At 45.0% G+C, this 142,424-nt stretch overlaps 5 protein-coding genes and 4 pseudogenes across 19 annotated transcripts; 5 read left to right on the top strand and 4 right to left on the bottom strand.

Annotated features, from left to right (window-relative positions):
• Positions 1 to 6,322: 6,322 nt before the first annotated feature.
• Positions 6,323 to 7,216, top strand: LOC148639779 (uncharacterized; annotated as a pseudogene).
• Positions 7,217 to 8,271, top strand: LOC148639778 (uncharacterized; annotated as a pseudogene).
• Positions 8,272 to 14,530: 6,259 nt separating this feature from the next.
• LOC148639777 (uncharacterized) lies at positions 14,531 to 20,813 on the bottom strand. Of its 3 annotated transcripts, XM_088621497.1 has the most exons (5): positions 18,445 to 18,759; positions 18,127 to 18,246; positions 17,287 to 17,457; positions 16,976 to 17,055; positions 14,531 to 15,361 (listed from the first exon to the last, which is right to left on the bottom strand). In XM_088621497.1, exons 1-5 carry the CDS (start codon positions 18,592 to 18,594, stop codon positions 15,325 to 15,327), a joined length of 558 nt encoding a protein of 185 aa, XP_088477623.1. In that variant the 5' UTR covers positions 18,595 to 18,759; the 3' UTR covers positions 14,531 to 15,324. The 3 variants fall into 3 exon arrangements, 2 of the variants coding, with proteins under 2 accessions (XP_088477623.1, XP_088477622.1); XM_088621496.1 differs by lacking the exon at positions 14,531 to 15,361 and having other exon boundaries at positions 16,853 to 17,055; XR_015930704.1 differs by lacking the exons at positions 14,531 to 15,361; positions 16,976 to 17,055; positions 17,287 to 17,457; positions 18,445 to 18,759 and adding exons at positions 19,878 to 19,985; positions 20,222 to 20,813 and having other exon boundaries at positions 18,126 to 18,246.
• A 5,984-nt stretch (positions 20,814 to 26,797) lies between these two features.
• LOC148639776 (uncharacterized) lies at positions 26,798 to 36,722 on the top strand. Of its 7 annotated transcripts, none has more exons than XM_088621469.1 (19): positions 26,964 to 27,409; positions 28,355 to 28,497; positions 28,848 to 28,982; positions 29,195 to 29,357; positions 29,582 to 29,680; positions 29,844 to 29,971; positions 30,275 to 30,421; positions 30,830 to 30,922; positions 31,214 to 31,336; positions 31,448 to 31,573; positions 31,933 to 32,055; positions 32,411 to 32,559; positions 32,714 to 32,834; positions 33,507 to 33,695; positions 33,938 to 34,087; positions 34,343 to 34,414; positions 34,738 to 34,902; positions 35,344 to 35,409; positions 36,496 to 36,722. In XM_088621469.1, exons 1-18 carry the CDS (start codon positions 27,319 to 27,321, stop codon positions 35,392 to 35,394), a joined length of 2,268 nt encoding a protein of 755 aa, XP_088477595.1. In that variant the 5' UTR covers positions 26,964 to 27,318; the 3' UTR covers positions 35,395 to 35,409; positions 36,496 to 36,722. The 7 variants fall into 7 exon arrangements, with proteins under 7 accessions (XP_088477592.1, XP_088477591.1, XP_088477593.1 ...); XM_088621468.1 differs by having other exon boundaries at positions 26,983 to 27,409; positions 34,738 to 34,834; XM_088621466.1 differs by lacking the exons at positions 35,344 to 35,409; positions 36,496 to 36,722 and adding an exon at positions 26,798 to 26,905 and having other exon boundaries at positions 27,312 to 27,409; positions 34,738 to 35,001.
• Positions 36,723 to 46,337: 9,615 nt separating this feature from the next.
• On the bottom strand, positions 46,338 to 107,810 carry LOC148639771 (fish-egg lectin pseudogene; annotated as a pseudogene). Its single transcript, XR_015930732.1, has 4 exons — positions 107,747 to 107,810; positions 47,102 to 47,336; positions 46,567 to 46,909; positions 46,338 to 46,479 (listed from the first exon to the last, which is right to left on the bottom strand). The product of XR_015930732.1 is annotated as a fish-egg lectin pseudogene (transcript).
• Positions 52,753 to 66,815, top strand: LOC148639775 (uncharacterized; annotated as a pseudogene).
• LOC148639774 (uncharacterized) lies at positions 66,193 to 88,145 on the bottom strand. The gene is made up of 10 exons (XM_088621597.1): positions 88,141 to 88,145; positions 87,459 to 87,582; positions 84,285 to 84,349; positions 83,695 to 83,753; positions 82,051 to 82,214; positions 81,366 to 81,563; positions 79,583 to 79,702; positions 78,676 to 78,798; positions 78,365 to 78,444; positions 66,193 to 76,752 (listed from the first exon to the last, which is right to left on the bottom strand). The coding sequence occupies exons 1-10, from the start codon at positions 88,143 to 88,145 to the stop codon at positions 76,716 to 76,718; spliced, it is 975 nt and encodes a 324-aa protein (XP_088477723.1). The 3' UTR covers positions 66,193 to 76,715.
• LOC148639773 (uncharacterized) lies at positions 87,559 to 98,316 on the top strand. 6 transcript variants are annotated; one of them, XM_088621473.1, is made up of 20 exons: positions 87,559 to 88,484; positions 88,892 to 88,989; positions 89,913 to 90,055; positions 90,404 to 90,538; positions 90,752 to 90,914; positions 91,139 to 91,237; positions 91,401 to 91,528; positions 91,832 to 91,978; positions 92,388 to 92,480; positions 92,797 to 92,919; positions 93,031 to 93,156; positions 93,516 to 93,638; positions 93,994 to 94,142; positions 94,297 to 94,417; positions 95,070 to 95,258; positions 95,495 to 95,644; positions 95,950 to 96,021; positions 96,345 to 96,441; positions 96,946 to 97,011; positions 98,090 to 98,316. In XM_088621473.1, the coding sequence occupies exons 2-20, from the start codon at positions 88,899 to 88,901 to the stop codon at positions 98,170 to 98,172; spliced, it is 2,298 nt and encodes a 765-aa protein (XP_088477599.1). In that variant the 5' UTR covers positions 87,559 to 88,484; positions 88,892 to 88,898; the 3' UTR covers positions 98,173 to 98,316. The 6 variants fall into 6 exon arrangements, with proteins under 6 accessions (XP_088477599.1, XP_088477601.1, XP_088477600.1 ...); XM_088621475.1 differs by lacking the exon at positions 98,090 to 98,316 and adding an exon at positions 97,132 to 97,160; XM_088621474.1 differs by lacking the exon at positions 98,090 to 98,316 and adding an exon at positions 97,132 to 97,149 and having other exon boundaries at positions 96,345 to 96,509.
• Positions 106,263 to 107,317, bottom strand: LOC148639772 (fish-egg lectin-like). Its single transcript, XM_088620663.1, has 3 exons — positions 107,148 to 107,317; positions 106,628 to 106,970; positions 106,263 to 106,540 (listed from the first exon to the last, which is right to left on the bottom strand). Exons 1-3 carry the CDS (start codon positions 107,251 to 107,253, stop codon positions 106,399 to 106,401), a joined length of 591 nt encoding a protein of 196 aa, XP_088476789.1. The 5' UTR covers positions 107,254 to 107,317; the 3' UTR covers positions 106,263 to 106,398.
• Positions 107,811 to 142,424: the final 34,614 nt, after the last annotated feature.

Raw genomic sequence — 142,424 nt, 5'->3', positions numbered from 1 at the left:
TGAGCACATCTCAGATCTGGCCCAACACATTTACAATGAGGGACAGAAATATCAGGACTATTATACTGAAAATTGGGGAATTGGGTCTTGGGTAAAGTCTGTGTTTGGGGCCTGGGGTGGAACCTTTTTACAGTGTTTATTTGTAGGAATAGTATTGTTTATATGTATAATTGTAATCATCACGTGCACAAAAACATGTATCACATCTTGCTATAACTGTGGAACATACAATGTCATGGCAATACATACCTGTTCGCCAAGAAAGGAAAGATCTGCCCTGACATTGTATGTATAAAAATAGGCTACACTGACGTATGCCATATTTTATAAGGGGGGAATGAAGAAAGATGTGAAGACGGGGGTTTGAATTTAATCCTTTCTGTAGGGGGTTTAGACTTCTAAGTCACAAGCTGGGGTTTATGGCAGGAAAGGGGGTTAACTGATAAGGATTGCAGATGCAAGCTAGGAACCCCCCTGGGTGTAATCTTAAACTGACCATTTGTCCAGAACATCGTAAACTGGCCAAATACCATGAACCCCCCTCTTTATCATCAGACCGAATGACGTCAGAAACGGAGAAGAAGACACTATATAACCCAAAAGTTTGTAACAGTACGGGGAACAATACTTCGGTTTTGTTGTTTCTTGCGGGAAACAAGACTTCGGCTTTATTGTTCCTTGCATGCAATAAACTCATCTGTTTTACTTCATCTCGGGATCAAGAACCTTATTCCTTCTGTTACAACATAACCAAGAGTGACTTGTAAGCTTGTCTGTTTGTCACTTGAAAAGGAACGTTGCCTACTTTTGTAACAGCACCACCATGCCTTGATCGGTAATAGTATTCAATTGCTTAGCTATTTTTATGGCAGCAACACACTCAAAACAGAAACTCAAATGTAGTCTATACCGGAAAATAAGTGACCCATACTGTATAAATAGGATTTTTTTTAATTGACAGTTTCCATATTTTAGAGACCCCCCAAAATTTCGCAAATGATCTCTTCAGGGGAGCTCATGTCTTATTCAAGGGAGCTAAGCTCCCCCTAGCTCCCCCGTAATTTGCACTACGTGTTACAGTACAGAAAGAGAAGAGGCCAAAACACAACAGAGGAGAGGAACCCAAAACTCATCAGTAAGGAGAAGAAAAACCTCTGGGGGTCCAAGGTCAACTGGCTGCCCAACCCCACTGGGCATGCTAACATTATACAATTCAAAAAAAGTACTAAGTGTGGAGTATTAAACCTTCCATCATGTCCTTCTGTGTGACAGTACTCCATGCAGATCCATGTAGACCAGCAAATTCTCCTTAAACGATAGCTATACTCGCGATGTCCCCCTTAGATCCATGGCAGTGATGAAGCATCCGACTCAGATGGTCCCCAGCCCGGGCGCCATCCGGACATGTGGGGAGGAGAATAGGATAGTTTGGTCAGAACAGATGTATCTACCTGGTGGGCCAACACAGAGACACACAATGGCATGTACAGCAGCACCAGCAGCCATAGCTCCAGTGGACTATGATGAAAGGTGTGAGTAGGCTGGGCTGAAGTCATAGGTTTTCAGTTGGGATTTAAGTCCTGAGATTGACTTGGCATCCCGTACGTAGGCTGGCAGACTGTTCCATAAACTAGGGGCCCTGTAGCTGAAGGCTTTACCTCCAGCTGTTATTTTATTAATATGTGGATTAAGAAGACCTGCGTTCTGTGATCTAAATGGGCGACTTGTATTGTATACATTAATCAGCTCAATTAAACAGACAGACACCTGACCTCTGAGAGCCTTATAAGTAAAAGATTTTTGAAGTCTGCCCTGTACCTGACAGGAAGCCAATGGAGAGAGCTAAGTATAGGTGTTGTCGTACTTTCTGCTCCTAGTGACAAATACACAAAACCGCGTTTTGAATTCGCTATAAGGTGTTGAAAGTGCGATAGGTGCTTCCTGACAGTAGGGCATTATAGTAATCTGATCTTCTGTACACAAAAGCATGTATTAGTTTCTCTGTGTCTTGAGTGTAGAGAAAATGCCTTAGTTTTGCAATGTTTCTTAACTGTAGGAAGCACACCTTCGATACTGTATTGACATGAGAGTTAAATGAGAGTCTTGTGTCTAAAATGATGCCTAGATTATGCCGAATCTTTGAGGCAAACTTTTAAACCCTCAGAGTTGAGTGCTGAGGTTATAGCAGTCGTATCTGCACTGTTGCCTCCAAACAGCAGAAGCTCAGTTTTATCAGAGTTGAGGGACAAAAGGTTTTCACATATCCAAGTCTTTAATTCATTGATGCAATTAGCTACAGTGACAATCGAGGAGATGGCTGATTATCACTCTCTACACCAGTTTGGAATAATTTTAGCCTCTTCTTCCTTACTTACTTTGAATTAGGGAGCTGCACTGGACAGTTTTGCATTAACACTCCTGCAGTGACTGTGCCCTCATCTTTGATAAACTAACTTGTTTTGGAAGTTGTTGTATCAGAAGCAATGTTCGGCATAATAAATTAAGAAAATCCTGTTGAAAATCGGGTGCTTAACTATTAGGAACAAGTAAAGGTTTATTCCAGGCTGAAAAGAGAAGAAAAGAAACACAACGTTTTGAAGCTGTGAAGCCTTCTACGGGTGTCAATGAGCTATTAGTCTAGTAACAACAGCTCACCTAATCCAAACGTGGATTTGTGACAGATCAGTGAAATATTGTAAGAAGGTGGAGATGAGCGGTTTGCTCTGTTTCCATTGGTTTCTGTGGTGACTTGGTCGAGGCATGACTGCGCACAGTATCTAAAGAGGGGGCGGGGCCATGGGGAGGTCAGTCCTGCTGGGATTCACTTTCGGGATTTATATTGCACTCAAGCCAGAGGGCTAAATCTCTCCGTGTGTAATTGACTTGATACACTCCAGTGATCTTCTTACAATTATAACTTATTTATTGTATTTGATGTAATATTTGTGTGCATCAGCAGTGAAACTGCATGTTGATTGGTGGAGGGCTGAGCAGGAATTACGGTTACTCAGGGTCACAGGTTATAGTGAATGTAGGAGCTAACGGGTTCGGAGTTACAGGTGAAATAAAGAGTTTGTTCAAGTGTCACATCATCGTCCTGGCTTGTTAATTTCTACACTATACGTGTACGAGAAACAAGACATGGTGTCAGAATAAATAGGATTCACGTCAGGACAAAAGATTTAAAATGAATGTCGCTGGAATTCCCGCACCACGAATGGATTGGGAGGTGAACAACCTGCCCGAGGCTTGGCGCAAATTGAAGCAGCATGTGGAGCTCATGTTTTCGGGTCCACTCAAGAAGACAGGACAGGTAGAGCAATGCAGTTATCTTCTCCTGTGGGTCGGAGAAAAGGGCAGAGACGTATACAACACATGGACGCTCGACGAGGAGGAGGCAAAGGTACTCAAAACCTATTATGACCGTTTTTAAGTGCAAGTCAAGCCTAAAACAAATGTTATATTTGCTCGATATAAATTTCACGAGAGTACCATGAGATAACAAACCGTTCGAAGAATTTGTAACAGAGCTGCGGCTCCTTGAAAAAGACTGTAATTACTCTGATAGCGAGGAGATGGTAAGGAATCGCATCGTTTTCGGAATACATTCACCGAGAGTGAGGAACAAGCTGTTGAATGTTGGTTCTGAATTGACGCTAGACAGGGCCAAAGACATCATTAGGTCTCACGACTTAGCGCAAACCCAGCTGAGAACGATGGGCAGCAGCGCGAGCAGCCCGCGCGAGAGCGCAGTACTCGCAGTTCAGCGGCAGGCGCCGAAACAGGCAGCTCGAGGAGTGCGCCGTGTCAGGGCTGAGAAACCCGCCCGAGCAGGAGACGCTAGACCGGAGTGGGGAGCAAAGTGCCAAAAAGACTGTTGCTACTGTGGAAATAAGGCTCACGGCGAACAGGACGTTTGCCCGGCAAAAGGCAAGCAGTGCCTAAAATCTGGACAATGTAACCACTTTGCAAAAGCGTGCCGCTCCAGACGAGGGAAAGGAGTGCACTCCATGGCAGAGAATAAAGCAAGTGGTGAATCCGAAAACGTTGAGCTGTACGTCGATTCAGTGTCACACGAAAAACAGACCTCTGACGTTGAACAGATTTTTGTAGACATTAAAATAAACACACAAAAGGTTATAAAGTTTAAGTTAGATACAGGTGCTCAAGTTAACGTCATTCCTCATGAATATGAATATGCATGAATATGACAAGTTTAAAAGTGACGTTGTGCTACAGCCCACATCTCGCAGACTGTCAGGTTCTGGCGGCGAGCAGCTTGCTGTAAAAGGCTCATGCACCCTGAAATGCAATTACAAGGACAGACAAATGTGTCTGGACTTTTATATTGTAGACACACATGCACCTCCAGTACTCGGACTAAAAGCATGATTAGACATGGACCTTATTAAACAGGTCTTATCTGTGACCACCCCCCCGAGAAAGCCAGATTTTGTAGATGTCTTTACAGGAATTGGGCTTTTTGCAGGTGAATGCACAATCCACCTCAAACCAAATGCAGTTCCTGTAGTATACCCACCGAGATGCATACCTCTTGCACTGCGGAGCCGTCTTAAGGAGGAGTTGCACAACATGGAGAAGTCCGGCATCATTGCCAGAGTCACAGAGCCAACAGAATGGGTTAATGCACTTGTGGTGGTGGAGAAACCTCGTATGGGTAAACTCTGAGTATGCCTTGATCCAAGGCATCTGAACAAGGCTATCAAACGTCCACACTACCCCTTGCCAACGTTTGAGGACATTACACCAAAGTTGGCTGGAGCGTGCTATTTCAGTGTCCTGGATGCTAGGTCAGGTTATTGAGGCTGTCAAGCTCACAGAAGCTCACAGAAGAGTCATCAAAACTAACCGCGTTCAACATGTTGTTTGGGCGCTACAGATTCCTACGCTTCCCTTTGGAGTAATTTCAGCTCAAGATGAGTTTCAGCGGAAAATCGATGAGACATATGAAGGCCTCGAAGGTGTTACAGCGATTGTTGATGACATCTTGGTCTATGGGAGAACCAAGGAGGAACACGACAGGAACCTTCACACTATGCTACTACGGTCCCAAGAGCGAGGAGTCCGACTCAACTCAGAGAAAAGCATGATCTGTGCCACTGAAGTCAGCTACTTTGGACATCTCCTCACCGTGGATGGGATCAAGCCAGATCCAGCTAAAATCGCTGCTGTGAAGGACATGGAACCTCCCAAAGACAAAAGGCTTTCCAGAAAATGAAGGACCTTATCACAAGGGAATCAGGTCCAGTTCTGGCATACTTTGACCCCAGCAAAGAGTTCCGACTTCAAGTGGATGCATCACAGCATGGCTTGGGTGCTGTTCTGCTACAAGAAGGCAAAACCATTAGTTATGCATCTAAATCTCTCACAGAAAGTGAAACAAATTATGCTCAGATCGAGAAAGAGTTATATGCTATCCTGTTTGGATGCAAGCGTTTCCATCAGTATGTCTACGGTCGTCACGGTTGTTGTGGAAAGTGATCACAAACCACTGGAATCCATTGTGAGGAAACCATTAGCATCTGCACCCCCTAGACTACAGAGGATGATACTACAGCTCCAGAGGTATGACCTCACAATCCTCCATCGCCAGGGAAGAGCGTAAACTTCTGTCCATGTGATGGTGATGTCTACCAGGCCTTGCACGATTGTTAGGAGTCCCATTTTCTCAAAATATTGTAGTAATTTTTAACTCCAGTTTTGGAAACTCTTGTCTTTCACTTATTTTCCTTTGACTTATATTTTCCTAACGCAAGTGAATTATCTTTATAGCTAATCTTATCAGAAATATCGCCTCTAGCCATTTCAGATACACATGACAAAGATATGTGCAGGGCAGCTACAGTATGGTGTGTTTGGGTAGCTAGTGTCCAATGTTAGTGTCTACCCAATGAGTGGAAGGATGGAAGACTTAAAGTGCCAGAAGGGTGCACAAAAGTAAAGAGTGGACAAATTAAATACTGATAGATCTGATGTTATATTTAGTGTACTTTTCTGTAAAATATATGTTTCTTGCATTGTTTTCTGACACCAAAAACTAAATAATTTGCACTGAATGGCTGTTTTAACTGGAAATTAAATAAATGCAAGGGTGGTCTCTGACTTCAGCACAGTACTTTACAGTATATTGATATTTTCATGTATAGATGTATAGTAGATATTTTCACTTCATACCTCAACAATCCAGAATGGACGTTTTCCCTTAAACCAGTATCAGCATATTGATCCACATAAAATGTTGCTTTAAGTATGGTATTTTGAAACTGAAAATTGGTAATACACTATTAATTTTTAGATTGATGCCAGTGTCCTGATGTTAATGACAGATGAACAGATGAGGAATTATTTGCCGTCTTATGGAGACAGATTGGCAGTGATGGGATATTGTAGGAGAAACGAAAAACAGCCCAACAGTAGGAAATCAAAGCTTTTTGATAGACTGAAGTCAAAACTGAATAAAAGAAAAAAGTATAAGTATCCAGAAAATATCACTCCTCATCAAGAGGTGAACACAGAGAGGAAAGTAAGGAAAGTGGAGTTGGGCTGGATGCTGTATGATGAAGGTACAGCTTTATCCAGGTGAGACCCAAAAAGGGTGGTGGAACACGAAAGTTAAGTGTTTCAAAGGACTGGAAAAAAAAGACCTCACAGCGGAGGCAATAAGTTTGTTTTTCCCAAATGGAAAGAATGTACATGGAAATATTTCTGAGTCTGAGGTGGATCTGAAAAATGACCAAGAAGTTTCCTTAGATGAGGACAGTACAGTGGGAGCTCTATATGAAGCCTCAAATTAACTGTCATGAGGTTCTATCTGTCAACCAAAAAGAACCATGACAGTGGTGGTGTGGAGACACAGCAAGAATCAAACACTGCAGGTCCCTCACAGGAAAACACACAGGAGTTTCCCTCTACAGACTCACAGATTGATCCACCATTGGAATTAGAAACATTAGATGTCATCTATGTTGGAAATACTGGAAATGATTTGAACTTAGGCAGTGATGACGTGGCACAATTTTATCCTGCAGATGTCACAGACGATTCCAGTTTAGGTCTGCAAAGTTCTACTGCTGGGGAAAATGTGGAGGATAGCAATATCATTACAATATTCAGTGGAGACTTCTCTGAGATGGGACGACAAAGTCTTGAAGACACTTTGCCTCTGGCACAAGAACTCAGGGAACCAGACAAATAAATCCTTGTTGTCCATCGCAGCCAGATACTATCTGAGCTTATTGAACATTTCACTGAGGAACGCCTTTCATATACTCAATCAGAAATTCAAGTAAAGCTTCTACTACCAAATGGGCAGTATGAGATTGGATATGATGAGGGAGGCGTTCTCAGAGATGGCCTCTCTGAATTCTGGCATGAATTCTATGAACAATGCACAATAGGCAGCACTTTCAAGATACCATTTCTCCGACACGACTAATGCAAGAAAAAGTGGCAGAGTATAGGTAAAATTATTTGTTTTGGTTGGCAGAAAGAGAAGTATTCGCTCATCAAGCTTGCCCCTGTAATCTTGGAACAGGCAGCTCTTGGATATGTGAAGAGTGATCTTGTTGACAATTTTCTGAAGTATCTCTCAGAATCTGACCGTTATACCTTGGAATGTTGTCGCAGAGACTTCAACAGTTCTGACCGAGATGAATTACTGGAAATCTTGGACAGCTACAGCTGCCGAAGAATGCCAAATGCACACAACATTGAACAAATTCTGCAAGAACTGGCTCACAAAACCCTTATTCAAGAGCCTGCTTACAGTATGTTATCAAACAGTGGGAAAGTGTACTCGCTCCCCTCAGCAAAGCCCTTGAGGAAATAGAAACTGTGTATGAAAACTTGCAGCCAACGGCAAGGAAAAGCATGCGGTCACTGAAGTTTCCCTGCACAATGAATGCACAGGAAAAGGAAATATCAAAGCATATTACAACATACCTGAGAGTGTGATGGAAGGAAACACAGGCTCAGATCTCTTTCTTGGCAAGACTGTAACTGTTAACTTCACGGATATGCAAGGATTTGAGAGAAGACCCATGGCACATACATGTGGCTGGTATTTGAGAGTGTCTATTCATTATGATAGCTATTCTGACAAAATTTTGGAAAGTAATATATGGTTAATGGACATAATTTAGTATTTTATTCTGTCAACCTACAGACTACCCAGATTAGAAATATGTGCATCTTTCACCATTCAAAACTTTTGGTAAGGTATACTTATTCACAGTACGCATTTAAAGGCCATCTGACCAAGTCTGTACCTTTATACATATAAGCATATAAGATGATAATACGAGTTTTGAGTGTACTTATGATAGAATGTTCATCATTTCACTTAAGAAATAAAAAAGTCTCAGGTTAAATTGCACTTTTATTTTTGTCAGTTTGGTACAAGAATTTCTTTTAGACTGATTGTTCATATATTGAGTGAGAAACTAATGGATGTTTTTTTACCTTCAAAAAAGTATGGTGGTGCAGTTTGATAAACATGTTCTTTTTTTGAGCCATGTGCATTCTCTAAGCTACCAAGCACTTGTGCCAATGAACTCTGCTGCCATCTAGTGTCTAATACTGTAACAACTTTTGCGTTGTACGTTATTTAGTCACAATGTGGCAGCAGAGTTTACAGTATTTGAACAACAACTGGACAGTTCATGACAAAGATGAATTCTAAGTGCTCACTTTGGTCAGCACTTAATTTAGAATTAATCTTTGTCATTAACTCTTCAGTTAGACGTTTCTTGGGGTTGCGGTAACTTTGCAAAACCTGAATTGTTTTATTTGTGTTTGACCAGTTTGGCTATTTGTGGATTTTGTCCGACATTTTTATGAAACGTCAAGATTGCAGATGAGTTCAAATTCAATGAGTTCGAACGCCTTGTGTTTAATGAATATTATTTGTACTCTATTTTCATTGCATTTGGTGAAAGGAAATGAGAGAGGTGAGGTCATGTTATTGTCAAACATTTCATATAATGTTAGATATTAACTTTTGTTATAAACGCCATTTATGAGATTCAAGTATTTTAAAGGTTTAATTATAAAGTAAAAAACGTACAATGTACACAAATATTCTAAGCTGATCGTCCGTTTCTTGCACATAAAAAGTGGTTTTTAATGATCTAAACCCGGTTTTTACAGCGTTTGAAGTCTCAGGCAGGGACACTTCACTGTATCAAATTTTTTATTTCTTTTTTTAAAACTTAAAAAAATTGTTTGCCCAGCAAGATTTAAATTTTGCACGGTAACGATATATATCACGATATAGATTGTTTTCTCATAATTTCAACAAAACATGCTTTAAAAGGAGTATAACTTTTTAATTACCTGGAGTTAGCTATTAGGTTATTATTAACTGTTGGTTAGCTACTGTGTTGTTCCTTTAGTAGTTTTGAAATTTCACATTGAACTGAAGTGCATGTCGAACATTTTAAGCACATTTTTATTTTGCAGAACTGAAACAATACCATAAACTTATGAACGTGAATTAAATAAGTAAATATGTAATACTTCAAATAAAATGAAATAAATAATAATTGTAAGAAGATGACTGGAGTGTATCAACTCAATTACACACGGAGAGATTTAGCCCTCTGGCTTGAGTGCAATATAAATCCCGAAAGTGAATCCCAGCAGGACTGACCTCCCCATGGCCCCGCCCCCTCTTCAGATACTGTGCGCAGTCATGCCTCGACCAAGTCCCCACAGAAACCAATGGAAACACAGAGCAAACCGCTCATCTCCACCTTCTTACAATATTTCACTGATCTGTCACAAATCCACGTTTGGATTAGGTGAGCTGTTGTTACTAGACTAATAGCTCATTGACACCTGTGGAAGGCTCCACAGTCAAAACGTTTCTTTTCTTCTCTTTTCAGCCTGGAATAAACCTTTACTTGTTGTCTGATTTTCAACAGAATTTTCTTAATTTATTATGCCGACAGTGATTCTGATACAACATAGTCAAAAACAAGTTAATTTATCAAAGATGAGGGCACAGTCATTGCAGGAGTTTTAATCCAAAACTGTCCAGCGCAGCTCCCTAATTCAAAGTAAGTCAAGAAGAAGAGGCTAAAATTATTCGAAACTGGTGTAGAGAGTGATAATCAGCCATCTCCTCGATTGTCACTGTAGTTAATTGCATCAATAAATTAAAGATTTGGATATGTGAAAACCTTTTGTCACTCAACTCTGATAAAACTGAGTTTTTGTTGTTTGGAGGCAACAGTGCAGATACGACTGCTATAACCTCAGCACTCAACTCTGAGGGTTTAAAAGTTTGCCTCAAAGATTCGGCACGTAATAACATCTTAGACTCAAGACTCTCATTTAACTCTCGTGTCAATACAGTATTGAAGGTGTGCTTCCTACAATTAAGAAACATTCCAAAACTAAGGCATTTTCTCTCCACTCAAGACACAGAGAAACTAATACATGCTTTTGTATACAGAAGATCAGATTACTATAATGCCACTATCAGGGAGCACCTATCACACTTTCAACACCTTATAGCGAATTCAAAACGAGGCAGCTAGAATTGGTACTAGGAGCAGAAAGTACGACAACACCTATACTTAGCTCTCTCCATTGGCTTCCTGTCAGGTACAGGACAGACTTCAAAATTCTTTTACTTAAGGTTCTCAGAGGTCAGGTGCCTGTCTGTTTGATGGAGCTGATTAATGTATATACTCCAAGACGCCCACTTAGATAACAGAACACAGGTCTTCTTCTTAATCCACATATTAATAAAATAACAGCTGGCGGAAAAGCCTTCAGCTACAGCCTTCAGCCCTAGTTTATGGAGGATTTGCTAGTCTACAGGGATCTGCATGGAGTACTGTCACACAGAAGGACATGATGGAAGGTTTAATACTCCACACTTAGTACTTTTTTTTAATTGTATAATGTTAGCATGCCCAGAGGGGTTGGGCAGCCAGTTGACCTTGGACCCCCAGAGGTTTCTCTTATCCTTACTGATGAGTTTTGGGTTCCTCTCCTCTGTTGTGTTTTCGCCTCTTCTCTTTCTGTACTGTAACGCATATTGCAAATTACGGGGGAGCTAGGGGGAGCTTAGCTCCCCTGAATAAGGCACGAGCTCCCCTGAAGAGACCATTTGCGAAATTTTGGGGGGTCTTTAAAATATGGAAACTGTCAATTTAAAAAAATCCTATTTATACAGTACGTGTCACTTTTTTCCGGTATAGACTACATTTGCGTTTCAGTTTTGAGCGTGTTGCTGCCATAGAAATAGCTAAGCAATTTAATACTATTACAGATCAAGGCATGGTGGTGCTGTTACAAAAGTAGGCAACGTTCCTTTTCACGTGACAAACAGACAAGCTTACAAGTCACTCTTGGTTATGTCTTCTAAAAAGAAAGGCGCACAGTAAATATGCAGAGAAACTTTCCAATGACATTCAGTTTTCTATATATATTTCTGAAAAACGACGATAATGTACAAGAGAAGACAGGGAACTTGACTTGCTTATTTTGGGTTCACAAAACAACCCAAACTGCGCGATCTGACTGTTGCTGCTAGCGGTTGGGGACGTGGACAATATATTTTTGGACATCACAGAGCTGACGGATGGCACAGACACGGAATCAATCTACAGTTGCCTGAGAGGGAGCCTTAGTAACGTAGGTCTGGATGATGAGTTTTTGAAGAAATATCTCATCAGTATAGCCACTGACACTCGGATGCTCGAGAAAGCAGCCGCAGATCTAAATGTGCAGATTTTAAAAATTGGCCAGATTTTGAATATTAGATGGGCGGCAAGCAGTTTTAATACCGTGAAAGCAGTATGGAAAGATTTCCCTGCATTAGCACACCATTTTAAAACAGCAAGCAAGGGAGGATGCATCACGCAGTGCCACTGAGAGAGAGAAACACAAGGGACTACAGAAACACCTCACTAACTCCTCATCTGTTGCTGATTTGGCATCTATGAAAGACGCTCTCTGTGAGCTGCTGGGCCTCTCCCTGAAACTCCAAAACACAGACACATCTCTGGTGGACTCCAGTTGCCACATTCAGCAGACCTTCGATATCTTGACAGCCAGGAAAGACACCGGTGGTCAATCCGCAGTGAAGGCCGAGCAGCGCTCGTCACTGGGTATGTTCAAAGATGTTGAAATCTCAGAGGGTACAGGAAAGATAAACTGGCTCCACTTCTATCAGTCTGTGATCAATAGCCTTACAAAGCAACTCTGAATCTGAATTAGTCCAGATGCTGAAACCGCTGGATAAGGGCTTCTGGCCACAGGATCGTGATGTCTTAATTCTTTACGGGGAAGTTGGCGCGCTTGCTAAAGCACTGGGCACACCCGTCAGAGAGGCTGCGGAGGAATTCCGCGACTGGAAATTACAAGGCAAAGCATCAGGACAGACGCTGGGAAAACTTGCCTCACCACCACAGCCGACTGTGAGCGGGGGTTCTCTGCCCTGAGTGACACTAAGAGACAACAAAGCCTCTCCTCACTTCTTTTTGTTGATCTGAATGGACCTCCTTTGGGGAGATTCGATCCCTGCCTCTTGTATCATCTTGGAGTAAAGCAGGCCACCGCTCGTCCACCTCATGGGCAACAGGAAGGACACCATAGACAGCTGAGCCCAGACCTCTGTGGACACTTCTATTGTAAGGTCAGAGTAACTCCTGTTAAACTATAACTATATAATCCAGTGCTTACTCTGTATGCGGTAGCTGACTGGCCTTTCACGCATGATGTGTCCCCCCCCAAACCAGGGGTGAGCTCCCCCTAATCCCAAGATATAATTCGCACCCTGCAGTAACGTCATGTGTTGTCACACAGCTTTGTTAAGTGCCTTGGGGCAACCTTGTTGTGAAAGGCGCTATATAAAAATAAATTAAATTGAATTGAAATTGAAATTGAATACAGGACAGCTTTTGTCTAAGTCATTTCTGTTTGAGGAGGTGCCAGTTACTGAAAGTAACGATTCACACACTTCAGACACCACTTTCCTTATTGCAACCACTCCAAGTAGCCTACACAGTAAAAAACTGCTCCAGTCACAAGGAATCACAGCCCTACCTGTGAACAGACTGTGAGTTTCTTTTAACGCTGAGTTCCAGTATGATGAGCTGTATTAACAATGTGATTTGTGCTGCTTTTGTTCCTCAGATGTATTGAACTGATGACTAAAGCTAGAATACAGCAATAGCTAGTCTGTATTTTACATTGTTTACATTTTTCTAATTTACTCATATTTTTAGCTGAGGCTAAATATATTTTCCCAGAAACTAGATTACTCAAATTATTACTAGCAAAAAAAAAATCTGGTTAATTATGACTGTTAGGTAGTATTATTTATTCCAACATTTTTATAAACCTTATCTGGCGAATTCTGATCAGCTTGCCCAGCAGGATTGAGGTTTGACTGTAACTATAAATATCGTTTGCACCCTTTGTGTCATCAATGTGTCACTGTCAAATTGTAAATATTACTGTTAGCTAGATGTCTCGAAGTTTAAAATTCATACCGATCACTGTTTTCAAATAAAAATATTTAAAATAGCAATTGCTTAGGGTGACTCTCGGAGAACAGCTTAGTTTGGTTCTGAAGAGGTTCTGCAATTCTGTTTTTATGCTCGCCTGCTTATCGACACTAATGCCCTGCAATGAACTATCGAATTTAAAAGAGAAGACAGTTGTGAAGACTTATTGTTCATGAGTCCAAATCACGTCCATATTAGCTCAACTCAACAGACAACACTGAGGACTGGATGGAAATATTACACCATCATGAGAGCTCTCCCCTGCTGACAGTCTCATCACACTTTGTTTGTGAAGGTGAGCTGCAGGGATCAGTCGACTGTGTTCACCTGTGTGTGATCAGGCACAAATGGCAAATCTTTAATTAATCATTTAAATATTACATACATATGAACATCACAAATTGGAAATGAACTCTGCCTCCTTCTGTTATCTTGACACAGGTAGATTTCAGCTTGACTGGTTGAGCTACTTTCTGACACCCAGCCACCTGCTGTCTCAGACCAACATGAGTAACAGCCCAGCATTTCTTGGGAGGATGATTTCGGAAACACGGAGATCAGCTCGAGTGTATGCTTGTTTAACACTGTCACAGGGAGGGCAGGAGGGGTGCCCAAGTGAGTCCTTTTAAAACTAAATGATGGCTCAGCCACAATTGCACTTAGGTGCAAAGATGATGGTATATTATGACAATGCTCCCCACAGACTATTTATATATACCAAAAAAAAAACCCTTTCTCTAAGAAAGAGGTCTGGAGTTCTAGCACACTTAGGTTCTATCAGCTCCACACTGTAGCGATAGTGAGACTAAAACCCCGTTAGATCTCTCCCCCCTTCCTAAATTGGTCCCATATAGCCCTGCCCCCTTGGACTGTACCACTGTTACAAAATTATGGAGCTGCATTTCACCCCAGATAAACTAATTTCCCTAACATGGGAATTCCTTCTTTCTTTTAAAGAATAGCGTAAACAGAATGTATAAAAAAAACACCAACCCTGAATATATTTTACTTATTTTTAACCTCCTGTAAAAATGGTACTTCCTTTACCGGAAGATGTGCGCATGCACCACTCCATGTTGACATTATAAAGCCAAGCTGAAAACGGGTATCGAGTGTGGACCCAAGAGGCCACCATACCAGGAAGTCGGACAGCAAGACGGAAGAGACAAACAGAGCGCGCTCTCACACAGATAAGTACAAATGAAGAGAAACAGAGTTTGTGTTAGTGTCTCTTCAGGTAACAAAAACGGATTTTGAAATAAGAGGAGATAATGTATTGTATGAAAATAGGAAACTGCTAACCAAGCCCCGAGTGTGCACCCTCGTGAGCTAGCTAGCCGACAGGAAAGTGTATGCGAAGTCGTGTGTAACTCAAGATGGATAACAAGTGTCTTGTAATGTACTGTCTGCGGACGGTGACAGAGGGATCTCTGTCACAAACACCAATATATTTGTGTGCAGTGAACTTCACTGGGTCAGCATTATTTTGATACTGAGATTTCCATATGTTTTCCAAAATAATGTCTCCTTTTCCAAACCTTGGAAATCAGTCATTTTAAAGAAAAGGATACAGCACACGTGTCAGGGATTGTGCTCTGCAAAAGGATGTACAGCCATTGTGAATTTTCACAGGTTCCACAATGCAAGAGCAGCTATTCTTAAGACACCGTCTGCCGCCTGTACCCAACACCAGCGGCTGAGTCTAGCAGTCCTACCAGGAGCTCAGGGCCTCTGGGATCCTGCAGAGGCAGTGGCAGCACATCCTCCACAAGCACACGAGTCAGGTGCTCTGCACTGCAGGGAGCTCTGGGCTGCAGCTACAGTGGGACAAGAAACAACAGGACACTGTTAGCAGCTCTTCCTCAAGGCTTATCATGATGTAGACAGATGGAACTATACAACCTGTCACTATAGCTCTTTTAGAAAAAGCATTACCACACGCCAGTCCTTTTGAAGCCATTATCAAGGTCTGAAAATACATCACATCATATATTTTGAATGTATTGTTTTAGACTAAGGAGTACTGTAGTTGATGCACCACATATTGATGTTAGGAAATGGCACTTATTGAAGTGGAGAAGACGGGGAGCTTTGTGAGAGTTATGTTCTTTGACTTCTCCAGTGCCTTTAACAACATCCATCCACCTTTACTGAGAGATAAGCCAAGGGCGGCGCAGGTGGACACTCCCCTGGTGTCCTGGATTATAGACTATCTGACCTGCAGGCCACAGTATGTACGGCTACAGAGCTGTGTGTCCGAACAGATTGTTAGCAGTACTGGGGCTCCACAAGGGACTGTCCTTGCTCCATTCCTGTTCACCTTTTACACCTCTGACTTCAGGTACAACTCTGAGGCATGTCATCTGTAGAAGTTTTCAGATGACTCTGCAATTGTGGGGTGTATTAGAGAGGGGAGGGAGGAGGAATATAGGAGCTTGATAACCAACGTTGTGGAGTGGTGTCATCTTAACCATCTCCAGCTAAACACCAGCAAGACCAAAGAAATGGTCCTGGACTTTCAAAGGAATAAGTCTCTGCTGAACCCTGTTTCCATCCAGGGGGAGGACATAGAGGGGGTGCAGTCCTACAAGTACTTAGGGGTACACCTGGATGATAAGCCGGAGTCTGGTAACACTGACGCCCTGTAGAAGAAAGGCCAGAGCCAACTCTCAGGTCCTTTGGAGTATGTGATTTTTCATGAATCAGTGGTGGCAGCGGCCATCTTATAATCTGTTGTATGGTGGGGTAGCAGCATCATGACAAGAGATGCAAATAGGCTCAATAAACTCATCAAGAACGCTGGCTCTGTGTTGGGGCTGAGCCTTGACTCCCTGGAGCTGGTGGCTGAGAGGAGAATGCTGACCAAGCTCACAGCCATGAACAACGCCTCTCATCCACTTCATGCGACAGTTACTGGGCAGCGGAGCAATTTTAGCAACAGACTGCTCCAGCTACGGTGTTTAAGGGAACGTTTCCGCAGGTCTTTCCTCTCGGCGGCTGTCAGGGTGTATAATGCTGCCCTAGGCTAGGACTGTTAACCCTTCATTTGCTCGTCTATGGACAGCATGTTGCTCCATTGTACTTTTTGGACACTCAATCTGTATATACCTATGCACATTTTGCACATATTTTATTGTTTTTACAGTGACTATGTTCATATTTTTCACACACCCATATATTGATTTTTATATATTTATTTTATATTTATTTTGTATTACTGTACGTATTCAAATTTTTCGACAATCCTAATGTCTGTTTTTTTTTTGCTTGTCTTGGGCTGCTGTAACACATCAATTTCCTTTCGGGATCAATAAAGTCTAATCTATCTATCTTATTGCATCAAACATAATGCCCATCTGCCTCAAACACACTTAAAAATGTAACTGTGAAGAAATGGAAGCAGTGAAGGCAGTTTCATCAGGAAACAGTACCTCAGTGTGGAACAGGCGCGCAGGGCCTGCAGACAGACAGCTCGGCTCAGGGCATCACTGGGCTGCTTTTTAACAAACACCTGTGAAGAGATGGGAGAGAAATGTAAACCCCACTTCCCTCCATCAAAAGACACAAGGACAGGGCCTGTGCTCATCTACAGGCACAGCTGAGAGTCCCGAGACTGTGTGCAGCTGCAGCGAGGAAGAGAGCGAGGGCACCTCTCTCCCCTCTGATTTCTACTGACAGTAAGGACTGTCAGAGCATCCGTGTGGGAAAACAGCAGACAGGCGGCTGCGTCAGACACACTGACCATCATTGTCGCCAGGAGCTCGGCCTTGGCAGGGAAGCTGGGAGCTCCAGAGGGACTGGCGCTACGCACTGCCTGTGCCATCATGCCCACACTGCGGCACAGGCTCAGTCTGACACTGGGCTCCTGCAGGGGGACACACAGCAGCTCACTCACTGACAGCCCAGGCAAGCCCTGCAAGGAGTGAAAAACTCACTGGAATAAATCCTGGCTGCACACACCTTACAGAATGTACCAGCAGGTTAGTCAAGTCTGCAGAAAGCAGTTGTGAGGCTCACACTATGAGATCTTCTGTTCTTAATAGCAAATTTAAACATAAAAACCTTAACAGTTATCTTTAAATTTCCTTCCTCTCTGGTGGTCAAATGACCAGTAAAACTAGTTTAGCTCAAGTCCTGGGTTGATTGCTGTGAGGAGTTTGCGTGTTCTCCCTGGGTTTCCTCCAGGTGCTCCAGTTTACTCCCACAGTCCAGCGACATACTGGTAGGTTAACTGGCCTGTAGTAACATTAGCCTGGTGTGAGTGTCTGTGTGCCCTGTGAAGGACTAGCGTCCCGCCCGGGGTGTACCCCGCCTTGTGCTGTTGCTTGCTGGGATAGGCTCAGGCAGTACACGACCTGCACTGGATAAAGCAGTTAGAACACTGGTTTAATGTATACTTTCCATTCATATGTTGTCAGTTTCTAGGATGACATATCTCTACAGTCAGTGACTTTCTGAAGAAGGTGGAAAATGTTTCTCTAGGGAAAAGTGCTTTGAAAATCTCCATCTGTCCATCAGTCGTGTTGACAGAAATTGCTCCGAGCCCTGAGTCTGTGTGAGGAGTGGGAACAGGTCACCTCACCTCTCTCTCCACAGGATTCTCAAACGTTGCTTCTTTCTCACTGTCCTGAAGCGCTTGTTTCACAGTCTCCTGCTGAGAGAGGTGCTGGGCAGCCGCACCGACACACTGGTACAGGAAGGCCTGTGACACTGGAGAAGAGGACAGTGAGCACTGAGCTCAGGAGGCTGCTCTGTACAGCTGCACTGAGAGGACGTTAGCTGTGGATAGGGATGCTCCGATCGAAATCGGCCAGTTTTCACTCCAAATGACTTGATCGGTGGTCTGAAAACTGACCAATGTCAAATAACAATTTTGCGATGACTACATTTCCGACATTACCTGAACATACAGTAGCAACATGTCCTCGCCGGTCTGGCAGTTTTTCCACACTTCAACAAAAGACGAAAAATTTGCAGTTTGCAATACATGTGCAAAAGAAGTCACTCGTGGGGGATCACCAGCTAAAACGTTCAACACCATGAACCTCATCAGAGATTTGAGAACTCAACACCAAAAAGAATCCGCAGAGTGTGAACAATTAGCAAGTGCAAGAGCTGCAGCGACTTGCAAACCGACTCTCGCTCAGCCATCAATAACGGCAACACTTAAAACACTGGAGCCTTACAGTAGGCATAGCAAGACAGCCGAAAGAACTACGGGCAGGATCTCTGCAGGCGACGTATGAGGAGATTCTGAATGACGATAGAAGCGATGGTCGGGACAGGAATGACTCAACAGCATCAGAGATTAATCTCTACCTCAGTCAGCAACTCATCCCAAGAAGCGCAGAGCCAATGGCTTTCTGGAAGAGCAATCCAAGCCATTTCCCTGCCTTGGCAGAAGCAGCTCAGGTCTGCCTTGGCGCTCCTTGTAGGAGTGTGGACAGCGAGCGTCTATTCAGTACAGCAGCTCACATTTTGCATGAGAAGAGGAACAGATTGTCTTCAACACACGTACAGCTGCTCCTCTTCATAAACAAGAATCTCCCCTCGATGATTAGTAAACAAGAGGCTCAGTAGCTAAAGAGCCAAATGATTCTGACTTGTTTCCTTTTGGTAGAAGTCGTCAATTAAACATCTTATTGAACATTTTATTTATTTTATTTTATTAGAATTGTGGGTTGTGATTAAGACCAGCCTTTAATTTTCTTTTAGCTGTTTTTTTTTGATATTGCTATATATATATGCCAAATGTATATGTAATATTTATTAAGGTTTTGTGTGCATGTTTGATGAGTAAAAAGTCTTTTTTAGTCAGGAGAGTTTATTTTATGGTAATTGAACAATAAGCCCACTACATTTTATTTTGTTAATAAAAATAAACAAATTATACCTGTGGTCTAGTTTATTTTAATTGGAAAAAATAACCAGGGTAACACTTAGCCATGGGACATGAGGCGTGTACAGGGCTTATTGTAATGATTTTAACAGAAAAAAGCGTCCGATTCTAATGACAGGGAATCAGCCCTCAACAGCCTGATGGGAGCATCCCTAGCTGTGGAGACGACACACTGAAGCAGAGCACAGAGCGCAGAACCCTGAAGGGGCTCTCCCCTCTACTGCACAATCAAACACTGCTCACAGCTCACATCAACACAACAGCACACACGTATGAACCTAGCCTGAACAGACACACACCTTACAACATCTAATACACAGCACATTACAGACACACCTGCTATGTCACTACGTCACAACACTGGGTGAGCAATAAGACTTTTAGAGAGTAAAAGTCCCAGATTCTCATGTAGCTCAGCCTTCTGTGAGACTCACCTTCTACTCACAGGTGGAGCTGAGAGAGCAGAGCACTCTGACTGTGTCCTGAGTGAGCCTACAGGCCCACACCTCATCCGCCACTGCGCTCAGTGTGTTGGAGAGCAGCTGCAGACACACAGGGGAGGCAATCAGGTCCACAGCAGAATGAGCAAACACACCCACACACCACACTGGGCAGCTGAAATTACTGCACAGCTATGAGGACTGACAACGATTCTCTCACACTACAGCATGACAGGACCACCTCAACAAGAGAAGAGAGATTATTCTCTTGAATCCACAGCAACCCAAGAGAGGAAGCACAAGACAGCTGTCACTGCATTTGAATGACATGACATTACCTAATAGAGGAAGAAGATCACTTTCCCTGACTGTGCCCCCTCCTTCTCACTGTGTGTGTTATCAATCCCCACTCCACACGCTTCAGGAGAGCCAGCACACCCTCTCAGGAGCAGACACGCCGGAACGCTCCTTCCTCCGTGACGTCACTGCTGCGGGCCGGAGCAAACTCTCCCAGAGTGCTTTGCGGGAACTGAAGCCCATCGCCGCTGCAACCCGGACTCGCTGAGTCTGAAGGCAAAACCTCTCTTGAGAGCTTCGCTGTCAGTGTGTGAGACTGACACACTGCTGCTGGAAATACCTGCGGCCGGGAGCAGCAGAGACCCGTCGCGGAGCGGGGCTGCAGGTCTGCCCTCGGCTCTTCTCCGCAGTGACAGGAGGCAGAGAGAGCCGCGCCTCAGGAGCCCCACACGCCTCCACAGGGATCAGCCGCAGGGAGACGATCGCTCCTCCGACACACAGCCGCTCACAAATAACGGCTGCGCTCCTCTCGCGCCCTCAGCGGAGCGGGCAGCCGCGAGCCGGAGGAGGCGGAGACGCCGAGCGCGCGGACCTGCGACTCAGCCAATCAGAAGCCGCAAACAGCAGGGGGCGGGGCCTGAATGATTAACAATAGTACAGTAGGAATATTTTAGATTAATTATTCACACAGTAATAACACAGGCGCCAGTGAAAATGCTTGTCAGATACACCTCAGTCCAGTATCCTTCCTTTCCTTAAAAGAGGTTTCAGTAACATGGCTGGGTAGCTTGTCCCACACTCCTACAATACTTTGTGTAAAGAACTCACTCCTGTCCTGACTGGTGAGTCATGTCCAGCTGTTTCCTGAAAGACGCCACTGTTGGGCAGCTTGTTCCACACTCCAACAATAACATTTCCATGTACTGGGTCAGTTTCTTGAGAGACTCCTGTATCTTCCTTTCCAGTTTTAACATGCCGGCAATTCATGTTTGTAGTGAAAGGCTCGTCCCATTCAGGGAGATTTGAGTTGTATTTGTTTCTCCTGGGACCACTGTTCAGGATCCTATTTGAAATCTTCTTGCCTCATCTCTAATGATGTTGACACTTCATCACACTTTATTACATCAGACATGATTATGCTGAATCAGATGTTTTGTTCATTGATTATTTTTTTTGGTTTTATTGGAAAACGAGCACCATAATTAAAATAAATGGTAGGCAGTTTATTACCCCGTGTGCAATGAATAGCTGTGATTTGAAATCAGGTATAGCATCAGGTCATTATGAGAAGGCTGTAGAGAAGGCTAACTCTGCATTGAGGAAGAATTTTAGCATTTACCTTTTTTAAAGTTTAAAAGATAGTGACTAGTTGGCTTTGAAAAATGCCTTTTACCCAGCAACAGTATGAAAGGACAATTGCAAACATATTATTTGACTTTTTGATATTAATGCTACAATAGCAAAATGTCTAGCTCATTTCACACCTTTTATTTATATACTTCCTTTTGTCTCTATACAAGGTAAAATTGCTCCTTAAGAAGAATGTGAATGTTTGTAGAGATAAAACAACTCCTAATATGGAAACTTAGAATGCGCTTTCCTGTGTGAATCTGCTGGATAAAACTCACTGCATTTATCATCTCGGTGGAGAGGTTACTCACAGATCTGTATGAGAGGCTGCTTTCAGATCTGCATGGTTATATTCTCCCCATGCGCATGAATAAAGGACTCTGCTTGACCACACCTAACCTGTGTGAAGACATTTCTTCAACAATTTCTAAACTTTTCTTCAACAGCATTCAACACAAAATGAATCCCCCGAGCTGTCAACCTCTGAGAGAATCCAGAAGGATCCAGAGTGCTTTCTGATATGTACAGCAGCTCAGAAAGGTTCCATTCACTGCAGGGCGGCTCAGTTGTTTTTCACTTCATCTAGAAAGCTGATTTGAAGTCCTATGTCTCCAGTCGTATCAAAGCAGGTCATTCATGGTCAGCCCACACTGGAACAGAAGTTCCACCACCACAAACTTGAAGGTCTTTGCCTGAACCTCTACAGCACTGAGCCGAAACTCACAAGTGAGGCCAGATCAGTAAATCAAGATCTGTGAGATCTACTCAGATCAGTAAATCCTGGCACAGTCCTGTATGAGCTCCAGATTGAACCTCAGCTGCTCGTCTCTTAAATCTGGACTGGCACACTAACGTTGAGAGAATCACTGGGATGTCTTGCTTAAGACACAGGTGACCTGATGCATGAGGTGATGGAGGGGTTCTCACCTGCAAGAACATGCCTGTAAACTACATTGACATTGTTAGGACCCCCAGCCCCAGTGGAACAGTGTCAGGCAGCGTGTGGGTGAGCAGTCCCCAGGAGTAGATCCTGGTGAGAATGACGGAACTAGCAGGGCGAGCACTTCAGTCCCTCTGACCGGTACAATACCTTGGCTGAGTGTTTTCCTCCTGGAAGAATCTGGTGCAGCACAGCTCCTGTCCCTCTGTGTGTTATTGGTGCACAAATGATAAGAATCGTGTGAATGGGAAGAGCTCTTTTCAGCTGCCTCACATTTTCAGCAAGCGCTTCACAGGAAGGGTGGGGCCCAGTGCTGCCACCAGGGACTGGAGACCAGCCTGAGAGACACACAGCAGCCAAACAGGGGCACCAAGGGGAATGCGCCCACCCTTGCGATCAGTGCCAGTGAGAGTTTCCACACCCACACAGCCAGTGTCTCAGCTTGATGTCTCAGCTGAGGATGTTCATTATATCTGGAGGTGAGGACAGCTTCTCCACCAGAGTGTTTCCTCTCTCGGACCCCTGTCAAACAGCCCTGGAATTTGAGCTGTTAATTCAATGATTAGGTCAGTTTGGTTGTATAAAACACATTGGATTGTCACTAAATCTGATCCCAGATAGCTCAGATTGATGTTTCAAGAGCCCATCATTGACATGAATCTGTTTCTGGCATGTGCACTAAACATTAACGTGTCTCATGTCTCGTTAGCTGTGAGGAAAGACTGTAAATACTGTCTGCAGCACAGCTCCCTGGATACAGATACAAGTGAGTACTGTGTGCGTGGGTGTGGATGTATATTCACCTTTACTGTTCAAAATGCTGAAATGATTTTAAATTAAATACAGCTTTGTTGCCTCACAGTGCTGGGGCCCTGGGTTCTGTGTGGAGTTTGCATGTTCTCCCGGTGTTTGTGTGGGTTTCCTCAAGGTGCTCCATTCCCACCCCCCACCCCCCCACAGTCCTAAAATGTACAGGTAGGGTAACTGGCTTCTGGGAATATTCTCTGTGACATGTTTGAGTGTGTGCGTGTCTCTGTGTGTCTGTGAGTGTGTGTGTGAGAGTCTGTGTGTCTGTGATTGTGTGTTTGAGCGTGTGCGTGCGTGTCTGTGAGTGTGTGTTTGAGTGTGTGTGTGTCCGTGTCTGTGTTTGTGTGTGTCTGTGAGTGTGTTTGTGTGTGTGTCTGTGAGTGTGTTTGAGCGTGTGATTGATAGATACTTTATTGATCCCATGAGGGAAATTGCAGTGCAACAGCAGCTTTACACAGCCACAGTGTAACGAATGATACAATAATAATAATACAATACGTACAATACAATCAGTACAGTGAAGGTGCACTAAAAGAGTTACTCACAGTGCGGACACACAAAGAACAAACTAGAACAGAACAGGACCCAGACAAATCATATAAAACATATATGAACACATATATGAATATAATTATAGATGTAAATATAGATATTAATATAAATGTATTGCACGGGTACCTGGCATATATTGCACAAAAAACGGTACATTGAAGGACCTGAGCCTCCTCAAGAAGTAAAGTCGGCTCTGGCCCTTCTTATAGAGGGCCTGGATGTTTTTAGACCATTCCAGTCTATCGTCCCAGGTACTTGTACGAGTCCACCATCTCCACGCCACTCCCATGGATGTAGACAGGAGTAGGTTTGACCTTGTTCCTCCTGACATCTACCACCAGTGTGCGTGTCTGTGTTTGTGTTTGTGTGAGTCTGCCCTGCAGTGGACTAGTGTCCTGTCCAGGGTGTATCCTGACAAGCGTCTTGCTTGCTGGGACAGGTTCAAGCTCCCTGTGACCCTAATTTGGATGAAGTGAAAATGGACAGATGTTTCCATAATCAGAGTTTCCTAAAATAACGGAACTGCAAGCTCTCTTACAACATTGATATAACAAACGATCAAGTTTCTCAGCCAGAATCTGGTCCCCAAAACTGATCAGGACAAAATCCACCTCCCTTTCGCTGCTTCTCTCTGTCTGTCTTTGTTCTTCCGTTTGGTGTTTTACTCCCCTTTTCAGGTGCTTAAAGGGCTGTAGATGTTCGATCGAAGAGCTAACTTGGAGTCTCAGCTGATCAGCTCAGCAAACGGCTCCATCGATACACTAAGAGCTCAGCAGGAATGAAAACCTGTGACCAGGGTCCCCACTCCTGTGTGTCTGCAGGATTTCAGTCCAGCTGGACTTTCAGTGACCTCAATTAGCTCATTATTGGCTTAATTGGACCAGTTTTACAGCTTCTTCCAGCTCTTCAGGAGCTGCTGCTTCGAAGACCCCTGGAAACCTCACCTGGGTATCCAGGAGCAGGACTGGGGCTGAGCTACAGCAGGGCTCCCCAGAAGCAGGCCTGGAGAGCCTCACCTGCAGCTCACAGTGTGAGGCTGGCCTCAGCTTCACTCACGGTCTCCTTCGCTTTGTCTCCAGATGCTTTTGCAGGGACTGGATATCGGTCTGATAGTGTTTGCGGATCTCCAGCTGCGTGTGACCATCAGTGTGTCTGTTCTGGGCTTGAGGGCTCTGAGCCAGACCGAGACCAAGGTAAGGAATCAGCCCAGCACACAGCTGCTCTGCTGCAAAAGTCGAGTCACCACCCGTCCCACAGGAGACTCAGATCAGGACAGTCTGGGGGTGTCTCACAGAAACTGGGACCTAAACTGGCCACGATCTGGTTTCACCCCTGGGTTCTGGTAGGAGGTATCGCAGTGTCAGAACACTGACCAATACATTCAAAAACATTTTTTTCCCCAGGGCACTCCGCATCATAAACAGCTCAAATTAGCACCTGCACTTTAAGGTACTGCACTGTTTGCACTATGTCCTGTCTTGGGTGTGTTATAATGTCTATTGTCTAAATGTACTGTCCATGTCTGTTTGTTATTTCTTTTTCCTCCACTGTTACTGGGTACAGCTGAATGAGTAGGCATTCCAACACACTTGTTGTATATGGCCAATAAAACATCTTGAATCTTGAAAGTGACTGCCTGCAGGAAAGCTTACTTTGCCTGTTCAGCAGTAGATGAAACTGACGAGATCTGACAGAAGTGCTTATTTTATGTGCAGCTGCTTTTTGATACTACTCTTCTGGTGAAATGAATGTACTGAAAAGAAAAATTCTCAGAGTTCAGTTGGTTTTAGAAGCAGAAGGAAAATGACCACTTGGAAGAAACACATGTTGCATATCCTGCTGTTAAACCTCCAGCCATTTGGGTTTATAGTCAAATGAGGAAAAAACCATTTCAACTTCAGTTCTTTTTCATTTCACGTCGTGGACAAGTTGTCATGAAGACAGGAAACAAGCTGTTTCACACAGAAATGGCTCCAGCTCATGGTGTATCTGACAAGTATTTTCATATCCATCTGTTTTATTATTATATTAATAATCTAACATATTCCTACTGTATTCTTGTTCTTCATTCAGGCCCCGCCCCCTGCAGATCGCGGCTTCTGATTGGCTGAGTCGCAGGTCCGCGCGCTCGGCGTCTCCGCCCCTCCGGCTCCGGCTCGCGGCTGCCCGCTCCGCTGAGGGCGCGAGAGGAGCGCAGCCGTTATTTGTGAGCGGCTGTGTGTCGGAGGAGCGATCGTCTCCCTGCGGCTGATCCCTGTGGAGGCGTGTGGGGCTCCTGAGGCGCGGCTCTCTCTGCCTCCTGTCACTGCGGAGAAGAGCCGAGGGCAGACCTGCAGCCCCGCTCCGCCGCTATGAGAACCAGCGGGTCTGCAGGACCGTCAGTCTCGGACCTCCTGCGGCCCAGCGACGGGTCTCTGCTGCTCCCGGCCGCAGGGCTTCACACACCGTGGCGCTGCTGCAGGGCGCTGCAAGACGAGCTGCTTCAAGACCAGATGTGTCGTTGCGGACTGGTTAGAGCACAAGGTCTGTGCGTGAGCGAGCGGAGTGACCATGAGGAGGAGCCGGAGAGCAGATCTGCAGGGCGAGTCTGGGTCACAGGAGGACTAATGAGCAGGCTGTGTCTGGGAGAGGTCTGGCAGGAGACTGGAGTGACAGTAGAAGCCCTGATGAGCGAGTCGTGTGAGAGAGGAGGGAGAGGCGAGTCTGGATGGAGGGAGGAAGGGGTGTCTGACGTCATATCGTGAGCAAGACGCTCCGCTCCGTGTTTTCTGAAACTTTCCGGCTGACACTTTGGAAATCAGACAATTAGTGCTTCTGTTTGTAGAGTTGGGAAAAATCAGAAAGCATATAAAATTGTAATTTTATAATTAAATATAGTGATTATAATGACTTATTAAACGTGAGCGTGGCGTCGACACATCGGGATTGTGACGCAACAATTGCGGTCCGGGAAAGCGCTCCGGTGCTGCTGAGTCGCTCAGCGCTGATGCTCGTAGCGAAGAAAACATTTCAGCTCGACACGGCTTGTCAATATTCTCTGTCTTTTCACTGAAGATCCTGGTGGTTTACGGACGAGGTAGGGACCTGCCGAGGCTCCGTATCGCGGATCCGATTGTTCTTGTTTCTCCTGGGCAGATCGAGCGGTTATTGTGTTAACACGGTGTTCAGTAAGAGGGGGTTAAAAGCTCTTAACCTGCTGGAGTTTTATTAAATCCCAGAGTGCAGATCTGAACAGGAATTCATTGCTGCTTCTGTTCCTGTCTCTGCTTTCACTGATGTGAAGAATTTGCTTGTGTTCTCAATATCCCCTGTCTGCCCTTCAGCCTGTTGGGTTGTATTCCAGTAGGACCAGCTGGTTAGAGAGAGTTCTGTGGTGTCTAGTGGGTCTGCACTGGCCTGTCAGCAGTACCTTGACTCCCAGTGTGTGAGAAGCGCCGCCCAGCTCCCTGCTTCACTGTGCTGTTCTACTGGCTGACTGACAGGTCCAAGATGAGCCCGAAGGAGTGCAGCTGTGAGCCCAGCAGGGTGAAGTGGCTCTCCTCCTGTGTGCAGCGCACAGGCTGCCAGTGCCCCGGGCCAGGTATGACACAGCTGGATCTAGACCAGTGCCCCCTGAAGCCAGTCCCCCCACACACTGACTCCTGGCTTCCCTTTCCACTGGGACTCCATCCCTGGGCTCAGCTCTGACTGACCTGAGGGGCTCTTCGCTGTCACCCTGTAGGTCTCCTCAGCTCGAGGCAGGGAAAGCAACAGCAGTCTCCTCATCTTTTCAACTAATGATGATTTGAGCAAAAATAAACAGAAGATTTAAGCTAAAATAATAAGATATAAAATAAAATAATTTAGTATGAGAGTATTTTTATGAAGACTAACATCCATGTAAGGTATGAAACTATTGAAAGTGTTTAAAATGAGTAACTCACAGTGGTTATGAAATGAGCTGTGTCTGAGTGATGTACTGCAATTATTCTTTCATTTACATTTAATTGTAAATTTGGGAAAAGCAAATCTATTGATGAAGATCTGTCCAAGTCCTTTTGACTGGGTGTGAGAGACGCTGAATTAGAGGCTCTAATCCCCTTAGAGCAGCAGAAGGAGGTTCTCCACCTGGGAGCAGAGCTGCTGCCTGATTCTTCTTCAACACTGAGATCCTCTGTTTGCGGAGGAGCAGCTGCTAACAGGACTGATGTGACCCAGAGAGCAGCTCTCTTTGTGGGCTCTTCAGGGTTCAGAAGTCCCAGTGGCTGCAGCTGTTATTCAGGACCATGAAAACAAAACCCTGCACTCTGAAGCCTCCTGCCCTTAGAGCAGATCTGTATTCCTCTCTACTGGAAAACTGTCCGGGGTGAAAGAGTCCCAGCCTTTACGGGCTGTGGATCAAAAATCATTTTGATCTTTCTAATTCTCAGACACGTGTCAGTAGGGTTATAGGTCCCTCAGACAACAGGTCAGTTTAAGAGTTTTCTCCCTAGAAGTCTGTGCTGCGGCGACACCAGTGTTTCCCCTGTCTGTGTGTCTGCTGTAGATGAGGTCCTGGCTGTTCTGGAGGGAATGAGCAGCTCTGATGAGGAATCTGGGAAGCTCCTGATAGAAGAGCTGCTCTCCCTCCTGCAGAGGAACACCAAGGGGACACTGCCAGTCATCCTGGGATTCCTCGAGAGCCCCCAGGTAACATGAAGGAGCTCCCTGCACACCTCCTGACATACTCGTTGCAAACGCACTCTAATCAGGAGCCCAGTGTGCTCCAAGATACTGTCTCTGCTGTTTCTTACAACTAGAAGTCAAAAGATAAGCCCTAACGTGTTGTCATCTTGACAGATGTGCTTGAGTGGAAGCCTGGGGTTTCTCTGTGTGTTTCCACTCCCTCGTGTGGTGAGCTGGGGTGGTTCTGCTGTTTCACCCTCAGTGCCCGTTGGCCAGGCTGACTGGCCCTGAAGGAGAAGCCTTTGAACAGACACTCTTGGTGCTGTGATGAGAGCAGCAGTCTCACCCCTGGCTTTGGTTCTTCCCTGCTCTAGGTGACAACTGCCCATCGCTCTGCTGTCCTCCAGGCAGTGGAGAAGCTGCTGCGCAAAACATCTGCGCAGCATCTGGATGAGTCCTTGGCCAAGAGCACCGTCTCGATGGCCTTGAATGAGATGACGATGTCACCGGTATGTAAACCCCTTTTATTCCTGCCTATCGAACTGTTGTCTTGCTGTAGTGCTGTGGTCTGTTTCCTTGCCTGTAGCACACATGATGCATCTAATGGAAGCAAATCATTGTATGTTAACTTGTGTGCTCATTGGCTTGATCCAAGCTGCAGCTTCAACTCCAATACTATCGACTCCCAAGACGCTCTGATCTCTTTTTACTGTTGTTTCAGAAATGGCTGCCTGACTGGCAACAGCCAGCCAGCAACATTGTCGTTTGTGTGGTGAGAGACCACTACGACAGTACCATGGATATGGTGCTGTCCTTCTTCCAGCCCGGAGTGCTCCCTCACCACACGCTGCTGAATGCTGTAGGAGATATCTCCCGCAACTGCAGTAAGTTCTGTGCTGCTAATGGGGTGTGATCTGCACAGATATATTCCAGATTTTTTACTGTGCTGTATTTCAAACTTCATGATACTGCTCGTATCTGTCCATTCAAGCCCTGATACATGAGCTTATTATGAAGGCTCAGTGTTTGTTACTCATGCCGCTTCTGAGTCTCTAGTGTTATCATGAGCCTTGGTCCCTACCCAGTGTGAAATGTGTTTTCTTTGAAGGTCGTGACATAGCAAGGGATATAGTGAGACTTCTGGACCTGCTGGTGCCTGTTCTTCCCCTTGCTGTGACTGATAAAATGAAGGCAATGATGGCTTTTGGTAAGTGTGCAAGCTGTCTCATTTAGGGGGACAGTTGTTATCAATGCTTGGTTCCACTGGCAATCCACTGACAAGGCCTGTTCAGACCGCTTCCCACTGAACTACAGGACTGCTTTGATGTAGCTGAAGAGTGTAGCAGGCTGTTCCTCTCTTGTGTTGTCAGCATTGGAAGGCCTGTATGAGAGCTGGGCAAAATTCCAGGGTCCCGGGCAGTGTGTTCAGGACTGTTCAAGCCAGGTCATCATAAGTTTTGATGTAGTGCACAGATGGCTGCCATCTTCTGAGCCAAAGGTATGGGATCTTTAATCCAGTGTAGGTTATTTGACATCTTATTAATCATCCTGAATTCTCAGATGTTCTGGAGGAAAGAATGGACTTGAATGCCAAGAAAAGATGTGTCCATGCAGGTATTAGGGAAGGGTATCAGGGTCCAGGGTTCAGATCACAGTAAGCAAAGTTGAATAGGGTGCACTTATGAAGCAGGTTTTATTCATTGCTCAAAGCTGTTCTAACTGTCTGTGGTTTTAGACAAGTTTGCTTTACTGTGACTGAATCCTTTCCTTGAGGATGATGGTGTTTGTGTTTTGTCTGAAGGTGACGGAAGCCATTGTCTTGGCCCTGGCAGCTATGTGCTGCCTGCTCCCTGAGGAGAAGCTTCAGAGTGAGCTGCCAGCAGTTTTACAGGCCTTCCAGCCACTGTATGCAGCTGAGCTGGACATCAGCTACTCCAGAATCAACAAGGTAGGGCTGTGACCGAGATGGGCCTTTAGGTGTACAGGTTGTGGATTGCGAGGTCCGTTTCTTTTAGAAAATGGATTTTGATTCCTTAAATTGTAGATCCAAACAATCACTAGTAGCACTTTCCCAGTGTCCCTTTGTCCACAAGCTCCAGTGATGTGCTGGTGAGGCCCAGTGCAGAAGAGGATTATGGTCTGTGGTGCCCCATGTGATTGTGGAAGGGTGTGAACAAGATGGATCTGCCAGGGGTAGAGTCCAGGGGAGGCGTTATCCTGCTCTGTCAGATTTTTGTGTGTGATCAAACTACCAAAATCCTAATGCTAACGTGTTATTGCATACACTGAGAGAGTGAGGCCTCTTGATGAAGCAGCAGTGCCTCTCCAGATTGACTCCAACGTGCTCTTCTTTCAGAGTCTGAGTGTGCTTGTGGGGGCAGCAGTGCCGAAGGCCAGACCAGTGCTGGAATCCCAGCTGGAGCAGCTGCTGACCATGGTCCACGCCCAGGTAATGGGGACAGCAGCCCGCTCACCTGCACAGAGAGACGTTACAGTAGTGAAGCCCTCAGGAGCCTCATCAATGACAGCAGCTCAGTGCTGTGATCTACCCCTCTCCACAGCTCATGGCAACACAGAAGTGCCGTGTATCTGACTGCTGAAGCCCTTATTCATTCAGTTGAACGGATATTGATGACTCGGCTCATTTTATCATGGCATTAGAACAGCAGTCCATGAGAGAGTGTGCATGATGCCCTTGTGGGTGTTGTAAGAGTGCTCTGATGCCTGTCTGGTGTCCCAGGATCTGGCAGTGCTGATGGGGCTGTGTGCCAGTGTGCACCTGGATGTGGTGCTGTCTGTGCTGAAGAGACTGGAGACCCAGCTGACTGACCCAGCCTTCCCCTGCAATGAGCAGGGCTCTAGGGTAGGTGTACTGCATCAGAGTCCTGACAGACAAACAGAAGCTGCTCTTAATGTCAGCTTCTACCTACAAGTTTCAGCACCTTGATCTGGATTGTCATGCTTGTTACTGCAGAGTGATTTCACCTGTGCCCTGATTCTGTGCTATGGGCAAGTTGCACTTAAAGCACCTGCAGAGGATCTACTGCAGAGAATGGACACTGACTTTATGGAGAGACTGAGACACCATGTCACCACTAAGGTAGGCAACATGTCCTCCTTTAAGAACAAGAGACCTGACAGAGTGAACCTCACAGCTCCTGTCTGAAGAGTGTATTCAACCACTGCTACATTCTGTAATGTGCTTCTCTAACGCAGGGAGGTATTCGTAACAACTCTCAGGCAAAAGTTCTTCCTTATTTGTTCTGCTACTTTCCTGCAGTGTCTGGGTAGACATTGTTAATTATACTTCAACCTGATTGGATTGTTCTGGGGAGGAGGACACAGGGATACAGTGTCCGAGGCTGTCCAGGCTGTGAGTGTCCATCACAGCCCAGGGCTGGTGGAGGTGAGGTGGCGTTTGGGCTGTCAGTGAGTGAGCTGCTGTGTTTCCCCCTGCAGGAGCCCAGTGTCAGACTGAGCCTGTGCCGCAGTGTGGGCATGATGGCACAGGCAGTGCGCAGCGCCAGTCCCTCCGGAGCTCCCAGCTTCCCTGCCAAGGCCAAGCTCCTGGCGACAATGATGGTCAGTGTGTCTGACGAAGCCGCCTGTCTGCTGTTTTCCTACACGGATGCTCTGGACAAGCTGTATCCTGTCACTGTGAATCGGAGAACAGATAGTTTTTGAGAAGTGATTGGACGGGAAACTGTTTTGCTATTGATCAATACAGTTGTGTTTTTAGCTTTGTGGAAACACTGCTCCAGAAGTATTTAGAAAAATGACTCCTTTGTTCACACCTAGCGACATGATCCTTTGTCCTGTCTCTGAAGACAGCACTGAGAACTGCAACAAAGGGGCAGTAGTGGACAACTTCAACAGTCAGTGTAACAGAGCTCATGTGATCTGTCTGAGATTGACCTGCTGTTCTTGTTCCCTGTAGGCTCTTGACCTGCTGCAATTCTTCGGCAGTAGTTACACTCTGGATGACAGCTTGAAAGAGAGTTTGAGGGAGGGGATATTATATCTGGCTGCACAGGACCTCAGACAGACCATCCAGTCCCTAGTGACCCTCACATCTCCCTCTGAGAGGTAGAGCACAATTCTAACAGTGAGAAGCTCTTTGCAATGATTAAAGCATCACAACAACAGCACTGTGTTGTGGCGTCAGTGTTTGTGTATTTTAGCTCTGAGAATGAGTTTGAATGCAGAGCCCTGCACTGACAGCTGGGGGTGTATTTTACAGCTCACTCTCGGAGGTGTGGCAGGTCCTCAGTACCAGCCAGGTGGTCTCGGAGACCGTGAAGGACCTGGCTGATCATCTCGGCCTGATGAGGGACATGAAGGTGGATGATCCAGAACTGGATGTAAGTGACTATAGAGCCCATCTGCTGGTGTTTCTAACTGAGCAGAGGACAGATAGTCAGACAGCTGACAGCTACAGCACGGAGGTACTGTCTCCCTGTAATATGTCACTGCCCAAGAGCAGGCAGAGAGACACCAGCAAACAGGCAAGCGGCTGTGTGAGCAAACAGCTCCCTGTTTGCAGCACAGGGACAGGCTGGTGAGCACAGAAAAGCGTGGTGCAGACCAGCAGCCCAAAGCCACGTCCAGAACAGGCCAGATCAAAGCTGGGTGAACACAGAGGCTCAGCACACAGCAAACTCCAAACTCAGAGCTGATGGTAATAAGCACAGTCTGTAAACAGACAGACACAGCACACAAGCACAAGAGGGTAATCTAGACAACAAAGGCAGGGTGAAGCTAGGGGCCAGTATCCGAGGAGCAAAGTCGGAAGACAGGGAGAAGCTTGAGACTTGAGGACCGAGTTACTGAGCGCTGCCAGACCAAGGGCTTGTGTAGCTTGAACCACCTGAGTCAGGCATGGTGGACAATTATCTTCAGATGTGGCTGGCTAGCACGTCAATTTTAGCTGTCCCTTCTGCTGACCAGCAGCGACCAGCATGACCCTCCCTCAGTGTAACCCTTGTCCCAGCAGTACTGGGAATGAAGGCCGACTGGTGTCCTCCTGTCTTCAGATCCACAGACACACAGAGGAGCAGCTGGTAGCTCAGAGCTCAGCCCTGACAGAGCAGGAGACCCCAGCTGAGCCAGTTGTTCTGCGGGCTCTACTGGGCTTGATCACTGTCCTGTCCATCGGGGACAAGAGTCAAGCCAAAGCACTGGTGCCCTTTGTGTACTGTAGAGCCAGGCCCTGCTTGGAAAGTGTAAGTTTTTTAGGATGTTCTTTATTCAAATATTGTGTCATTTGTTTTTGTCTATTAAATTTAAATATAACGTTTGTAATTGTAATCAATTGGATATCCATGATTACAGTGTTTGTTCTTTGAGCCACTGAGCTACAGTGACAGTGGGCTCAGACTCCAGCCCTGAGAGGAGAAAATAAGTGGTGACAGTTTGTGCGTGTCTGTGTGTAAAGTTTCCCTCTTGTCCTGTGTCTGTGTTACAGGAGAGCCCGGAGGTCCGCAGAGTCACAGTGGTTCTGCTGGGGCAGCTGGTCAAGCTGGGCTCAGAGAAAGCCCGGCTCAACAAAGAGGTCCACAGCTCCCTGGTCAGCGTGCTGCTGAACCTGACTGACCCCAGCCCAGAGGTCATCCAGGTAAAGACACAGAGCTGCCGCTGGCTGGGCTGAGCCTGTGGGACTATGGGTCTTCTCGCGTCCTTCTTTGATATTGATATCTGTCACCTATCCAGTGAACTTGTAGCCTGGAAATCTAAACATTCAGAGGGTTACTATCAAGGATGTGTCAAAGGGTTTCAGGGCTGGCTTCTATTTTGTGACAGTTGTGTAGTTTCTGTTTAATTTGGGCTCTGTTTCAAGATAAACTGGTTTTGACAATGTGGATTTCCCCAGGCCTGCTGGACAGTCCTACAGCACTTCACCCTGGAATGTGTGCTGTCCATGAAGGAGATGTGCAGGATCCTGGTGAGTGAGGTTCTCCTGGGGCTGGCTTCTGGGCTGCTGGTGAGAGAGGGGAACACACCCTGCTTTTGGGACACAAACACACAAAGACTTGTGTCAGATTTAGGAAATATATTTGTGCTAAACCAGACTTACACTGAGCACTAATTACAGTGAGTAGCAGTTTATATCCAGATTATAATCACAGTAGTGCTGATGAGTTCATACACTCTCATTAGATGGATTAGAGGTGTTTATGTATAATGGAGGGCTGTCTCTCACATGGGGGCTCCTGTACAGTAGTAGCGTGCTGTCTCACACTGCCCTGCAATATTCCCTGTGTCCAGATAACGAGTGGGCAGTTCAGCCTGGCCCAGAGGCTTGCACTCCAGGGTGCACAGAGCAGAAGGGCCTGGGTTCGGGAAAGTGCTGCCATCTTCATTGGTAAGAGCTCAGTGACAATGAGAAGAGTGATTGAGGCTCAGTGTAGAGATGATGCTCCACTGGTAAAAGTGAGTTGTGCTGTGGTTAGTGATGAGGGTATTGCCGGGATGGGAATTCAAGCATTAAAACGCTACTCTGTAGGTTTCCCTTGAAACAGGTTTGAGTCTCAAGGTGTTTGATCACTGGGGTTTTCTCAAAGGACTCAGGCTCTGATATGTCACACTAGTAAAATGCCTCTAGTAAGAAGGCTCTAGTATGTCTAGCTACAGTAAAGTAGTCTCATTTCGGCAGCAGGACACTGGGCACCACTTTCAGTCTCGTCTGTCTAGTGTTTGAAATGCATTTTTCTGTCAGTAATGAGGCAGGTTAATCAGACTTACCAATGTCACCAGGAAACACATTTCCATGAGCTGCTCTCCATTCAGAGTGTTGGCAGTGTGCGCTGGTGCAGTATCCTGTGTGGTGCTGTGTGTGCAGGAGCTCTGCTGTTCAACCCCTCTGTGTTTCAGGCCTCCAAGTGCAGCAGCTGCAGAGGAGACTCTGCTCTTGTTTCGCTCTGAGAAGAGCTCAGCGAGGTAACGATGCTTGTGTTTTGTGTCCAGTATGTTGACCCGTTGTTCTTGTACAGTATATAATAATTAATAATAATAATTGCTTACACTTATATAGCACTTTTCTGGACACTCCACTGAAAGCGCTTTACAGGTAATGGGGATCCCCTACACTACCACCAATGTGCAGTCCCACCTGGATGATGCGACGGCAGCCATAGTGCGCCAGAACGCTCACCACACATCAGCTATCAGCGGGGAGGAGAGCAGGGTGATAAAGCCAATTCATAGATGGGGATTATTAGGAGGCCACGATTGGTAAGGGCCAATGGTAAATTTGGCCAGGACGCTGGGGTTACACCCCTACTCTTTTCGAGAAACACCCTGGTTTTTTTATGACCACAGAGAGTCAGGAGCTCGGTTTGACGTCTCATCTTAAGGACGGCACCTGTTTACAGTATAGTGTCCCCGTCACTATACTGGGGCATTAGGACCTACATGGACCACAGGGTGAGCGCCCCCTGCTGGCCCCACTAACACCTCTTCCAGCAGCAACCTTAGTTTTTCCCAGGAGGTCTCCCATCCAGTTACTGGCCAGGCTCACACCTGCTTAGCTTCAGTGGGTTAGTATTTAGTATTTTAGTATTTTAGAGTCTGTTTAACCAGAAATTCTGGCTGTAGCCTCTCACACCATAGATACCCAGTGTACAAAGTTTTGAGAAGTTCAGAGCATGGAGATGAAAAATGTATAGTTGGCCTGTTTAGCAGGTTTTTGTGGAATTGCACATCTGTAGTAGCTCTGCTTTATTTTATTCTTTTTAGAGACTTGTGCGGTCTGTGAATTACAGTGTGGCCGTTTCTTCCAGCTTCATAGTTTGACATTTTTGACTACTGTTCCTTCTGAAATTGAAGAGAACACAGATGTCACACAGAAAGGATCTCACACTCCTTCTTTAACCCCACTGCATGAGGTCCAGACCTGCTGCTCTTCACAGTGTCTCCTAACTCACACCTGCTGGGCAAGAGCTGGATCAGCACTGCAGCTGTGTGTCAGGAGCTGAGCAGGGCTGCAGGACCCCGAGTAACAGCCTCGTCTCTTTCCTCCCGCAGCCCTGAGGATCCTGCTGCAGGACCCAGAGCCGCAGGTGCGGGAGAGGGCTGCTGAAGCCATGGGGCTCTTCACCCGGCCCTGAGCAGCACTCTGGAGTCGGGGCGCCCCTCCCCAGCCACTGCAGAGACACCTGGGCGCCCCAGCTCATTCTGGACCAGACAGCACACCTCTCTCTCTCTTCCACACACAACTTTGTGTTTAAATAAATTACACAACGTGTACAGAAGCTGGTTTTCATTCCAGAATGTATGAATGGTGCTGAACCAACACTGAAGTGTATGAAGCGCTTTTCTGTCTTCAGTCTGCAAGTGTTCAGACAGGAGAAGCTGGAAACAAGCTGTTTCACACAGAAGTACAGAATACAGAGCAGTGAAGTGCAGGAGAGAGACAGAGGGGCGCAGGAGAGCTCAGGTGATTCAGCTTCAGCCCAAACCGGCGAGTCTGTCCACCCATCAGTCCGCTGACCTCCTGTGGCACAGCGGCAGGTCTCTGGCTCTCCTGGCCCACAGGGATTTCTCACACCGCGGCCCTGCTGCAGTGTGCTGGGAGTCGAGCTGCTCTGAAAGTGTGATGTGCTTTTACAGATTGTTGAGAGCACGAGGTCTGTGTGTGAGGGAATGAAGCAGGAACATTATAATGCACTGTATAGCAGACAGATCTGCCTGTTGCAAATCTAGATCATTCTTTCATACAATCGGTGCAGCAAATGAACATGAATTGTCTTGGTTTGGTTTGGTTGGAGATTTTTATGATCAGGAAAAGCCATGGTGATGGTGTAGCGTGAAAGACAAAGCAGCAGGTCTGTGGAAAGTGGGAGGAAGCCGCAGTCTGAAGTGATCGTGGGGAGATGCACGTCTGAGGTCATGTCATAAAGAAGAAGCGCTGCTCTGTGTCTTCACACACTTTCCAACTGACACTGGAAATAAGAGAACCATTTGCTTGTGGGGAGAGCAGGAAGAATACTAAGTTGTATAATAACTTTCAATCAATTAATAATATTAATGATTGTAATCACTGATTATGCGCATGTGTCACATAGTGGCAGCAGGATTGTGACGTAACATTCGGCAGTCAGGAGCGCGTTCCAATTTTACTGACTTAAAGAGCTCAAGTACGAAGCGAAGAAAAAATCTGACCTTCTGAGCTTCTTTTTCCACTGCGGATTCAAGAGTCATAGCTGTTTACTGGACTAGGCAGGGATGTGCTGAGGCTCGGTCACACAGATCGGATTGTTCTAGTGTTGTTTCTCCTGGGCAGATCGAGTTATTACTGTGTGAACATGACTGTCTGAGCAGGAAGGAGTTCAAGCCTCTTAACTTATGGGTGGTTTGTATTCACTAGAAGACTATGTACAGAGTGCAGATCTCAGGAGAAATGAATTGTCGCTTCTGTTCATGAAGTGCAGGACTTCCTTGCGTCTTTCATTTCCCCTTTCTGCCAGTTAGCAGAGGTGGATTGTATTCCAGTACAAGAAGTTGGTAAAAGAGAGTTCTGTGGTACCTAGTGAGTGTTGCTGCTGACCTGTGAGCAGTACATTGACTTGTCATGAGTGTGAAGCCATATCCAGCTCACGTCTTCACTGTGTTGATAATTTTAAATGCCAGAAATGTTTAGTTATAGTAGAGTTGTAGGACAGAATTCCCATTTTGGAGGGGCGCATTAGCACACTATTAGATATTAACCAGGTTGAGGGATGGATAGATTCAGCTCAGTCAGAACACTCAGTCATTTCAGAAGTGGCTGCAGTCCCTCCTGGCCCAGCTGTCTCCAGGTCAGCACCGGCACCAGCAGCAACCACACGCGAGCCCTGGGTTGGGAGCCTGTAAAATGCCTCCCTGGGGCCTGAGTTTCTGACATTGAGGCGAAACTAGACACATTTTCCAGCAATGAAGTCTCCACCTTGGTTGTTCACACTGGAACAAATGATATAAAGTACCAACAATCCGAGGGGTATAAGAGCAGCTTCATTTCTATGTGCAAAAGAGCACAAAGAAAAATTTCGGAATTTAGTTGTGTCTGGTCCCTTACCAATCCTATACAGAGGGGACATACCCTATAGTAGGCTATACTCCCTAAATCACTGGTTGCATACAATAGAATAACCTTTATTAATAATTGGGACATTTTTTGGGAATGGCTTTTATAAATGGGACGGTCTCCACCTTAACCAGAGGGGATCATTAATTCTATCCCAAAATATAGCAGAGAAGCTGCTTGCTTGACTACTAAGAGCACCAACCAGGCCTCAGCCATGTGATCTTAAATCGTGTGCTGTCTGTACTCCCAGCTCTAGTTCACCTCCTGTACCGACCCAGGTTCTCTACCACACGGCATCCCATCAATCACATTACTATCCAGAACCAGCTATGAGTGTGAATAGACAGAGTATTGCAACTATCACTAGACCTAGATTAGAATTCAGACGTTCCTTTAGGGGCTCCTGTGTTGACAATTTAATCTCCATTCCACTGGTAAACCTAAATCAGTTAAAACAGTGGTTCTCAAACTGGAGTACCGCCAGGTGGTACGGCAAATGACCCTGGAACTGTGTCGTGTGCGCTGAAAAATCGGGACGTGTTTTCTATTTTGTATTTTAATACGTGTCGAATATGCAGGCTAGTTACTACGATACAGTGCGCGCTAATACTTCAGTGGACACAAGAGATACTCTGTAATTCTATACCACTCTATAGGAATGCGTGCTACGGATGCAAGTGATCAATTGTATTTTAAAAAAGCTACTGTATCTCCAGCAAATAGGGAGAAAGGAGAATGTGCGTGATTCTGGAACAATGTCAACGTTTTAAACACAGGAATGCATAGAAATACGTGCTACGAACGCAGGATAATCTTGTGAGCACACGAAAGCGTGATAACAGAAAAATATTTAAGAACTGTTCTAATTTGAGAAAAATACACCGAGCGTCTCTGTTTTTCGCTCCCATGCACATGAAATAAAAACTTTAAATAAATACGGAAATAAAAACGGAAACGCTGAAAAAATGCAAGCTTGCGGATTGCTAAAGCAGGTAAGCTACACTATTTTTGAAGAACTTTATTTACCGTTGGCAAAAGAGCTGACACGTATTATGTGTAGAGAAAAAGCTGCTAAACAGCTCGACCTGCTGCCCCCCTCCCCCTGAAAGACACAGTCATTCATAGAATTATTTAAATGAAGGATTATATCAAAAGTACACTGACAGAGTGCGTTAAGATGAGCAGATGTTTTTCACTGCAATTAGATGAGTCTGAAGTCGATTTGGCCAATTTGCTCATTTACGTTAGATACGAGTTTGAGGGTATGTCCCATGAAGACTTTCTGTTCTGTAAACCGGAACTACAGGAGAGCACATGTTTCAGCTTCTGAATGAATTTATCGAAGAGAATGGCCTCGACTGGATAAAATGGGTCTGAGTTTGTACAGACGGTGCTAGAATTAGAGAGGTTGCTCCAGAAATTAATGTACGCATTACAACATCCACCGCGAGACCTTTGCCGTCAAGAAAATGCCTGACGATTTAATATCTGTTAGACTCTGTTGTGAATTGTATCAAGGCTCGAAAAATTAATTCACATCTGCTTTGCTCAACTAAACAGGCTCACCCCTCTCACCCCTCTCTGAAATGGTGCTTTTTTATTAGTTGTTGTTAATGTTTTTTTTTTCCTGTAAAACACTTTGAGAAGCCAGCTTTAAAGGCGCTATATCAAATATTATAATATTTATTATATGTATGTGTGAGTGTGTATGTGTGAATTTCTGGGGTTCCTATGAGATGATGACTTGTAGGTGGTACTTGGATGCTTTGGTTGGATTAGGGGTGGTACTTGGTCCAAAAAGTTTGAGAACCACTGAGTTAAAACATGAAACTACCAAAAAATGCTCACTGTTAAATGTTCACTCACTAGGCAACAAATCAGTTCTGGTTAATGATATGGTGCTTGACACCATCTCTGACCTGTGCCTACTAACAGAAACCTGGCTTAGACCCACTGACACTATTCCTGTAGTTGAAGTCTCACCTAATGGCGAAACGTTTTTGTAGAAAGGTTGTTGCTCAGGGCATGGAGGTGGCCTAGCAGTCATCTTCAGTGAGTCTCTGAGAATTGAATTAAAAACTATCAATGACTTTCACACATTTGAAGCAATGCTCCTTAAAATAGCTCCCGAATCATCTACATACATTCTTTTAGTGTACAGACCACCCGGTAGATCGCATCCTCACTCAGCTAGTCAAAGATTCCTTCGAAGTACTGGCAGGACCTATAATTAGTATGATGAACACGTCCCTTGATCAGGAGTTGTACCTGATCAATTTAAGGTAGCAGTTGTTAGACTGCTCCTTAAGAAGCCAAATTTGGACCCACAAGTTCTTAACAACTACAGGCCTGTCTCAAACTTTTGATACACAGGCTTGAATCTGAGGTTGGCTTATGTGGAACCATCCTTAAGTGGTTTACTTCATATTTAACTCAGCATTTTCATTATGTTCAAATGTCTAATAATTGTACTGCTGCGTCAATGTCACCAGTTCAATTTGGGGTACCACAGGGATCAGTGCTGGGACCAGTATGTGTCACGCCCCACACTCTCCCTCGCAAACGACGTTACATTCCCGGAACCTCTGCTTCACAATCTCATCCCTGATTGAACCCAGCACATTCTCACATGCATCGGATTCCTCAAATTCTCACTCCATTATCAATCATCCAATCACATTCCTTTCCTTTCAGTATTTAAACCCCCTTCGCACACCTTCCCATGCTCACTATTGCGAAGTCTTTCTTAGTATTCTCCAGTGTGTGTTTCCAAACCTTTTGACTGATCTCCTGTTATCAATCTTCTGCTTCTGGATTTTGTCTTTTGAGTTGTTTTTGAATATCTCTCGTTACTGGACCCTCTGCCTCCCTTATCGACCCAGGCTTTGGATTTTGTCTTTTGGATCGTCCCTTTGCTACTCTGCGTCCTGTGGGATTCCGGTCACGAATAAGGATCCTCCTATTCCACGTATAGGTTCCGTGACAGTATGGTTCTCTCTTCGCCTGCTTAGTTTACAGAATGCAAGTCGTCTTCATATTCCATGAATTAATAAAATAACAGTTGGCTGTAAAGCCTTTAGTTACAGGACCCCCATATTATGGAACAGTCTCTCACCCCATATCTCAGGATTCATATCCCGACTGAAGACCAACAGTACTACTTCAGCCTAGCCTATAATAATAATAATAATTGCTTACACTTATAAATTAATATATATTTCTGCACTCAAAGTGCTTTACAGGTAATGGGGATCCCTTCCACCACCACCACCAGTGTGCAGCTCCACCTGGATGATGCACCAGTCCTCCCCACGCACCAGCTCTCAGTGGGGAGGAGAACAGAGTGATGAAGCCAGTTCTGAGAGGGGGAATATTAGGAGCCCATGATGGGTAAAGCCCAGGGGGAAATTTGGCCAGGACACAGGGGTAACACCCCTACTCTTTTCGAGAAACACCCTGGGATTTTTAATGACCACAGAGTGTCAGGATCTCACTTTTACGTCTCATCCGAAGGACGGCACCTTTTTACAGTATAGCGTCTCTGTCACTATTCTGGGGCATTAGGACCAACACAGACCGCAGGGTGAGCGCCAACAGGTCCAACAGAGACAAGCAGTTCCAAGCTGAAGAGGTGTAAACGAGAACAAGCGAAAAGCAATAATAAAGCTCACATGGACACCGAGCGAGGAGGTCAGGGAAGACTGTGCTTCAGTGTATAATGAGATGGTGGTGAATGAGTGATCCGGTAGGTTGCCTAATTCAGTGTGGTCTACGCAACAGGGAAGCAGGGATCATAACAAGTAGCAAAGGAGCATTTTTTTCAAACATCGGCTGCATAGAGCCCTGTTACTCAGGAGTTAGTCAACAAGGCTCCCAAGAAGAGCTGGGTGTTGTAACTTGGGCATTTCTATCCACCTCCTCCATCTGAGGGTTTATGGCAGAAACTAAACTACACTTTGCCCAATACACAGCTCGCCTGTGCTTCAGAATGGAATGTGTTCAACAACTGTATAGAATAGTATGTCTTCCAGGGCGCCTTTTTGTAGGAAGGAAAATAATTCCCTCTTGCAAACAGGTTTCCTTTTCCTGCAGGTCTCACTCATCTAACATGCTTTATGCTCAGCTGCTGAATGATACATATCTGCTGTAGTCTTACCTGGTTGCTGCTTGAACTCAGTGTCTTACTGATACATACTCCAGAGAGGCTCTTTCCATTCAGACTGATATAACCTCTGACACCACCTTTTGTTTGTGTAACCATGGAGAGTATCAATAACAGTCAATTATTTTGCACAATGTGTTTGAAAAGAGTCTTGTACATGCACATATACATCGTTGGATATATACTGTATATACTGTTGGTCAAGTTATTTTAGAGGCTAAAATACCATATAATAATCCCATTTAAAGTATTGCAAAAGAGAAAGTCAACATATACAGGCACTTTCTATACTTTACACATGCAAAAGCTTTTCACATTGCACTCTTTCAGTAAGAGTCTTCTCGCAAAGGACACAGAGATTTGCCACTCTTCTTAGCCACAAAGCGCCATCGCTGTTCATCATTCTTGAAAAGCTTGAAATTCCCCCTGATCTGCATTTTTTTTCTGCTGCAGTAACATTTTCACATATTGTTGTCTGTTAACACGGAACAAGAAAGCAAAATATTTAATTAAAAAATAAATATTGTAGTATTATTTACCCAAGATATTTCCTTTCAGTGACTTGTACAGCTGTTCAGCTCATTGTAAGCCACCATTAGTTCTATATGCAGTTCAAAGCCACAGTCAAGTCTATATTTGTGAGCTTATTTGGGGAGCTGCTGGGATGAGACAAGACCTTTTCTCCTGACATCAGTCCTGTAGAACAGTGGACCAGCTCTCAAATGGGATCAACAGAGACTTTACTAACTCACTGCTGAGGTTCAGGCAGAATATCCCACAGTGTTGACCTCTCACAAACATGCTTTTTTATTTACAGGTCAGACACGTTGTTCAGCAAGATGTTCTCAAATTGAAAATCTGAGCTGTTCTATGATCAATTTACAAGAGTTGATCTGTTTTACAATCTTGTGCAATGACCTCACTTCTCTAGACAACTAATATCAAAGTTTGTTTCCTGCTTTTCTAGGCACACAGAGCTGTCTGTTAAACACCTGAAGGACACCTGATGTCAGGAACTAACGAGGGTTAGAACAATATCCACTGGTGCTCTGATAATGTTAGACACCAGATATTGCAATAGAAGATCGTAGGTCGACTGCATTATTTTAAAACTAATTTGACTAAAATCTCAAATTAAATTGAAGATATATCTGTTTCTCCTTTATGTAACAGGTGCAGATCTTCTGAAGGCTCTGCCCCAAGTTATATAAACTTTGGGTAGAAATATTTCAGTGGTAGTCAAAGGTATTTGGGAAGAATATACCCCAGACCCTGAATTAGCACTCTCTGGTTGTTCAGAGACAATGTTCACATTAACCATCAGCACTGGCGTTTGGAATAATTGTGGCTGAACAAAACTGCTTCTATAGCACAAGCAATCTGGAGCCATTCCATGAGATCTGGGGCCCTTTTTCTCAATATACTGTATCTAAAACATAGAGCTTTGTTAAATATCCCTGATAGTTTTATACAACCATTAATTGTGTGATTATAGCTGTCACAAATTTTGACTTAAGAAAACTGTTAAAAAGGCAGCAGCAAATTTGAGGATTTTTAATCTATTGTCTGTTTTTCATATGTTTCTCATTAAAAATATCAAAACTTTTTTGAAGATCCAAGAGAAGTCTATCCAGAGGCCAGTCAGCCAAGCAGCAGTGCCACCTAGTGGTCAGAAAGCTGAGCACAGACGGGTAGGACTATAACGAGATGAGGGATAATGTGGGAAAAAATTATAAAGCAAATAATGTTAGGATATATAGTTAAGTGTAACAATTAAATCAGGAGATGCTATATCAAAACTGTACCACTAGTAATGCTTCATTTCAAATTTGCTGTCTGTCCAGCCCAAACTGTGAAGAGTGACCAGATACATCCTCAGGTTCAAGTGATTGTCCTGCACTATTCAGGGGCTCAATTTAAGTATTGAAAATCCTAAAGGGCAACAACAACTCTACTGTATGACCTTCACCTTCCTGTATGGAAACAGGAGTCACTTCTGTGCACAAAGTGTGGTCAAAAGTACTGTATGTAACCATCTTGTTGCAGTTGGTAATGATCTTTTGCAAAAACAAATCTCAATGACATTGTATCAGCAATTGTTACATACTCAGCCTACTTTTAAAGTTTAGAATGACATTATGAAAGATAAATGGAAAAACACTGATCACAAGTAAGAAAATAAAAATGTAAACAACCACCTGAAAAAAAAGTCACAGTTGAGTGGACTGTATGCAATACTGGGTCACATGATTACAAATATACACACACAACTTGAACTCGAACATTATTGCCATATGTAACCGGTACTGGTACAATGGAATTCTTACTTACAGAAAGTCTCTCGATTGTAAAACAAGTGTAAAAAAACAAAAAGTGCAAACAGTGCATCAAGACAATGTACAAACAAACAATAGACAATGTGCAAGTAAACATGCAGGCAGTTTGAATGTAAACAATACAGACGTGTAAACAATGACTGGAGAAGTACAATAAATAAATTACAATGAGGTAGATGGTGATGGTGTGGGTGTGGTCCGAGGGGGATGGCTAAATGTGTTCGCCAGTCTCACTGCTTGTGGATAGAAGCTATTGAAGAATCTAGTGGTAAGTGTCCGTATGCTCTTATATCTCTTGCCTGAGGGCAGTGGGGTGAAGAGCTCATGCCCTGGGTGGTGACTGTCCTCTGTGATGGCCAGAATTCTACCACGGCAGCAGTCCTCATAGAGCTGTTTAATCTCGGTGAGACCGCAGCCGATGACCTTCTGGGCCATATTGACCATTCTCTGCAGTGCCTTTCTTTCTCGCGAAGAGGTGTTGCCATACCACACGGTGATCCCGTTGGCGAGGACGCTCTCGATAGTGCAGCGGTAGAAGTTCACCAACACATGTATTGGCAACTCAGTAAAGTACTAATACTAGGTGTTATTTTTGCAGTATGTGTTGTAGGTATTCATATGGCATGGACTGTATTTTAAAGTTGTACAAGTTCACCAAGCCCCATCCCACTCAACTAGTTACAGCAATGAAGTATTACACCTGAACTTGAGCTAAACCTCAAATGATTCAACCATGAAGGTGAACTCAGTTGTAAAAACAAAAACCGAACAACACTGAAAGCACCCAGTCAACATGGTTAGGGATGTAATAGAAAGTTAAGACCAAGTGCTTTGTGCCAACACATTATGGGAACAAACATTACACTGGAGCCTCAACTCACATCCCTGTTTAGGGCCACTGGAAAAGACCAATCAGTGACGCTCCCCAAGAAACATGGGGTCATTTTAGCTAATCCATTCACGCCCAAAACAGGGACTAAGCTACTGTGGAAAGAGACTAGATGTTTAATTAGCTTATTATAGGCAAAGGACCCTGTGATTAGAGGGCTTACAGGTCTGGATAAGAATACTTACTGTGACATCCCAGGTAGTCTTACTCATTAAATCAGGAAGACTGGTTTTAAGATCATTAAACTATCTGAAGTCACAGATTTAGACACCACAGAAGAACAGGGTTTTTCAGGCATTTTTATTGCAGCACAGAGAAAAACCAAGACAAGCATTAGTGCCTCATTCCACTCTGAATCCTTCATGCAGCCCAGTCATGTCTGTCACTTTCCACTCAGGACCAGACCACACAGGCTGCTCAGACCTGGCACCTCTGGACTCGTCCATCTTTGCACACAACCCAGAGGATCCCTCGGTCATAGGACACATGCCTGGCCACACCAACTGCCCTTAGAGCCCACCACCTCTTGCCAAAGGGGTTACAGGCATCAATACCAAGCCTGCAGGAAAAGGCACAGGGTTAGAGCAGCCTAGAATTAGGACAGTCATTCATGCACCCACATGCGTTATCCCCTCCCCCAGCTCACCTCTTGAAGACCACTCCATTCCTGTTCACCCCATACACACTGCCATCTGAGCCCACCTCCACCAGGGACAGGGAGCCCTGAATGGGGTACCACCTGTCAGAGCCTTTGCAGGAATCCCCACTCACATCCAGCTTGACAAAGATCTGGTCCAACCTGTTCACTCCCCAGCAGCCAAAAGGCCCACAGGAATAGTACTTGAGGGAGCCCACAACAGGAATCCAGGGGATGTTGCCCTGGCCAGCATACTGCAGCACAGGCCCGCTGTTCAGGCAGAAGATGGAATTGGCAGCATTGACACCAACCACGAACTTGTCTCCACCAGCATCAATCTGGATGAGGGAGCCTGCAGAGGAGAGCAAGAAACAGCTGTTCTCAGCAGGGGGCAGTGCAGTGCTCATTCCTCAGTTACGACAGAGTGAAATGGCTGCCTTCAGCCAGAAAACGCATTGACAGGTGGCCTGGCAGAGCCTGGTGGATTCATGGAGAAATCTGAAAGCTACCATTTCCAGCCTCTCTAGATGAGCTGTAGCCTCACCTGGTTGCACTCGGATCCACCTTCCTCCAAGCCACTTGAACACAAGGCTTGCGAGACTCACACTCCAGAGCCCTGCTGGCCCCACACTCACATGTTTCCCCTTCATGGCCAGAGAGACCCAGCTGTTGCCCTGGTAGCTGACCAGGTTGTCTGCATTGTCAACTCCACACACCAGCATCTACCTGCTTCAGACTGCCAGGCACAGCCCGACACTGCAGGGCTTCAGCCACAGACACTGGGGAGGAGAGGACACCACTGGGTCAATGATCACGTGGAAGCAGCCTGGGCTGTTGGAAACATAGGACCATGAGCATCCAACACTGAGGGACTAAGTCAATATACAAGAACAGAAGAAACAAGCCAATAGGGCATTAATGAATCAGCAACAGCCACAAGTGAACAGAGCTCCATACACAGAATCAAAAGTTTGCAAAACTTCAAGAGCACACAAACATCCATGTTGTGGATTTAACACTCTTAACATTCTTAGAACAAAGTGTGATTGTACCCAGCGAGTCAAGGCCATGGGATGTTCTAAGAATATGTTGATCTCTGTCCCAGCAAAAAGGCGATGCGTAACTGCACGTAGCTGTCTTCTCTGTCCTAAGCCTAAGACCTATAAGGACTGGAAAATTACTGTCTCGCCTGTCTTTGTTTTACTAACCTACCATAATGAAGTAAACACGTTGAGGTGTTGCATCAGCTAAGTGTATAAAATAAGGGACCTTTCCTATTTTACTTTGAAAATCAGCTCTCACTTGCTGCACAGACTGGTGGTTGCTGTTTTTCCCTATTGCGCAATATGAATAAATGCCTTACTGAGTGAATGAGAACACCTCTCCTGGCTCGTCTTTGATAAAATTCCAAGACAGGGACCAGTTTGCTACCAATTTAGAAAGGCATCCTGGCTTTTCAAAGTAGTTTACATGGATGTAAAAAGTTATGTCAATGATTAAAAAATTGCAGTTGGAGAAAGTGTGGACATTCAAAGGAAGTAGATAGATTGATACTTTATTGTTATAGCTGTATCAGTTTACTTTTCAGTCCAGAAACTGGTCCCTGTCAATGTTGCCTCTGCCCAGACACACAGTGGATGCGTTGTACAGTCTTATGGCAGAAGGCAAGAATGACCTCCTGTAGCGCAGGGCTTCCTTGGGGCGCCTCCCGGACATTCTCAGACTCAGCTGCTCCTGGACATCCTCAGACTCAGCTCGGACCACCACGTAACGGCCAGTGTGTCCGAGAGTCAGAACTTCACTTCAACAAGTGAACTACGGTCGGAACTGTGGACAGCTGAATCTGTGGATTCAGGACTTGCGCTACATCAGGAACGAACCGGTCTTCTTCCTGTCTAAAGAGTGTGACCTGCTTGGACCCACAGTCACTTTTCTCCTGTGGACAAACTCTGCTAGTTTCAGCCAACACTAACTATCCGGTCTTCAGAGAGCATCAGCAGCACACCGCAGCAGAAATCTCTCCCAGAAATCTTTCTCTCGCTGAACCAGCACTGCCTGGCACCGAGCCGATTGGACACAGCAACAAGCCTGCAGCTGTTTGTGTCTGCGGGAGATCTGAATCCACACAGATTGGATGAGTATTCAACATTCTGCATTACAGCTCGAGAATTCAATTGTTACCTCAACCTGAGATTATATCAATTTAATTCCTATGAGTGATGTACTTTCTTTTGAGTATCTAGTGTAGAAGTTGTAATCCAAGTTCATTTACGAAACGGTCTAAATGAATGATATACTGAACGTATGTCCCTCTTGGTTTGTAACTCTTCATGACTGAATATATACCTTTTGTATTCTGCTAACCCTCACAATAAGATCTGTTATGTTTATATGCACATTTTATGTATTAATAAATGTATTGTGGTGTATTAGTATCCGTGTGTGTGTTGCTGAGTATCCCTCTGGGTCGGTCTTATAATAGCCATCAAAGACTCATTTTGTGACTTAATGCTACAATTAATAATTGTCCCAGTAAATGCACAAAACCCCTACATTTATTGGTGCCTCATGAGAGGATGCCTACCCCACAATTGCACAATTGCAGCACATCTGAAACTTCTGCAGGTGGCATGACTCTGAGTTGTATTTAAAGTCCAAAGTATAGAGGGTGAAGCGGAACGGAGAAAGAACTGTTTCTGAGGAGCCCCTGTGTTACTTACTACCTGTTCAGACACACAGTTCTGAAGTCTCACAGACTGTGGTCTGCCTGTCAGATAGTCAGTGATCCACAAGATCATGGAGGCACCGACTTGTATCTCCTCCAGCTTCCTCCTTAGAAGTAAGGGTTGGATAGTATTGAAGGCACTGGAGTCAAAAAACATAATCCTTACAGTGCTGCCAGCCTTGTCCAGGTGTGAGTAGGCCCTTAGCAGCATGTAGATGATTGCAACCTCCACACCAAAACTGGGCTGGTAGGCGAACTGTAGGGTGTCCAGTGATAAACTAACTAGAGATCTCAGGTGGGATAAGACCAGCCTCTCCAGTGCCTTCATGACATGAGAAGTCAGCTCTACTGGTCTGTAGTCATTGAGGACAGAGGGGCACCCTTTCTTTGGTACCGGGACCAGGCATGATGTCTTCCAGAGCACAGGGACTCTCTCCAAGCGCAGTCTCAGGTTGAACAGTCGCTGGAGCACTCCACTCAGCTGATCCGCACAAGCCCTCAAAACTCTGGGACAGACGTCATCTGGACCTGTGGCCTTACCCTGGTGAAGCCTCTTCAGCTCCTTCTTCACCTGGTCCGCCGTGATGGTCAGCCTGGCCTGGGGGATGGTGCTCATAGCGCTGTAGGTGCTGCAGGTGTTAATGGCGGAGGTGTTGGAGAGTGGCAGCTGTGGGGGATGGGGGGGGTGAGTAGCTGTCGGGGGTTGTAGCTGTAGGCGGCCATGATTGTGGGGGATGGAGGAGGTGTTGGGCAGTCGCAGCTGTGAAGGCTTAGGGAGCGTGTGGCTGTGAGGGGATGGGTGTTGAGCCACAGAGGACCCTGAATCAAACCTGTTAAAAACTGGTTCAACTTGTTGGGCATCTCCAGGTTCCCCTCCGTTGCACCCCCAGCCTGTTTGAAGCCAATGATCTCTCACATGCTCCTCCATACGTCCCTCACCCTATTCCTTTACAGCTTGTCCTCTACCTTCCTCCTGTAGGCGTCCTTGTTCTCTCTAAACTTCTGCTTTAGCTCCCTCTGTACACCTCTTCCTTATCCCCCCTCCTAAAGGCTCTCTTCTTATCATTCAGAAGAGCCTTCAGGTCGCTGGTGATCCCGGGTTTGTTATTGGAAAAGCAGTGTACGTCTTTGGTGGGGATGGTGTTGTGTACGCAGAAGTTAATGTAGTCAGTGACACAGTCCATCATGTTGTCTATGTCGTTCCCATGTGGTTCGCACAGCACATCCCAGTTGGTAGCCTCCAGGCCACCACATAGATCCTCCATAGCCTCCTAAGACCATCTCCTCACAGTCCTAATGCCCGAGGTTGGCGCTGGACAATAGGCGTGTATAGTGGTGTAAGCAAGACAAGGTTGTGATCTGATCTGCCAAGGGGGGGAAGGGCTGTGGAACTATATGCATCCTTAGCGTTGGCATAAAATAAGTCCAGTGTTTTCTGTTCTCTGGTCGGGCACTTAACAAACTGGGGGAAAGTAGGCAAAGTGATGGAAATAGAGAAGTGGTTTAAGTTCCCTGAAATAGCTATAAAAGCACTAGGGTGCTTTGTTTGTAGCCTGGCTGTGACTGTGTGTATGATGTCACACGCTGCCTCTGCGTTCGCCGTGGGTGGAATGTAAACAACAACAAAGATGGTGCATGTAAACTCCCGCGGCAGATAGTATGGATGCAGTCCTATGGCAACCAGTTCAATGTCCGGGTTACAGAAGCGCTCCTTTACATGAATATGTCCAGGATTACACCATCTGTTGTTGACAAGCAGAGCGAGCCCCCTCCTTTCCTCTTACCGCTCACGGCGTTTCTGTCCGCCCGCACTGGCTGAAAGCCGCCGATGGTAACATTTGAGCCAAGTCTCGGTGAAACACATGATACTGTATTCTCTATACTCCCTCTGGCTCCTCACCAGTTCGTCCATCTTGTTCACTAAGGACCTCGCATTTCCCATAATGATCGAAGGAAGATAGGGTTTAAATCTCCTTCTCTTTGCCTTTCGCGTCACACCAGCCCTACAGCCTCGGCTTCTCCTCCTCAGCTACTCTGGAACTGATGGCTTCTCTCCAGTGAGTAGAGCCGGACGCGTTAGCGCTATCAGCTGGTTCCGCGTGTAGACAATGCCTCTGTAGCTATCGGCATTGCAACCCAATAGAAACAGTGGTCCGAGTATCAGAAAAAACAAGAAAAAGTATCTCAGCTTTCCTAGCATCCATCATGTTGTGATCGCAAATCTAGTTGCCGGCAAGGGTATGAAGAAAAAACACTAACACACTACCATTAACTAACTGAAAGAAACAAAAAGACAACAAAAAGACACAGAGCTGCTGTAGAAGGCTGCCACTAACACAGCGCCATCTTCTTAGATGCGTTGTTGTAGCTGCTTGTTGCCCTGTTTAAGGTAGAAGGTCACCCCTGTCTTAAGCAAGACATCCCACTGATTCTCTCAACGTCGATCTGCCAGTCCAGATTGAAAAGAGATGAGCACGTGGGGTTCAATCTGGAGCTCATACAGGACTGTGCCACAGTCATGGGATTCACAGTCTGTCTTGGATCTCCATTTACTCACTTGTGAGTTTCGGTTCAGTGCTGCAGGGGTTCAGGCAAAGACCTTCAAGCTTGTGGTGGTGGAACATCTGTTCCAGTGTGGGCTGCCCACGAAAGACCTGCTTTGATATGATTGGAGACATAAGACTTCAAATCAGCTTTCTAGATGAAGTGAAAAACAACTGAGCCGCCCTGCAGTGAATGGAACCTTTCTGAGCTGCTGTACATATCAGAAAGCACTCTGGATTCTTCTGGAGTCTCTCAGAGGTTGATAGCTCAGGGGATTCATTTTGTGTTGAATGTGGAGTTAGTCTTCTCCACAGCCTTCTCATAATGACAAAAATCACAGCTATTGATTTCACATGGGGTCATAAACTGCATACCATTTATTTTAATGATGGTGCTTGTTTTACAATAAAACTGAAAAAAAAAGAATTAAAAAAACATCTGATTCAGCATAATCCAGTCCAATATAATAAAGTTTATAAAGTGTCAACATCATTAGAGATGAGGCAAGAAGATTTCAAATAAGATCCTGAACAGTGCTCCCAGGAGAAACAAATACAACTCAAATTAAACTTTATTGCCATATGTAACTTATACTCATTTTTCTAAACTGATATACTGGCAGGATGTAACACTGAGTTTTTGTCAGAGTTCCATCTCTGTTTACATCATGCTGAGTCTTGAGGAAGAGCTGCTAACAGTGTCCTGTTGTTCCTTGTCCCACTGTAGCTGCAGCCCAGAGCTCCCTGCAGTGCAGAGCACCTGACTCGTGTGCTTGTGGAGGATGTGCTGCTACTGCCTCTGCAGGATCCCAGGGGCCCTGAGCTCCAGGTAGGACTGCTAGACTCAGCTGCTAGTGTTCGGTACAGGCGGCAGACGGTGTCTTAAGAATACCTGCTCTTGCATTGTGGAACCTGTGAAAATTCACAATGGCTGTACATTCTTTTTCAGAGCACAATCCCTGACACATGTGCTGTACCCTTTTCTTAAAAATGACTCATTTCCAAGGTTTTGAAAAGGAGACATTAATTTGGAAAACATTGGCAGAGTATTTAATATTTAAATGATTAATTAAAGATTTGCCATTTGTGTACAATCACACACCCGATTCCTAGTCTCTACTTCGTCCTCTTCATCTGCTGCATCTGGTCAAGCTGCTTGGACCAAGGCTGCACTCACAGGGTTGTGTGTTTTTTCAGTCTGTGTCAAGGAGGCCCTGAAGGAGTATGTCCTCATGAGCTTTGTGGCATCCCTTCACAACCCCAGCAATCAGGATCAGTCAGAGCTGCAGTGATCTGGCCTCACTGTGCTGCCATGTGTCTGTGCTCTGTATTCTGCTGCACCTGGGAATGTGTGAAGTACTCCTGAGGTGTGTGGAAGGTGTGAGGGTGTTTGTGTGTCTCAGCGTGTGCAGACTGGTCCTCTGCAAACTGGATGTGCTGTTATTCCTGTCCTCAGGTGAACTATCTGGAGTCGCAGGTCCTGATTGAAATGGGGCAGAAGGGCTACCTGGGGCTGGGGGGCACAGTCTTAGCTCTGGAGTACATAGTAAAGAACTGTGCCCTTGCAGACGACACCACCCAGGTATGGAGCTGCAGTTTACGGTTCTTTGTCAGTAATGTTCCTGAATGAACATGAAATAAAACCTTGGACTTCCTGTTGAGCAGCGCCCTGAGAACTGTCAGTCCATCCCAAGTGTTTGGCTTTACCTCTTCTTGCACAGCATGAGCACGTCCCTGCTCCACACACAGTGGGATAATGTGTGTGTTTCTGTGTGTTCAGGCCGAGCAGAGTGTGAGCAGCAGCACTGTGAGGCAGAGCTTTGAGGCTGTGCTGGCCTGCTGGTGTGCCGATGAGAGTGTGACTGAAGTAAGTGCCTCTGTCTACAGTCTCTGCCACCTGAGACTGGGAACCTCTTCCAGCTCGATGCTCAGGCAGACTGTTGTCAAGCCTGTCTATTATCTCTTCCTGTATCCTTTCATCCTCTTTCACTGTGTTTCTTTAGAAAGTGGTGCTGCTTTGGTCGTACCTGCTGAAGTTCCTCACCTGGAGGAGTTATGAGCTTGGTTAGTATTGGGGATCAGATGGAGTGTCGCAGTCCAGTCCAGAGCAAATTTGCTCTTTGGTTCTGGGACTAATGATTGCCTCCTCTGTGTGTCTGCAGCTCCTCTCTAACACACAGAGCACAGTGGCGGATAAGGTGTGGGCCTGTAGGCTCACTCAGGACACAGTCAGAGTGCTCTGCCCTCTCAGCTCCACCTCTGAGGAGAAGGTGAGTCTGACAAAAGGCTGAGCTACATGAGAATCTGGGACTTTTACTCACTAAAAGTCTTATTCCTCACCTAGTGTTGTGACGTAGTGACATAGCAGGTTTGTCTGTAATTTGCTGTGTATTAGATGTTGTAAGGTGTGTGGCTGTTCAGGCTAGATTCATTCATGTGAGCTGTGAGCTGTGTTTCCATGAGCAGTGTTTGATTGTCCAGTAGAGGAGAGAGCCCATTCAGTGTGAAATGTGCGTTCTGCGCTCTACTTCAGTATGTTGTCTCCAGAGCTAACATGTCCTCTCAGTGCAGCTGTACAGAGCAGCCTCCTGAGCTCAGTGCTCACTGTCCTCTTCTCCGGTGTCACAGGCCTTCCTGTACCAGTGTGTCAGTGCAGCTGCCCAGAAAATCTCTCAAAAGGAGACTGTGAGAGATGCGCTTCAGGACAGTCTACAGGAAGTTCATTTTGAGAATCCTGCAGAGAGAGAGGTGAGGTGATCTGTTCCCACTCCTCACACAGACTCAGGGCTTCTACTGCTTCTACAGCCATGAAAACTGTAATTCTGTGAGCGTTTTCTTTCTACACAACTGATGGACAGACAAGGAGTATCTTTGAAAATCTTCCCATCTGATCTCATACATGGAGTATGAGGACAGATGGGCAGTTTTCAAAGTACTTTTCCCAAGAGAAGCATGTTCTACCTTCTTCAGAAAGTCACTGAAAGCTGAGATATATTATTCTAGAAACTGACAACATATGAATGGAAAGTAAACATTATACCAATGATCTCTGGTATTCCTTTAAAGGGGAACTGTAACACATTTTTATATTTAGAGCTTAGAAACTATCAGCATTGATGAGTGTATTTTAAACCACAATAAAAGTCAGATGTAAGCTGGAGGCTTTACAAGTTACTGTGTACATCACAAAATAGACAACATTTCCAGAAATGCCCAACATCTGCGATTCAACAGAAATATTGCTCTCGACATTAAGACAGTCTAGCTGATAAATTGAACTGACTTGTTAATTCTGAATGCAGATCACACTGGAAACTTTCTGTGGTCAAATGTCTGCAGCACAACCTGTACGTATTCACTCGTACCTCACAGTACATGTATCATTTTAGTGACTAGTGAGCAGGAAGGGCCGCTTCACGGCGCAATTCATACGAACTCTCGCTCTCCCCGTGGAGAGAACAGGGGTTTGTGACAATATGGCAACTTACAGAACTTTCAAAACGTTCATGATTTTGTGGTTAATTCGATATTTGTCAATGTTTTCTATGCCGTTAATCAATTCATTTTGCTACAGAGATTTACTAACCGGTCTGAGAAACTGGGACTGCAGTTCCCCTTTGAAATTCTATCGGAAAGCTGGGCGGCGCATGAAGAACCTTTGACAGGCTTCCGTCACCTTGCCAAGACGTCACCTTTAATAATCAGCTCTTGCAGGTCCAGTCACTCGGAATGCTCCGGCTGCCACAAAGAGCACTGCAGCAGATCGAAAGGTATTGCCCAACACCGTTTCATATTTGCAGATGTTCAGGTGCAGGACAGCATTACTCTGCTAAACTGCCACGTGGCACAGTGAATCCTTAATGTGCCATGTATCTAACACACAGTAAATCTTACTTTTATAATTAAAATTAAATGTCTATTACTTATATCTGATGTACTGATATGTGACCATCTTTGTGTATTCTTTCAAGTTAATTGAATTGAATTACGTCAGGAAGAATGTATCTGAATCTTATGTTAAGAAACGCTACATCAATTAAACAACAGCTGAGAAGTTTAAAAACATTTTAAATAACGTTTCATGCACAGTGTAACCCCCTTCTTGCAACAATCTGGTTCATGCTCTTTTTAAGAAGGTTTTTGATTGTGTGTAAGATAATGTTTTTACTATTGTAAATTGCTGTCAGCTGGAGTTATTATGTTATTAGCAATTTTAGACCTATTTCAAATTTTCCTTTTTTAAAGAAAATTTTGGAGAAAGTTGTTTTTATTCAATTAAAAGAATATCTGGTCTCTAACATTTTTTTGAGTAACTTCAGTCAGGTTTTCGTTCTAACCATAGTACAGAGACAGCATTGGTCCATGTTGTGAATGACCTGAGACTGAGTGAAGATAAACATAAGTTGGTTTTACTTGATCTCAGTACAGCTTTCGATACAGTTGATCACAAGATTCTGATCAACCGACTTGAGAACTGGGTAGGTCTTTCAGGGTTGGTTTTAGAATGGCTTAAATCTTATTTGAAGAATAGATCATTTTTTGTTGCTTTGGGAAATCAATCATCAAAACATTTTGACATTTCTTTTGGAGTTCCGCAGGGTTCCATTTTAGGACCTCTGCTCTTTTCATTATATATGTTACCTTTAGGTAATGTAATTAGGAACTGTGGGATCAACTTAATAGCTATGCCGATGATATAAAACTGTATATCTCTGTTCCATCTGAAGATCAAAACTCCTTCAACAGACTAATTGGCTGTGTGTTAGATATATCTCAGTAGATGTCCCAAACTTTTCTACAGTTAATCAAGACAAGACTGAAATATTGATATTGGGTACTAAAATTCAGAAAGAACTCTTGCAGGATAAATTCAAGTGTTAAATCTGTCCATGCATTTGTTACCAGTAGAATCGAATATTGTAATGCTCTGTTTAGTGGGCTTCCCAAGAAAATAATACATTCCTTACAACTTGTTAAAATGCAGCAGCACGGATCCTAACAAAAACAAGAAAGAGAACACATATCACTCCTGTTTTGAAAGATCCTCACTGGTCACCTGTATTTTCTAGGATAGATTTTAAAGTTCTTTTACTTGCTTTTAAAGCTCTAAACAGCCCAGCACCTATGTACCTTACTGAATGTCTGTCATTATATGTTCCTATACGTGACCTGAGATCTGCAAATACTGGCCTTCTGCAGATCCCACATGTGAAATACAGAAAGAGTGGAGAGGCTGCTTTTTGTTTTTATGTTTCTAAATTATTAAACTCACTACCACTTTTTATCTGGTAGTCAAGCTTGGTACATTGTTTTAAAAAACATTTGAAAACATCTTTTTAATTTAGCTTTTAGTTAAAATGGTTCTCTGTTCTTTCTATTTATCTTTCTTTTTTATTTATCTTTTATTGTTCTTATTCTATTTCGACCTTCCTAATTTCTATTTCTTTTTCAAGCATAAATTGACATTGATGTTGCTTTACTGTATTACTGTGTTTTCCTTTACAACTAAAAGTATATCTCTTAATTTAAGATTTTATTTGTACGCTTGGTTTGTAAAGCACTTTGAGATGCTGTCTGTATGAAAGGTGCTCTATAAATAAAGTTTATTATTATTATTAGGAGCACAGTTTAAAAATGTACATAGATTACTGGAGGAATGCAGGAAACTAGATGATGAAAGAGCTAGGTAGAGAAGGAAAAAAACAGAGGACTTCTGTTTTATAAGGCTGAAGCTGCAATTCAAGCTCTCTCAAAATTACACAAGGCAAATGAAAAGTTAGGACATGGAAGTGTTAGGAATGTTTATAAAAGGCTTAGACGCAGGGATAGTAAACTTCGGACACTTGAGCAAAATGTTGTGGAATGTGAGCAGGCAGTCATTCTGAATGAACTGCAGAAAAGTGAGTTAGAGAAGGAAAAGGCACAACTAGTGAAGAGAACTGATAAATTGCAGGAACAGTTGCAAAAGATTAGATATACAGTACAAAAAAAGGAATCACAGAAGGTTGCGTATTACAAAAGGAAATGTGATTCTGAAGCAGATTTAGCACATGGGGAGAGGGACCTGGATGAGCAGGTGCAGTTCTGGCAGGGAGAATATGAAGGCTTGAAAACAGAGACAGACAGGAGAGTGAGTCACAATATTAGCACGTGTGAAAAAGGAAAGTATAGTGATGCTGTAAGAGAGGCTTATATGGATTTAGTAGCAAACATGGGCATTCGTGCACGAAAGGCTTCTAAGATAGTCAGAATAGTTTTGGATAAATTGGTAGGTATTCAGGTCGACAGATTGCCAGGGGAAAGTTTTTGTAAATATTTTGTGTTAGACGAGAGACAAGTTTCTAAAACATCTAAAAGAAAAACTGTTGCAAGAAAGTAATTGAAGCCTTGCCACAGATGGGACCACTAAATATGGCCATAAATATGGAACTGCAGGGACTTCTTTCCAGGAGGGTAGCAGGATGCATTTGGGACTCAGAGAGCAGAGAGGTGGTGCAAGATGTTGTTAACAGTGGAAGCAGGGATTCGGATGCAACGCTTTCTGAGAAGGAAATTGTCTACAAAATTACAAAATTGGCGACAGGGCAAGTACAGAAAAAAACATTAATGAAATCCTGGCACGGTACAGAACTGATATCTTGCCTGAAATTGTATATGGATTTGATTACCTCAGTGAGACAGACAAGGCTAGGATCAGACTTATCAATGAGTTGTTCTCTGAATTGCATTTAATTGATGCCTTGGCACATGAGGCAAATGTTACACTTTCTGTCTGGGATGATTGTTGGTGGCGAAAAGGTGGGCAGTGTTAGTTTAGACTGGATGCCTAGAAGGGTTGGAGAGAGTGGTACAGTTAGACTGATTAGATCAGTGTGCAAAGCCATCCATGAATGAGGGTGTGAGAAAAGTGGCAAATCTGTACAGTTTAGATCTTTTTTGTTGAGCCAGGGAAAATCTAATCATGTCCCTCTGATTCCCTTTAAAGGAAACTGAATTAATGCAATGTTCCACAATGCAGCTAGAGTTTATTTTTTGCAAGCTGAATTGCTGGAATTCATGCATGATATACTGTAGGTGATGAAAACAAATTAATACAAGCACTGTTTAAGGTTTTGAGTGTAGCTCAGTTGCAGGATGCAGAGCACTGGGAATTATTTGTAAGGTTGTGACAGAGCAGTTGTGGAGAGCTCTGGGAGCACGTTTTAGAAATGAATGCGAGATACAGGGAGCTAGTGTGTAAGCTGAAGGAATGGCAGGCTGATAGCAGTACGTAAGTCAGAGGTGAGGTACGCTTGTTTACCAACATGGAGGCAAATTCCGGACCTGTTCTGCAGAAGCTCACAGAATAGAGAAGCCCTGAATTATAGGACATGACTAGGCAGGCAGAGGAATTGATCCTTCCTAGTTTTGTAAAGGTGTGTTGTAGGATGGTAGCAGATCATTTGGAATATGGCAGGTACTGTATGATAAGGTTTCAGAGGAGATGTATAAAATGTTTGAATCAGCACCAAGACACATGTAAGCTATGAGAGGGACTTGGGAATCTTTGACAATTTACTTAAAATACTGGTCAGAGCAACTGCAATAGCTGTTGAGGGTTTGATCATGTTTAAGGAGAACAGGTCTTGGCAGTGGCTTGAAAAACTGGATTCTGAAAAGAAGGCAGAAGTTTTATCTCAAGCTTGAGTATCAGTTAAAGAGCAGAGGGCTGTGTTTTGGGAGCGGATGGATAGGATAAGAGATGCCAGGTTGCAGACACTTAGAGAGAAGAAGGAAAAAAAGATAGAAAAAGAAACGAGATATAAGGACAAAGGAAGTACTAGCGGTAGAGACAGGAAAGTATGGGGACTTTGGAACAGCGAGGAAGAAATAGACGAGCAGCTGAGGAATTTAGATGAGAACAAGAAGCTTCCTGCAGTTACAGCACAGTTGAGGTTTAGGAGATTTGTGAGAGGAATGAAACATGAAAATGGAGTTTTCAATTTTTCAAAGGAGGGGAAAAGGCTTAGTGTAGAACAGCTGATTGATAACTAAAAAAGTGTTTTCAGCAGCCAGAGGAAATCCCAAGTACATCTAGAGAAGACAAAGATTAATGTTTGGCACCATCAGGACATACTGTTGAAGAAAAGGTAGAGTTTTTAAAGGAGGCTTTTAAGCAGCATTTTAAGGCTGGGGATCTAGGTAGAAAAATGGTTTGTATGGAAAGATTAAGAATTCTTATGTTAATTAAACCAGAACACTTGTTAGGTAAGAGAGTTAGACATGCTTTTGAAGAGAAAGATAGGAAGGTGAGATACAAGGGCACAGTCGTTGAAATGAGCCTAGATGGCCAGGAGTATGTTTTTAAATAAATATGATGGATTTAGAAAAATGTGGTGGTTTGCTTTGTGGAAAGATTATATGAATAGTTATTTAGAATTGCTTCCTGTTAGTGCAGAGGACTTTGTAGGCAAGAAAATGGAGCACATTTGTGAGCAGTGAAGATGGGAGTGAATGCTGGTGGCCAGGCAGGGCAGTCCGTGTAAATAGAACAGGAGAATTGTTTGTTGTGGATTGTGTAGAGGAGGGTGATCACGTTTTAGGCTTTAATTGATTATCCATTGTTAGATGATCACATGGATAATGAGGTGAGGGTTGTTGCTTAGATTTCTTAAGTTCCGGGCAGTTGCTAATGTTACACTATGTGTCAGATGCAGATAATTTAGAGGAAGACGAAAAGGAAAACATCTTGTAGCTTATGCTGATGCGCCAGGGAGGCTGGTGAAAAGTTGATCCCTGGAGCCAGCAATACGAAATTACTGCTCTATATATAATGGCTGATGTAAATAACCTCCTTGCCTTGTGATAGCTGGTTTCCAACATTGTCTATAGTTACTTGTGAGTTATAATTTTTACACTGTTGTTCATTGTTATTTGTTGAATATGTATGTTATTCAAGTACAGTTTATATCCTGTTAAGATTTATCTTATGATGTAGCCGTGCAATGCCTGTGATAATGCCTTTTTTCCCATCAGGTCCAAAGAAAGTGCATATCCTCAGAGACTCTATGTTGTGGGGCCTGGAAACACTGATGCCAGCAGAACAGGTGTGGCTGCACCCTGGCACAACACGCAGTGCCCACCAGCACCTGTACCACCTCCAGGCCCTGAACGAGGATATATTACTGATCATTAACACGGGGACCAATAACAGAGCCCAGGGGGACTCCTCCTATGACATCCTTAGTGCTAGGACTGTGGCAGTAAGGAGAGCATCTCCTTGTAAGGTTCATATGGCAATTTGCTCAGTTTTGCCACGGCTCTGCGATGCCTCTTTGCTGCTGGAGCTGTGAAAGAAGCTGCCCGGGCTCTTTCACAGCTCCCCTCTCACATGGACCATGTGCAGCTCCTCAGGAGCAACAGAGTGCTTCTGCAGAACCAGCAGCCCGTTGCTCAGGTCTTTGCTGCTGATGGGCTTCATCTCAGGGCCGATGGGAAAAGGAACTTTTCTCAGTATATTTTACATTTTATTTCTCATTATTTTAGAACTTTATTTTGATATATTTTATTTTACTAGTGCCAAATTTATTTTTTATAATTTACTTGTTTACTTTCATTTTGTGATATTTTGATTTTAGTTTGTCAGATCAAATGCACATTTGACCAGTCTTGTAAATTATCACTTTTTACTAGATGTGGAAAAAAGTGCAACAATTGACTCCAACGTTATTTTAATATTCATGACTATATTTGAATGCATACCTTTTATTATGCATAATAATTATTAAATGTGTAATTTATATGTACATTGTTTTGTATAGGTGAAACCTTTCCAAAATGTATAAATCATTAAAGATGATTAAAAACATTATTTTCCATGTGTAATATAATTAGGAAGTACAATAAGATCCTGCTTTAACAATGTTATCAAATGATCAGTCTAATTCGTTAAAAAACCAAAGGACTTGAAGTAAAAAGAAATGACTAACACTGTTTGATTAATTTTAAACACTAAGTTATAAATGCAGACGCGATCGGTGCCATTAGCGCTCAGTCTGTGCTGCTAGGCTCCGCCCCCTCTGTGATGGACGCAGTGGGCGGGGCGCTGTTCTCCAGCCTGACTGGGGAACACGGACCCGCTGATCTGTTTCACACCACAGGAAGAGAAGAGAAGGAGATTGTTTCTGCACAAAACGTGTGTTGTGTTTCACTGGGAGCGACAACACCCGAGATCAAAGCGTGATGAACTATTACGGAGCGGATATTGCCTTAACCTGCTGGGCTGAGGGCCGACCTCCTGGCGAGAGTGCGAGAGTCGCATGCGAGGGAGAGGAGGAAATCATACTGGGATTTATACAGTAGTGTCTGGTGGAGGAAGGATGACGGGAGCGATTGCTAATTACCGACAGCTGAGTACGATTGAGCGTGGTTGTTGTCACCCCTCCCGAACTTTCGTTATAAACTCCATTCATGAAATTCAAGTATTTTAAAGGGTTAATTATAAAGTAAAAAACGTACAATGTACACAAACATTCTAAGCTGATCACCCGTTTCTTAATGATCTAATCCCGTTTTTTATAGCGTTTAAAGTCATGCAATGTTCCAAGCTGGGACACTTCACTGTATCATATTGTAACGCCCTCGCCTGGTGGTGAGGAGGAAGCGCCCCTAGGTGCTCGTAGTACCGCTGGGCATGCTGGGAGTGGCAGCCGGGGAGAGTCTGAGGGTCAGCACGATGACCAGCGGCTGACCCTACCTGTGTAAATAATGTCCTAGTAGTTCTAGTGCCCTGTGTAGTCTTATAAAAGTATAGCGTGTTGTTAAGTAATTACCACCCTAAAGATATGTACTGTACGTGTTCCGTCAGTCTCCTCATGTGCATGTAGATCCTGTGTTTGGTTTTGTGTGGTTGTTAATGAATAAAGCTAGCGCATGGTTTGTTAATCGCGTCTCCACTGGTCCTTTGTTCTGAAAAGAACCTGTAAACGCTACATTGGTGTCAGAAGCGGGCAGGATGGACAAATCGTGGCAGACACTACCCGATTCTGTTAAGCGCCGGCTGACGCTGAAAGAAACAGAACCCATCGGCAGCGCACATAGGGAGCCTGAGCAACTCCTGGGTGCGACAGGTGGCCACAGCCCTTACCAGGGCTACCCAGTAGTGGTCCCGCCGGTAGAATTCGGGCAACTGGCCGCTACTCCTGGTCAGCGGGCACCCCAGAGAGAGGATACTCTCCCTGCCGGAGCCGATCAGTGATTCCCACACCTATCGGCGCGGGTGCGACCAGGTCGCTACAATGGTGAAGCACCTTGGGAAACCTACGAGGCGCAGTTCCGGCTCGCGGCCTGGACGAATGGCTGGAGCCGGGCGGAGATGGCCGGCCATCTGGCGGCGGCGCTGGAAGGAGCGGCCTGCCAGGTGCTCCTGGACGTCCCGGAGGAGGACAGAGGCGAATACACGGCGCTGGCAGCAGCTCTCCAGCTGTGCTTCGGTGTGGAGGAGGCGCCGGACTTGATGCTGGAGAGGCTGGCCCTGCGGCGGCGCCGACCAGGAGAGCGTCTGGGCCCGGTTGCCGCTGATGTTACGTTCCTCGCCCGCCGAGGATACTCAGCTTTTCCTCGGGAGGGGCAGCGGGAGATGTCTCTCCAGGCCTTTCTCAAGGCCCTCTCACCCGAGGAGCTGCGGCGCCACGTGCAGCTGGCCGTGCCAACATCACTGGAGCAGGCCTTGGCCCTTGCTACACGGGCTGAGGTCGTGTTCGGGGTGGCTAGAAGCACCAGCAGACGCAGTGCACCCTGCCGGCTGACCGAGGCGGAGACGGAGGAATCCAGCGAGGGGGAAGAGGAGCCAGCCAGTGCAGCGACCCCCGCGGAACAGCCCCGCACGCTGATTTGCAACCGCTGCGGGAAGAGGGGACACCGAGCCCGGTTCTGCCAGGCACCCGAACCTCGCACTCCTCGATCGGCGTCGGGAAACGGGAACGGGGCGGCTCTGCGCGGGGAAGGCCGCCCCTTGAACACCTCAACCCCCGCTCCGGGGAGCGCTGTTAAGACCGGCGCCCCTCACGCCACTGTGGGGCGAGTCGGCTCTAGCCGGGGCCTGTACCTCCACTGCCAAATCGAGGACCAACCCTGCCTGGCCCTACTCGACACCGGTTCATCGGTAACCCTACTCCGGCCGGGCGTCCTCCCCGACGACGAGGGCACCAACCCAGCAAGATGGGAGGCCTCCAGCCTGCGGCTGAAGACCGTGACGGACAGCTCGCTGCAGTCAGGGGGAAACAGGTGCTTGCCTTCCGTCTAGGTGCAGCGACGGTGAGCCACCCCTGGACCTACTGCAGCGAGTGGGGGCCAGTTTGGACTTGAGCCGGCAGGAGTTGGTGTGGCAGGGGGAGCGACTTCGCCTGGTGGAGGGCAGGCCCGGCGAAGGCCGAGGGACGCGGGCTTGCCGGAGCCGGGGGAAAAAGAGGCAGTGGCGGCGGCGGCGGCAGTCGCCGGGGCAGACCAGGCCTGCGAGCCGGGGAGCGAGCGTGCCGGATCCTGCCCCCGAGTCAGCCGGGGTGCCAGACAAGGCGGCGGGGGCTGAGTGTTGCGTGGAAGCGAGGTGCGCCGTGAGGACCTCTACCAGCGGAGCTGCGAGGGCCTCAATCAGGACCAGCGGCAGCGGCTCCAGGAGCTACTCGCCCAGAACGAGGATCTCTTTGCGGCGAGAGATGAGGACTGCACCCGCACTGCCCTGGTCCAACACGAAATCAAAACCCGGCTACGCTCAACCCATCCGCATCCCACCGGGACGCATGGTTCACACCAAGCGCAGCTTTCTGGGGTTGGCCTCGTACTACTGGAGGATCGTCCGGGACTTTGCCAGCATCGCTACCCTGCTGCACCGCCGTTTCGACTGGGACTCGGGCTGTGAGACGGCCTTCGGCCGGTTGTGTGAAGCTCTGGTGGGGGCCCCCGTGCTGGCCTACCCCGACCCGTGGTTACCGTATGTTCTCGATACCGACGCAAGTAACTCGGGGGTGGGTGCAGTGTTGGCGCAGGAGGGGCCAGACGGGGAGCGCGTAGTGGCCTACTATAGTCCGGCTTTGACTAGGGCTGAACGGAACTACTGCGTGACCCGTCGCGAGCTGCTGGCGGTGATGGCGGCGGTCCACCACTTCAGGCCGTACCTGTTCGGGACCCGGTTCCGGCTGAGGACCGACCATGCATCCCTCACCTGGCTGCTCCACTTTAAGGAGCCGGAGGGGCAGATGGTGCGATGGATAGAGATCCTGCAGGAGTACGACTTCACTGTCGTGCACCGTCCGGAGTCTCGCCATCTCAATGCCGACGCTGTCTCGCCGTGCCCCTGCGAGGCCGCGGACTGCCACCACTGCGCCTGGCGGGAGCAGCGCTGCAGGGGCCTGCCTTCTAGCCCGGGGACTAGGTTTGGGGGTACAGCCAGCGCCGCCACAAAGGCCTCAGCCCTAAGCTGGTGCCGTCGTGGGAGGGGCCCGCTGAGGTACTCGGGGTGGTGGGCGAGGTCTGCTACCGTGTCCGATTGCGAACACGGGGGAGAGTGGTGGTCCTGCACCGAGACCGCCTGGCCCCCTACCGGGCCCGGGAGGAGGAGCCGTGTGGGGAGGCTCTAGAGGAGCAGCCGGGGCTGGGCCGGCCGATAGTGGGGCGTCTGTGGGTCGCCAGCCGTCACCGCGGTGCAGCGGTCGCTCACTCAGGGTTCCACAGCAGTTAGCCGAGTACGAGTACAGCCTGAGGGGGGTGTTCGACGTCGGCGAGACGCCAGACGCTTCAGGTGGGGGCAGTGTAACGCCCTCGCCTGGTGGTGAGGAGGAAGCGCCCCTAGGCGCTAATAGTACCGCTGGGCAGGCTAGGAGTTGTAGATGGGGAGAGTCTGAGGGACCTTACCTGTGTAAATAATGTCAAAGTAGTTCTAGTGTCTTGTGTAGTCTTATAAGAGTATAGCGTGTTGTTAAGTAATTACCACCCTAAAGATGTGTACGTGTTCCGTCAGTCTCCTCATGTGAGTGTAGATCCTGTGTTTGGTTTTGTGTGGTTGTTAATGAATAAAGCTAGCGCTTGGTTTGTTAATCGCGTCTCCACTGGTCCTTTGTTCTGAAAAAAACCTGTAAACGCTACAATATTTTCAATTTCTTTTTTTAAAACTTAAAAAAATCGTTTGCCCAGCAAGATTTTAATTTTGCACGGTAACGATATATATCACGATATAGATTGTTTTCTCATCATTTCAATAGAACATGCTTTAAAAGGAGTACAACTTTTTTATTGCCTGGAGTTAGCTTTTAGGTTATTATTAACTGTTGGTTAGCTACCGTGTTGTTCCTTTAGTATTTTTGAAATTTCACACTGAACTGAAGTGCATGTCGAACAGTTTAAGCACATTTTTATTTTGCAGAACTGAAACAATACAATAAACTTATGAACATGAATTAAATAAGTAAATATGTAATACTTCAAGTAAAATTCTTATCGACTTAAATTTGTAATACTTCTTAAAACAAAATAAAGTAAAAAAATAAGATAAAAACTCTTCAGGCATTAAAGTAATAACCCCTCCAGTATTCAAACGGCTGCTTCGTGTCCACATGGAAGCCCGCGTGGTGAATGACTCGGGCAGCAATGTCTTTTCACCCCGACACGAGAGCTGCTGGACTCGCACCCCTGTTCCGTCTTGAGCGGATGGAAGAGGGCGCTTGTACTACCGCCTCTGGCTAAAATTGCCGCCCGACAGAATTGGCAGAAAACCGGTTTCTGCTCGCGGTCTGACTTTTTAAATCCGCGCCATTTCCAAACGACCGATGAAGCGCCCTCCTTCTCAACAATTCCGTATCTTGTGGCCGGCTCGCTAGCGCTGCCTTTCTGCATTTCTCCGCGTTTTCCGTTTGTTAGTGTTCGCAGACCGGCCCGGCGAACAGGTGTTTGTTTTCAGGGAAAGGGAAGAGGACTCCCGCGTGTTTATATTGGACGCCATGACCTCAGACGCGTCATAAACCGGACGTCTGAACCACCGAAGATCAATCATTCTGAACCTATCCGATTTCCAAATATCAGCAAGATGAACATTTTCAGAATTAGAGAATTGGAGCTAAAATATGGCAGAATTGTAAACTATGACGGTGCTGGTGGCGCAATCTGTGTAAACATCAAAATCCATTCTCTACCGGTATAAACGGTTTAGCCAAATCCATATCGGACACATGTTTCTACCGGTATACCAACTGTACGGGTTATACTGCCCACCACTGTTTCAGTCCCCTCTCATCCAGCTCAAAATCTCTTTCAGCTTCTCCCCTCTGGAAAACATTTCAAATCCTTCCTCTCAAGGACTGCCCGTTTCAACCTCAGCTTCTATCCCACTGCCAGACGAACTGTGAATTCACGTTGAACTCTGACATTTAGTTGTATAATGATGCTGTTACATGGAAAGTTGTTTACATATGTGACAATGTTTGTCTTCTGTCCTATTTGAATTTGTACTGTATATGTTGTTTGTATGTCTCATCTGTGTTCTTTGCTGTACCGAAAGCCAATTCCACCAACTACTGTTGTGTGGCAATAAAGAATAATGAATGAATGAGTCCCTGAGGCGTACCGTCCAATATTTTGAAAGAGTGAAAAAACAAGCTTGCATGAGAGAAAAGGGCGCAGTGAACTGCGCAGAGTAGCTGACGTTGACCAAAAGCTAAAGTTGCTTAAAGAATTTAAAATCCGTCTGACTACTGCAGATCTCATGTAATTGAGCAGAAAGTCACCGTGCTCTTATAAGCGGTTCTGTTAGCAGAGTTTGAGATAACACACTGCACCCCTTTGAATGGATTTTTATCACCTTTATTACCTTTGCCTGTCTGGGGTGTGGGGCTGTATCTCTTCCTCAGTTTAAAGTCTGATACGTCCGCAGTAAACCGAGAGACTAAAACCCACTATCGATAAAACATCTGCTTTGCGGCACTTCTCAAACTGCTCCAAAGTCGGGCGCAGAGTATCATCCTCTAAACTGAAAGCCACAATGGACTCCACAATCACCCATAATATTCAATTCAATTCAATTTATTTTATATAGCGCCTTTCACAACAAGGTTGCCCCAAGGTGCTTAACAATGCAAGTAACCATGCATGTTGTAAATACAGAACAGAAGACCAGAAGACAACGGAGGAGAGGAACCCAAAACTCCTTAGTTAGGAAAAGAAAAACCTCTGGGGGTCCAAGGTCAACTGGCTGCCCAACCCCTCTGGGCATGCTAACATTATACAATTCAAAAAGGAAATAAATAAATGAGAGCATTAATCCATCCATCATGTCTTCTGTATGTCAGTATTACAGACTGCAGTACCGTAATATCTGTAATACAAAGGACCACCACAAACTAAAACAAGCCCAAGAGCAGCACGCGTGAACCAAGGAAAAAATATCAGCTCCACAAAACAAGTCCCCAAACATGCTACATCCCCACTATATTAACAGCAAGGTGAAAGTGGGGAGGTGATTTTTATATTTTTTTAAAGAAAATTAAAAATAAGAAACAATGACATGCCCCTGCCTAACTTTATTGCATGGCTTTAAAAGCCATAAAACATTTTTAGATAGTTAAACACCACTTATGCATGAAAAGCAGCTGATTTTTTTTCCTCGTGATCAGCTTAGAATCTTTGTGAGCGCCGTAAATTAAAATAAGACTGCCAATGCAACACGAAACGTATACACAAAAATCACATTCTTCTCTAAAACCAGGAATGACTTGGCTAAAGCTGCGTCAGTGACAATCGGGAAGGTGTACTGATGGAGAGTGGAAGTACAGCCCGCTTCCCTCCCCCACTGTAAGGTGGTAATGCGCTGGCTGGCACGAAACAGCCCTGCTTTCCGGGTCTCCTGGTTCATTCATCAAGCTGTTACTTACAGACCTGCTGACCTGCTTCACACCACAAGAAGAGAGGACAATGTGATTCTTTCTGTAGAAAACACATTGTTATGTTTACAAAATTAAAGTGTTTTAAAAGTTTAATTAAAAAGTACAAAAACACTTAAGATCATAAGCTGATCATGAGAAAGAAAAATCACCTGTTTATCGCACATAAAAAGTTGTTTTAACTATTGTTTTTTATAGCTTTTTAAGTCATGCAATGTCTGATTTAGGAAGGGACATGTTCTTGTTTCTTATTTTGGATTTTCTTTACAACATTAAAAGAATCAGTTGCCCATTGTGCCATACAGTGTGATGTTACATTTTTTATGTTTTTAAGACACTTAAGAACACTTAGACTGATGCATAAAAATGTAGCACAATGCATTCTCACGTTATGAACTCGTTTACACCTGGGATCCACTTAATTCACACTAAGGTTTCTAAAAAGGCAACCTGGTACTAGATATTGTTTAAATAAAAGTTGTGAAAATCGCGATCTTTAAAATGCCTGTGCTTTGAAGGTTCTGTGTTACTGACATCAGAAACTTGTCTTATAAACAGGCATTTTAATTAGAAAGCAGAGGTAATGAAAAACGGAAAAACTGAAAAAAATACAAGAAATTTGAAATGATCATTTATTATTAATACATTAATATTGTTTATAATGATCAGATATATTATTATAGTTTTAGTGGCCTTTTTAATACCACTTTGTTATTCCCGATTATAATTACAAGGTATATGATTTCGTTTTAAGGCTTGTTGTAAAGGCTTGTGTTAAACTGCCCTACTGGGATGAATAAAGTATTTTGAATTGAACTTAATTAAACCGGTGGAACAGGTTTGTACTCCCACTGTTGACAGTATTCACATTTGCTCATTCATGTTTTTATTTTATTATTAATATCATTTAACACTGAATACACTGTGATATACAAAAAAATAATTTAAAATGTTAATATAGTCTCCATAATATTTATTGTTTTATTTTTTTAAAAGTGGACTACGGTATTACTACCTGATTTATATATCTTATTTAGATCTTTAAATTAATATCGTTATTAATTTCTTTAGTTACGCGATTCCATATTACATTCCCTTTTAAACTGATTCTAAAAGGTACACATTTTTTACTGTAATAATAACAGCAAGCATGCATAGAAAAGGTTAAAACATTATAGCTTTTACAAAGTATATAAACTTAATATAGCCAGAACGAGCACGTCAAAACTTTTCCAGAATATCCACCGTAAGTGACCGTATTAAAGACTTTGATGCATAAAATGTTTATGAAGAAAGTGGAATACTGTTGTGTACTTTGTATTTAAGCAACCATTACCAGCCATATACAGTATGTATAATATATTTATATTCTTAAATTAACAACTACTTACATCTCAGCCTTTCTCGACAGCCTCATGAGACCGCTGGTTGAAGATCTTCCCTCATACATCAAAGACACCAACCACGCGCTCCAACTTTTCAATGATTTCCAATTTCAGGGTACCGAATGCCACATTTTTACCATGGACATCACATCTCTGTACACCGTCATTCCCCATAATGACGGCCTTACAGCACTCAAGCACACGCTGGACAAACGCACAGTGCTTGATCCACCCACCCACACCCTGGTACGCCTTGCAGAATTGGTCCTCACACTGAACGTATTCTCTTTCAATAATCTTTTTTACCAACAGGTCAGTGGAGTTGCCATGGGCACCAGAATGGGACCCAGCTATGCCAACATTTTTGTCGGCTGGGTAGAAGAACGCTTCTTCGCCTCCTACACTGGCTATGTCCCTGACCTCTACAAACGATATATTGATGACTGCGTCGGTGCCGCCACATGCTCCAACGATCAGCTTGAGTTCTTCCTGCACCATTTCACCAACTTCCACCCGTCCCTCAAATATACGGTTAACATATCTTCCACCACTCTTCCGTTTCTAGACATCCACCTGTCTATCAACTACCCCCGACTGTCTACTTCAGTTTATTACAAACCCACGGATTCACACAGCTACCTCCTGTACAGCTCATTTCACCCCAACCACACTAAAAACTCTCTTCCCTTTTCACAGTTCCTTAGGTTACGACGACTATGCAGCGACGACATCGACTTCGAGAACCAAGCCCTCGAAATGTACTCATTTTTTATCAACAGAGGATATCCCAGCAGTGTGATTGACAGGGCCCTTGCCCGAGCCAAAAACACCCCCCGGACCATCAACCCGATCAGGAACTCCCGCCGTAACAACCGCATTCCCTTGGTGCTTCCTTACCACCCTAACACTTCCTATCCCCAGGACCATTAACCAGAACTTTTCCATCCTACAGGATGATCCCTCCATTGGGGCCCTCTTTTCTGATCGCCCTATCATCTCATATCGCCGACCACCTAATCTGCGTAACCTCCTTGTTCACAGCTCCCTTGACCGCCCTCAACAACCATCCACACCAGGCACTTTCCCTTGCAACAGAGCTCGCTGTATCACCTGCAAGTACACAGCCACCACCACACTCATTCAAGGCCCCTCAGGACAATTCCGGATCACTCAGACAGCATCTTGTACCTCCAGCAACCTTATTTACTGTATCTCTTGCAGTAAATGCCCAGCCATCTACATTGGAGAAACAGGAAGGAGACTCGGAGACCGCTTCAGAGAACACGTCAGGGCTGTGAAGATTAAAGATCTCTCCAAGCCTATTGTTTCTCATTTCACCTCTGACGGCCACGACCACACTAATCTCTCCGTCTGTGTTCTCAAAGATGGTTTTCCGAACTCATACATCAGAAAGACCACCGAAACTAAAATTATTCTGCAGTTAGGATCTCACATAAAGGCACACTGACAACTAGATGAAACGTTGCATTTACATTTTTGAAACTATACATTTTTTATTCTACTCAGTGTTCCACAAATCGGCCCATCTGACACATGATCCTTTCAGCTGATAATTCAATTACTAAAATAATAGTAAGAACATGACTGGAGTGTATCAAGTCAATTCCACACGGAGAGATTTAGCCCTCTGGCTTGAGTGCAATATAAATCCCGAAAGTGAATCCCAGCAGGACTGACCTCCCCATGGCCCCGCCCCCTCTTTAGATACTGTGCGCAGTCATGCCTCGACCAAGTCCCCACAGACACCAATGGAAACACAGAGCAAACCGCTCATCTCCACCTTCTTACAATATTTCACTGATCTGTCACAAATCCACGTTTGGATTAGGTGAGTCATTGTAACTAGACTAATGGTTACTAAGAGTTCGGTAACTAATCACCCAACTCGTCGATTGTCACTGTAGCTAATTGCCTTAATGAATTAAAGACTTGGATATGTGAAAACCTTTTGTCACTCAACTCTGATAAAACTGAGCTTCTGCTGTTTGGAGGCAACAGTGCAGATACGACTGCTATAACCTCAGCACTCAACTCTGAGGGTTTAAAAGTTTGCTTCAAAGATTTGGCATGTAATCTAGGCGTAATTTTAGACACAAGACTCTCATTTAACTCTCATGTCAATACAGTATCGAAGGTATGCTTCCTACAGTTAAGAAACATTGCAAAACGAAGGCATTTTCTCTACACTCAAGACACAGAGAAACTAATACATGCTTTTGTATACAGAAGATCAGATTACTATAATGCCCTGCTATCAGGGAGCACCTATCACACTTTCCACACCTTATAGCGAATTCAAAACGCGGTTTTGTGTATTTGTCACTAGGAGCAGAAAGTACGACAACACCTATACTTAGCTCTCTCCATTGGCTTCCTGTCAGGTACAGGGCAGACCTCAAAATTCTTTTACTTATAAGGCTCTCAGAGGTCAGGTGCCTGTCTGATTAATGGAGCTGATTAATGTTAATGATTAATCCACATATTAATAAAATAACAGCTGGCGGTAAAGCCTTCAGCTACAGGGCCCCTAGTTTATGGAACAGTCTGCCAGCCTACGTACGGGATGCCAAGTCAATCTCAGGACTTAAATCCCGACTGAAAACCTATGACTTCAGCCCAGCCTACTCACACCTTACATCATAGCCCGCTGGAGCTATGGCTGCTGGTGCTGCTGTACATGCCATTGTGTGTCTCTGTGTTGGCCCACCAGGTAGATACATCTGTTCTGACCAGACTATCCTATTCTCCTCCCCACATGTCCGGATGGCGCCCAGGCTGGGGACCATCTGAGTCAGATGCTGCATCAGTGCCATGGATCTAAGGGGGACATCGTGAGTATAGCTATCATTTAGGGAGGATTTGCTGGTCTACAGGGATCTGCATGGAGTACTGTCACACAGAGGGACATGATGGAAGGTTTAATACTACACACTTGGACCCCCAGAGGTTTTTCTTCTCCTTACTGAGGAGTTTTGGGTTCCTCTCCTCTGTTGTGTTTTGGCCTCTTCTCTTTCTGTACTGTAACACGTAGTGCGAATTACGGGGGAGCTAGGGGGAGCTTAGCTCCCTTGAATAAGACACGAGCTCCCCTGAAGAAACCATTTGCGAAATTTTGGGGGTCACTAAAATATGGAAACTGTCAATTTAAAAAAAATCCTATTTATACAGTATGGGTCAATTTTTCCAGTATAGACTACATTTGAGTTTCTGTTTTGAGTGTGTTGCTACCAAAGAAATACCTAAGCAATTGAATACTATTACCGATCAAGGCATGGTGGTGCTGTTACAAAAGTAGGCAACGTTCCTTTTCAAGTGACAAACAGACAAGCTAACAAGTCACTCTTGGTTATGTCTTCTCAAAACAAAAAGGCGCACAGTAAATATGCAGAGAAACTTTCCAATGACGTTCAGTTTTCAATACATATATAAAAAATTCAGTTTTCTATATATATTTCTGAAAAGCGGCGATAATGCCCAAGAGAAGACAGGGAACTTTACTCGCTAATTTTGGGTTAACAAAACAACCTAAACTGCGCGATCTGACTGTTGCTGCTAGCGGCTGGGGACATGGACAATGTATTTTTGGACATCACAGAGCTGACGGATGGCAGAGACACAGAATCAATCTACATTTGCCTGAGAGGGAGCCTTACTAACGTGGGTTTGGATGATGAGTTCTTGAAGAAATATCTCATCAGCATAGCCACTGACGGGGCTGCAGTGCTCAATGGTAAATCCTCTGGACTAACTGCTAGGCTAAAGCTTGACTTTCCTAAAGTGCAGTCCATACACTGTCTGGCACATCGCCATGAACTGGCAGTACAAGACGCTCTCAAAGAAGTGGCTGGGTGTAACCATTTCGAATTCTTTATCGCAAAACTATATTCACTTTATCACCAATCGACTAAGAACGCTCGGATACTCGAGAAAGCAGCCGCAGACCTAAATGTGCAGATTTTGAAAATTGGCCAGATTTTAAATATTAGTGGCAAGCAGTTTTAATACCGTGAAAGCAGTATGGAAAGCATTCCCTGCATTAGCACACCATTTTCAAACAGCAAGCGAGGGAGGATGCATCACGCAGTGCCACTGAGAGACAGAAACACAAGGGACTACACAAACGCGTCACTAACTCCTCATCTGTTGCTGATTTGGCATCTATGAAAGACGCTCTCCGTGAGCTGCTGGGCCTCTCCCTGAAACTCCAAAACACAGACACATCTCTGGTGGACTCCAGTTGCCACATTCAGCAGATCTTCGATATCTTGACAGCCAAGAAAGACACCGGCGGTCAATCTGCAGTGAAGGCCCAGCAGCGCTCGTCACTGGGCGTGTTTAAAGATGTTGACATCTCAGAGAGTACAGGAAAGATAAACTGGCTCCAGTTCTATCAGTCTGTGATCAGTAGCCTTACAAAGCGACTCTGATTCTGAATAAGTCCAGATGCTGAAACCGCTGGATAAGGGCTTCTGGCCACAGGATCGTGATGTCTTAATTCTTTACGGGGAAGGTAAAGTTGGTGCGCTTGGTAAAGCACTGGGCGAACCCGTCCGAGAGGCAGTGGAGGAATTCCGCGACTGGAAATTACAAGGCAAAGCATCAGGACAGACGCTGGGAAAACTCCACAGCAGGCCGGACGTGCCTCACCACCTCAGCCGACTGTGAGCGGGGGTTCTCTGCCTTGAGTGACACTTAGAGAAAACGAAGCCTCTCCTCTCTTCTTTTTGTTGATCCGAATGGACCTCCTTTGGAGAGATTCGATCCCTGCCTCTTGTATCATCTTGGAGTAAAGCAGGCCACCTCATGGGCAACAGGATGGACACCACAGACAGCTGAGTCCAGACCTCTGTGGACACTTCTATTGTAAGGTAAGAGTAACTCCTGTTAAACTATAACTATATAATCCAGTGCTCACTTTGTATACGCTAGCTGACTGGCCTTTCACACGTGATGTGTCCCCCCCCAAACCAGGGGTGAGCTCCCCCTGATGCCAAGATATCATTCGCACCCTGCAGTAACGTCATGTGTTGTCACACAGCTTTGTTTAGTGCCTTGGGGCAACCTTGTTGTGAAAGGCGCTATATAAAAATAAAATAAATTCAATTGAATTGAAATTGAATACAGGACAGCTTTTGTCCAAGTCATTTCTGTTTGAGGAGGTGCCAGTTACTGAAAGTAACGATTCACACACTTCAGACACCACTTTCCTTATTGCAAGCACTCCGAGTAGCCTACACAGTAAAAAACCACTCCAGTCACAAGGAATCACAGCCCTACCTGTGAACAGAGTGTGAGTTTCTTTTAACGCTGAGTTCCAGTATGATGAGCTGTATCAACAATGTGATTTGTGCCACAGAAAGTAGTGTTTGTGCTGCTTTTGTTCCTCAGATATATTGAACTGATGACTAAAGCTAGAATACAGCAATAGCTAGTCTGTATTTTACATTGTTTACATTTTTCTAATTTACTCATATTTTTAGCTGTGGATAAATATTTTTTCCTAAAACTAGATTACTCCAATTATTTCAAGCAAAAAAAATATCTGGTTAATTATGACATTTTTCTGTTATGTAGTATTCTTTTTTCCAACCTTTTTATAAAACGTATCTGGCGAATTCTGATCAGCTTCCCCAGCAGAATTTAGGTTTGACTGTAACTATAAATATCGTTTGCACCCTTTGTGTCATCAATGTGTCACTGTCAAGCTTAGTTCGGTTCTGAAGAGGTTCTGTAATTCTGTTTTTATCCTCACCTGCTTATCGACATTGATGCTCTGCAATGAACTGTTGAATTTAAAAGACCAGACAGTTGTGAAGACTTATTGTTCATGAGTCCAAATCACGTCCATATTAGCTCAACCCATCAGACAACACTGAGGACTGGATGGAAATATTACACCATCATGAGAGCTCTCCGCTGCTGACAGTCTCATCACACTCTGTTGGTAAAGGTGAGCTGCAGGGATCAGTGTGTGTGATCGGGAACAAATGGCAAATCTTTAATTAATCATTTAAATATTACATACAGATGAACCGCAATGTAACTGAAATCACAAATTGGAAATAAACTCTGCCTCCTTCTGTTATCTTGACACAGGTAGATTTCAGCTTGACTGGCTGAGCCACTTTCTGACACCCAGCCAACTGCAGTCTCAGACCAACATGAGTTACAGCCCAATGTTTTTCAGGAGGATGATTTCAGAAACACTGAGGAGATCAGCTTGAGTGTATTTCAGTTTAACACCATTATATTTATGTGTAGTGAACTTCATTGGGTCAGCATTATTTTGATACTAAGATTTCCATATGTTTTCCAAATTAATGTCTCCTTTTCCAAACCTTGGAAATGAATCAATTTTAAGAAAAGGATACAGCACATGTGTCAGGGATTGTGCTCTGCAAAAGGATGTACAGCCATTGTGAATTTTCACAGGTTCCACAATGCAAGAGCAGCTATTCTTAAGACACCGTCTGCCGCCTGTACCCAACACCAGCGGCTGAGTCTAGCAGTCCTACCTGGAGCTCAGGGCCTCTGGGATCCTGCAGAGGCAGTGGCAGCACATCCTCCACAAGCACACGAGTCAGGTGCTCTGCACTGCAGGGAGCTCTGGGCTGCAGCTACAGTGGGACAAGAAACAACAGGACACTGTTAGCAGCTCTTCCTCAAGACTCATCATGATGTAGACAGATGGAACTATACAACCTGTCACTATAGCTCTTTTAGAAAAAGCATGACCACAGGCCAGTCCTATTGCCATTATCAAGGTCTGAAAATACATCACATCATATATTTGTAATGTATTGTTTTAGACTTAGGAGTACTGCAGTTGATGCACCACATATTGATGTTAGGAAATGGCACTTATTGAAGTGGAGAAGACGGGGAGCTTTGTGAGAGTTATGTTCTCTGACTTCTCCAGTGCCTTTAACACCATCCATCCACCTTTACTGAGAGACAAGCTAAGGGCGGTGCAGGTGGACACTCCCCTGGTGTCCTGGATTATAGACTATCTGACCTGCAGGCCACAGTATGTACGGCTACAGAGCTGTGTGTCCGAACAGATTGTTAGCAGTACTGGGGCTCCACAGGGGACTGTCACCTTTTACACCTCTGACTTCAAGTACAACTCTGAGGCATGTCATCTGCAGAAGTTTTCAGATGACTCTGCAATTGTGGGGTGTATTAGAGAGGGGAGGGAGGAGGAATATAGGAGCTTGATTACCAACTTTGTGGAGTGGTGTCATCTTAACGATCTCCAGCTAAACACCAGCAAGACCAAAGAAATGGTCCTGGACTTTCGAAGGAATAAGTCTCTGCTGAACCCTGTTTCCATCCAGGGTGAGGCCATAGAGGGGGTGCAGTCCTACAAGTACTTAGGGGTACACCTGGATAATAAGCTGGAGTGGTCTGGTAACACTGACGCTTTGTAAAAGAAAGGCCAGAGCTGACTCTCAGGTCCTTTGATGTGTGGAACACTGCTACACGTTTTTTATGAATCAGTGGTGGCAGCGGCCATCTTCTACGCTGTTGTGTGCTGGGGCAGCAGCATCGTGACAAGAGATGCAAATAGGCTCAATAAACTCATCAAGAAGGCTGTTGGGGCTCTGTGTTGGGGCTGAGCCTTGACTCCCTGGAGCTGGAGGCTGAGAGGAGAATGCTGACCAAGCTCACAGCCATCATGAACAACGCCTCTCATCCGCTTCATGGGACTGTTACTGGGCAGCAGAGCACTTTTAACAACAGACTGCTCCAGCTACGGTGTTCAAGGGAACGTTTCCGCAGGTCTTTCCTCTCGGCGGCTGCTGTATAACCCTGCCCTAGGCTGGGACTGTTAGCCCTTCATTTGCTCGTCTATGGACAGTATGTTGCTCCATTGTACTTTTTGGACACTCAATCTGTATATACCTATGCACATTTTGCACATATTTTATTGTTTCTACAGTGACTATGATCATATTTTGCACACAACTATGTATTTATTTTTATTTATTTACTTTATATTTATTTTGTATTATTGTACATATTCTAATTTTTCTTCCATCCTAATGTCTGTTTTTTTTTTTGCTTCTCTTTGTCTGCTTTAACACATCAATTTCCCTTCGGGATCAATAAAGTCTAATCTATTTATCTTATTGCATCAAACATAACACCCATCTGCCTCAAGCACACTTAAAAATGTAACTGTGAAGAAATGGAAGCAGTGAAGGCAGTTTCATCAGGAAACAGTACCGCAGTGTGGAACAGGCGTGCAGGGCCTGCAGACAGACAGCTCGGCTCAGGGCATCACTGGGCTGCTTTTTAACAAACACCTGTGAAGAGATGGGAGAGAAATATAAACCCCACTTCCCTCCATCAAAAGACACCAGGACAGGGCCTGTGCTCATCTAGAGGCACAGCTGAGAGTCCCGAGACTGTGTGCAGCTGCAGCGAGGAAGAGAGCGAGGGCACCTCTCTCCCCTCTGATTTCTACTGACAATAAGGACTGTCAGAGCATCCGTGTGGGAAAACAACAGACAGGCGGCTGCGTCAGACACACTGACCATCATTGTCGCCAGGAGCTCGGCCTTGGCAGGGAAGCTGGGAGCTCCGGAGGGACTGGCGCTGCGCACTGCCTGTGCCATCATGCCCACACTGCGGCACAGGCTCAGTCTGACACTGGGCTCCTGCAGGGGGACACACAGCAGCTCACTCACTGACAGCCCAGGCAGGCCCTGCAAGGAGTGAAAAACTCACTGGAATAAATCCTGGCTGCTCACACCTTACAGAATGTACCAGCAGGTTAGTCAAGTCTGCAGAAAGCAGTTGTGAGGCTCACACTATGAGCTCTTCTGTTCTTAATAACAAATTTAAACATAAAAAACTTTACTGTGATCTTTAAATTTCCTTCCTCTCTGGTGGTCAAATGACCAGAAAAACTAGTTTTAGCTCAAGTCCTGGGTTGATTGCTGTGTGGAGTTTGCATGTTCTCCCTGGGTTTCCTCCAGGTGCTCCAGTTTATTCCCACAGTGCAGCAACATACTGGTAGGTTAACTGGCCTGTGGTAACATTAGCCTGGTGTGAGTGTCTGTGTGCCCTGTGAAGGACTAGCGTCCCGCCCGGGGTGTACCCCGCCTTGTGCTGTTGCTTGCTGGGATAGGCTCAGGCAGTACATGACCTGCACTGGATAAAGCAGTTAGAACACTGGTTTAATGTTTACTTTCCATTCATATGTTGTCAGTTTCTAGGATGACATATCTCTACAGTCAGTGACTTTCTGAAGAAGGTGGAAAATGCTTCTCTAGGGAAAAGTGCTTTGAAAATCTCCCATCTGTCCTCATACTTGTAGATGCTCCCCGTCTGTCCATCAGTCATGTAGAAAGGAATCACTGAGATTACGGTTGTCATGGCTGTCGTCAACAGCAGTAGAAGCCCTGAGTCTGTGTGAGGAGTGGGAACAGATCACCTCACCTCTCTCTCCACAGGATTCTCAAACCCTGCTTCTTTCACACTGTCCTGAAGCGCTTGTTTCACAGTCTCCTGCTGAGAGAGGTGCTGGGCAGCCGCACCGACACACTGGTACAGGAAGGCCTGTGTCACCGGAGAAGAGGACAGTGAGCACTGAGCTCAGGAGGCTGCTCTGTACAGCTGCACTGAGAGGACGTTAGCTGTGGATAGGGATGCTCCGATCGATCGGCCGCCGATCGATATCAGCCAATTTTCACTCCAACTGACTCGATCAGTGGTCTCTGAACTGACCAATCTCAAAAAACAATTTTGGAATGACTACATTTCCAACATTAGCTGCATACAGTAGCAACATGTCCCCGCCGGTCTGGCAGTTTTTCCACACTTCTATAAAAGATGAAGAATTTGCAGTTTGCAATACATGTGCAAAAGAAGTCGCTCGTGGGGGATCCTGGCTAGAACGTTCAACACCATGAACAGAGATTTGAGAACTCAACACCAAAAAGAATACGCAGAGTGTGAACAATTAGCAAGTGCAAGAGCTGCAGCGACACGCAAACCGACTCTCGCTCAGCCATCAATAACGGCAACACTTAAAACACTGGAGCCTTACAGCAGGCACAGCAAGACAGCCGAAAGAACTACGGGCAGGATCTCTGCAGGCGACGCATGAGGAGATTCTGAATGAAGATAAAACCGATGGTCGGGACAGGAATGACTCAACAGCATCAGAGATTAATCTCGACCTCAGTCAGCAACTCATCCCAAGAAGCGCAGAGCCAATGGCTTTCTGGAAGAGCAATCCAAGCCGTTTCCCTGCCTTGGCAGAAGCAGCTCAGGTCTGCCTTGGTGCTCCTTGTACGAGTGTGGACAGCGAGCGTCTATTCAGTACAGCAGCTCACATTTTCCATGAGAAGAGGAACAGATTGTATTCAACACACACACAGCTGCTGCTATTCATAAACAAGAATCTGCCCTCGATGATTAGTAAACAAGACGCTCAGTAGCTAAAGAGACTAATTATTCTGACTTGTTTCCTTTTGGTCATAGTCGGCTTGTTAAACATCCTATTGAACATTTTATTTATTTTATTTTATTAAAATTGTGGGTTGTGATTAAGACAAGCCTTTAATTTTATTTTAGCTGTTTTTTTGTTATTTCTATATATGTGCCAAATGTATATGTAATATTTTTAAAGGTTTTGTGTGCATGTTTGATGAGTAAAAAGTTTTTATTTTATTTTAAGTGATTATTTTATTTCTTTTAGTCAGGAGTGTTTATTTTATGGTAAATGAACAATAAGCCCACTACATATCACTGTGTTAATAAAAATAAACAAATTATACCAGTAGTCTAGTTTATTTTAATTGGAAAAAATAACCAGGGTAACACTTAGCCATGGGACATGAGGCGTGTACAGGGCTTATTGTAATGATTTTAACAGAAAAAAGCGTCCGATTCTAATGACAGGGAATCAGCCCTCAACAGCCTGATGGGAGCATCCCTAGCTGTGGAGACGACACACTGAAGCAGAGCACAGAGCGCAGAACCCTGAAGGGGCTCTCCCCTCTACTGCACAATCCAACACTGCTCACAGCTCACATCAACACAACAGCACACACGTATGAACCTAGCCTGAACAGACACACACCTTACAACATCTAATACACAGCCCATTACAGACACACCTGCTATGTCACTACGTCACAACACTAGGTGAGGAATAAGACTTTTAGTGAGTAAAAGTCCCAGCTTCTCATGTAGCTCAGCCTTCTGTGAGACTCACCTTCTCCTCAGAGGTGGAGCTGAGAGGGCAGAGCACTCTGACTGTGTCCTGAGTGAGCCTACAGGCCCACACCTCATCCGCCACTGTGCTCAGTGTGTTGGAGAGCAGCTGCAGACACACAGGGAAGGCAATCAGGTCCACAGCAGAATGAGCAAACACACCCACACACCACACTGGGCAGCTGAAATTACTGCACAGCTATGAGGACTGACAACGATTCTCTCTCGCTGCAGCACATTTCTGTGCTTTGTAAAGACAAAATATAAATCCTAAATGGGAAACACTGAACTAGAAAAGGCTACCGATGAAAAAGACTTGTGTGTTAAAGTTCCCACTTTGTGTGTGGAAAGTTCAGGAGAGGAAGCACAAGACAGCTGTTACTGCATCTGAATGATATGACATTACCTAGGAGAGGAAGAAGATCACTTTCCCTGTCTATACCCCCTCCTTCTCACTGTGTGTGTTATCAATCCCCACTCCACACGCTTCAGGAGAGCCAGCACACCCTCTCAGGAGCAGACACGCCGGAACTCTCCTTCCTCCGTGACGTCACTGCTGCGGGCCGGAGCAAACTCTCCCAGAGTGCTTTGCGGGAACTGAAGCCCATCGCCGCTGCAACCCGGACTCGCTGAGTCTGAAGGCAAAACCTCTCTTGAGAGCTTCGCTGTCAGTGTGTGAGACTGACACACTGCTGCTGGAAATACCTGCGGCCGGGAGCAGCAGAGACCCGTCGCGGAGCGGGGCTGCAGGTCTGCCCTCGGCTCTTCTCCGCAGTGACAGGAGGCAGAGAGAGCCGCGCCTCAGGAGCCCCACACGCCTCCACAGGGATCAGCCGCAGGGAGACGATCGCTCCTCCGACACACAGCCGCTCACAAATAACGGCTGCGCTCCTCTCGCGCCCTCAGCGGAGCGGGCAGCCGCGAGCCGGAGCCGGAGGAGGCGGAGACGCCGAGCGCGCGGACCTGCGACTCAGCCAATCAGAAGCCGCGATCAGCAGGGGGCGGGGCTGAATGATGAACAATAGTACAGTAGGAATATTTTAGATTAATTATTCACACAGTAATAACACAGGCGCCAGTGAAAATGCTTGTCAGATACACCTCAGTTCAGCATCCTTCCTTTCCTTAAAAGAGGTTTCAGTAACATGGCTGGGTAGCTTGTTCCACACTCCTACAATACTTTGTGTAAAGAACTCACTCCTGTCCTGACTGGTGAGTCATGTCCAGCTGTTTCCTGAAAGACGCCACTGTTGGGCAGCTTGTTCCACACTCCAACAATAACATTTCCATGTACTGGGACAGTTTCTTGAGAGACTCCTGTATCTTCCTTTCCAGTTTTAACACGCCGGCAATTCATGTTTGTAGTGAAAGGCTCGTCCCATTCTGGGAGATTTGAGTTGTATTTGTTTCTCCTGGGACCACTGTTCAGGATCCTATTTGAAATCTTCTTGCCTCATCTCTATTGATTTTAACACTTCATAAACTTTGTTAAATCGGACATGATTATGCTGAATCAGATGTTTTGTTCATTGATTGTTTTTTTGGTTTTATTGGAAAACGAGCACCATAATTAAAATAAATGGTAGGCAGTTTATTACCCCGTGTGCAATCAATACCTGTGATTTGAAATCAGGTATAGAATCAGGTCATTATGAGAAGGCTGTGGAGAAGGCTAACTCTGCATTGAGGAAGAATTTTAGCATTTACCTTTTCTAAAGTTTAAAAGATAGTGACTAGTTGGCTTTGAAAAATGCCATATTTTTTTACTTTTTGATATTAATGCTACAATAGCAGAATGTCTAGCTCATTTCACACCTTTTATTTATATACTTCCTTTTGTCTGTATACAAGGTAAAATTGCTCCTTAAGAAGAATGTGAATGTTTGTAGAGATAAAACAACTCCTAATATGGAAACTTAGAATGCGCTTTCCTGTGTGAATCTGCTGGATAAAACTCATTGCATTTATCATCTCGGTGGAGAGGTTACTCACAGATCTGTATGAGAGGCTGCTCTCAGATCTGTATGGTTATATTCTCCCCATGCGCATGAATAAAGGACTCTGCTTGACCACACCTAACCTGTGTGAAGACATTTCTTCTACAATTTCTAAACTTTTCTTCAACAGCATTCAACACAAAATGAAGCCCCTGAGCTGTCAACCTCTGAGAGAATCCAGAAGGATCCAGAGTGCTTTCTGATATGTACAGCAGCTCAGAAAGGTTCCATTCACTGCAGGGCGGCTCAGTTGTTTTTCACTTCATCTAGAAAGCTGATTTGAAGTCTTATGTCTCCAGTCATATCAAAGCAGGTCTTTCATGGTCAGCCCACACTGGAACAGACGTTCCACCTCCACAAGCTTGAAGGTCTTTGCCTGAACCCCTACAGCACTGAGACGAAACTCACAAGTGAGGCCAGATCAGTAAATCGAGATCTGTGAGATCTACTCAGATCAGTAAATCAGATCCAAGACAGACTGTAAATCACATGACTGTGGCACAGTCCTGTATGAGCTCCAGATTGCACCTCAGGCACTCGTCTCTTAAATCTGGACTGGCACACTAACGTTGAGAGAATCACTGGGATGTCTTGCTTAAGATGGACCTGATGCATGAGGTGATGGAGGGGTTCTCACCTGCAAGAACATGCCTGTAAACTACATTGACATTGTTAGGACCCCGAGCCCCAGTGGAACAGTGTCAGGCAGCGTGTGGGTGAGCAGTCCCCAGGAGTAGATCCTGGTGAGAATGACGGAACTAGCAGGGCGAGCAGTTCAGTCCCTCTGACCGGTACAATACCTTGGCTGAGTGTTTTCCTCCTGGAAGAATCTGGTGCAGCACAGCTCCTGTCCCTCTGTGTGTTATTGGTGCACAAATGATAAGAATCGTGTGAATGGGAAGAGCTCTTTTCAGCTGCCTCACATTTTCAGCAAGCGCTTCACAGGAAGGGTGGGGCCCAGTGCTGCCACCAGGGACTGGAGACCAGCCTGAGAGACACACAGCAGCCAAACAGGGGCACCAAGGGGAACGCGCCCACCCTTGCGATCAGTGCCAGTGAGAGTTTCCACATCCACACAGCCAGTGTCTCAGCTTGATGTCTCAGCTGAGGATGTTCATTATATCTGGAGGTGAGGACAGCTTCTCCACCAGAGTGTTTCCTCTCTCGGACCCCTGTCAAACAGCCCTGGAATTTGAGCTGTTAATTCAATGATTAGGTCAGTTTGGTTGTATAAAACACATTGGATTGTCACTAAATCTGATCCCAGATAGCTCAGATTGATGTTTCAAGAGCTCATCATTGACATTAATCTGTTTCTTGCATGTGCACTAAACATTAATGTGTCTCATGTCTCGTTAGCTGTGAGGAAAGACTGTAAATACTGTCTGCAGCACAGCTCCCTGGATAGAGATACAAGTGAGTACTGTGTGCGTGGGTGTGGATGTATATTCACCTTTACTGTTCAAAATGCTGAAATGATTTTAAATTAAATACAGCTTTGTTGCCTCACAGTGCTGGGGCCCTGGGTTCAACTCTGGAGCTGTGGTCTGTGTGGAGTTTGCATGTTCTCCCGGTGTTTGTGTGGGTTTCCTCAAGGTGCTCCATTCCCACCCCCCACCCCCCCACAGTCCTAAAATGTACAGGTAGGGTAACTGGCTTCTGGGAATATTCTCTGTGACATGTTTGAGTGTGTGCGTGTCTCTGTGTGTCTGTGAGTGTGTGTGTGAGAGTGTGTGTGTCTGTGATTGTGTGTTTGAGCGTGTGTGTGTCTGTGAGTGTGTGTTTGAGTGTGTGTGTGCACGTGTCTGTGTTTGTGTGTGTCTGTGAGTGTGTTTGAGTGTGTGTGTTTGTGAGTGTGTTTGAGCGTGTGATTGATAGATACTTTATTGATCCCATGAGGGAAATTGCAGTGCAACAGCAGCTTTACACAGACAACACAGCCACAGTGTAACGAATGATACAATAATAATAATACAATACGTACAATACAATCAGTACAGTGAAGGTGCACTAAAAGAGTTACTCACAGTGCGGACACACAAAGAACAAACTAGAACAGAACAGGACCCAGACAAATCATATAAAACATATATGAACACATATATGAATATAATTATAGATGTAAATATAGATATTAATATAAATGTATTGCACGGGTACCTGGCATATATTGCACAAAAAATGGTACATTGAAGGACCTGAGCCTCCTCAAGAAGTAAAGTCGGCTCTGGCCCTTCTTATAGAGGGCCTGGATGTTTTTAGACCATTCCAGTCTATCATCCCAGGTACTTGTACGAGTCCACCATCTCTACGCCACTCCCATGGATGTAGACAGGAGTAGGTTTGACCTTGTTCCTCCTGAAATCTACCACCAGTGTGCGTGTCTGTGTTTGTGTTTGTGTGAGTCTGCCCTGCAGTGGACTAGTGTCCTGTCCAGGGTGTATCCTGACAAGCGTCTTGCTTGCTGGGACAGGTTCAAGCTCCCTGTGACCCTAATTTGGATAAAGTGAAAATGGACAGATGTTTCCATAATCAGAGTTTCCTAAAATAACGGAACTGCAAGCTCTCTTACAACATTGATATAACAAACGATCAAGTTTCTCAGCCAGAATCTGGTCCCCAAAACTGATCAGGACAAAATCCACCTCCCTTTCGCTGCTTCTCTCTGTCTGTCTTTGTTCTTCCGTTTGGTGTTTTACTCCCCTTTTCAGGTGCTTAAAGGGCTGTAGATGTTCGATCGAAGAGCTAACTTGGAGTCTCAGCTGATCAGCTCAGCAAACGGCTCCATCTATACACTAAGAGCTCAGCAGGAATGAAAGCCTGTGACCAGGGTCCCCACTCCTGTGTGTCTGCAGGATTTCAGTCCAGCTGGACTTTCAGTGACCTCAATTAGCTCAATATTGGCTTAATTGGACCAGTTTTACAGCTTCTTCCAGCTCTTCAGGAGCTGCTGCTTCGAAGACCCCTGGAAACCTCACCGACGCCCTGGGTATCCAGGAGCAGGACTGGGGCTGAGCTACAGCAGGGCTCACCAGAAGCAGGCCTGGAGAGCCTCACCTGCAGCTCACAGTGTGAGGCTGGCCTCAGCTTCACTCACGGTCTCCTTCGCTTTGTCTCCAGATGCTTTTGCAGGGACTGGATATCGGTCTGATAGTGTTTGCGGATCTCCAGCTGCGTGTGACCGTCAGTGTGTCTGTTCTGGGCTTGAGGGCTCTGAGCCAGACCGAGGCCAAGGTAAGGAATCATCCCAGCACACAGCTGCTCTGCTGCCAAACTCGAGTCACCACCCGTCCCACAGGAGACTCAAATCAGGACAGTCTGGGGGTGTCTCACAGAAACTGGGACCTAAACTGGCCACAATCTGGTTTCACCCCTGGGTTCTGGTAGGAGGTATCGCAGTATCAGAACACTGACCAATAGATTCAAAAACAATTTCTTCCCCAGGGCAGTCCGCATCATAAACAGCTCAAATTAGCACCTGCACTTTAAGGTACTGCACTGTTTGCACTATGTCCTGTCTTGGGTGTGTTATAATGTCTATTGTCTAAATGTATTGTCCATGTCTGTTTGTTATTTCTTTTTCCTCCACTGTTACTGGGTACAGCTGAACGAGTAGGCATTCCAACACACTTGTTGTATATGGCCAATAAAACATCTTGAATCTTGAAAGTGACTGCCTGCAGGAAAGCTTACTTTACCTGTTCAGCAGTAGATGAAACTGACGAGATCTGACAGAAGTGCTTATTTTATGTGCAGCTGCTTTTTGATACTACTCTTCTGGTGAAATGAATGTACTGAAAATAAAAATTCTCAGAGTTCAGTTGGTTTTAGAAGCAGAAGGAAAATGACCACTTGGAAGAAACACATGTTGCATATCCTGCTGTTAAACCTCCAGCCATTTGGGTTTCAGTCAAATGAGGAAAAAAACGATTCAACTTCAGTTCTTTTTCATTTCATCCAGAATGTCGTGGACAAGTTGTCATGAAGACAGGAAACAAACTGTTTCACTCAGAAATGGCTCCAGTTCATGGTGTATCTGACAAGTATTTTCAATCCATCTGTTTTATTATTATATTAATAATATAAAATATTCCTACTGTATTCATGTTCTTCATTAAGGCCCCGCCCCCTGCTGATCGCGGCTTCTGATTGGCTGAGTCGTAGGTCCGCGCGCTGGGCGTCTCCGCCTCCTCCGGCTCCGGCTCGCGGCTGCCCGCTCCGCTGAGGGCGCGAGAGGAGCGCAGCCGTTATTTGTGAGCGGCTGTGTGTCGGAGGAGCGATCGTCTCCCTGCGGCTGATCCCTGTGGAGGCGTGTGGGGCTCCTGAGGCGCGGCTCTCTCTGCCTCCTGTCACTGCAGAGAAGAGCCGAGGGCAGACCTGCAGCCCCGCTCCGCCGCTATGAGAACCAGCGGGTCTGCAGGACCGTCAGTCTCGGACCTCCTGCGGCCCAGCGACGGGTCTCTGCTGCTCCCGGCCGCAGGGCTTCACACACCGTGGCGCTGCTGCAGGGCGCTGCAAGACGAGCTGCTTCAAGACCAGATGTGTCGCTGCGGACTGGTTAGAGCACAAGGTCTGTGCGTGAGCGAGCGGAGTGACCATGAGGAGGAGCCGGAGAGCAGATCTGCAGGGCGAGTCTGGGTCACAGGAGGACTAATGAGCAGGCTGTGTCTGGGAGAGGTCTGGCAGGAGACTGGAGTGACAGTAGAAGCCCTGATGAGCGAGTCGTGTGAGAGAGGAGGGAGAGGCGAGTCTGGATGGAGGGAGGAAGGGGTGTCTGACGTCATATCGTGAGCAAGACGCTCCGCTCCGTGTTTTCTGAAACTTTCCGGCTGACACTTTGGAAATCAGACAATTAGTGCTTCTGTTGGTAGAGTTGGGAAAAATCAGAAAGCATATAAAATTGTAATTTTATAATTAAATATAGTGATTATAATGACTTATTAAACGTGAGCGTGACGTCGACACATCGGGATTGTGACGCAACAATTGCGGTCCGGGAAAGCGCTCCGGTGCTGCTGAGTCGCTCAGCGCTGATGCTCGTAGCGAAGAAAACACTTCAGCTCGACACGGCTTGTCAATATTCTCTGTCTTTTCACTGAAGATCCTGGTGGTTTACGGACGAGGTAGGGACCTGTCGAGGCTCCGTATCGCGGATCCGATTGTTCTTGTTTCTCCTGGGCAGATCGAGCGGTTATTGTGTTAACACGGTGTTCAGTGAGAGGGGGTTAAAAGCTCTTAACCTGCTGGAGTTTTATTAAAGCCCAGAGTGCAGATCTGAACAGGAATTCATTGCTGCTTCTGTTCCTGTCTCTGCTTTCACTGATGTGAAGAATTTGCTTGTGTTCTCAATATCCTGTGTCTGCCCTTCAGCCTGTTGGGTTGTATTCCAGTAGGACCAGCTGGTTAGAGAGAGTTCTGTGGTGTCTAGTGGGTCTGCTGTTGTCCTGTCAGCAGTACCTTGACTCCCAGTGTGTGAAAAGAGCCACCCAGCTCCCTGCTTCACTGTGCTGTTCTACTGGCTGACTGACAGGTCCAAGATGAGCCCGAAGGAGTGCAGCTGTGAGCCCAGCAGGGTGAAGTGGCTCTCCTCCTGTGTGCAGCGCACAGGCTGCCAGTGCCCCGGGCCAGGTATGACACAGCTGGATCTAGACCAGTGTCCCCTGAAGCCAGTCCCCCCACACACTGACTCCTGGCTTCCCTTTCCACTGGGACTCCATCCCTGGGCTGACTGACCTGAGGGGCTCTTCGCTGTCACCCTGCAGGTCTCCTCAGCTCGAGGCAGGGAAAGCAACAGCGGTCTCCTCATCTTTTCAACTAATGATGATTTGAGCAAAAATAAACAAGATATAAGCTAAAATAATAAGATATAAAATAAAATAATTTAGTATGAGAGTATTTTTAAGAAGACTAACATCCATGTAAGGTATGAAACCATTGAAAGTGTTGAAAATGAGTAACTCACAGTGGTTATGAAATGAGCTGTGTCTGAGTTATGTACTGCAATTATTCTTTCATTTACATTTAATTGTAACTTTGGGAAAAGCAAATGTATATTTATGGAGATCTGTCCAAGTCCTTTTGAATGGGTGTGAGAGAAGCTGAATTAGAGGCTCTAATCCCCTTAGAGCAGCAGAAGGAGGTTCTCCACCTGGGAGCAGAGCTGCTGCCTGATTCTTCTTCAACACTGAGATCCTCTGTTTGCGGAGGAGCAGCTGCTAACAGGACTGATGTGACCCAGAGAGCAGCTCTGTTTGTGGGCTCTTCAGGGTTCAGAAGTGTCAGTGGCTGCAGCTGTTATTCACGACCACGAAAACAAAACCCTGCACTCTGAAGCCTCCTGCCCTTAGAGCAGATCTGTATTCCTCTCTGGGGTGAAAGAGTCCCAGCTTTTACGGGCTGTGCATCAAAAATCATTTTGATCTCTATAATTCTCAGACATGTGTCAGTAGGGTTTTAGGTCCCTCAGACAACAGGTCGGTTTTAGAGTTTTCTCCCTAGAAGTCTATGCTGCGGCGACACCAGTGTTTCCCCTGTCTGTGTGTCTGCTGTAGATGAGGTCCTGGCTGTTCTGGAGGGAATGAGCAGCTCTGATGAGGAATCTGGGAAGCTCCTGATAGAAGAGCTGCTCTCCCTCCTGCAGAGGAACACCAAGGGGACACTGCCAGTTATCCTGGGATTCCTCGAGAGCCCCCAGGTAACATGAAGGAGCTCCCTGCACACCTCCTGACATAGTCGTTGCAAACGCACTAATCAGGAGCCCAGTGTGCTCCAAGATACTGTCTCTGCTTTTTCTTACAACTATAAGTCAGAAGGTAAGCCCTAACGTGTTGTCATCTTGACAGATGTGCTTGAGTGGAAGGCTGGGGTTTCTCTGTGTGTTTCCACTCCCTCGTGTGGTGAGCTGGGGTGGTTCTGCTGTTTCACCCTCAGTGCCCGTTGGCCAGGCTGACTGGCCCTGAAGGAGAAGCCTTTGAACAGACACTCTTGGTGCTGTGATGAGAGCAGCAGTCTCACCCCTGGCTTTGGTTCTTCCCTGCTCTAGGTGACAACTGCCCATCGCTCTGCTGTCCTCCAGGCAGTGGAGAAGCTGCTGCGCAAAACATCTGCGCAGCATCTGGATGAGTCCTTGGCCAAGAGCACCGTCTCGATGGCCTTGAATGAGATGACGATGTCACCGGTATGTAAATCCCTTTAATTTCAATCTATCGAACTGTTGTCTTGCTGCAGTGCTGTGGTCTGTTTCCTTGCCTGTAGCACACATTGTTACATCTAATGGTAGCAAATCGTTGTATGTTAACTTGTGTGCTCATTGGCTTGATCCAAGCTGCAGCTTCAACTCCAATACTATCGACTCCCAAGTCACTCTGATCTCTTTTTACTGTTGTTTCAGAAATGGCTGCCTGACTGGCAACAGCCAGCCAGCAACATAGTCATTTGTGTGGTGAGAGACCACTACGACAGTACCATGGATATGGTGCTGTCCTTCTTCCAGCCCGGAGTGCTCCCTCACCACACGCTGCTGAATGCTGTAGGAGATATCTCCCGCAACTGCAGTAAGTTCTGTGCTGCTAATGGGGTGTGATCTGCACAGATATATTCCAGATTTTTTACTAAGTTGTATTTCAAACTTCATGATACTGCTCGTATCTGTCCATTCAAGCCCTGATACATGAGCTTATTATGAAGGCTCAGTGTTTGTTACTCATGCCGCTTCTGACTCTCTAGTGTTATCATGAGCCTTGGTCCCTACCCAGTGTGAAATGTGTTTTCTTTGAAGGTCGTGACATAGCAAGGGATATAGTGAGACTGCTGGACCTGCTGGTGCCTGTTCTTCCCCTTGCTGTGACTAATAAAATGAAGGCAATGATGGCTTTTGGTAAGTGTGCAAGCTGTCTCATTTAGGGGGACAGTTGTTATCAATGCTTGGTTCCACTGGCAATCCACTGACAAGGCCTGTTCAGACCGCTTCCCACTGAGCTACAGGACTGCTTTGATGTAGCTGAGGAGTGTAGCAGGCTGTTCCTCTCTTGTGTTGTCAGCATTGGAAGGCCTGTATGAGAGCTGGGCAAAATTCCAGGGTCCCGGGCAGTGTGTTCAGGACTGTTCAAGCCAGGTCATCATAAGTTTTGATGTAGTGCACAGATGGCTGCCATCTTCTGAGCCAAAGGTATGGGATCTTTAATCCATTGTAGGTTATTTGACATCTTATTAATCATCCTGAATTCTCAGATGTTCTGGAGGAAAGAATGGACTTGAATGCCAAGAAAAGATGTGTCCATGCAGGTATTAGGGAAGGGTATCGGGGTCCAGGGTTCAGATCACAGTAAGCAAAGTTGAATAGGGTGTACTTATGAAGCAGGTTTTATTCATTGCTTAAAGCTGTTCTAACTGTCTGTGGTTTTAGACAAGTTTGCTTTCCTGTGACTGTATCCTTTCCTTGAGGATGATGGTGTTTGTGTTTTGTCTGAAGGTGACGGAGGCCATTGTCTTGGCCCTGGCTGCTATGTGCTGCCTGCTCCCTGAGGAGAAGTTTCAGAGTGAGCTGCCAGCAGTTTTACAGGCCTTCCAGCCACTGTATGCAGCTGAGCTGGACATCAGCTACTCCAGAATCAACAAGGTAGGCCTGTGACCGACAATGGGCCTTTAGGTGTACAGGTTGTGGATTGCGAGGTCCGTTTCTTTTAGAAAATGGATTTTGATTCCTTAAATTGTAGATCGAAACAATCACTAGTAGCACTTTCCCAGTGTCCCTTTGTCCACAAGCTCCAGTGATGTGCTGGTGAGGCCCAGTGCAGAAGAGGATTATGGTCTGTGGTGCCCCATGTGATTGTGGAAGGGTGTGAACAAGATGGATCTGCCAGGGGTAGAGTCCAGGGGAGGCGTTATCCTGCTCTGTCAGATTTTTGTGTGTGATCAAACTACCAAAATCCTAATGCTAATGTGTTATTGCATACACTGAGAGAGTGAGGCCTCTTGATGAAGCAGCAGTGCCTCTCCAGATTGACTCCAACGTGCTCTTCTTTCAGAGTCTGAGTGTGCTTGTGGGGGCAGCAGTGCCGAAGGCCAGACCAGTGCTGGAATCCCAGCTGGAGCAGCTGCTGACCATGGTCCACGCCCAGGTAATGGGGACAGCAGCCCGCTCACCTGCACAGAGAGACGTTACAGTAGTCAGTAAGAGTGTCTGTCTGAGGGGTGAAGCCCTCAGGAGCCTCATCAATGACAGCAGCTCAGTGCTGTGATCTACCCCTCTCCACAGCTCATGGCAACACAGAAGTGCCGTGTATCTGACTGCTGAAGCCCTTATTCATTCAGTTGAACGGATATTGATGACTCGGCTCGTTTTATCATGGCATTAGAACAGCAGTCCATGAGAGAGTGTGCATGATGCCCTTGTGGGTGTTGTAAGAGTGCTCTGATGCCTGTCTGGTGTCCCAGGATCTGGCAGTGCTGATGGGGCTGTGTGCCAGTGTGCACCTGGATGTGGTGCTGTCTGTGCTGAAGAGACTGGAGACCCAGCTGACTGACCCAGCCTTCCCCTGCAATGAGCAGGGCTCTAGGGTAGGTGTACTGCATCAGAGTCCTGACAGACAAACAGAAGCTGCTCTTAATGTCAGCTTCTACCTACAAGTTTCAGCACCTTGATCTGGATTGTAATGCTTGTTACTGCAGAGTGATTTCACCTGTGCCCTGATTCTGTGCTATGGGCAAGTTGCACTTAAAGCACCTGCAGAGGATCTACTGCAGAGAATGGACACTGACTTTATGGAGAGACTGAGACACCATGTCACCACGAAGGTAGGCAACATGTCCTCCTTTAAGAACAAGAGACCTGACAGAGTGAACCTCACAGCTCCTGTCTGAAGAGTGTATTCAACCACTGATACATTCTTTAATGTGCTTCTCTAACGCAGGGAGGTATTCGTATCAACTCTCAGGCAAAAGTTCTTCCTTATTTGTTCTGCTACTTTCCTGCAGTGTCTGGGTAGACATAGTTAATTATACTTCAACCTGATTGGATTGTTCTGGGGAGGAGGACACAGGGATACAGTGTCCAAGGCTGTCCAGGCTGTGAGTGTCCATCACAGCCCAGGGCTGGTGGAGGTGAGGTGGCGTTTGGGCTGTCAGTGAGTGAGCTGCTGTGTGTCCCCCTGCAGGAGCCCAGTGTCAGACTGAGCCTGTGCCGCAGTGTGGGCATGATGGCACAGGCAGTGCGCAGCGCCAGTCCCTCCGGAGCTCCCAGCTTCCCTGCCAAGGCCAAGCTCCTGGCGACAATGATGGTCAGTGTGTCTGACGAAGCCGCCTGTCTGCTGTTTTCCTACACGGATGCTCTGGACAAGCTGTATCCTGTCACTGTGAATCGGAGAACAGATAGTTTGTGAGAAGTGATTGGACGGGAAACTGTTTTGCTATTGATCAATACAGTTGTGTTTTTAGCTTTTTGGAAACACTGCTCCAGAAGTATTCAGAAAAATGACTCCTTTGTTCACACCTAGCGACATGATCCTGTGTCCTGTCTCTGAAGACAGCACTGAGAACTGCAACAAAGGGGCAGTAGTGGACAACTTCAACAGTCAGTGTAACAGAGCTCATGTGATCTGTCTGAGATTGACCTGCTGTTCTTGTTCCCTGTAGGCTCTTGACCTGCTGCAATTCTTCGGCAGTAGTTATACTCTGGATGACAGCTTGGAAGAGAGTTTGAGGGAGGGGATATTATATCTGGCTGCACAGGACCTCAGACAGACCATCCAGTCCCTAGTGACCCTCACATCTCCCTCTGAGAGGTAGAGCACAATTCTAACAGTGAGAAGCTCTTTGCAATGATAAAAGTATCACAACAACAGCAATGTGTTGTGGCGTCAGTGTTTGTGTATTTTAGCTCTGAGAATGAGTTTGAATGCTTAGCCCTGCACTGACAGCTGGGGGTGTATTTTACAGCTCACTCTCGGAGGTGTGGCAGGTCCTCAGTACCAGCCAGGTGGTCTCGGAGACCGTGAAGGACCTGGCTGATCATCTCGGCCTGATGAGGGACATGAAGGTGGATGATCCAGAACTGGATGTAAGTGACTATAGAGCCCATCTGCTGGTGTTTCTAACTGAGCAGAGGACAGATAGTCAGACAGCTGACAGCTACAGCACGGAGGTACTGTCTCCCTGTAATATGTCGCTGCCCAAGAGCAGGCAGAGAGACACCAGCAAACAGGCAAGCGGCTGTGTGAACAAACAGCTCCCTGTTTGCAGCACAGGGACAGGCTGGTGAGCACAGAAAAGCGTGGTGCAGACCAGCAGCCCAAAGCCACGTCCAGAACAGGCCAGATCAAAGCTGGGTGAACACAGAGGCTCAGCACACAGCAAACTCCAAACTCAGAGCTGATGGTAATAAGCACAGTCTGTAAACAGACAGACACAGCACACAAGCACAAGAGGGTAATCTAGACAACAAAGGCAGGGTGAAGCTAGGGGCCAGTATCCGAGGAGCAAAGTCGGAAGACAGGGAGAAGCTTGAGACTTTTGGCCGAGTTCCTGAGCGCTGCCAGACCAAGGGCTTGTGTAGCTTGAACCACCTGAGTCAGGTGTGGTGGACTGGCTAGCACGTCAATTTTAGCTGTCCCTTCTGCTGACCAGCAGCGACCAGCATGACCCTCCCTCAGTGTAACCCTTGTCCCAGCAGTACTGGGAATGAAGGCCGACTGGTGTCCTCCTGTCTTCAGATCCACAGACACACAGAGGAGCAGCTGGCAGCTCAGAGCTCAGCCCTGACAGAGCAGGAGACCCCAGCTGAGCCAGTTGTTCTGCGGGCTCTACTGGGCTTGATCACTGTCCTGTCCATCGCGGACAAGAGTCAAGCCAAAGCACTGGTGCCCTTTGTGTACTGTAGAGCCAGGCCCTGCTTGGAAAGTGTAAGTTTTTTAGGATGTTCTTTATTCAAATATTGTGTCATTTGTTTTTGTCTATTAAATTTAAATATAACGTCTGTAATTGTAATCAATTGGATATCCATGATTACAGTGTTTGTTCTTTGAGCTACTGAGCTACAGTGGGCTCAGACTCCAGCCCTGAGAGGAGAAAATAAGTGGTGACAGTTTGTGCGTGTCTGTGTGTAAAGTTTCCCTCTTGTCCTGTGTCTGTGTTACAGGAGAGCCCGGAGGTCCGCAGAGTCACAGTGGTTCTGCTGGGGCAGCTGGTCAGGCTGGGCTCTGAGAAAGCCCGGCTCAACAAAGAGGTCCACAGCTCCCTGGTCAGCGTGCTGCTGAACCTGACTGACCCCAGCCCAGAGGTCATCCAGGTAAAGACACAGAGCTGCCGCTGGCTGGGCTGAGCCTGTGGGACTATGGGTCTTCTCACGTCCTTCTTTGATATTGATACTTGTCACCTATCCAGTGTTTGACCAGCTTTGCAATTGGTGAAGAAAAACAACCCTACAGTCAGTACGAACTTGTAGCCTGGAAATCTAAACATTCAGAGGGTTACTATCAAGGATGTGTCAAAGGGTTTCAGGGCTGGCTTCTATTTTCTGACATTTGTGTAGTTTCTGTTTAATTTGGGCTCTGTTTCAAGATAAACTGGTTTTGACAATGTGGATTTCTCCAGGCCTGCTGGACAGTCCTACAGCAGTTCACCCTGGAATGTGTGCTGTCCATGAAGGAGATGTGCAGGATCCTGGTGAGTGAGGTTCTCCTGGGGCTGGCTTCTGGGCTGCTGGTGAGAGAGGGGAGCACACCCTGCTTTTGGGACACAAACACACGAAGACTTGTGTCAGATTTAGGAAATATATTTGTGCTAAACCAGGCTTACACTGAGCACTAATTACAGTGAGTAGCAGTTTATATCCAGATTATAATCACAGTAGTGCTGATGAGTTCATACACTCTCATTAGATGGATTAGAGGTGTTTATGTGTAATGGAGGGCTGTCTCTCACATGGGGGCTCCTGTACAGTAGTAGCGTGCTGTCTCACACTGCCCTGCAATATTCCCTGTGTCCAGATAACGAGTGGGCAGTTCAGCCTGGCCCAGAGGCTTGCACTCCAGGGTGCACAGAGCAGAAGGGCCTGGGTTCGGGAAAGTGCTGCCATCTTCATTGGTAAGAGCTCAGTGACAATGAGAAGAGTGATTGAGGCTCAGTGTAGAGATGATGCTCCACTGGTAAAAGTGAGTTGTGCTGTGGTTAGTGATGAGGGTATTGCCGGGATGGGAATTCAAGCATTAAAACGCTACTCTGTAGGTTTCCCTTGAAACAGGTTTGAGTCTGAAGGTGTTTGATCACTGGGGTTTTCTCAAAGGACTCAGGCTCTGATATGTCACACTAGTAAAAGGCCTCTAGTTAGAAGGCTCTAGTATGTCTAGCTACAGTAGTCTCATTTCGGCAGCAGGACACTGGGCACCACTTTCAGCCTCGTCTGTCTAGTGTTTGAAATGCATTTTTCTGTCAGTAATGAGGCAGGTTAATCAGACTTACCAATGTCACCAGGAAACACATTTCCATGAGCTGCTCTCCATTCAGAGTGTTGGCAGTGTGCACTGGTGCAGTATCCAGTGTGGTGCTGTGTGTGCAGGAGCTCTGCTGTTCAACCCCTCTGTGTTTCAGGCCTCCAAGTGCAGCAGCTGCAGAGGAGACTCTGCTCTTGTTTCGCTCTGAGAAGAGCTCAGCGAGGTAACGATGCTTGTGTTTTGTGTCCAGTATGTTGACCAGTTGTTCTTGTACAGTATATAATAATTAATAATAATAATTGCTTACACTTATATAGCACTTTTCTGGACACTCCACTGAAAGTGCTTTACAGGTAATGGGGATCCCCTCCACCACCACCAATGTGCAGCCCCACCTGGATGATGCGACGGCAGCCATAGTGCGCCAGAACGCTCCCCACACATCAGCTATCAGTGGGGAGGAGAGCAGGGTGATAAAGCCAATTCATAGATGGGGATTATTAGGAGGCCACGATTGGTAAGGGCCAATGGGAAATTTGGCCAGGGCGCTGGGGTTACACCCCTACTCTTTTCAAGAAACACCCTGGTTTTTTTATGACCACAGAGAGTCAGGACCTTGGTTTGACGTCTCATCTTAAGGACGGCACCTGTTTACAGTATAGTGTCCCCGTCACTATACTGGGGCATTAGGACCTACATGGACCACAGGGTGAGCGCCCCCTGCTGGCCCCACTAACACCTCTTCCAGCAGCAACCTTAGTTTTTCCCAGGAGGTCTCCCATCCAGTTACTGGCCAGGCTCACACCTGCTTAGCTTCAGTGGCTTAGTATTTAGTAGTTTAGAGTCTGTTTAACCAGAAATTCTGGCTGTAGCCTCTCACACCATAGATACCCAGTGTACAAAGTTTTGAGAAGTTCAGAGCATGGAGATGAAAAATGTATAGTTGGCCTGTTTAGCAGGTTTTTGTGGAATTGCACATCTGTAGTAGCTCTGCTTTATTTTATTCTTTTTAGAGACTTGTGCGGTCTGTGAATTACAGTGTGGCCGTTTCTTCCAGCTTCATAGTTTGACATTTTTGACTACTGTTCCTTCTGAAATTGAAGAGAACACAGATGTCACACAGAAAGGATCTCACACTCCTTCTTTAACCCCACTGCATGAGGTCCAGACCTGCTGCTCTGCACAGTGTCTCCTAACTCACACCTGCTGGGCAAGAGCTGGATCAGCACTGCAGCTGTGTGTCAGGAGCTGAGCAGGACTGCAGAAACCCGAGTAACAGCCTCGTCTCTTTCCTCCCGCAGCCCTGATGGTCCTGCTGCAGGACCCAGAGCCGCAGGTGCGGGAGAGGGCTGCTGAAGCCATGGGGCTCTTCACCCGGCCCTGAGCAGCACTCTGGAGTCGGGGCGCCCCTCCCCAGCCACTGCAGAGACACCTGGGTGTCCCAGCTTATTCTGGACCAGACAGCATACCTCTCTCTCTCCTCCACACACAACTTTGTGTTTAAATAAATTACACAACGTGTACAGAAGCTGGTTTTCATTCCAGAATGTATGAATGGTGCTGAACCAACACTGAAGTGTATGAAGCGCTTTTCTGTCTTCAGTCTGCAAGTGTTCAGACAGGAGAAGCTGGAAACAAGCTGTTTCACACAGAAGTACAGAATACAGAGCAGTGAAGTGCAGGAGAGAGACAGAGGGGCGCAGGAGAGCTCAGGTGATTCAGCTTCAGCCCAAACCGGCGAGTCTGTCCACCCATCAGTCCGCTGACCTCCTGTGGCACAGCGGCAGGTCTCTGGCTCTCCTGGCCCACAGGGATTTCTCACACCGCCGCCCTGCTGCAGTGTGCTGGGAGTCGAGCTGCTCTGAAAGTGTGATGTGCTTTTACAGATTGTTGAGAGCACGAGGTCTGTGTGTGAGGGAATCAAGTAGGACCATTATAATGCACTGTATAGCAGACAGATCTGTCTGTTGCAAATCTAGATCATTCTTTCATACAATCGGTGCAGCAAATGAACATGAATTGTCTTGGTTTGGTTTGGTTGGAGATTTTTATGATCAGGAAAAGCCACGGTGATGGTGTAGCGTGAAAGACAAAGCAGGAGGTCTGTGGAAAGTGGGAGGAAGCCGCACTCTGAAGTGATCGTGGGGAGACGCATGTCTGGCGTCATGTCATAAAGAAGAAGCGCTGCTCTGTGTCTTCACACACTTTCCAACTGACACTGGAAATAAGAGAACCATTTGCTTGTGGGGAGAGCAGGAAGAATGCTAAGTTGTATAATAACTTTCAATCAATTAATAATATTAATGATTGTAATCACTGATTATGCGCATGTGTCACGTAGTGGCAGCAGGATTGTGACGTAACATTCGGCAGTCAGGAGCGCGTTCCAATTTTACTGACTTAAAGAGCTCAAGTACGAAGCGAAGAAAAAATCTCACCTTCTGAGCTTCTTTTTCCACTGCGGATTCAAGAGTCATAGCTGTTTACTGCACTAGGCAGGGACGTGCTGAGGCTCGGTCACACAGATCGGATTGTTCTAGTGTTGTTTCTCCTGGGCAGATCGAGTTATTACTGTGTGAACATGACTGTCTGAGCAGGAAGGAGTTCAAGCCTCTTAACTTATGGGTGGTTTGTATTCACTAGAAGACTATGTACAGAGTGCAGATCTCAGGAGAAATGAATTGTCGCTTCTGTTCATGAAGTGCAGGACTTCCTTGCGTCTTTCATTTCCCCATTCTGCCAGTTAGCAGAGGTGGATTGTATTCCAGTACAAGAAGTTGGTAAAAGAGAGTTCTGTGGTACCTAATGAGTGTTGCTGCTGGCCTGTGAGCAATACGTTGACTTGTCACGAGCGTGAAGCCATGTCCAGCTCACGTCTTCACTGTGTTGATAATTTTAAATGCCAGAAACGTTTAGTTATAGTAGAGTTGTAGGACAGAATTCCGTTTTGGAGGGGTGCATTAGCACACTATTAGATATTAACCAGGTTGAGGGATGGATAGATTCAGCTCAGTCAGAACACTCAGTCATTTCAGAAGTGGCTGCAGTCCCTCCTGGCCCAGCTGTCTCCAGGTCAGCGCCGGCACCAGCAGGAACCACACGTGAGCCCTGGGTCGCAGACAGGGGTCTAAGAGCTCAAGGACTAGACCCCCTGCACACCAGTCACCAATCAGACTCAACAATAGGTTCTCTGCTTTAGGCAGTGCGTCTGTTGATGCAGATAAGGTGCTCATAATTGGCGACTTGATAATCAGGAATGTTAGAAATCCTAACCATCACAAAGCTGTGGTCTCTGTAAAATGCCTTCCTGGGGCCTGAGTTTCTGACATTGAGGCGAAACTAGACACATTTTCCAGTAATGAATCTTCCACCTTGGTTGTTCACGCTGGAACAAATGATATAAATGTGCAAAAGAGCACAAAGAAAATTTTCGGAATTTAGTTGTGTCTGGTCCCTTACCAATCTTATACAGAGGGGACGTACCCTATAGTAGGCTATACTCCCTAAATCACTGGTTGCATACAATAGAATAACCTTTATTAATAATTGGGACATTTTTTGGGAATGGCTTTTATAAATGGGACGGTCTCCACCTTAACCAGAGGGGATCATTAATTCTATCCCAAAATATAGCAGAGAAGCTGCTTGCTTGACTACTAAGAGCACCAACCAGGCCTCAGCCATGTGATCTTAAATCGTGTGCTGTCTGTACTCCCAGCTCTAGTTCACCTCCTGTACCGACCCAGGTTCTCTACCACACGGCATCCCATCAATCACATTACTATCCAGAACCAGCTATGAGTGTGAATAGACAGAGTATTGCAACTATCACTAGACCTAGATTAGAATTCAGACGTTCCTTTAGGGGCTCCTGTGTTGACAATTTAATTTCCATTCCACTGGAAATTAAACCTAAAGGAAGGTAAACCTAAATCAGTTAAAACATGAAACTACCTTAAAATGCTCACTGTTAAATGTTGGCTCACTAGGCAACAAATCAGTTCTGGTTAATGATATGGTTCTTGACACCAACTCTGACCTCTGCCTACTAACAGAAACCTGGTTTCGACCCACTGACACTATTCCTTAAGTTGAAGTCTCACCTAATGGCGAAACTTTTTTACAGAAAGCTCTTTGCTCAGGGCATGGCGGAGGCCTAGCAGCCATCTTCAGTGAGTCTCTGAGAATTGAATTAAAAACTATGAATGACTTTCACACATTTGAAGCAATGCTCCTTAAAATAGCTCCCGAATCATCTACATACATTCTTTTAGTGTACAGACCCCCCGGTAGATCCCATCCCCACTCAGCTAGTCAAAGATTCCTTCGAAGTACTGGCAGGACCTATAATTAGTATGATGAACACATCCCTTGCATCAGGCGTTGTACCTGATCAATTTAAGGTAGCGGTTGTTAGATCAATATTGTTCTCTCTTTACATGCTGCCGCTAAGGAGGAAAACATGAAAACAATATTAACTTTCATTCATATTCTGGTGACACTCAAATATACATTTTGTTTACACCAAATGACAACTCTTCTCTTAACACTTTAGTTAATTGCATTAATGATGTAAAGACTAGGATGAGTGAAAACTTGTTACTCAACTGAGGTTCTATTGTTTGGAGGCAACAATGCTGATAGGACTACTATAACTTCAGCACTTAACTCAGAGGATTTAAAAATTTGCCTCAAAGACTCTGCACGTAACCTAGGCATCATATTAGACACGAGGCTCTCATTTAACTCTCATGTTAAAACAGTATCTAAAACATGCTTCCTATAGTTAAGAAATATCACAAAACTAAGGCAGTTTCTCTCCACTCAAGACAGAGAGAAATTCATACATGCTCTTGTAACAGCAGGTTAGATTACTGCAATGCCCTACTATCAGGGAGCACATATCGCACTTTCAACACCTTACAGCGAATTCAGAATGCAGGAGCTAGAATCGTTACTAGGAGCTGAAAGTACAACCATATAACCCCCATACTTAGCTCTCTTCATTGGCTTCCTGTCAGGTACAGGGCGGACTTCAAAATCCTTCTACACAGTACTTACTTACAAGGCTCTCAGAGGTCAGACACCTGTCTTTCTAATGGAACTTATTAATGTATACCACCCAAGTCGCCTGCTTAGTTCACAGAATGCAGGTCTTCTTCATATTTTATGAATTAATAAAATAACAGTTGGCTGTAAAGCCTTTGGTTACAGGACCCCTATCTTATGGAACAGTCTCTCACCCTATATTCAGGATGCTGAGTAAATCTCAGTATTCAAATCCTAGCCTATTTGCTTACACACATAAATAAATATATTTCTGGACACTTCACTCAAAGTGCTTTACAAGTAATGGGGATCCCCTCCACAACCACCAGTGTGCAGCCCCACCTGGATGATGCACCAGTACACTCCTCACATACCAGGTCTCAGTGGGGAGGAGAGCAGAGTGATGAAGCCAGTTCAGAGATGGGAATTATTAGGAGACCATGATTGGTAAGGGTCAGGGGGAAATTGGTCAGGACACTGGGGTAAGACCTCTACTCTTTTCAAGAAATGCCCTGGGATTTTTAATGGCCACAGAGTGTCAGGACCTCACTTTACGTCTCATCCAAAGGACGGCGCCTTTTTACAGTACAGTAGGAGGAAGTTTGACTGAAGAGAAAGCGACTGCTTTATTCTGCTATCGAAACCACGCAAAATATACGCACTTATGAGGAGACCGACGGAAAACGTACACAGTTTAGGGTGGTAACTCGTGAACTACAGGCTATAGACTTATAAAGCTACACAGGACACTAAAGCTACTATAACACTATTTACATCAGCAGGGTCAGCTGCTGGTCATTGTGCTGACCCTCAGACTCCCCCCGGCTACAACTCCCAGCCTGCTTCGCAATTCGAAAAAAACTACATCAAAAGGGGAAGTCAGTAATCCTAAATCAAAGCCGGGATCCGGGAGCCGTCGTTCAAAGCAGAAAGCCAGGAGTCTGAAACCGAGGAGTGTACTTTCCGCAATCCAGAGGCCAGAGGTCCAACAGGGACAAGCAGTTCCAAGCTGAAGAGGTGTAAACGAGAACAAGCGAAAAGCAATAATAAAGCTCACATGGACACCGAGCGAGGAGGTCAGGGAAGACTGTGCTTCAGTGTATAATGAGATGGTGGTGTGGTGGTGAATTAGTGATCCGGTAGGTTGCCTAATTCAGCGTGGTCTACGCAACAGGGAAGCGGGGATCATAACAAGTAGCAAAGGAGCATTTTTTTCAAACATCAGCTGTATAGAGCCCTGTTACTCAAGAGTTAGTCAACGAGGCTCCCAAGTAGAGCTGGGTGTTGTAACTTGGGCATTTCTATCCACCTCCTCCATCTGAGGGTTTATGGCAGAAACTAAACTACACTTTGCCCAATACACAGCTCATCTGTGCTTCAGAATGGAATGTGTTCAACAACTGTACAGAATAGTATGTCTTCCAGAGCGCCTTTTTGGTGGAAGGAAAATAATTCCCTCTTGCAAACAGGTTTCCTTTTCCTGCAGGTGTCACTCATCTAACATGCTTTATGCTCAGCTGCTGAATGATACACATCTGCTGTAGTCTTACCTGGCTGCTGCTTGAACTCAGTGTCTTACTGATACATACTCCAGAGAGGCTCTTTCCATTCAGACTGATATAACCTCTGACACCACCTTTTGTTTGTGTAACCATGGAGAGTATCAATATCAATGAATTCTTTCGCACAATGTGTTTTACAAGAGTCTTGTACATACATCGTTGGATATATATACTGTAGGACAAGTTATTTCATAGGCTACAATACCATATAATAATCCAATTTAAAGTATTGCAAAAGAAAAAGTCAACATACAGAGGCACTGTCTATACTTTACACATGCAAAAGCTTTTAACATTGCACTCTTTCAGTAAGAGTGGTCTCACAAAGGACACCGAGATTTGCCACTCTTCACAAAGCGCTGTCCATTGTTCTTGAAAAGCTTGAAATTCCCCCTGATCTGCATTTTTTTTCTGCTGCAGTAACATTTTCATATATTGTTGTCTGTTAACATGGAACAAGAAAGCAAAATATTTATTAAAACATAAATATTGTAGTATTATTTACTGAAGATATTTCCTTTCAGTGACTTGGTCAGTGACTTGTACAGCTGTTCAGCTCATTGTAAGCCACCATTAGTTCTATATGCAGTTCAAAGCCACAGTCAAGTCTATATTTGTGAACTTATTTGGGGAGCTGCTGGGATGAGACAAGACCTTTTCTCCTGACATCAGTCCAGCAGAACTGTGGACCAGCTCTCACATGGGATCAACAGAGACTTCACTAACTCACTGCTGAGGTTCAGGCAGAATATGCCACAGTGTTGACCTCTCACAAACATGTGTTTTTATTTACAGGTCAGACACATTGTTAAGGAAGATGGTCTCAATTTGAAAATTTGAGCTGTTCTATGTTCAATTTACAAGAGTTGATCTGTTTTACAATCTTGTGCAATGACCTCACATCTCTAGAGAACTAATATCAGAGTTTGTTTCCTACTTTTCTAGGCACACAGAGCTGTCTGTTAATCACATGAAGGACACCTGATGTCAGGAACTAACGAGGATTAGAACAATATCCACTGGTGCTCTAATAATGTTAGACACCAGATATTGCAATAGAAGATCGTAGGTCGACTGCATTATTTTAAAACTAATTTGACTAAAATCTCAAAATAAATTGAAGATATATCTGTTTCTCCTTTATGTGACAGGTGCAGATCTTCTGAAGGCTGTGCCCCAAGTTATATAAACTTTGGGTAGAAATATTTCAGTGGTACTTAAAGGTGTTTGGGAAGAATATACCCCAGACCCTGAATTAGCACTCTCTGGTTGTTCAGCGACAATGTTCACATTAACCATCAGCACTGGCGTTTGGAATAATTGTGGCTGAACAAAATTGCTTCTATGGCACAAGCAATCTGGAGCCATGCCATGAGATCTGGGGCCTTTTTCCTCAATACATTTAAAACATAGAGCTTTGTTGTTGTTGTGTGATTATGGCTGTTGCAAATTTTGACTTAACAAGAAAACTGTTAAAAAGGCAGAAGCAAATTTGAGGATTTTTAATTGTCTGTTTTTCATGTTTCTCATTAAAAATATCAAAGCTTTTTTGAAGATCCCAGAGAAGTCTATCCAGAGGCCAGTCAGCCAAGCAGCAGTGCCACCTAGTGGTCAGAAAGCTGAGCACAGACGGGTAGGATTATAACGAGATGAGGGATAATGTGGGAAATTATAAAGCAAATATTGTTAGGATACATAGTTAAGTGTAACATTTAAATAAGGAGATGCTATATCAAAACTGTACCACTAGTAATGCTTCATTTCAAATTTGCTGTATGTTGCAAAGTTTTTGCTCTGGAATCAGCCCAAACTGTGAAGAGTGACCAGATACATTCTCAGGTTCACGTGATTGTCCTGCACTGTTCAGGGGCACAATTTATGTATTGAAAATCCTGAAGGGCAACAACAACTCTACTGTATGACCTTCACCTTCCTGTCTGGAAACAGGAGTCACTTCTGTGTACTAAGTGTGGTCAAAAGTACTGTGTGGAACCATATTGTTGCAGTTGGTAATGATCTTTCACAAAAACAAATCTCAATGACATTGTATCAGCAATTGTTACATACTCAGCCTACTTTAAAAGTTTAATTCTACATTAAAGATAAATGGGAAAACTGATTACAAGTAAGGAAATAAAAATGTAAACAATCACTCAAAAAAAAAGTCACAGTTGAGTGGACTGTACACAATACTGCTTCACTTGACTACAAATGCACACACACAACTTGGTAAAGTACTAATAGGTGTTATTTTTGTAATGTGTTGTAGGTATTCATATGGCAACTGCATCTTCAATTGTACAAGTTCACCAAGCCCCATCCCACTCAACTAGTTACAGCAGTGAAGTATCACACCTAAACCTGAGTTAAACCTCAGGTGAGTATTTAACAATGAATACAAACTCAGTTGTATAAAAAAAAAAAAAGCACCCAGTCATCATAGTCAGGGATGTAATAGAAAGTTAAGACCAAGTGCTTTGCACTGACACATTATGGGAACAAACATTACACTGGAGTGGTTTAGGGTTAAGAGAGTGAAAGGCCTTGAGGACCCCAGGCACAGCCTCAACTTACATCCCTGTTTAGGGCCACTGGAAAAGACCGATCAGTGATGCTCCCCAAGAAACATGGGGGCACTCTAGCTAATCCAGTCATGCACGAAACTGGAACAAAGCCACTGTGGAAAGAGACTAGGTGTTTCATTATCTTATTTCAGGCAAAGGGCCATGTGAGTAGAGGGCTTTCAGGTCTGGATATTAATGCCTAATGGGACATGCCAGGTAGTCTTCCTCATTAAATCAGGAGGACTGGTTTTAAGATCATTAACCAATTTGAAGCTACAGAATTAGACACCACAGAAGAACAGGGTTTTTCAGGCATTTTTATTGCAGCACAGAGAAAACCCAAGATGGGCATTAGTGCCTCATTCCACTCTGAATCCTTCATGCAGCCCAGTCATGCCTGTCGCTTTCCACTCAGGACCAGACCACACAGGCTGCTCAGACCTGGCACCTCTGGACTCGGCCATCTTTGCACACAACCCAGAGGATTCCTCGGTCATAGGACACATGCCTGGCCACACCAGCTGCCCTTAGAGCCCACCAGCTCCTGCCAAAGGGGTTACAGGCATCAACACCAAGCCTGCAGGAAGAGGCACAGGGTTAGAGCAGCCTAGAATTAGGACAGTCATTCAGGCAACCATGTGCATTAAACCCTCCCCCAGCTCACCTCTTGAAGACCACTCCATTCCTGTTCACCCCATACACACTGCCATCTGAGCCCACCTCCACCAGGGACAGGGAGCCCTGAATGGGGTACCACCTGTCAGAGCCTTTGCAGGAATCCCCACTCACATCCAGCTTGACGAAGATCCGGTCCAACCTGTTCACTCCCCAGCAGCCAAAAGGCCCACAGGAATAGTACTTGAGGGAGCCCACGACAGGAATCCAGGGGATGTTGCCCTGGCCAGCATACTGCAGCACAGGCCCGCTGTTCAGGCAGAAGATGGAATTGGCAGCATTGACACCAACCACGAACTTGTCTCCACCAGCATCAATCTGGATGAGGGAGCCTGCAGAGGAGAGCAAGAAACAGCTGTTCTCAGCAGGGGGCAGTGCAGTGCTCATTCCTCAGTATGAAGTCATGAACACTTGAGGAATGAAAGATGTTCTGGCTGAAAGCAGCTACTAGCCATGGATAAACTTGAAAGCCATCATTTCTAACCCATATAGATCAGCTGCAGCCTCACCTGGCTGTACTTGGATCCACCTTCCCCGAAGCCACTTGAACACAAGGCTGGCGAGACTCACACTCCAGAGCCCTGCTGGCCCCACACTCACATGTTTCCCCTTCATGGCCAGAGAGACCCAGCTGTTGCCCTGGTAGCTGACCAGGTTGTCTGCATTGTCAACTCCACACACCAGCATCTACCTGCTTCAGACTGCCAGGCACAGCCCGACACTGCAAGGCTTCACACCCACTGGGAAGGAGAGGACACCACTGGGTCAATGATCATGTGGAAGCAGCCTGAGCTGAGGGCAACATAGGATCATGAGCATCCGACACTGAGGGACTAAGTCAATATACGAGGACAGAAGAAACAAGCCAATAGGGCATTAATGAATCAGCAACAACCACAAGTGAACAGAGCTCCATACACAGAATCAAAGGTTTGCAGAACTTCAAGAGCACACAAACATCCATGTCATGGATTTAACACTCAGGCAGCATCTATACTCAAGATCAAATACCTATACTGAAATCCTTAAATACTAGCAGCATGCAGTTAATCCTCCCATCTGCCTTTATGCTGCTCCTTTTACTCAAAGTAAGAAACCCAAACCTTACCTAGAAAGAATCCTACAAGCAAACACAACACACAGCCTCTCCCTTCCATGTTGATGAGTGATCACACAAACCTCATGTATGGGATAAACCCCCACAGTGGCCTTTATATACTCAAGGCTGCTGGGCTTCCACTCCTACACACACCTGTCTAACCAGGTGTTAAATTGTGAACCATAACGAGCTGCTGATTGAATCACTCAAGTATCAATTACAGAAGACATCATTAATTATTTTCTTTCCATAGACCTTATCCTCAGGGTTTAGGAATCATGGCAGCAAAAACTGAAATTGAAGCCCAGTGCTTCAGATAGTCATGAGCTGGATTAGTACTAATACCAGCAGTGACATCCTCCAGTAGTGCAGGTCAGGGGTGGTCTAAATTAGATAACGAGACAAATAGTTTCATCGCAAAGCTGAATGTTTGGTTACTCTTGCTCTTGAGATATTTTTTTTCATTTCAGATTTGATCTCCCAGATTAAAGATTACATTTTTCTGAGCAATTAGAGGAAAATATCTGGGCCCTAGACTGAAATATTCCAAGTCCAGTCTTGTTTTCTCAGTTAATGTCATGTGGGAGAGGATTGGTGATAATTAAAATCTATGAAAGCACAAGTTCCTGCATTCAGAATGGGGAATTAATGATACTGTAGCTCTTAAAGCACTTAATTCACGAGTGACCATTTGGACAGCACAGTGGTGTGGATTAAGGACTGCAGCCTCACAGTTCCTGGGGTTGATGTCCAACGGAATTTCCTGCTGTGTGGAGCTTGCATGTCTTCCATGCGGATTTTCTCTATGGGATGTAATGGAAAGTTACTGAAAAAAAGTGTTTTATCCTAAATATGTCAGTTTACGGGCAGAGCTGTGTTGTAAAAGCAGCTGGATTCTTAGAACAAAGTGTGATTGTACCCAGCGAGTCAAGGCCATGGGATGTTCTAAGAATATGTTGATCTCTGTCCCAGCAAAAAGGCGATGGGTAACTGCACGTAGCTGTCTTCTCTGTCCTAAGCCTAAGACCTATAAGGACTGGAAAATTACAGTCTCGCCTGTCTTTGTTTTACCAACCTACCATAATGAAGTAAACAAGTTGAGGTGTTGCATCAGCTAAGTGTGTAAAATAAGGGACCTTTTCCTATTTTACTTTGAAAATCAGCTCTCACTTGCTGCACAGACTGGTGGTTGCTGTTTTTCCCTATTGCGCAATATGAATAAATGCCTTACTGAGTGAATGAGAACACCTCTCCTGGCTCGTCTTTGATAAAATTCCAAGACAGGGACCAGTTTGCTGCCAATTTAGAAAGGCATCCTGGCTTTTCAAAGTAGTTTACATGTATGTAAAAAGTTATGTCAATGATTAAAAAATTGCAGCTTAACACAGACAACACAGCAACAGTGTAACGAATGATACAATAATAATAATACTATACATACAGTACAATCAGTACAGTGAGAAGTGCACTACGAAGAGTTACTCACAGTCCAGAACACACAAAGAACAGAACAGTACACAAATTGCACAATATAAATATGAATATAAATGTATTGCACAGGTCCCTGGCATATATTGCCCAAAAACGGTTTTAAACGGGAAAAAGAAAAAGAACAGCTGTATCAGTTTACTGTTCAGTCCAGAAACAGGTCCCTGTCAATGTTGCCTCTGCCCAGACACACAGTGGATGCGTTGTACAGTCTTATGGCAGAAGGCAAGAATGACCTCCTGTAGCGCTCCCTGTCGCACTGTGGTTCGATCAGTCTATTGCTGAACGTGCTCTTCAATCTCACAAGCATGTCATAGAGGGGATGGGAGACGTTGTCCATGATGGCCTCTAGTTTGGACACCATTCTCCTCTTGGCCACTACCTCCAGGGGGTCCAGGCCAGACCCAATGACAGAGCTTGCTCTCCTGATGAGCTTGTTCAGCCTGTTAGAATCCACTGCTCTAATCCCAGGGTCCCAGCATACCACTGCGTAGAAAATGGCGCTCGCCACCACCAACTGATAGAACATATGTAGCATCTTACTACATACATTGAAGGACCTGAGCCTCCTCAAGAAGTAAAGTCGGCTCTGGCCCTTCTTGTAGATGGCATCGATGTTCTTAGACCATTCCATCGTCAATGTGCACTCCCAGGTACTTGTACGAGTCCACCATCTCCACGCCACTCCCATGGATATAGACAGGAGTATGTTTGATGCTTTTCCTCCTGAAATCTACCACCAGTTCCTTCATCTTTGTTACATTCAATTGCAGGTGGTTCTCCCCACACCACTCCACAAAGCTGCTGACCTCTTCCTCTGCACTCTTCCTCCTGCCCATTCTTGATACATCCCACTGTAGCGGCAAGGCTTATTAAAATACAGGAATTAAGTTTGCTGCTCCCTTGTCAGTCCCTCTCTCCTTCATCTCAGTGGTGCTGGATACAGAGAGGCCATTCCAGTTGGTTCACATTTAAGGTGTTTTTCTAGCCGATAGAGTGTCCTGATAAGGAACAACTCCCAAAGCTGAGATTCTCCAGCAACCCTAATAAAAGGTCATCTCTTGCGCCTTACTGTCTGGGAGAGTCTTATTCAAAGTTGTTTACAACCCTAAGGTCAGAGTGCATTGTTACCTATCCTCAGCCAATCAGGAACTGGTAGGGCAGGTTTAGCCCAAGTGGGTCTAAAATGCCCACAGAACTTTCAACCAATGAACGACTGTAGTTCCTCCAGGTAAAATAGGCAGCACAGGGCTTCCTTGGGGCGCCTCCCGGACATTCTCAGACTCAGCTCCTCCTGGACATCCTCAGACTCAGCTCGGACCACCACGTAACGGCCAGTGTGTCCGAGAGTCAGAACTTCACTTCAACAAGTGAACTACGGTCAGAACTGTGGACAGCTGAATCTGTGGATTCAGGACTTGCGCTACATCAGGAACGAACCGGTCTTCTTCCTGTCTAAAGAGTGTGACCTGCTTGGACCCACAGTCACTTTTCTCCTGTGGACAAACTCTGCTAGTTTCAGCCAACACTAACTAGCCGGTCTTCAGAGAGCATCAGCAGAACACCGCAGCAGAAATCTCTCCCACTTCTCTCTCGCTGAACCAGCACTGCCTGGCACCGAGCCAGAGAACGCCGATTGGACACAGCAACAAGCCTGCAGCTGTTTGTGTCCGCAGGAGATCTGAATCCACACAGATTGGATGAGTATTCAACATTCTGCATTACAGCTCGAGAATTCAATTGTTACCTCAACCTGAGATTATATCAATTTAATTCCTATGAGTGATGTACTTGCTTTTGAGTATCTAGTGTAGAAGTTGTAATCCAAGTTAATTTACGAAACGGTCTAAATGAATGATATACTGAACGTATGTCCCTCTTGGTTTGTAACTCTTCATGACTGAATATATACCTTTTGTATTCTGCTAACCCTCACAATAAGATCTGTTATGTTTATATGCACATTTTATGTATTAATAAATGTATTGTGGTGTATTAGTATCCGTGTGTGCGTTGCTGAGTATCCCTCTGGGTCGGTCTTATAATAGCCATCAAAGAATCATTTTGTGACTTAATGCTACAATTAATAATTGTCCCAGTAAATGCACAAAACCCCTACATTTATTGGTGTCTCATGAGAGGATGCCTACCCCACAATTGCACAATTGCAGCACATCTGAGAACATCTGCAGGTGGCATGACTCTGAGTTGTATTTAAAGTCCAAAGTATAGAGGGTGAAGCGGAACGGAGAAAGAACTGTCTCTGAGGAGCCCCTGTGTTACTTACTACCTGTTCAGACACACAGTTCTGAAGTCTCACAGACTGTGGTCTGCCTGTCAGATAGTCAGTGATCCACAAGATCATGGAGGCATCGACTTGTATCTCCTCCAGCTTCCTCCTTAGAAGTAAGGGCTGGATAGTATTGAAGGCACTGGAGAAGTAAAAAAAAATAATCCTTACAGTGCTGCCAGCCTTGTCCAGGTGTGAGTAGGCCCTAGCAGCATGTACAGTGCCTTGCGAAAGTATTCGGCCCCCTTGAACTTTTCAACCTTTTGCCACATTTCAGGCTTCAAACATAAAGATATAAATTTTTTATTTTATGTGAAGAATCACCAACAAGTGGGACACAATTGTGAAGTGGAACGAAATCTATTGGATTTTTGAAACTTTTTTAACTAATAAAAAAATGAAAAGTGGGGCGTGCAAAATTATTCATATCTTTATGTTTGAAGCCTGAAATGTGGCAAAAGGTTGAAAAGTTCAAGGGGGCCGAATACTTTCGCAAGGCACTGTAGATGATTGCAACCTCCACACCAAAACTGGGCTGGTAGGCGAACTGTAGGGTGTCCAGTGATAAACTAACTAGAGATCTCAGGTGGGATAAGACCAGCCTCTCCAGTGCCTTCATGACATGAGAAGTCAGCTCTACTGGTCTGTAGTCATTGAGGACAGAGGGGCACCCTTTCTTTGGTACCGGGACCAGGCATGATGTCTTCCAGAGCACAAGGAATCTCTCCAAGCGCAGTCTCAGCTTGAACAGGCGCTGGAGCACTCCACTCAGCTGATCCGCACAAGCCCTCAAAACTCTGGGACAGACGTCATCTGGACCTGTGGCCTTACCCTGGTGCAGCCTCTTCAGCTCCCTGTTCACCTGGTCAGCCGTGATGGTCAGCCTGGCCTGGGGGATGGTGCTCATAGCGCTGTAGGTGCTGCAGGTGTTAATGGCGGAGGTGTTGGAGAGTGGTAGCTGTGGGGGATGGGGGGGTGAGTAGCTGTCGGGGGTTGTAGCTGTAGGCGGCCATGATTGTGGGGGATGGAGGAGGTGTTGGGCAGTCGCAGCTGTGAAGGCTTAGGGAGCGTGTGGCTGTGAGGGGATGGGTGTTGAGCCACAGAGGGCCCTGAATCAAACCTGTTAAAAACTGGTTCAACTCGCTGGGCATCTCCAGGTTCCCCTCCGTTGCACCCCCAGCCTGTTTGAAGCCAGTGATCTCTCACATGCTCCTCCATACGTCCCTCACCCTATTCCTTTACAGCTTGTCCTCTACCTTCCTCCTGTAGGCGTCCTTGTTCTCTCTAAACTTCTGCTTTAGTTCCCTCTGTACACCTCTTCCTTATCCCCCCTCCTAAAGGCTCTCTTCTTATCATTCAGAAGAGCCTTCAGGTCGCTGGTGATCCAGGGTTTGTTATTGGAAAAGCAGTGTACATCTTTGGTGGGGATGGTGTTGTGTACGCAGAAGTTAATGTAGTCAGTGACACAGTCCACCATGTTGTCTATGTCGTCCCCATGTGGTTCGCACAGCACATCCCAGTTGGTAGCCTCCAGACCACCACATAGATCCTCCATAGCCTCTTAAGACCATCTCCTCACAGTCCTAATGCCCGAGGTTGGCGCTGGACAATAGGCGTGTATAGTGGTGTAAGCAAGACAAGGTTGTGATCTGATCTGCCAAGGGGGGGAAGGGCTGTGGAACTCTGAGTCCAGTGTTTTCTTTTCTCTGGTCGGGCACTTAACAAACTGGGGGAAAGTAGGCAAAGTGATGGAAATAGAGACGTGGTTTAAGTCCCCTGAAATAGCTATAAAAGCGCTAGGGTGCTTTGTTTGTAGCCTGGCTGTGACTGTGTGTATGATGTCACACGCTGCCTCTGCGTTCGCCGTGGGTGGAATGTAAACAACAAAGATGGTGCATGTAAACTCCCGCGGCAGATAGTCTGGATGCAGTCCTATGGCAACCAGTTCAATGTCCGGGTTACAGAAGCGCTCCTTTACATGAATATGTCCAGGATTACACCATCTGTTGTTGACAAGCAGAGCGAGCCCCCTCCTTTCCTCTTACCGCTCACGGCGTTTCTGTCCGCCCGCACCGGCTGAAAGCCGCCGAAGGTAACATTTGAGCCACGTCTCGGTGAAACACATGATACTGTATTCTCTATACTCCCTCTGGCTCCTCACCAACTCGTCCATCTTGTTCACTAAGGACCTCGCATTTCCCATGATGATCGAAGGAAGATAGGGTTTAAATCTCCTTCTCTTTGCCTTTCGCGTCACACCAGGCCTACAGCCTCGGCTTCTCCTCCTCAGCTTCTCTGGAACTGATGGCTTCTCTCCAGTGAGTAGAGCCGGACGCGTTAGCGCGATCAGCTGGTTCCGCGTGTAGACAATGCCTTTGTAGCTATCGGCATTGCAACTCGATAGAAACAGAGGTCCAAGTATCAGAAAAAACAAGAAAAAGTATCTCCGCTTTCCTAGCATCCATCATGTTGTGATCGCAAATCTAGTTGCCGGCAAGGGTATGAAGAAAAAACACTAACACACTACCATTAACTAACTGAAAGAAACAAAAAGACAACAAAAAGACACAGAGCTGCTGTAGCAGGCTGCCACTAACACAGCGCCATCTTCTTAGATGCGTTGTTGTAGCTGCTTGTTACCCTGTTTAAGGTAGAAGGTCACCCCTGTCTTAAGCAAGACATCCCATTGATTCTCTCAACGTTGATCTGTCAGTCCAGATGTAAAGAGATGAGCACGTGGGGTTCAATCTGGAGCTCATACAGGACTGTGCCACAGTCATGGGATTCACAGTCTGTCTTGGATCTCCATTAACTCACTTGTGAGTTTCGGTTCAGTGCTGCAGGGGTTCAGGCAAAGACCTTCAAGCTTGTGGTGGTGGAACATCTGTTCCAGTGTGGGCTGCCCACGAAAGACCTGCTTTGATATGATTGGAGACATAAGACTTCAAATCAGCTTTCTAGATGAAGTGAAAAACAACTGAGCCGCCCTGCAGTGAATGGAACCTTTCTGAGCTGCTGTACATATCAGAAAGCACTCTGGATCCTTCTGGATTCCCTCAGAGGTTGACAGCTCAGGGGATTCATTTTGTGTTGAATGTGGAGTTAGTCTTCTCCACAGCCTTCTCATAATGACCTGATTCTATACCAGATTTAAAATCACAGCTATTGATTTCAAATGGGGTCATAAACTGCATATCATTTATTTTAATGATGGTGCTTGTTTTACAATAAAACTGAAAAAAAAAACAATTAACAAAACATCTGATTCAGCATAATCAAGTCCAATATAATAAAGTTTATAAAGTGTCAACATCATTAGAGATGAGGCAAGAAAATTTCAAATAGGATCCTGAACAGTGCTCCCAGGAGAAACAAATACAACTCAAATTGAACTTTATTGCCATATGTAACTTATACTCATTTTTCTAAAACTGATATACTGGCAGGATGTAACACTGAGTTTTTGTCAGAGTTCCATCTCTGTTTACATCATGCTGAGTCTTGAGGAAGAGCTGCTAACAGTGTCCTGTTGTTCCTTGTCCCACTGTAGCTGCAGCCCAGAGCTCCCTGCAGTGCAGAGCACCTGACTCGTGTGCTTGTGGAGGATGTGCTGCCACTGCCTCTGCAGGATCCCAGGGGCCCTGAGCTCCAGGTAGGACTGCTAGACTCAGCCGCTGGTGTTGGGTATAGGCGGCAGACGGTGTCTTAAGAATACCTGCTCTTGCATTGTGGAACCTGTGAAAATTCACAATGGCTGTACATCCTTTTGTAGAGCACAATCCCTGACACATGTGCTGTATCCTTTTCTTAAAAATGACTCATTTCCAAGGTTTTGAAAAGGAGACATTAATTTGGAAAACATTGGCAGAGTATTTAATATTTAAATGATTAATTAAAGATTTGCCATTTGTGTACAATCACACACCCGATTCCTAGTCTCTACTTCGTCCTCTTCATCTGCTGCATCTGGTCAAGCTGCATGGATCAAGGCTGCACTCACAGGGTTGTGTGTTTTTTCAGTCTGTGTTAAGGAGGCCCTGAAGGAGTATGTCCTGATGAGCTTTGTGGCATCCCTTCACAACCCCAGCAATCAGGTACAGTCAGAGCTGCAGTGATCTGGCCTCACTGTGCTGCCATGTGTCTGTGCTCTGTATTCTGCTGCGCCTGGGAATGTGTGAAGTACTCCTGAGGTGTGTGGAAGGTGTGAGGGTGTTTGTGTGTCTCAGCGTGTGCAGACTGGTCCTCTGCAAACTGGATGTGCTGTTATTCCTGTCCTCAGGTGAAGTATCTGGAGTCGCAGGTCCTGATTGAAATGGGGCAGAAGGGCTACCTGGGGCTGGGGGCCACAGTCTTAGCTCTGGAGTACATAGTGAAGAACTGTGTCCTTGCAGATGACACCACCCAGGTATGGAGCTGCAGTTTACGGTTCTTTGTCAGTAATGTTCCTGAATGAACATGAAATAAAACCTTGGACTTCCTGTTGAGCAGCGCCCTGAGAACTGTCAGTCCATCCCAAGTGTTTGGCTTTACCTCTTCTTGCACAGGATGAGCATGCCCCTGCTCCATACCGAGTGGGATAATGTGTGTGTTTCTGTGTGTTCAGGCCGAGCAGAGTGTGAGCAGCAGCACTGTGAGGCAGAGCTTTGAGGCTGTGCTGGCCTGCTGGTGTGCCGATGAGAGTGTGACTGAAGTAAGTGCCTCTGTCTACAGTCTCTGCCACCTGAGACTGGAAACCTCTTCCAGCTCGATGCTCAGGCAGACTGTTGTCAAGCCTGTCTATTATCTCTTCCTGTATCCTTTCATCCTCATTCACTGTGTTTCTTTAGAAAGTGGTGCTGCTTTGGTCGTACCTGCTGAAGTTCCTCACCTGGAGGAGTTATGAGCTTGGTTAGTATTGGGGATCAGATGGAGTGTCGCAGTCCAGTCCAGAGCAAATTTGCTCCTTGGTTCTGGGACTTTAATGATTGCCTCCCCTGTGTGTCTGCAGCTCCTCTCTAACACACTGAGCGCAGTGGCGGATGAGGTGTGGGCCTGTAGGCTCACTCAGGACACAGTCAGAGTGCTCTGCCCTCTCAGCTCCACCTCTGAGGAGAAGGTGAGTCTGACAGAAGGCTGAGCTACATGAGAATCTGGGACTTTTACTCACTAAATGTCTTATTCCTCACCTAGTGTTGTGACGTAGTGACATAGCAGGTTTGTCTGTAATTTGCTGTGTATTGGATGTTGTAAGGTGTGTGGCTGTTCAGGCTAGGTTCATTCATGTGAGCTGTGAGCTGTGTTTCCATGAGCAGTGTTTGATTGTCCAGTAGAGGAGAGAGCCCATTCAGTGTGAAATGTGCGTTCTGTGCTCTACTTCAGTGTGTTGTCTCCAGAGTGTGTTGTCTCCAGAGCTAACATGTCCTCTCAGTGCAGCTGTACAGAGCAGCCTCCTGAGCTCAGTGCTCACTGTCCTCTTCTCCGGTGTCACAGGCCTTCCTGTACCAGTGTGTCAGTGCAGCTGCCCAGAACATCTCTCAAAAGGAGACTGTGAGAGATGCGCTTCAGGACAGTCTACAGGAAGTTCATTTTGAGAATCCTGCAGAGAGAGAGGTGAGGTGATCTGTTCCCACTCCTCACACAGACTCAGGGCTTCTACTGCTTCTACAGCCATGAAAACTGTAATTCTCTGAGTGTTTTCTTTCTACACAACTGATGGACAGACAAGGAGTATCTTTGAAAATAATCCCATCTGACCTCATACATGGAGTATGAGGACAGATGGGCAGATTTCCAAAGTACTTTTCCCAAGAGAAGCATGTTCTACCTTCTTCAGAAAGTCACTGAAAGCTGAGATATGTTATTCTAGAAACTGACAACATATGAATGGAAAGTAAACATTATACCATCGATCTCTGGTATTCCTTTAAAGGGGAACTGTAACACATTTTTATATTTAGAGCTTAGAAACTATCAGCATTGATGAGTGTATTTTAAACCACAATAAAAGTCAGATGTAAGCTGGAGGCTTTACAAGTTACTGTGTACATCACAAAATAGACAACATTTCCAGAAATGCCCAACATCTGCGATTCAACAGAAATATTGCTCTCGACATTAAGACAGTCTAGCTGATAAATTGAACTGACTTGTTAATTCTGAATGCAGATCACACTGGAAACTTTCTGTGGTCAAATGTCTGCAGCACAACCTGTACGTATTCACTCGTACCTCACAGTACATGTATCATTTTAGTGACTAGTGAGCAGGAAGGGCCGCTTCACGGCGCAATTCATACGAACTCTCGCTCTCCCCGTGGAGAGAACAGGGGTTTGTGACAATATGGCGACTTACAGAACTTTCAAAACATTCATGATTTTGAGGTTAATTCGATATTTGTCAATGTTTTCTATGCCGTTAATCAATTCATTTTGCTACAGAGATTTACTAACCGGTCTGAGAAACTGGGACTGCAGTTCCCCTTTGAAATTCTATTGCAAAGCTGGGCGGCGCATGAAGAACCTTTGACAGGCTTCCGTCACCTTGCCAAGACGTCACCTTTAATAATCAGCTCTTGCAGGTCCAGTCACTCGGAATGCTCCGGCAGCCACAAAGAGCACTGCAGCAGATCGCAAGGTATTGCCCAACACCGTTTCATATTTGCAGATGTTCAGGTGCAGGACAGCATTACTCTGCTAAACTGCCACGTGGCACAGTGAATCCTTAATGTGCCATGTATCTAACACACAGTAAATCTTACTTTTATAATTAAAATTAAATGTCTATTACTTATATCTGATGTACTGATATGTGACCATCTTTGTGTATTCTTTCATGTTAATTGAATTGAATTAAGTCAGGAAGAATGTATCTGAATCTTATGTTAAGAAACGCCACATCAATTAAACAACAGCTGAGAAGTTTAAAAACATTTTAAATAACGTTTCATGCACAGTGTCACCCCTTTCTTGCAACGATCTGGTTCATGCTCGGAAACTTAAGAATATCACACTCACTCATGAATGAGGAGATACAGTACTTCAGCTTAAGAGAAATTGTCGCAAATCAGAGTGCTTACTGAGAAAACCTAAACTGCAGGTTCATTATGACTTTCTGAGAGAACAGATTTCCACCTACAATACTTCCATAAAAAGGGCAAGACAGTTGTACTTCTCTAATGTAATTAACAAACACAAAGATAACACTAAAGTACTTTTTTCCCCACTATAGACAGTTTAATAAACCTTACTTTTTCTCGTATTTTTTCTTATGATGTATCTTCTATAAAATGTGAAGATGTTTGCAATTCATTTCCAAGATAAAATTATTGATTAGACAGAATATAGCTCAGACAACAACGACGAGTCTCATCGATTGTCCTGATCAGCCACCTACATCTGTTATGACATCTGTTCTCTGTTATTAATCTTCAGACACTTAAAACTGTTACAGACATCTTCCACATGTGATCTTGACCCTGTTCCTACAACTCTTTTTAAGAAGGTTTTTGATTGTGTGTAAGATAATGTTTTTACTATTGTAAATTGCTGTCAGCTGGAGTTATTATGTTATTAGCAATTTTAGACCTATTTCAAATTTTCCTTTTTTAAAGAAAATTTTGGAGAAAGTTGTTTTTATTCAATTAAAAGAATATCTGGTCTCTAACATTTTTTTGAGTAACTTCAGTCAGGTTTTCGTTCTAACCATAGTACAGAGACGGCATTGGTCCATGTTGTGAGTGACCTGAGACTGAGTGAAGATAAACATAATTTGGTTTTACTTGATCTCAGTACAGCTTTCGATACAGTTGATCACAAGATTCTGATCAACCGACTTGAAAACTGGGTAGGTCTTTCAGGGTTGGTTTTAGAATGGCTTAAATCTTATTTGAAGAATAGATCATTTTTTGTTGCTTTGGGAAATCAATCATCAAAACATTTTGACATTTCTTGTGGAGTTCCGCAGGGTTCCATTTTAGGACCTCTGCTCTTTTCATTATATATGTTACCTTTAGGTCATGTAATTAGGAACTGTGGGATCAATTTAATAGCTATGCCGATGATATAAAACTGTATATTTCTGTTCCATCTGAAGATCAAAACTCCTTCAACAGACTAATCGGCTGTGTGTTAGATATATCTCAGTAGATGTCCCAAACTTTTCTACAGTTAATCAAGACAAGACTGAAATATTGATATTGGGTACTAAAATTCAGAAAGAACTCTTGCAGGATGAATTCAAATGTTAAATCTGTCCATGCATTTGTTACCAGTAGAATCGAATATTGTAATGCTCTGTTTAGTGGGCTTCCCAAGAAAACAATACATTCCTTACAACTTGTTCAAAATGCAGCAGCACGGATCCTAACAAAAACAAGAAAGAGAACACATATCACTCCTGTTTTGAAAGATCCTCACTGGTCACCTGTATTTTCTAGGATAGATTTTAAAGTTCTTTTACTTGCTTTTAAAGCTCTAAATGGCCTAGCACCTATGTACCTTACTGAATGTCTGTCATTATATGTTCCTATACGTGACCTGAGATCTGCAAATACTGGCCTTCTGCAGATACCACATGTGAAATACAGAAAGAGTGGAGAGGCTGCTTTTTGTTTTTATGTTTCTAAATTATTAAACTCACTACCACTTTTTATCTGGTAGTCAAGCTCGGTACATTGTTTTAAAAAAACATTTGAAAACATCTTTTTAATTTAGCTTTTAGTTAAAATGGTTCTCTGTTCTTTCTATTTATCTTTCTTTTTTATTTATCTTTTATTGTTCTTATTCTATTACGACTTTCCTAATTTCTATTTCTTTTTCAAGCATAAATTGACATTGATGTTGCTTTACTGTATTACTGTGTTTTCCTTTACAACTAAAAGTATATCTCTTAATTTAAGATTTTATTTGTACGCTTGGTTTGTAAAGCACTTTGAGATGCTCTCTGTATGAAAGGTGCTCTATAAATAAAGTTTATTATTATTATTAGGAGCACAGTTTAAAAATGTACATAGATTACTGGAGGAATGCAGGAAACTAGATGATGAAAGAGCTAGGTAGAGAAGGAAAAAAACAGAGGACTTCTGCTTTATAAGGCTGAAGCTGAAATTCAAGCTCTCAAAATTACACAAGGCAAATGAAAAGTTAGAACATGGAAGTGTTAGGAATGTTTATAAAAGGCTTAGACGCAGGGATAGTAAGCTTCCGACACTTGAGCAAAATGTTGTGGAATGTGAGCAGGCAGTCATTCTGAATGAACTGCAGAAAAGTGAGTTAGAGAAGGAAAAGGCACAACTAAAGAAGAGTACTGATAAATTGCAGGAAGAGTTGCAAAAGATTAGATATACAGTAAAAGGAATCACAGAAGGTTGCGTATTACAAAAGGAAATGTGATTCTGAAGCAGATTTAGCACATGGGGAGAGGGACCTGGATGAGCAGATGCAGTTCTGGCAGGGAGAATATGAAGGCTTGAAAACAGAGACAGACAGGAGAGTGAGTCACAATATTAGCACGTGTGAAAAAGGAAAGTATAGTGATGCTGTAAGAGAGGCTTATATGGATTTAGTAGCAAACATGGGCATTCGTGCACGAAAGGTCTAAGATAGTCAGAATAGTTTTGGATAAATTGGTAGGTATTCAGGTCGACAGATTGCCAGGGGAAAGTTTTTGTAAATATCTTGTGTTAGAAGAGAGACAAGTTTCTAAAACATCTAAAAGAAAAACTGTTGCAAGAAAGTAATTGAAGCCTTGCCACAGATGGGACCACTTAATATGGCCATAAATACTGTATGGAACTGCAGGGACTTCTTTCCAGGAGGGTAGCAGGATGCATTTCGGACTCAGGGAGCAGAGAGGTGGTGCAAGATGTTGTTAACAGTGGAAGCAGGGATTCGGATGCAACGCTTTCTGAGAAGGAAATTGTCTACAAAATTACAAATCTAATTGGCGACAGGGCAAGTACAGAAAAAAACATTAATGAAATCCTGGCACGGTACAGAACTGATATCTTGCCTGAAATTGTATATGGATTTGATGACCTCAGTGAGACAGACAAGGCTAGGATCAGACTTATCAATGAGTTGTTCTCTGAATTGCATTTAATTGATGCCTTGGCACATGAGGCAAATGTTACACTTTCTGTCTGGGATGATTGTTGGTGGCGAAAAGGTGGGCAGTGTTAGTTTAGACTGGATGCCTAGAAGGGTTGGAGAGAGTGGTACAGTTAGATTGATTAGATCAGTGTGCAAAGCCATCCATGAATGAGGGTGTGAGAAAAGTGGCAAATCTGTACAGTTTAGATCTTTTTTGTTGAGCCAGGGAAAATCTGATCATGTCCCTCTGATTCCCTTTAAAGGAAACTGAATTAATGCAATGTTCCACAATGCAGCTAGAGTTTATTTTTTGCAAGCTGAATTGCTGGAATTCATGCATGATATACTGTAGGTGATGAAAACAAATTAATAGAAGCACTGTTTAAGGTTTTGAGTGTAGCTCAGTTGCAGGATGCAGAGCACTGGGAATTATTTGTAAGGTTGTGACAGAGCAGTTGTGGAGAGCTCTTGAAGCACGTTTTAGAAATGAATGCGAGATACAGGGAGCTAGTGTGTAAGCTGAAGGAATGGCAGGCTGATAGCAGTACGTTAGTCAGAGGTGAGGTACGCTTGTTTACCAACATGGAGGCAAATTCCGGACCTGTTCTGCAGAAGCTCACAGAATAGAGGAGCCCTGAATTATAGGACATGACTAGGCAGGCAGAGGAATTGATCCTTCCTAGTTTTGTAAAGGTGTGTTGTAGGATGGTAGCAGATCATTTGGAATATGGCAGGTACTGTATGATAAGGTTTCAGAGGAGATGTATAAAATGTTTGAATCAGCACCAAGACACATGTAAGCTATGAGAGGGACTTGGGAATCTTTGACAATTTACTTAAAATACTGGTCAGAGCAACTGCAATAGCTGTTGAGGGTTTGATCATGTTTAAGGAGAACAGGTCTTGGCAGTGGCTTGAAAAACTGGATTCTGAAAAGAAGGCAGAAGTTTTATCTCAAGCTAGAGTATCAGTTAAAGAGCAGAGGGCTGTGTTTTGGGAGAGGATGGATAGGATAAGAGATGCCAGGTTGCAGACACTTAGAGAGAAGAAGGAAAAAAAGATAGAAAAAGAAACGAGATATAAGGACAAAGGAAGTAGCGGTAGAGACAGGAAAGTATGGGGACTTTGGAACAGCGAGGAAGAAATAGATGAGCAGCTGAGGCATTTAGATGAGAACAAGAAGCTTCCTGCAGTTACAGCACAGTTGAGGTTTAGGATATTTGTGTGAGGAATGAAACATGAAAATGGAGTTTTCAATTTTTCAAAGAAGGTTAAAAGGCTTAGTCTAGAACAGCTGATTGATTTTCAGCAGGCCAGAGGAAATCCCAGGTACATCTAGAGAAGACAAAGATTAATGTTTGGCACCATCAGGACATACTGTTGAAGAAAAGGTAGAGATTTTAAAGGATGCTTTTAAGCAGCATTTTAAGGCTGGGGATCTAGGTAGAAAAACGGTTTGTATGGAAAGATTAAGAATTCTTATGTTAATTAAACCAGAACATTTGTTAGGAAAGAGAGTTAGACATGCTTTTGAAGAGAAAGATAGGAAGGTGTGATACAAGGGCACAGTCGTTGAAATGAGCCTAGATGGCCAGGAGTATGTTTTTAAATAAATATGATGGATTTAGAAAAATGTGGTGGTTTGCTTTGTGGAAAGATTATATGAATAGTTATTTAGAATTGCTTCCTGTTAGTGCAGAGGACTTTGTAGGCAAGAAAATGGAGCACATTTGTGAGCAGTGAAGATGGGAGTGAATGCTGGTGGCCAGGCAGGGCAGTCCGTGTAAATAGAACAGGAGACTTGTTTGTTGTGGATTGTGTAGAGGAGGGTGATTATGTTTTAGGCTTTAATTGATTATCCATTGTTAGATGATCACATGGATAATGAGGTGAGGGTTGTTGCTTAGGTTTCTTAAGTTCCGGGCAGTTGCTAATGTTACACTGTGTGTCAGATGCAGATAATTTTGAGGAAGACGAAAAGGAAAACATCTTGTAGCTGATGCTGATGCGCCAGGGAGGCTGGTGAAAAGTTGATCACTGGAGCCAGCAATACGAAATTACTGCTCTATATATAATGGCTGATGTAAATAACCTCCTTGCCTTGTGATAGCTGGTTTCCAACATTGTCTATAGTTACTTGTGAGTTATAATTTTTACACTGTTGTTCATTGTTATTTGTTGAATATGTATGTTATTCAAATACAGTTTATATCCTGTTAAGATTTATCTTATGATGTAGCCGTGCAATGCCTGTGATAATTCCTTTTTTCCCATCAGGTATATATTACTGATCATTAACACGGGGACCAATAACAGAGCCCAGGGGGACTCCTCCTATGACATCCTTAGAGCTAGAAAAGAACTGACTGTGGCAGGAAGGAGAGCATCTCCTTGTAAGGTTCATATGGCAGTTTGCTCAGTTTTGCCACGGCTCTGCGATGCCTCTTTGCTGCTGGAGCTGTGAAAGAAGCTGCCCGGGCTCTTTCACAGCTCCCCTCTCACATGGACCATGTGCAGCTCCTCAGGAGCAACAGAGTGCTTCTGCAGAACCAGCAGCCCGTTGCTCAGGCCTTTGCTGCTGATGGGCTTCATCTCAGGGCCGATGGGAAAAGGAACTTTTCTCAGTATATTTTACATTTTATTTCTCATTATTTTAGAACTTTATTTTGATATATTTTATTTTACTAGTGCCAAATTTATTTTTTATAATTTACTTGTTTACTTTCATTTTGTGATATTTTGATTTTAGTTTGTCAGATCAAATGCACATTTGACCAGTCTTGTAAATTATCACTTTTTACAAGATGTGGAAAAAAGTGCAACAATTGAGTCCAACGTTATTTTAATATTCATGACTATATTTGAATTCATACCTTTTATTATGCATAATAATTATTAAATGTGTAATTTATATGTACATTGTTTTGTATAGGTGAAACCTTTCCAAAATGTATAAATCATTAAAGATGATTAAAAACATTATTTTCCATGTGTAATATAATTAGGAAGTACAATAAGATCCTGCTTTAACAATGTTATCAAATGATCTGTCTAATTTGTTAAAAAACCAAAGGACTTGAAGTAAAAAGAAATGACTAACATTGTTTGATTAATTTTAAACACTAAGTTATAAATGCAGATGCGATCGGTGCCATTAGCGCTCAGTCTGTGCTGCTAGGCTCCGCCCCCTCTGTGACGGACGCAGTGGGCGGGGCGCTGTTCTCCAGCCTGACTGGGGAACACGGACCCGCTGATCTGTTTCACACCACAGGAAGAGAAGAGAAGGAGATTGTTTCTGCACGAAACGGGTGTTGTGTTTCACTGGGAGCGACAACACCCGAGATCAAAGCGTGATGAACTATTACGGAGCGGATATTGCCTTAACCCGCTGGGCTGAGGGCCGACCTCCTGCCCACAGGACGCAGGGTGCCCAAGGGGCAGCCGTTGGGGTGGAGCTGGGGTGCGAGAGTCGCATGCGAGGGAGAGGAGGAAATCATGCTGGGATTTATAGCGTCTGGTGGAGGAAGGATGACGGGAGCAATTGCTAATTACCGACAGCTGAGTACGATTGAGCGTGGTTGTTGTCACCCCTCCCGAACTTTCTTTATAAACTCCATTCATGAAATTCAAGTATTTTAAAGGGTTAATTATAAAGTAAAAAACGTACAATGTACACAAACATTCTAAGCTGATCACCCGTTTCTTAATGATCTAATCCCGTTTTTTATAGCGTTTAAAGTCATGCAATGTTCCAAGCTGGGACACTTCACTGTATCATATTGTAACGCCCTCGCCTGGTGGTGAGGAGGAAGCGCCCCTTCGTAGTACCGCTGGGCATGCTGGGAGTGGCAGCCGGGGAGAGTCTGAGGGTCAGCACGATGACCAGCGGCTGACCCTACCTGTGTAAATAATGTCCTAGTAGTTCTAGTGCCCTGTGTAGTCTTATAAAAGTATAGCGTGTTGTTAAGTAATTACCACCCTAAAGATGTGTACGTGTTCCGACAGTCTCCTCATGTGCGTGTATATTCTGTGTTTGGTTTTGTGCGGTTGTTAATGAATAAAGCAGCGCTTGGTTTGTTAATCACGTCTCCACTGGTCCTTTGTTCTGAAAAGAACCTGTAAACGCTACAATATTTTCAATTTCTTTTTTTAAAACTTAAAAAAATTGTTTGCCCAGCAAGATTTTAATTTTGCACAGTAACGATATATATCACGATATAGATTGTTTTCTCATCATTTCAATAGAACATGCTTTAAAAGGAGTACAACTTTTTTATTGCCTGGAGTTAGCTATTAGGTTATTATTAACTGTTGGTTAGCTACCGTGTTGTTCCTTTAGTAGTTTTGAAATTTCAACTGAACTGAAGTGCATGTCGAACAGTTTAAGCACATTTTTATTTTGCAGAACTGAAACAATACAATAAACTTATGAACATGAATTAAATAAGTAAATATGTAATACTTCAAGTAAAATTCTTATCGACTTAAATATGTAATACTTCTTAAAACAAAAGAAAGTAAAAAAATAAGATAAAAACTCTTCAGGCATTAAAGTAATAACCCCTCCAGTATTCAAACGGCTGCTTCGTGTCCACATGGAAGCCCGCGTGGTGAATGACTCGGGCAGCAATGTCTTTTCACCCCGACACGAGAGCTGCTGGACTCGCACCCCTGTTCCGTCTTGAGCGGATGGAAGAGGGCGCTTGTACTACCGCCTCTGGCTAAAATCGCCGCCGACAGAATTGGCAGAAAAACGGTTTCTGCTCGCGGTCCGACTTTTTAAATCCGCGCCATTTCCAAACAACCGATGAAGCGCCCTCCTTCTCAACAATTCCGTTTCTTGTGGCCGGCTCGCTAGCGCTGCCTTTCTGCATTTCTCCGCGTTTTCCGTTTGTTCGCAGACCGGCCCGGCGAACAGGTGTTTGTTTTCAGGGAAAGGGAAGAGGACGCCCGCGTGTTTATATTGGCCGCCATGACTTCAGACGCGTCATAAACCGGACGTCTGAACCACCGAAGATCAATCATTCTGAACCTATCCGATTTCCAAATATCAGCAAGATGAACATTTTCAGAATTAGAGAATTGGAGCTAAAATATGGCAGAATTGTAAACTATGACGGTGCTGGTGGCGCAATCTGTGTAAACATCAAAATCCATTCTCTACCGGTATAAACGGTTTAGCCAAATCCATATCGGACACATGTTTCTACCGGTATACCGACTATACGGGTTATACTGCCCACCACTGTTTCAGTCCCCTCTCATCCAGCTCAAAATCTCTTTCAGCTTCTCCCCTCTGGAAAACATTTCAAATCCTTCCTCTCAAGGACTGCCCGTTTCAACCTCAGCTTCTATCCCACTGCCAGACGAACTGTGAATTCACGTTGAACTCTGACATTTAGTTGTATAATGATGCTGTTACATGGAAAGTTGTTTACATATGTGACAATGTTTGTCTTCTGTCCTATTTGAATTTGTACTGTATATGTTGTTTGTGTAGCGGCGAGGCTTAATAATAAGAAAGAATTAAGTGTTCTGAACCTTCCCAAATGAGGCCCCATTTCTCTGTTCATCTCTGTGGTGCAGCCACAGAGAAACTATTCATGCAAGCTGATTTAAGGTTTGATAAGGACAGCTCCCAAAGGGGGATGTACTTAGCTAAGGCTGGCTATCATGATCAATGGTCATCCATTGGCGCCTATCTGTCTAAGGAGTGCCAGATGGACATCTGGACTGCATTCCTAAGTGTCAGGAGTAAGTGACTCATATCTCACCTTGATCAACCAATCAGGGACTGGTAGGGCCGAGTAACCCACGTGGGACTCTGATGCCCATGGAACTTTCAGCCAATCAATGAGCTGAAGTTCCTCCAGGTAAAAACAGGCAACACAGAGAGCCTGAGAGATTCAGTAAGATTCAGGAGAATTCTGTGGACTGTTCTAAAGGGAATTCAAAGGAGAATTCCAGGGCAGGACGGCCCAGGAGCAGAAGGCTCCCAAGGGCAGGACATTCTTGCAGCGCGCCTCCTGACCATCCTGAGACTCAGCCCGGACAACCATGGAACGGCCAGTGTGTCCGAGTGCCGGAACTTTCCTTTGTTCTAAGAGTCTAGAGCGGAGGTTGCCAGAGAGTAACCAGCAGCAGGCCTCGTGAACAGGTCGGAACTGTGGACAGCTGAATCACTATTCAGAACTAGCTCTTCATCAGGAACGAACCGGTCCTCTTCCTGACTTGCTGGGACCCACAGTCATCTTTTCTCCTGAGCACAAACTTTGCTAGTTAAAGCCAGTGAGCATCTGCAGCGCACCGTCGCAAGCCGCACAGCACAGCCTGGCACACAGCCAGAGATCGCGGATTGGACAGCAACAGCCTGCAACTGTTTCTTTGTGCCCGCAGGAGATCTGAATCCCCAGAGATTGGATGAGTATTCAACTTCAATGCATTACAGCTCGAGAACTCAATTGTTATCCCAACCAGTTGATATCAATTTAATTCCTAAGAGTTATGTACTTGTTTTGAGTATCTAATGTAAAAATTATAACCAAGTTCATTTATGAAACGGTCTTAATGAATGATATACTGAACATATGTCCTCTTGATATGTGTAACACTTCGTAACTGATTGAATATATATCTTTTGTATTCTGATAACCCTCTCGATAAAATCTGTTAGTTTAAGGCATATTCTATGTATTAATAAATGTATCCTCGTGTATTAGTACCTGTGTGTGTGCGTTGTTTGAGTTTTGTCGCATGGTTGGACTCTAAAGCCATCAAAAGAATCAATTTGTGATTTACTGCTACAATTAATAATTGTCTCAGTAAATGCCCAAACCCTACAGAACTGGTGCCTTCAGAGAGCCACTACATTACGTTTTGGCTATGGCAACGTTACATATTTGGCGTCCCTGAACGGCTATGAAACACTACATTTGTATGTCTCATCTGTGTTCTTTGCTGTACCGAAAGCAAATTCCACCAACTACTGTTGTGTGGCAATAAAGAATAATGAATGAATGAGTCCCTGAGGCGTACCGTCCAATATTTCGAAAGAGTGAAAAAACAAGCTTGCATGAGAGAAAAGGGCGCAGTAAACTGCGCAGAGTAGGTGACGTTGACCAACAGCTAAAGTTGCTTAAAGAATTTAAAATCCGTCTGACTACTGCAGATCTCATGTAATTGAGCAGAAAGTCACCGGGCTCTTATAAGCGGTTCTGTTAGCAGAGTTTGAGATAACACACTGCACCCCTTTGAATGGATTTTTATCACCTTTATTACCTTTGCCTGTCTGGGGTGTGGGGCTGTATCTCTTCCTCAGTTTAAAGTCTGATACGTCCGCAGTAAACCGAGAGACTAAAACCCACTATCGATAAAACATCTGCTTTGCGACACTTCTCAAACTGCTCCAAAGTCGGGCGCAGAGTATCATCCTCTAAACTGAAAGCTACAATGGACTCCACAATCTCCCGTAATATTCAATTCAATTCAATTTATTTTATATAGTGCCTTTCACAACAAGGTTGCCCCAAGGTGCTTAACAATGCAAGTAACCATGCATGTTGTAAATACAGAACAGAAGACCGGAAGACAACGGAGGAGAGGAACCCAAAACTCCTTAGTTAGGAAAAGAAAAACCTCTGGGGGTCCAAGGTCAACTGGCTGCCCAACCCCTCTGGGCATGCTAACATTATACAATTCAAAAAGGAAATAAATAAATGAGAGCATTAATCCATCCATCATGTCTTCTGTATGTCAGTATTACAGACTGCAGTACCGTAATATCTGTAATACAAAGGACCACCACAAACTAAAACAAGCCCAAGAGCAGCACGCGTGAACCAAGGAAAAAATATCAGCTCCACAAAACAAGTCCCCAAACATGCTACATCCCCACTATATTAACAGCAAGGTGAAAGTGGGGAGGTGATTTTTATATTTTTTTTAAAGAAAATTAAAAATAAGAAACAATGACATGCCCCTGCCTAACTTTATTGCATGGCTTTAAAAGCCATAAAACATTTTTAGATAGTTAAACACCACTTATGCATGAAAAGCAGCTGATTTTTTTTCCTCGTGATCAGCTTAGAATCTTTGTGAGCGCTGTAAATTAAAATAAGACTGCCAATGCAACACGAAACGTATACACAAAAATCACATTCTTCTCTAAAACCAGGAATGACTTGGCTAAAGCTGCGTCAGTGACAATCTGGAAGATGTACTGATGGAGAGTGGAAGTACAGCCCGCTTCCCTCCCCCACTGCAAGGTGGTAATGCGCTGGCTGGCACGAAACAGCCCTGCTTTCCGGGTCTCCTGGTTCATTCATCAAGCTGTTACTTACAGACCTGCTGACCTGCTTCACACCACAAGAAGAGAGGACAATGTGATTCTTTCTGTAGAAAACACATTGTTATGTTTACAAAATTAAAGTGTTTTAAAAGTTTAATTAAAAAGTACAAAAACACTTAAGATCATAAGCTGATCATGAGAAAGAAAAATCACCTGTTTATCGCACATAAAAAGTAGTTTTAACTATCGTTTTTTATAGCTTTTAAAGTCATGCAATGTCTGATTTAGGAAGGGACATGTTCTTGTTTCTTATTTTGGATTTTCTTTACAATGTTAAAAGAATCAGTTGCCCATTGTGCCATACAGTGTGATGTTACATTTTTTATGTTTTTAAGACACTTAAGAACACTTAGACTGATGCATAAAAATGTAGCACAATGCATTCTCACGTTATGAACTCGTTTACACCTGGGATCCACTTAATTCACACTAAGGTTTCTAAAAAGGCAACCTGGTACTAGATATTGTTTAAATAAAAGTTGTGAAAATCGCAATCTTTAAAATGCCTGTGCTTTGAAGGTTCTGTGTTACTGACATCAGAAACTTGTCTTATAAACAGGCATTTTAATTAGAAAGCAGAGGTAATGAAAAACGGAAAAACTGAAAAAAATACAAGAAATTTGAAATGATCATTTATTATTAATACATTAATATTGTTTATAATGATCAGATATATTATTATAGTCTTAGTGGCCTTTTTAATACCACTTTGTTATTCCCGATTATAATTACAAGGTATATGATTTCGTTTTAAGGCTTGTTGTAAAGGCTTGTGTTAAACTGCCCTACTGGGATGAATAAAGTATTTTGAATTGAACTTAATTAAACCGGTGGAACAGGTTTGTACTCCCACTGTTGACAGTATTCACATTTGCTCATTCATGTTTTTATTTTATTATTAATATCATTTAACACTGAATACACTGTGATATACAAAAAAATAATTTAAAATGTTAATATAGTCTCCATAATATTTATTGTTTTATTTTTTTAAAAGTGGACTACGGTATTACTACCTGATTTATATATCTTATTTAGATCTTTAAATTAATATCGTTATTAATTTCTTTAGTTACGCGATTCCATATTACATTCCCTTTTAAACTGATTCTAAAAGGTACACATTTTTTACTGTAATAATAACAGCAAGCATGCATAGAAAAGGTTAAAACATTATAGCTTTTACAAAGTATATAAACTTAATATAGCCAGAACGAGCACGTCAAAACTTTTCCAGAATATCCACCGTAAGTGACCGTATTAAAGACTTTGATGCATAAAATGTTTATGAAGAAAGTGGAATACTGTTGTGTACTTTGTATTTAAGCAACCATTACCAGCCATATACAGTATGTATAATATATTTATATTCTTAAATTAACAACTACTTACATCTCAGCCTTTCTCGACAGCCTCATGAGACCGCTGGTTGAAGATCTTCCCTCATACATCAAAGACACCAACCACGCGCTCCAACTTTTCAATGATTTCCAATTTCAGGGTACCGAATGCCACATTTTTACCATGGACATCACATCTCTGTACACCGTCATTCCCCATAATGACGGCCTTACAGCACTCAAGCACACGCTGGACAAACGCACAGTGCTTGATCCACCCACCCACACCCTGGTACGCCTTGCAGAATTGGTCCTCACACTGAACGTATTCTCTTTCAATAATCTTTTTTACCAACAGGTCAGTGGAGTTGCCATGGGCACCAGAATGGGACCCAGCTATGCCAACATTTTTGTCGGCTGGGTAGAAGAACGCTTCTTCGCCTCCTACACTGGCTATGTCCCTGACCTCTACAAACGATATATTGATGACTGCGTCGGTGCCGCCACATGCTCCAACGATCAGCTTGAGTTCTTCCTGCACCATTTCACCAACTTCCACCCGTCCCTCAAATATACGGTTAACATATCTTCCACCACTCTTCCATTTCTAGACATCCACCTGTCTATCAACTACCCCCGACTGTCTACTTCAGTTTATTACAAACCCACGGATTCACACAGCTACCTCCTGTACAGCTCATTTCACCCCAACCACACTAAAAACTCTCTTCCCTTTTCACAGTTCCTTAGGTTACGACGACTATGCAGCGACGACATCGACTTCGAGAACCAAGCCCTCGAAATGTACTCATTTTTTATCAACAGAGGATATCCCAGCAGTGTGATTGACAGGGCCCTTGCCCGAGCCAAAAACACCCCCCGGACCATCAACCCGATCAGGAACTCCCGCCGTAACAACCGCATTCCCTTGGTGCTTCCTTACCACCCTAACACACTTCCTATCCCCAGGACCATTAACCAGAACTTTTCCATCCTACAGGATGATCCCTCCATTGGGGCCCTCTTTTCTGATCGCCCTATCATCTCATATCGCCGACCACCTAATCTGCGTAACCTCCTTGTTCACAGCTCCCTTGACCGCCCTCAACAACCATCCACACCAGGCACTTTCCCTTGCAACAGAGCTCGCTGTATCACCTGCAAGTACACAGCCACCACCACACTCATTCAAGGCCCCTCAGGACAATTCCGGATCACCCAGACAGCATCTTGTACCTCCAGCAACCTTATTTACTGTATCTCTTGCAGTAAATGCCCAGCCATCTACATTGGAGAAACAGGAAGGAGACTCGGAGACCGCTTCAGAGAACACGTCAGGGCTGTGAAGATTAAAGATCTCTCCAAGCCCATTGTTTCTCATTTCACCTCTGACGGCCACGACCACACTAATCTCTCCGTCTGTGTTCTCAAAGACGGTTTTCCGAACTCATACATCAGAAAGACCACCGAAACTAAAATTATTCTGCAGTTAGGATCACACATTCTCCCTTCCCTTAACGACAGATTACTGTTCTTTTAAATTTTCTCCATTCATTGGAAGTTTCATTTCACACCTCTCTGCACCCATTCTGACTTCACACCTCTTGATTGGCCTCTCTTTCTGTCCCCTGCTCCCGCCTCTCACTCCTCCTCCCTCCCAACCTTTGTTCTCCCGCTACTTTACCTTTGCCTACTGCCCTGTCTCTCTCACACCTGAAGAAGGCTCCACGGCCGAAACGTTGTGTTCTCTTTCTTCTTCTTTTTTTCAGCATGGAATAAACCTATTACTTGTTCCTTCTTAAATTAATATCGTTTATGATGATATGACGTTCAGAGACGTTATGTTCCTGTCATTTTTATACTCAGCTACCAAAATTTCCCTTTAGTTATTAATATTCCAGATTAAGAGGATTTAAACATGCACAGCAGAGAGATTGAATGAAGCAATCGTTTCACTAACATCTAATGCACCACAAGTGCCACCTGTCGATCATCTCTGCCCAGCGAATCACGTGCCGTGGCAACCTGCAGCCCCAATCCCACGTTACGGGGTTTTACTGCGCATTCTGAATGTCTACATCTGTAACAGGTCATTTAAATCTCACATAAAGGCACACTGACAACTAGATGAAACGTTGCATTTACATTTTTGAAACTATACATTTTTTATTCTACTCAGTGTTCCACAAATCGGCCCATCTGACAGATGATCCTTTCAGCTGATAATTCAATTACTAAAATAATAATAAGAACATGACTGGAGTGTATCAAGTCAATTACACACGGAGAGATTTAGCCCTCTGGCTTGAGTGCAATATAAATCCCGAAAGTGAATCCCAGCAGGACTGACCTCCCCATGGCCCCGCCCCCTCTTTAGATACTGTGCGCAGTCATGCCTCGACCAAGTCCCCACAGAAACCAATGGAAACACAGAGCAAACTGCTCATCTCCACCTTTTTACAATATTTCACTGATCTGTCACAAATCCACGTTTGGATTAGGTGAGCCGTTGTAACTAGACTAATGGTTACTAAGAGTTCGGTAACTAATCACCCAACTCGTCGATTGTCACTTTAGCTAATTGCCTTAATGAATTAAAGACTTGGATATGTGAAAACCTTTTGTCACTCAACTCTGATAAAACTGAGCTTCTGCTGTTTGGAGGCAACAGTGCAGATACGACTAAAAGTTTGCTTCAAAGATTCGGCATGTAATCTAGGCGTCATCTTAGACACGACACTCTCATTTAACTCTCATGTCAATACAGTATCGAAGGCGTGCTTCCTACAGTTAAGAAACATTGCAAAAATAAGGCATTTTCTCTACACTCAAGACACAGAGAAACTAATACATGCATTTGTATACAGCAGATTACATTACTATAATGCCCTGCTATCAGGGAGCACCTATCGCACTTTCAACACCTTATAGGGAATTCAAAACGCGGTTTTGTGTATTTGTTACTAGGAGTAGAAAGTACGACAACACCTATACTTAGCTCTCTCCATTGGCTTCCTGTCAGGTACAGGGCAGACCTCAAAATTCTTTTACTTATAAGGCTCTCAGAGGTCAGGTGCCTGTCTGATTAATGGAGCTGATTAATGTTAATGATTAATCCACAAATTAATAAAATAACAGCTGGCGGTAAAGCCTTCAGCTACAGGGCCCCTAGTTTATGGAACAGTCTGCCAGCCTACGTACGGGATGCCGAGTCAATCTCAGGACTTAAATCCCGACTGAAAACCTATGACTTCAGCCCAGCCTACTCACACCTTACATCATAGCCCGCTGGAGCTATGGCTGCTGGTGCTGCTGTACATGCCATTGTGTGTCTCTGTGTTGGCCCACCAGGTAGATACTTCTGTTCTGACCAGACTATCCTATTCTCCTCCCCACATGTCCAGACGGCGCCCGGGCTGGGGACCATCTGAGTCGGATGCTGCATCACTGCCATGGATCTAAGGGGGACATCGTGAGTATAGCTATTGTTTAGGGAGGATTTGCTGGTCTACAGGGATCTGCATGGAGTACTGTCACACAGAAGGATATGATGGAAGGTTTAATACTCCACACTTGGACCCCCAGAGGTTTTTCTTCTCCTTACTGAGGAGTTTTGGGTTCCTCTCCTCTGTTGTGTTTTGGCCTCTTCTCTTTCTGTACTGTAACACGAATTACTGGGGAGCTAGGGGGAGCTTAGCTTACCTGAATAAGACACGAGCTCCCCTGAAGAGACCATTTGCGAAATTTTGGGGAGTCACTAAAATATGGAAACTGTCAATTAAAAAAAAAATCCTATTTATACAGTATGGGTCAATTTTTCCAGTATAGACTACATTTGAGTTTCTGTTTTGAGTGTGTTGCAACTGTTGTAACAGAAGAAATAAGGTTCTTGATCCCGAGATGAAGTGAAACAGATGAGTTTATTGCATGCAAGGAACAATAAAGCCGAAGTCTTGTTTCTCGCAAGAAACAACAAAACCGAAGTATTGTTCGCCGTATTGTTACAAACTTTTGGGTTATATACAGTTTTCTTCTCCGTTTCTGACGTCACTCGGTCTGATGGTAAAGAGGGGGGTTCATGGTATTTGGCCAGTTTATGATGTTCTGGGCAAATGGTCAGTTTAACATTACACCCAGGGGGGTTCCTAGCTGGCATCTGCACTCCTTATCAGTTAACCCCCTTTCCTGCCATAAACCCCTGCTTGTGACTTGGAAGTCTAAACCCCCTACAGAAAAGATTAAATTCAAACCCCCGTCTTCACATCTTTCTTCATTCCCCCCTTATAAAATATGGCATACGTCAGTGTAGCCTATTTTTATACATACAATGTCAGGGCAGATCTTTCCTTTCTTGGCGAACAGGTATGTATTGCCATGACATTGTACGTTCCACGGTTATGGCAAGATGTGATACATGTTTTTGTGCACGTGATGATTACAATTATACATATAAACAATACTACTCCTACAGATAAACACTATAAAAAGGTTCCACCCCAGGCCCCAAACACAGACTTTACCCAAAACCCAATTCCCCAATTTTCAGTATAATAGTCCTGATATTTCTGTCCCTCATTGTAAATGTGTTGGGCCAGATCTGAGATGTGCTCAGAATTATCAGGGATATATGTGCAGCATTCAGTGCCAATTACTGCACAAGTTCCTCCTTGGGCCGCCAGTACATAATCTAAAGCTAGTCGGTTCTGCATGGCCACTGTTCTGAGGGCTACCATCTCATCATTAACAGCCTTCAGACTAGATGAGGTAGACTTTGCTAATTCTTCTAAAGTCGAGGCCATTTGAATTAACTCTCGACTCAGAAAGTTCATGCCGGCTTGTGGAAATATTATACCTAAATAATATTCCCAATCAGCCAATTTTCTTTGTGGTCTGTGGTTAGGTCCGAAGGGGGTGTGGGTTTGAACACGGATATGAGGAACCACATATCCTAAATAACATGAGCCCGACCACTGGGCTGGCAACCATGGGTAGGCTCGTTTTCCACAAATGAAATATGTTCCGTTTGGCGCTCCCCATGCCTCTGAAAATAAGAAACTTATACCGAATTGTGGGGTGTGCCGATCCCATCCTGGAATTTGGAAGGTAGAGGTGGATATATTTGCAGCGATGGTAAGGTTGCAACGACTCCATCCAACCAAGTGCAGACCATTAGTGTGCTGAAAGCATATGTTTCCCTCACGTTCCTTATTTAGAGTCAGGTATGGTGGTGTATGGCTTCTGTTATATTTAGGAGCGTAAGAGCCTGTGAAACTCGTGGGCTCTAAGCCTCGCTCCTGTAGATACTGTAATGTTGTGCAGGTTAAAGTCGTGTTATGGCAACCCCCATAGTTTGTCATATTAAAATCTCCTAAATTATCCCTCCAAATGATCATGCCTATGACTTCCTCGAGACGCCAAGGAATGGCCCCCATAGGAAGTCCTCCCTGTACATATTTGGGTAATGCGGCACACACCCAGCAGGCACTTTGGTTGGTTTTCTTAGCTGTCAGATAGGAGAGGCCTAAAAAGGAATTAATTCCATGTTCTCCTTTGTGGGAGAGATGATCATTAATCCCTGCGGAACATAGTTCTACAGCAACAATTATCATTATTGACAGAAATGATTTCATTCTGGGTCTGTAAATGGGGATGAGGCTCGTCGGCAGTGTGGCGCGTGGATCCAGCGATCTTTTCCTTCCACTCGAACCGCAGACTCGGTTGTCAACAGGATCTGGTAGGGTCCGTCCCACCTGGGCTGGAGAACCTGTGAAGGAAATTTCCTGATCCACACCCACTCTCCTGGGATGAGGTCGTGCCCTCCTTCAGGTGGTGGTCCCCACGCCTCCAGGACCTGCTCACGGGCTCCTTGGGTGGCCTCTGTCAGCAACTTGCAATACTGTAACAGAGAATCAGTTAGTATACTCAAGCCTACTCTGTCATGTCCTGGAGAGTCACTCAGTCTCATGGGACGCCCCGTGATCACCTCAAACGGGCTCAGCCCCACTATTCGATTTGTCCCAGCCCGGATGCTGCACAGTACGGCGGGCAATGCATCCACCCAGGGGATCCCTCCCAAGTGGTACTTTGTCAATTTAGCTTTCAAAGTCCGGTTCACCCGTTCCACCATGCCGGAGGACTGCGGGTGATGAGGGCAATGCAAGTCCCATTTGATCCCTAGTAGGTCTGCCACCACCTGACACACTTTTCCAGTAAAATGTGTGCCCTGGTCTGAGTCTATGCGACACGGGAGTCCCCATCGGGGAATTACTTCTGTCACGAGATATTTGGCAGTTGTCTGCGCAGTCTCTCGCTTGACAGGGACAGCCTCCACCCATCTAGAAAACTGGTCCACCATCACTAGGAGGCCTGTTTTCCCTTTACAGGGTGGCAGTGAACAATAGTCTATTTGCCAGTGTCTAAAGGGCCCCTCGGGTGCAGGACGTCGAAGATTAGGAGCCCGAACCGGCGGTGCTCCAGAGGCTTTTTGGCACTCTCCACAGCGTTGTACCACATCAGCTGCGAAGGGTGTGAAGCCTGTGCCCACCCAGCTCTGAGCAAAGCGTCGAGTCATTTGGCTAACGCCTGGGTGCCCTGTGGAGTGTATTTGTTGTGCCAGGTAGGGCATTAGTTGCTTGGGACAGGCGGGTCTGCCCGTACGCTGGCACCTCCAGGTCCCATCCTTCTGCAGCCCCACATTGTGTTCCATCCAGGTCCATTTCTCAATCCTTGGAGCCTGGGCCTGGAGCTCGCTGAGCTGTTCCGTCCGGAGTGCCTGTATGTTCACTGTGCAAACTGAAATAATCTGAAGAGGTTTTTCTATAGCCCACTCCTCCCATTGCCCCAGGGCAGCTTGACGTGCTGTCCAGTCTGCTAGCTTATTGCCCCTGGCCTCGGGAGTGTCCTCTCTGCTGTGGCCCTTACATTTGACTACAGCTACCTGCTTTGGGAGTTGGAGAGCCGCAAGCAGCTCAGACACCAGATCTGCATTCTTTACCGGAGTGCCAGCAGAGGTTAAAAAATCCCTATTACTCCATAACCTTCCAAAATCATGGCATACTCCAAATGCGTATCGTGAGTCTGTGTATATTGTGGTGGTCTTGCCTTTTGCTAATTTACAGGCTTCCACCAAAGCTTTCAGTTCAGCTCGCTGTGCTGACGTGGGTACCTCAAATCTTCCCCCACATTGGATATCATGTTCTGTAGTCACAGCCCAACCCGCTTTCCTCTCCCCACTAGAATTTATGAATGAAGTTCCATCAGTGAAAAGGATGAGGTCTTCATTCCTTAGTGGTTGCTCGGCTATTTTGATGCCCTCATCTTCTCCCATTGCCCAAACATCACAGCTGTGTTCTAACATGTAGGCTTCTGATGGGTCAGGTAACAATGTGGCTGGATTAAGAGCTCCTTCACGTTCAATGGTAATATTTGGAGCCTCTAACAAGACCTGCCACTTGCTCCATCGTATCGCATTAACCTGACTGACCCGATTCAGGGACATGAGGGTGTGTACCGCATGTGGGCATCGAACAATCAGTTGTTGATCTAGCACTATGTTATTGACTGCCTGTACTGCTAGACAGACGGCCTGAACGGCTCGTAGACATGGTCCCCAGCCCCTGGCTACCTCGTCCAAGGATCCAGAGTAATACCCTACCGGGCGGTACCTACCCCCATGTTCCTGTGTTAGTACAGCTGTCCAAAATCCATTCTTTTCACTTACGTAGAGGTAGAATGGTTGATCTGTCTGAGGAAACCCCAATGCAGGAGCCTGTAACAGAGCTTGTTTTAAATCATTAAAAGCATGTTCAGCTTCAGGACTCCAAGCAATAGGATCAAGGGACCTCCCTCCCCCCTTTAATAGGTCTGTAAGTGGTTTGGCCCTTTCAGAAAAAGCATCAACCCAATTTCTATTGAAATTGCACAGACCCAGAAATGATCGGAGCTCTCTCACCGTATTGGGACTAGGGTGTGTTCGGATTGCCTGGGCCCGATCTTCTGTCAATTCCCTTTTTCCCTGACTAATCTTTTGTCCCAAGTAAATTACGGTGTCTAGGCATAACTGTGCTTTGCTATAACTAGCCTTGTGTCCTTTTTTAACCAAATGGTCGAGAATAATTTGGAGGTCCTTCTTGTGGGTTTCCTCGTCAGGAGACGCGATTAAAATATCATCCACATATTGGATAACGACGGAGGACACTTGAGGCAGCTCCCGGAGATGCCTCCGAAGTGCCATGTGATACACGGTGGGGCTGTTATGAAACCCCTGTGGTAACCTGGTCCAAGTATATTGTTCTCCATCTACAACAAAGGCGAACCAATCTTGTACCTCTGGGTGTAGAGGAACAGACCAGAACCCATTAGCCATGTCAATTACTGAAAACACCTGGTGCTCAGGGGTCAGTAGTTGAAAAATAGCAGAGGGGTCTGCTACTAAGGGGGTGAGACGGTTGATGTGTTGATTAGCTTTTGAGTAATCAACTGTGAATCGCCATGCTCCGCTGGCTTTCTTTACGGGCCATATTGGACTGTTGCTTGTACTATGTGTTTTTCGTACAATGCCTTGAGTCAATAGTTTTTGTATTACTGGTCGAACCCCTTCCTCCGCCTCTTTGTTGATTTTATATGGCTTTGTGTATGGCGGGGATTTCCCAGTAAATGTGGCGGGTTCCATATCCAGAAGCCCGCATTCGTCCTTATCCATAGTCCAAATTGGATGCCCTTTTAGTTCGTCTTTTTGGAGGGACCAGATGTTTACCTCCACCCTCTCTTCATGTACGGTTAATGTAACCCCTTGTAGGTATTTCAGAGCATCCCATCCCAACAGATCTGGGGTAGATCCTACCCACATGACAGCATTAAATGTTACCTCCCCATCTCCTAGTCTAATCTTGAGTTCTTGAGTTTCTCTGAGTGTTATTCTATTACCCCCTACACCAGTGGCCTCCAGCTCCTTCCCTGTGAACATGACACCACACCGTTTGGCTGACTGTTCAGATAAACACGATAATTGAGCCCCAGTGTCCCATAAAAGTGACATTTGAATCCCATTAATCGTGCATTGTAATTTGAGCTCTTTTTCACTCAGTTCCTGAGATAGGCGTAGGGAGGCCACTAGGGGGAGTCCTAGTTTAAAAGCTCCCTGATAGCGCGTTTGTCTGCTTCGCTCAGATCCTGTAATTGTGACAACAGGTTTGTTTGCCCCTCTCGATTCGAGGGATTGAAAGGGGGATCTCGGTATCTTCCAAACCTGCCCTCACTGGCTAATCGCTTTTTGCAATTCTTTTGCCAATGTCCGAAATTTTTACAATAATGGCACCGAGTTGTAATTTCGCTTTTTGGATTTAGTCGGGTGTCAGGGCCAGCTCCACCCTTCAGTATGGGGGGTGTCCACCCTGTTTGTATTGCCCGCACCTTAGCATACATATTTCTCTCGATTTGCCGTGCCATTTTAACTATTTCCTCAAATTGTTTAGTCGTATCCTGCCCTATTTCGGGCTCTTTTAACTGAAGGGCTTTGGCTATATCAGGCTTAAGACCGCCCAAATAAATTTGTTTAATTACAGCAGAGGCGTCGCTATTCACATCATCTTCGTCACTCAGTCCTGAGCATTCCAGCCAGAGTGTGACGAAGCGGTCAGTGAAGTCAGCCACATCCTCGCTTTCTTTTTGCTGACACGCAGATATCTTTTTCCAATCTGTCTTTGGTGGATAATTTTGTTTAAGCCATCGCCAAACCCATTCCCATCGCCCTCCCCTGCCGTTATCCTCACACAATTGTTTAAGTTCTCCGACACGCTTTTCCCCTGTCCTTCTGAGGATCATAGCGGCAGTCAGGGGGGAGATACCATAAGTATCTTTTAATTCCTGAAGCGCACTCCAGGTTCGCTGCATCCCTAATTTTGGGTGCGGTACTTCTCTAGCCCACCGGTCAATATCCTCCGGTTTTGGATTTGATCGTATTGGGGGTTCAGGGAAGGTAGGTGCGAGAACTGACCCCCTCGGAGGGGTGCGAGACGGAGTTAGAGTGGCGCTGTCATCAACGGCACCAGCCCCTGCTACATCAAGTCCTTTCCCACTTCGAGTGAGAGTACAGACCTGCGGGCGCCCTCCCTCTAACAGGGGAGACCCTGATCCGTCTTTATCACACTCATACCAAGTGTTATCCCAATCAGACCCCCCTTCTCCATATGGCCACTCCTGTTTGTTCCCCTGTGGGAGAGCAGGATATAACTTAGTCGCCGGCTGTAACACATTAACCAGTGCAGCGTGATCAGGAGTTAATTCCTTCTTTAATTTCTCATTCTCCTGTACTGCCTCTTTTAGTTTTTTTTCTAGTACCTCTTTTGCCGCGAATAAATTATCTTTCCTCTCATTTAACGCTTTTATTTTTTTCTGTGAACTCCTTCTCTTTTCTATCCCATTCTGATTTCTCCTTCATGCTAATCTGCCACCTCAGGTGTCGGCCGATCACCAGGGCTGCAGCTAAATCTTTGTTTTTGTTCCAATGTTCGTACGCTTTTTTACAGGCATCTTCGCCCCAAACTCCTTCTGACAGACTCAGCTTCTTCCTATATTTCTCTTCCCTTTCAGTCAATTTACACTTTTCTGATATGTAATCAGATACTTCCACCACTTTCTCAAACACCCAATTAGCACACATGTTTGGTTTCTTTAAGATTTACTTTTGTCGTGTGTGAGGTAACAGCTCATTCAGTAGGGGGATGTTTTCACTTGGAAAAACCTGTGCATTACTGCACTCATTCAGCTAAGGGCGTCTGTTACCTCCAGATCTAAATACCTCTCAGAGACTTTAGAGAGGATTTACACCGCACTGTTCACAGGTAAGAAACGAGACCTCGAAAACCCCCTTTCTTGATCAGTAATTCACCATCCCCAGAACGCCAGCATCGCTGCTTTTGCCCCGGGGTGGACTTACGCACTGAGCTCAATCAGGGCGATTCTCGGGTCTCAACGTCCTTTAAATCCTGCTACTTAATGCTTTGCTCTTTTATTATGAGGTGTGTTTATGTTAGTGTAGTGCGTGTGTATATGTATTTCACAAACAAGGAAAACACCAAAAACATACATACATATATCTCCTCCACTCCTGCTTCCTTTAAAACAAAAAAAAACCACGCCACGCCAATCTGTGCAC

Source organism: Lepisosteus platostomus, chromosome 26 (assembly GCF_059453375.1).
Source record: "Lepisosteus platostomus isolate fLepPlt1 chromosome 26, fLepPlt1.hap1, whole genome shotgun sequence".
NCBI classification, from domain to species: domain Eukaryota; kingdom Metazoa; phylum Chordata; class Actinopteri; order Semionotiformes; family Lepisosteidae; genus Lepisosteus; species Lepisosteus platostomus.
The sequence above is the reverse complement of the archived record's forward strand: the minus strand, read 5'-3'. Positions and strand labels throughout refer to the sequence as shown.

Excerpts from the sequence above, each read along its gene's own strand:
- LOC148639777 (XM_088621496.1), bottom strand. The coding sequence starts at position 18,594 with ATGAGGTTCATGGTGTTGAACGTTTTAGCTGGTGATCCCCCACGAGTG. Across the intron at positions 18,247-18,444 it reads TGTTGCTACTGTATGTTCAG|GCCTTCCTGTACCAGTGTGT; the intron begins GTAATGTCGGAA and ends CCAGTGTCACAG. Across the intron at positions 17,056-17,286 it reads AGCTCCTGGCGACAATGATG|GTGTTTGTTAAAAAGCAGCC; the intron begins GTCAGTGTGTCT and ends ATCTCTTCACAG.
- LOC148639776 (XM_088621466.1), top strand. The coding sequence starts at position 27,319 with ATGAGCCCGAAGGAGTGCAGCTGTGAGCCCAGCAGGGTGAAGTGGCTC. Across the intron at positions 31,337-31,447 it reads GCAATGAGCAGGGCTCTAGG|AGTGATTTCACCTGTGCCCT; the intron begins GTAGGTGTACTG and ends TTGTTACTGCAG. Across the intron at positions 33,696-33,937 it reads CCAGGCCCTGCTTGGAAAGT|GAGAGCCCGGAGGTCCGCAG; the intron begins GTAAGTTTTTTA and ends TCTGTGTTACAG.
- LOC148639774 (XM_088621597.1), bottom strand. Across the intron at positions 79,703-81,365 it reads GCTCCACCTCTGAGGAGAAG|GCCTTCCTGTACCAGTGTGT; the intron begins GTGAGTCTCACA and ends CCGGTGACACAG. Across the intron at positions 76,753-78,364 it reads CACGCCTGTTCCACACTGCG|CTGCAGCCCAGAGCTCCCTG; the intron begins GTACTGTTTCCT and ends GTCCCACTGTAG.
- LOC148639773 (XM_088621472.1), top strand. The coding sequence starts at position 88,899 with ATGAGCCCGAAGGAGTGCAGCTGTGAGCCCAGCAGGGTGAAGTGGCTC. Across the intron at positions 90,539-90,751 it reads ATGAGATGACGATGTCACCG|AAATGGCTGCCTGACTGGCA; the intron begins GTATGTAAATCC and ends CTGTTGTTTCAG. Across the intron at positions 96,022-96,344 it reads AGGAGATGTGCAGGATCCTG|ATAACGAGTGGGCAGTTCAG; the intron begins GTGAGTGAGGTT and ends CCCTGTGTCCAG.
- LOC148639772 (XM_088620663.1), bottom strand. The coding sequence starts at position 107,253 with ATGAAGGGGAAACATGTGAGTGTGGGGCCAGCAGGGCTCTGGAGTGTG. Across the intron at positions 106,971-107,147 it reads GTGGATCCAAGTACAGCCAG|GCTCCCTCATCCAGATTGAT; the intron begins GTGAGGCTGCAG and ends TCTCCTCTGCAG. Across the intron at positions 106,541-106,627 it reads AATGGAGTGGTCTTCAAGAG|GCTTGGTGTTGATGCCTGTA; the intron begins GTGAGCTGGGGG and ends CTCTTCCTGCAG.